General features: G+C 39.3%; 6 protein-coding genes across 6 annotated transcripts in view; 4 read left to right on the forward strand and 2 right to left on the reverse strand.

The window, feature by feature from the left end:
* The window catches only part of LOC131686829 (uncharacterized), a 5,616-nt gene extending 5,008 nt beyond the window's left edge, over positions 1-608 (reverse strand). The window contains exon 1 of the mRNA XM_058970824.1: positions 1-608. This exon is cut by the window's left edge and continues 5,008 nt beyond it. Within this exon, the coding sequence (XP_058826807.1) occupies positions 1-608 (608 nt within the window).
* Positions 609-11,354: 10,746 nt separating this feature from the next.
* On the forward strand, positions 11,355-23,000 carry LOC131690017 (glucose dehydrogenase [FAD, quinone]-like). The gene is made up of 5 exons (XM_058975456.1): positions 11,355-11,439; positions 11,506-12,503; positions 21,574-21,794; positions 21,859-22,676; positions 22,742-23,000. Exons 2-5 carry the CDS (start codon positions 11,881-11,883, stop codon positions 22,937-22,939), a joined length of 1,860 nt encoding a protein of 619 aa, XP_058831439.1. The 5' UTR covers positions 11,355-11,439; positions 11,506-11,880; the 3' UTR covers positions 22,940-23,000.
* A 14,147-nt stretch (positions 23,001-37,147) lies between these two features.
* LOC131692965 (glucose dehydrogenase [FAD, quinone]-like) lies at positions 37,148-42,566 on the forward strand. Its single transcript, XM_058980406.1, has 4 exons — positions 37,148-37,898; positions 38,621-38,841; positions 38,897-39,714; positions 40,244-42,566. The coding sequence occupies exons 1-4, from the start codon at positions 37,276-37,278 to the stop codon at positions 40,565-40,567; spliced, it is 1,986 nt and encodes a 661-aa protein (XP_058836389.1). The 5' UTR covers positions 37,148-37,275; the 3' UTR covers positions 40,568-42,566.
* A 6,616-nt stretch (positions 42,567-49,182) lies between these two features.
* Positions 49,183-89,503, reverse strand: LOC131690492 (calpain-11-like). Its single transcript, XM_058976309.1, has 8 exons — positions 89,256-89,503; positions 88,987-89,189; positions 51,519-51,659; positions 51,297-51,450; positions 50,355-51,230; positions 49,763-50,225; positions 49,650-49,705; positions 49,183-49,589 (listed from the first exon to the last, which is right to left on the reverse strand). Exons 1-8 carry the CDS (start codon positions 89,481-89,483, stop codon positions 49,563-49,565), a joined length of 2,148 nt encoding a protein of 715 aa, XP_058832292.1. The 5' UTR covers positions 89,484-89,503; the 3' UTR covers positions 49,183-49,562.
* LOC131692512 (glycoprotein-N-acetylgalactosamine 3-beta-galactosyltransferase 1-like) lies at positions 70,439-79,889 on the forward strand. Its single transcript, XM_058979600.1, has 4 exons — positions 70,439-71,031; positions 78,453-78,879; positions 78,941-79,167; positions 79,234-79,889. Exons 1-4 carry the CDS (start codon positions 71,001-71,003, stop codon positions 79,887-79,889), a joined length of 1,341 nt encoding a protein of 446 aa, XP_058835583.1. The 5' UTR covers positions 70,439-71,000.
* A 1,091-nt stretch (positions 89,504-90,594) lies between the features above and the next one.
* Positions 90,595-98,517, forward strand: LOC131693101 (carbohydrate sulfotransferase 11-like). The gene is made up of 5 exons (XM_058980647.1): positions 90,595-90,615; positions 90,699-90,780; positions 90,845-91,005; positions 91,059-91,360; positions 98,103-98,517. Exons 2-5 carry the CDS (start codon positions 90,722-90,724, stop codon positions 98,460-98,462), a joined length of 882 nt encoding a protein of 293 aa, XP_058836630.1. The 5' UTR covers positions 90,595-90,615; positions 90,699-90,721; the 3' UTR covers positions 98,463-98,517.
* The last annotated feature ends 26,768 nt before the right edge of the window (positions 98,518-125,285 follow it).

Consider the following 125,285-nt stretch of genomic DNA (forward strand, 5'->3'; position numbering starts at 1 on the left):
ATGTGACACTTGATTAACTGCCGGTTGTCCTCAAAACGCAGCCGCAACGTTCGCCAAGCGTCCTTGTAGCCCTGCTCGCTTATTTTGATAGGGTCGAGAATGCGCGCTGCCTCCCCTTGAACGAGGCCCTTCAGATAGTGCATCTTCTCGACCGCACTGATGTCGCTCCGGGAACCTACAGCGGATTCAAACGAATCGCGAAAAACACACCAGTCTTCCAACTTACCGCTAAACTTGGGTAGGTTAAGCTCCGGAAGCCTGATGTTCATTGGTCTCGATGGTGCGGGGTTGGCAGAAGGGGGAGAACGTATTTTCTTCGCCAGTTTGGCCAAGTAGAAGGACCGAAGAGCATAATAGCGACCGTCGAACAACTGCCGTTCCTTTTTCAGGTCGATTGGCTCCTTATCGGTGGAAAACATCTCCAATTTCACCACCGTCCGGTGAAATTCGTCGTAAAATTTCTCCAACTTTTCCGCCCACGCTTCTACTTGGCCCGCAAACTTACTGTCCTTGTCGAACTCCTTCGCATAATATTCCAACAAAGCCATTGAATCGACAATATTCTGCTTCGTCAGCTCCAACTCACTGAATTTCCTCTCGTCGGCCATTTTCTTCTTCGGTAGCGCCGTATTCCCGTTCACTCACGCACTTTTCAACCTCCAAGAATCCAAAATGCACCCGAGCAGTCAATTTGCCAAATAAAAATTTCACCGCGAAACTTTAACACTTTTTCGAAAATCTCTCTTCAGAAATATTTACGTTCCAGCACGGCGCGCACCGTTCAGGCAGTAGGTAAACAATGCACACTACCTACGCTATCGTCAGCTGGCTGTGTCTCGCACGCACTACTCGTTGTGACGATGTAAATATTCTGCGATGGTGGATTCTTGGAGGGAACACTATGCGGTTTTGTTTGCACTACCGCGTAAAATGGCTAGTTTGCCGCTTGGGGACGCTACCGAAAATCACCTTTCGCGCACTTTTTCTGGCTCTACCCGTCTTCAGCGGGGCCGTTCTTTGCGATTTTTTCGCCTATTCTGGGCAATTTACAATCACTTTTTGCCTCTTCTGGGCACCTTTCGTTCACTTTTTGCCTATTCTGGGCAGTTTTCTGTTCACTCGCGGGCACTTTTTCTTCAAGATCCGGCTCGAAGGACCAAATTTATGTTCACGCACTTCACCACTCTTCTTACTTTCTGGATCTTTTAGAAAGTTTTTTGCCGTTTTCACCTGCTGAATCAGGACTTTTTCTGCATCCACTGCACTTTCAGCTGTCGCGCGCGAAAATGAACGGGTTTGTAGGGAACTTTGGATATCGCGAAAATGAAAACTCGAAAAACTGTTTTTCTGCGACCGACACCAACGATTGCGTTTTACTATCTCTTTTTATTCTATGTTGTTTGTTTACATTCGTCGTCTGTTTTATGGTACAGCTGATTGACAGCTATGTTATTGTTTGCAGAATCCATTTCTGCTTAGGGTTTGCACAGTGGGCTGACTGTGCGAATCGTACGGTAAGTATTTTACATTGCATTTTGTTTCTAAAATTCTATGATTAGTTCACTTTTTCTTAGGGCTAGGTGAGTATTTACAGGTATGTACAATGCATAAAATTTCATTTCAATTCAGGTTCATGTTGTGGTGGATTAAAGGTGAGTATTGAACAGGCGTTATTTGAGCATGCATCTGAAAATGGCGCTTGGTCCTCTTAGGCTTAACATAGGCTAACTGATAGTCATATATGTAGATACCATTGCTCAACAGCACATAAGGCTTGCTGCATCAGATGAAAAAGTGTGTTAATGCAAATACCGGTGATCATTATATGATCATCTTTGGCGAAACCATATGTCGGAAACCCAAGCTCATTAAGTTTTATCAACAAGCCATCTACGACAAAGTTTCATAGAAGTGGTGACAGTACACCACCTTGAGGAAATCCGCAGACGCTCAGTTCCCTTATTTCTACTGGTCTTAACGAAGATCACAGATGTCGATTGGAAAGTATTGCGTGAATCCAGTTCGTAATGTATGAAGATACTCAATGACCTCGTGCTGCTTATAAAATGGATTCGAAAGAAAAAAGCACCTTCAATATCAAGAAAAACTCAGCTTGATTGCTTTTACGAAAAAGCGTTTTTAATGTTATAGACAGCATTGTGTAACAAGGTGGTGGTAGACTTCTTCCGCTGATATGCATGTTGCATTGTATGCAGAGGGTACTCGCCCGAGCTAACATGTAGGGGAGACTGAGGAGACTTGATCCCCTTTTTTATTTTTCAGTCCAACTCCGTGGAATGATAAAAAACTATGTATTTTTTGTAGTTTTATATTGTTTCTAGGGATGACTAATAATCATAAAAAAATTACATGGAAATATCATACTGGACATGAGCTATGAGCATTTCTGGAAAACAACAAAAAAATGGAAAATTCTTAGATTACTGGAGACTCGATCCTTAATTTGGGGACACTTGATTCCTTTATGAAAACGTGTTTAAAAGAGCATGTAGGGTAATAAGCCTATTTTTGCCCTGTTTCTACTATCATCCTACCCATCTGAAGCTTTTAGTTAGAGCAGCGTCTGCCATCTTTGCTCAACGCATTGACTCAAATGGTATTGCGATAATGGGGGTACTCGATTAGAGATTTTCCTGCGCTCAAACAGAAGATTTTCACCATTCTCAAGACAATTTTGTTATTATATTGGCTCTTAATAAGAGGCGAATGACCTTAACGTTAAAATCTCCATAATCGAAATAAAAAATGGACCTTCATAACAAATCAAAGAAGCTGAAATAATAAAATTATTGTAGTAATAATGTGGTACCCTTCTTAATAGGGCAAAAACGGGTACATTACCCCATTCAATTTTATAAATGGATTGTAGTATTGATTAAATTGTTATGATTAGATATTGTTATTTGTGTTACTACATATTACGCTTCTCTCACCTGATTTTTTTACGAATTCCCCAAATCTCCGTACAATTATTTGAAAGCTGTCTTTATTATAGTTGAGGAACGTCAAATGTGGGATGAATGGTTGCTACGTATACTGTAGTAAACAATTACAGTTATGTTTCTTTACGATGAAGCGTTCATTTTTGACATTTTTTTATGACAACAAAGACTTCAATTGTTCTGGTGTGAATTTGGTTATTTTCAGTGGTGTGTATGAGGTATGGCGAAGGGGATCAAATCTCCACGAATTTGAAGGGATCAAGTGAACCCATAGCATCTATTTCAGCAAACTTTAGTAAAAATATAGTTGAACAAAAGAATCAGCTCAATCATAACGTATTCATATAATTGACATTCTCCTGTAATTCTGTATGCAAAAGTAGAGTATGTAGTGGGTGATTTTATCAATTTTATAAAAGTTTGAAAATTTGAAAAATAAATCTTCTTCAGTTCTTCTGAGACTTTTTTTTAAATCGGTAAAAATTCGGTTACACAAAAGTCCAATTTCTTTTTTCTGTGTTAATGAAATTTATGTTTAGATAAAACTACGCAACTTTATAGTATATTCGATTAATGTATTCTGATCCGCATTTGAGTTACAATGATGGGATCAAGTCTCCCCGGGGATCAAGTCTCCTCAGTCTCCCCTACTGGTCGATTAAACTTTGCATTGTATTGAGAAGTAAGAAGGTTAGACTGATCGGTCTAAAGCTCTATGCCTCTTCATAGGTGATGCGGCCACCTTTGGGAATTAATTTTTCAGTTATTTTCTACTACGCTGATGGAATGCATCATGTTGCAATACTACAAGTGAAAACTTTTTTTTTTTTCAAAATATGCGTGAAGTGTACTTTGAAGTTGAACTAGAATGATTCTTTCTTTTCCCAAAGACTTGTCATACTTGTACGAGCAAATGCCCAAAAATCACAACTACCTGAAAAGCACTCAAGGGTAGTTTACAGTGATGGCTCCATACAGCCTGGAAAGCGTGTGTCACAAAGACAGTCGAGTACTACAACTTCGTCAAACGAGTATTCAGCACATGATATGAAAGACTTTCGATTTCGAAAGACTTAAGGCATTTGTGCGGAGGCTTTTTCAACCACTTCGCTCAGACGATCCAAGGGCATTTCTGTATGCTTTGCGAGCCAACTTAAATGCCTCCATTCCGTCCCTGCATCTGCAATTCCAAGCTCTTCTATATAACAGTTTTAGCAGAACATGTTCGGAATTCTACCGTGGTGTTCCAAGTCACTTGGAGATTCAATCGTTGGAAGACACCCACGAAACCTAGTCACCAAGCCCTTTACATAGAGGTCCCAGTTCGTAGATTTGGGATTACGATAAGTGACAAGACGCTTAAATGATCAAAGACGATGTACTTATGATCAGACAACGACGGTTTTAATTCGATTGGTACAAGCCAGCTTGCCAAATCATTACACATAAGCAGAGAGTTACATCTAACACCCTATCTCTGCCAGCTCGTGCAAATGTAAGGCGATTTCTTATATTAAGTATGTGCAGATTTGTACTGCTTAAGTATTCCATCGATTCGGTTCCTCTCAAAATGATATATGAGCTGCTCCGAATTATGTGGCGGGCATTTGAATCACCGCCGATTATGAGGGGAAACCCCTTTCTGCTACTGTATGCCGAAGCTTAGGAGAGGAAATGTTCCTGCTTGTTCTCTTGCTTCTAGGCACAGCAGAAGATGTTCCCTCCTAAAATTCAGCAGAGTCGCCTTCGTCAGTAGACAAGTTATTATAGATATTCGTAAAAACCGCATTTCCCACAATGAGCCTTATTGCTAAAATGGGTGGCTGCATTTCCTAATTGTTTGCAATTAGTGTCATTCATGACCCGCGGCACAAAAAGGCGAACATGTAGACGAACCTTGTCAAAGTGGAGGTAGTTGGGTAGAGCAGCCCCAGCGAAGGTCGCCTGATAGGTATCTGAGTTGACATATGTCCTATTTCCGACAGCTCCAACTGATGTTGAATGCAAACGATTATAGTCCAGTGTCGTCATTGGCTGAAGCATGGGGTCTTTAAAACAGCCCGCCGTGTGTTTCAGCAGATCTGCGCAATTCAGACTCAAATCGGTAACAATCCCTTCAATTTCAACCCGATGGCTGGTCTGTAGTTCTTAGTAAAAGGCCCGTAGTCAGCAATATCATTTGCCTGATTTCGTTACTATTTACTACCATCCGAAGCTTATCAGAGCGAATTTTCGATATTTCTGGCTCGGTCGAATATCGCTCTGTAAGAACTCGAGAAAGCCGCAAAATATTTAAAAAAAAGTTCTGGATGGTAAGAAAAATAATAATGGAGAATGTTATATAATAGCGCTACTTAACTTGTGTATCGGTATCCAGGCAGCTCACAAGAAACGAAACACTGCTACTGCGCAAAAACAAAGGATCATATCCTCGAGGAGGCAGAGACCGTACAAAATAGCCTTGAAAACGAATTAGCAAGCTTCACATTATACACTGCATTGACTATAAAGAACGTCTTATCGGTTTGAGAATCTCTGTACCCTTCCAAAATTATTACTATAATATTATTGTAAATGAAATTAGCACCCATTAATTATTTCTTCAAACCAGCAAATTTAGGCACACAACTTCCCACTTTTCCGCCATTTCCCATATATTTTCGAAAGAAATGCAGCATGATTAGCAAAATTAATGGGTGTCCCACATCAAATTGCATCACTGAAAAAACGCTGTAAAAATACTCCTTTGGGTATTTTATCTTGAAAATTTGGGTAGAAGTAGTTTAGAGTGTATTGTTAACATTATATTTTTATCACTATCAGTTTTTCGAAAATTGGAAAAATAGTGTCACCCGAAAAGCAACGTCGCGAATTCATTTTGCGCAAGCACCTGGAAAATCCTCTCTCATGGGGACTTCGGAAAGCAACTCGGAATCGTGCAGTCGACGCGTCGTGTGATTAAACGTTACTACCAAATTCTGAGCATCGAACGGAAGGAGAAATGCGATTAGAATGGATGTTTTATTAGTGATCAGGATCACAAGCGTGTAGTAAAAGTGTTTAAGCGCTATCCCAATGCTTCGCTCAGGGAAAAATCCCTAAAAAGTTGAATCTGTTCAGATCTTTCGTTCAGAGAGTCAAGGACCGGGAGGGATTGCATACGTACAAAGTGCAGAAGGCTCCAAATCGTGATGAATGAAAAAAGGGTGGGAAAGTCACGGGCCCGGAAACTATACATCCAGATGCTGACGAAGCCTCATTGTGTCATCATGGATGATAAGACTTACGTCAAGGTGGACTTCCGGTAGCTTCCAGGGCTACTGTTCTTCTCCGCCCAGCACAAGTTTTAAGTTCAGGAGGAAGTAAGGACGCAGAAACTTTCAAAGTTGGCTAATAAATACATGATTTGGCAAGTGATCTGCTCATGTGGCAAACAGAGTGCGTCGTTCGTGACTACCAGAACTTACAGTTCTTCTTCAGAGGAGATCTACCTCAAGGATTGCCTACAGAAGCATCTGCCTCCTCTGTTGAAGCAACATGGGAGCCCTACGATCATCTGGCCGGATCTAGCTTCGTGCCACTATTTAAATGTTGTGCTGCAGTAGTACGAAGCAAACGAGGTCTCTTTCGTACGCAAGGACATGAGCCCCCTAACACACCGGCAACTAAGGCCCATCGAAAAATGCTGGGCAATTATGAAACAGGCACTACGGAAGCATCCCAAGGAGTTCAAATCCGAAGAAAACATGAAAAAATTGGGTTTCCATACAGAAGAAGCGGCAGCCAGATGTTGCACAGAACCTAATGAGTGAAGTTAAGCGTAAGGTGTGAGCGTACGGTTATGGTATTGAAGTTGAATGAAAAAAATATGCCAAAAGCTTACTAATGGGTTATATCTTATTGTCTGACAGTTTCAAAATGATCAGTCCACTAGGTAATTTTCAAAGCGTTTTTTTTCGTGATGCAATTTGATGTAGGAGACCCTTTATGCCCTGGTCTAGTGGTTCATGATAAGGCGCTGGACTCATAAGTCATTCGTCACGATCCCAGTCCGTTCGAAAATTTAAAATTATGGAGATATCACTTACCTCTTGCATATTACTTTTTCGCATCTTTGCAAAAATTCACCAATATAGTGAACAGTTCTTAAACTTCATTATGCAGATAATGTAAGAATGTATTGGAAAGTGTCTGTTAGAGCATCATTAAAATAAGAACGGGAGATGATTTTGCTAGCATTGAAAATCTACCCTTTTATTTGAGTAAAGCAGGAAAACAAAGCAGTTATTTCATGGCTTTGAAATTTAAGAAGCAACTGATCATTGCCGGTTACATTGATGTTCACACTAACCTTTACCGCCTGTTTGCGTCACTGTATTACCGCAACCTATTAACAATCACATTTTTTCTCACTAGCATGATCTTCAATCCACGGAAACGGAAGATTTTATTACGCTTAAAACCTTTAACTTGAACTTTTCGATTCAAAACTGGAGCAATTATCAGAATATATAATTTTAAGATAACTGGTTAAGTCTAAAGCACATGGGAGCGCACGTTTAAAGACAATCGATTAAATCCGTCGAAACAGTGTGGTATTATATCAACAGGTACGTCCCAAATTCCGTCCGCTGTAATTTCAGCGACATACCCAAACATTTGTTTGCATGATCTCTCACATAATTCGCAAACATCCGGAAGTCAGTGCTACTCGGTACATAAATCCACATGGTATAAAAATAATGTTTCTGGGAAGGAAATCAAGTTTAAGCCTTTTTAGCTAGTTTTGAAGCGGATCGATCCGACTTGTATGTATCTGCTTATCAGTGTTATGATCAGTGCAAAAGCTGAAAAAATAGTTGACAAAATGCGATAAACTTTGTTTGGACCTGCGTCGAGTTAATGCTCATACGAATTTTATGTTTTTTGTGCTGCTCGACTGAAATCGTACAAAACATTGCAAACACGAGCAAGTCCCAAAAAAATGAAACACGAATGAAAACAAATGCTTGAGTGGAACCGTGCCGTATGAAGTTTTCCATTCCAGCGGGCATGTCAAACGTACACGCATAATTGATTGTAGCAAGTGTGAAACACTAGGCTCATATCGCTGGTATTAGTCGGCTTTCTTGTTTATCCACGTACCGTATCCAAATGGCAATTACATCGGGAGTCAAATGTAAGTATGTACTGCGCGAACGCACATACATGCGTACCAGCGGCTGGGCAGAATGCATTCAAGCGCAACAAAACGATTGCAACAATACAAACAATAGCCGATTCTGTGTGTTCACGATATGCAGCCATAAGGCGGTCAGCTGGTCAACCACTCGGCAGTCACACTGATCTACATAGCCACAACACAGTGCGGTGGACAGGTAGGTAACCCAAGACGCCCGACGTCACACAGTGGGACCAATCCAAAAAAGGGTGGACAAAACCTATTTGAGGCCTTAGATGTCATTTTAGAACCAGCATTTGTTCGCAGGATATGTTTACAATATTATTCTGCAACTTTTTAAATAGAATATTTTGTTGTTGAACTAAAGAAGAGTACCCGAGCAAAAAAAATTTTTCAAAAAATTTTTTTAGAGGGTCGATGTCTTCGACAAAGTTGTAGAATATTATGTTTTGAATAACTTCTTCTAAGATACCACAGACATCAGACCTCAAATTTGAGGCAAAATTGTTGTTTTTTGAAAATATGATCAAAAAATAAGTTTTTCGATATTTTCATGCTAAAAACCTTAATTGATTAATTTAATATGTTCTACAAACTTGCAGGTAACACTAAAATACAACTTTTTGTTGAAGGAACTAATAACCTAAAATCAATATTTTGGCTTCTAAAACTATTTTTCATATAAATTTACTCTATTTTCATCAAAGATTTCTGTTTTTAAGTGCACTTTTGTGCAGCCAAACTTTGGCTATTGCGATACTCTATTATTCGTAGAATAAAACTAATACTACATATAAACAGGATATAGTTGGACGCATTGTTTGGGTGACCATTCATGTACGACGGTTTATAACATAAAATGTGTCTATATTATTTTTAATTTATATACATTATTAGCTATTAACAAAATCTTACATTTTGTACGCACTTACAAGCATATAGAACATATTGAGTTGATCAATTACAGTTACAATATGAAAAAGTGAAAAATAATATAAATTTTGAATTTAAACTGCCAAAGAACAACGATCTCGGATTAAAAAATAAATCTACAGTATGTATAAGGTTTTTTTGAGGTCTGATGTCTGTGGTATCTTAGAAGAATTTATTCAAAACATAATATTCTACAACTTTGTCGAAGACATCGACCCTCTAAAAAATTTTTTTGAAAAATTTTTTTTGCTCGGGTACTCTACTTTAGTCCAACAACAAAATATTCTATTTAAAAAGTTGCAGAATAATATTGTGAACATATCCTACGAACAAATGCTGGTTCTAAAATGACATCTAAGGCCTCAAATAGGTTTTGTCCCACCTTTTTTGGATTGGTCCCACTGTGCGTCATGACGAACCGAAGTAAGTTGGTGCGCATTGTGGTTTATTTCGTGCAAAAGCAACGGCACCAGGCATGTTATACGGTTCTATTGGCAAGACTTTTACGGCACGTAATTGAACATTTTTTTGTTTGATGTGATTCGGGCTTCTATACAAGTAGTCGCAACATCAATCATTAGTGTATTTATATTTGATTGATAATGCCGGCTGTATGGGACGCAGAGAGGAATTAAAATAATAACTGGTTGTATTTTAGACACAACAACTTGTGTTATTTTCGATTATTTTATTGTTGGTTTTGAATGTTAAATGAGTGATTTCGTGGGTTACGCTTACGCCTATGTTGGAAAGTGATACTTAGTTGGGATGACTTCACAATATATCTGGAAGAGGTGTTAATCTTTCGACAAGGCATTTAAATTGCATAAAACGATAGTTCTAAATAAGTGTTTTATGAACTTGTAGATTGTCATAAACCTAAGAAAAAAATAATAAAATTATATGTTTAACGGTTATCTATAACTTCCGTCACACTGAACGGAATATTTTAACTAATAAGTTAAAAAAAATTACAATAATGTTTCATTAAACTTCAAAATATTTACAACGAATGGAAAACATGATTTTTCGAGAATGTTGCATAAGCAAGGTTCTGATTGATTTCCATTATTCGCAATGCACCGACATAATTAGTTTGAAGTGTCACAATTTGCTGTTTAAATTGCATATTTAAATATTCTGGTCAAATGTTAGATACAGTTTCAAAGTAAGTGACACAATAAACATGCAGAATATTTGCTAAGCACACAGCATCTGATCAATAAAATTATGATTTGGAACGCTCAAAGCTCCTTTGCCATCTCTCGGCTTTGATGTCCTAGAAAGATTACAAGTTTTTCACATTGGTGTTTTTTTAATCTATTTTAACTACACGCTCAACAATCCTTCTCCTAGGTACTAAGGACAGTCGTCGAGAGACAGTGGTTGTTAAAAATTATATACTGATTTTGATAGTATTGGGTAACTTTTAGAACCACATGCGCAGGGATTTCTTGATATGCGGTCTGCCTACAGTACTAATTCGTGATCTGGCGTACGTAGCTTGGTCTGAGCAATAACAAACACCTTTAAGAACATCTGGAAAAAAGTTCTTTCAAAGCTCAAATCACCTCGACATCTTTGTCATTGTCAATTATTGGTAAAAAGTTAATGAATGGTCAAGAAATTCAATATTATTTATAATTAACTGTAAAAGTAATAGTATAAATTGAAATTTAATTGGCCACAACGTAACTTGAGCATCATGGGAGCAAGAGCCTCCAGTGTGACTTTTCGAAATGGTATCTATCGCTATCATAATATGATTACCGTATCATGCGGATTTTAAAACTTTCTCAACTTAAGGTGAATCTGTAAATCAAGTGAAAAACAAGTATACTATATTCTTAAGACGTTCTTTTTTACGGCTCAATAGTTAAGCTCGGAACTCTAAAACGCAAAAAGATCCTGCTCAGAACCAATTTACGACTGCGAAATTGCCTATAAAATTTCTAACTTGATTTAATAGTTGATAAAATTTCCAGCGGCGATGACAAAGGGCCCTCCAATGGTGTACGTGATATCGCTCAGCCAAAACGCCGGAAATATCTTAAGAACGTTCTGACGGTGACGACCTTCAAAATTTTCAAAAGAACACTTGCGTTCTTCACGCTTCCAACCTCCAAAGATCTACTTGATTGATTTTGCACACGAGCAAAACCATGCTGGGAACAGCTGTATATGGTGAAGTGTTTTTTTTGCCTTTATCTACACAGCGGAATGCTGACCCATCCGCCAACACTACTGGCTGCCCGACGCGACTGTGCGGTGGTGGTGTTACGAAGTTGCAGCTGGGAGCTTGCTTGCGGTCGTAGGTATTTCGCCTAGCCAGCCAGCCATGCCCCGACCATCGCGCATCGGGTAAGTCTGGAGGCACGCGTTGCTGGTAGCGTTCATAACTTTTGATTTCTGTTTTTCAAAGCGCAGGTAGACGCGTTCGCGAGAGGTGTGACCGCGTGTAGTGTCTTCGATCGACGGGGCTTTGGCAAAGAAGGTTTCAAGGAATCGTTCGGTTGTGGATAGATTTTTAAATGATGGTGTAGTTAATTGTTGGTTAGAAAGTGCTATTTCGAAGATCCATAAAAACGAGTAACTATTTTCGGTGTACTGTATCAAATAAACGGAATAAAAAATCCTAATTTTAAATAAAATACCGCTACTTTTGAACTAACAATAATTTTCGGGTCATTATCACTACGTGTTGTTCAGTTGAAGAAATTCAAGTGTTTGAGGATCGACATTTGCCTTGATCTCAAGAGGTGGAATAAGTGTTAGAAAAGTGAAACAAATATTTGGCACAAAATGATGTACAAAGGCAACATATCGAACGTGCTTTTGTTGTTAGTTTGTGGATTGCGAACGTTTGCCAGTGGATTTTTGAACTTCAGCGCAGTGCTAGGAGCCAACTTCGGATTGAGCGACCTGTTCGAGATAAACTACGGGCATCCATCGTTGCGACCGGTTTACGATTATGTGATAGTTGGGGCAGGCCCAGCGGGATGTGTACTTGCAAACCGACTCTCGGAGGATTCATCGAGAACGGTACTACTACTTGAGATTGGAAAGGGTGAAATGCCCATTGTTACCGATGCACCCTTACTCGGACCCACACTCGCCTCAACCGACTATAATTTCGGGTATAAGACAGAGGTTCAGAAGTACGGATGTCAGGGATTGCGCGGCAAGCGGTGTAGTTGGGCGCATGGGAGAGGAGTTGGTGGATCTTCGATTATCAATAATGTGATTTTTACGAGAGGAAATAAACGGGACTACGACAGTTGGGCACAAGCAGGGAATTCCGGTTGGAGTTGGAATGAAATGTTGCCATACTTTCTTAAACTGGAAAAGGCAAATATCCGGGACTTTGGCGACAATGGTTTTCATGGTACAGACGGTCCGCTGTCGGTAGAGGATTGTCCATTTAGGTGAGTAGCAATGAAGTGAAATGTGAACGAGCTGTGACTCGGAAATGATTGCGTAAATGGTTGTTGGTTTCATTGATTTGGAAAAGACCAGTTGTATATGGAACTGGAATGGCATCGCATCAAAGTGGTTTGATTTTTGGACCGGTTTGAAGCCCCGAATGATTACGATTAGTATCAAAAATAGGATCATTTGAGTTTGAGTTTTTGTAAATGATTCTGGATCGGCTAAATATTAACATGCCTTCGACTTTATATTATTTAGTTGAATGTTCGTTGTCTTTTGTTATGTAAATTCAGTAAGTTTTATCGATTGATTAGATTGAAGTTGAAAATGTTTAAAATAGATAAAATGTTGGCGTATCGTTTGTCTTGCATATTACAGATTTGGAAATCTGATCAAAGAACGATTATAGTAGTAATATACAAATACAATAATAACAAAGATAAAAAATTTCCATTTTTAAATTTGGGGCATGAAAATAGATGTCAAATTAAACGGTTTAACCAATTGACACGACTTGACGACTTCAACAAATGTTTTATGTTTAATTAAAAATTATAGTTTGTTTAAATGAAAAACAAACAGTTCATATATTCATGAAAAAATCACAAACTTATAAAATGAACTTACGAAAATTGTGACTAAGCTTCCAAAATCATGAATAATATGCATTGTATTCATGCATCAATTTGTGTTTCAATAGAACTAATTAATTCCAAAAAAATTCTTGGCGTTACACCGGAATAATTGATATGGATCCTGAATATATTTAGTTTTTTTATGATTATAGTTCACTATTTGAAAATACACCGATCGATTGAAAGAGCCATCGATTAGCCGCGTGCAGGAAAAAATATTATTCATTCAAATAATCCTTAAGGTACGAGGAATGCTCCTTTACTAATGGATTTTTTTGAGTTTTAGGATATTAGTTGATCTGTTGGACTTCCATCGCGATTACCGCAGACCGCTTAAATGAAAAAGGTTTCGGGGAAAAAGCCATAACTCCACCAAATCTCAATATATTTTTATAAACCTTGCATGTTTTTTTCAACGAGAAATGTACTATCAAAATACTACAATTTGGTGTACTAAAATCATTATTTTTTTGTTTATAGAGGTTTTAACCTTAAAGTCAATCGCCTCTTCGGGTTAGAAAAATCTTTAACCCTATGTGCGGGGTGAGCTGCGTACAAGGCAATCGATTTGCCAACTACGCTATACCCGTCCCCAAATCATTATTTTAAGTCTTTGCATAAATTCATTTTTTTTTAATTGCCCACCACACTCTCCCACACCAAAGAACTCATAGCCCCCTGGTAGTGGACACAACTTGTCTCAGCCCATGAACAATGGCAACAAAAACAAACAAAACAAATAAAGCAAACTGAGCTGAGAAAGACATTTATATATCTATCTGATGTAGGCCATCGTAACTCGTGCCGCAAAACAGTAGGAAAAAGTTAGTTTTTCGAGAAAATAGACGCTAAAATTAACTAAAATCCCAAAACAAAAAACATACGTCCCTGCAGAATTTATTCAGCTATCATCTGGTTAAAATTTTGCGTGAAAATTCTCCCGATTTTCCTAATGCATTACCTTAAACCGGAAAAACTTTTGCCTTTTTTGCATTTCCACGCTAATATCTTCGAAAATAAAGCGATGACATACTCTTTTTAGTATTTCAGTGTGTTTCTATTTCTCTAAAGCACACATTGGAACTTTAGTTTGATGGAATTTTCCGACTTTTCCATGAAAATTTTACGATTTTCCTAATTTTATTCATAACCTATCTATGCATTGTGCATACGCTCTAATTGATTCAAAAAATATACTGGAGCATTCTTCGTAAAATTTACATATAATGTATATTCACTTTTCACGAAAAGTCCAAAATTTTCATTGGGAAATTCCATATTTTCCATAAATTGCATATCAAATCGCAAACTCCGCAGATGCTTGTTTGTATGCGTATACATGAACCAGCAGTAGAAGGAAAACACAAATAATAAACGTTAGTAGGCGTTTGCGTTAGTTTGACAAGTTGCAGCATTTCAGGGATTACATCTTGACTACGATGTTGCGAGCAATGAATAACGAATATTTCATGCGTGTTTTTTGAAAAGGGCCAATAAGTATACTGTCAAAATTCACTTTGAAGGGAAATTCCGGACAAACCATTAATCGCAGATTATAAGTCATAGCAGTAGACGACAGAGAAAACTTTTCTCTTTCATAAAATGTTAACATCAATTCTCGGCGAGTTACGGTTTGTCCGGAATTTTCTCTCAAAGTGAATTTTGACAGCATGCTTATTGGCCGTTTACAAAAAACACGCGAGATTTGTTTTCCATTCAAATATAGGTACTTAGTTGATTGTAACATTAATTTCAACATAATTACTGAATTGAATTGTGCTTTTCATAAATAACATCAGTTTTTTTCTGAGCTAGAATATGGTTTTGATATTGGTGTACAATTGATAAAATTTTTGAAGACAACGTCCTAAACATGAACAAAACTAATTGAAAGAGATCAAATGTGACGTTGTAAAACATTATACTAACATGATAGCATATTTCGACTGGCTAAAAATCCCCTTTAGGAATCCGGAAGAAAATCGTGTGAGTCAGTGTGCTAATTTCATATGCAAGTGATCTACCCTAATTTTACAAATCTATCATATAAATCACACATTATGAGAAATTCCAGCATCGTCAAAGAGTTGTGAGTTGGTGTGATATTGCGGACATTGATAAAAAACATGATCATAATTTATTTCACTTTTTGGAAATCAACCAGAATAGGTTGGCAAAGCTGTATTATTGTGCAATATGATGCCACACTATGCCACCATTTTCTTCTGATACAGAACTCCTATCCCTCACCTTCCCGCGATGTCAGTTCCTACATTTTGACAGCGGTTGGGGTTGGAGCCTGACTCAGATTTGTTTCAGATGGAAGCGGCATTAGTGACCACGGTGGGATTTGTGGTCGTATGCTGACAGGGAAGGGAAGCAAACGACGCGCGCGGTCTACCCAAGCTAAACTAAGCTAGGCTTTTTGGAAATCAACCAGAATAGTTTCTAATGTACACTCGCTAGCCAATGAATATTATAAAACGATTTTCAGTAAGCATTGCCGCCCTGAGCATAACCAATCAATAGATATTATAAATATTTAGAGGAACTAAGCACGGCGAAGACTGACTATTCATATAACCATTAGATCTTCAATGTCCCAACAATGCTATGTGGCGGTGACACTATACCGATGAAACGCAAACAGGACCCATAGTGAATTATACTGCCAACGATCGCACATTTGTCCCATTTTCTATGGGGTTTCTTATCTTTATGGGAGTGATTTGCGATCATGGTTAGTATATGTGTATATAAAAGCTATCCTGCTCTACCTAAGTATCAGTGATTTGTAATTTATGCTACGTAGATTCGCCAACATTGTTTGAAAAAAGTCATACGATTTTTTTACTGATAGCGTATAAGTACAATACTTCGTATAAAAGGTACTATTTGATATAGCAATTAGATATGTATATGTATAAGATAACTAAGGTGGAATCCCAGTGGAAATAGATTTCCTTTAAGGGAAAATTTTCTTCTCGTAAAAGGGTATGTAACCCGTTAAACAATATTCATAATTTCACGAGGTTTGTCCCTTAAATCCTCTTAAACGATGTTCACGATTTCACGAGATTTGTCACAGTTACAATTTTCATAATTTTTATGTACGTTATCATGATATTAGATTAATAAGTTTATTATTGGATTTTTCTGGCAGAGTAATGTGATTCATATTCATGATTTCAGGTGCTTTGTTTCGTAATTTCTTCTTATGCATTGTTGCGATGTTTTATTCATTTGTTTTATTTCTGGCGGAGTAATGTGATAGATATTTATGATATAAGGTGTTTAATCACGATTTTTGTAATTACTTTGCGAGTCATCGTATTATTTTATTCTATCGAACTTGATACGCGGAGTAATGTGACTCATATTCATGATATCAAAAGCTTTATCATGATTTCCGTAATTTCACTTCGCATCGCTGAATAGAGAAACGTGAATACATGAGTTGGATTATGAAAACGTAATCGAACAGTGGTATTTTATGGTTTTGTGTACTATTTCTCGAAAACTAATTGTGACTCTGTAATATGTTTTTGGAGCTTGGTGCAGTTTTTGTATTCTCTCCGCATATCATATTAAACCTTATCAAATAAATAACGTCAACTAATTCAATATCGCTTATCGGGAAAAAGGAAAAGGTGACTACATAATTCTCAAAATAAAAACAATATAAAATTAATAATAAAAAGGGGTGGGCGTAGCGTATTGGTTCGATTGCCTTGTACGCAGCGCACCAGGGTTCGAGTCCCGACCCCGCACATAGAAATTTTTCATAAGAGATTTTTCTAACCCGAAGAGGCGAAAATTGTACATTTTTTGGGCTTTGTATCATACCAATGGTCATGGAATTTGCCTAATCCAGTAGTTTGCAACCTTATTCATACCATAATTGCACCATTGAAATTCTGGTTTTATATTAAATCTCTCCACGAATTTAGAATGATAGAAATACAATAAATCACCGATGCTCAAACTGTGGTCCGCGGATTCCGAATGGGCCGTGAAGTAGATGCTGGGGAAAGGGCCGTAGCGTGCTCTTCTGGCGCCCTTGGTGGACTCTCAGTTTTGAGCCCTCTTGATGTTTACCTTGGCTTTCTTCTTCAGTTCGATTTTAGAACAATAATTTAGTGTTTATTTTGAAATGGCACACTATTCGTACCGTAGAACAACGCTTTGTTCTTGATATGGAGGTGCTTTTCTCGAATTCAACAAAAATGGTGTGTAACTAAAAGTGGTTTCGTTTCAAATGTTTTTAATGCAGCCATTTAAAGATAAATTTTCGAAATTTTTCCAATTATTGCTCAAAAATTCTTCCAAGAATAGACTCCAATAGATAAAACTATTGATTTGTGATATTAGGCCATTGAAAATGGGATTATGTAAAACATATTTAAACTACTATGTATTCACACACAGAAGTTAGCGCTTTCCAAGTCCCGGATGACAGATTTAGGCACTCGGCTATTTGAAAATAGCGATGCTAGGACGAAAACGTTGGTCCGAAACAACAGTAGCAACAGCCAGGCATATTTAGAACTCTGTGTGAGTGCTAGTTGAGAAGCATACAGGGCGATGAATGAAGTTGCTTTTTCGAAACCAATAAACACTGGAGCCGACTGTTCTCAAGTTTGGAATGCAGCTCTGGAGAAAACCCAAATTTAATCCATATCCTACCAACTGTTTTTACATCCGTTTGCTCATTTCAGTGTGAGTGCGAACGATTTGAATTAGTTACTGTGAAACCGCATTTGTTTGGTTTGCACCAGGAATGCCAGGTGTACAGATTAATCTGTGTTTCACAGATTTTCAATATACTGCACAGATTTCTACAGTTTTCTGTTATAATGCACAGACTAGTACAGAGTTCTCAAATTTTTACAGTGCGCTCAGTTTTTGCCTCACGTGAAAATTAAAAAAAAAATCGCTTCTTTTTTCGAGACAAACTTGTAATACAGATTTGCGCACAAATTTTACAAAATATTATCTGACATCCCTGGTTACTTGAGCAATGAGAAAATAGAACAAAGAATTCTGTGGAATCTAATAACGATCGGCCCAGAAGATTTTGAGTTATGCTGTACACCGCCGATTCACTCATATAATTTGACATATCTTTCAAGAAAAATTTAGAAAAATATTGTTCAAATGTTGCATTATTGTATGGAAATTGACTGAAAAGACTAACACTCTCGGTATCTCCAAAACATTTTTATTAAAAACGATATTTGTTTCACCGAAAACACCCCATCTCGATCTGAAACACATAATAAAAAGATTTCAAAACTATATCTCGCTCTGTAACTTGTTATAATTTTCTGATATTTTAACAACTAACGAGACCAAATTTATAACACAGTATGTTACGACAATTGCATTTTGTTGTAATCTTGTTATTTCATTCTGATCGGGATGCTGTACCGTCAGAATTGAAGTCTCCTCGATGTCGGGAGGTGTTCAGCAATATCAGTTACTGGGCCCATGATGATTAAAATCTAATGCAATGCAACAACCCAACAACCAGGTCTCAGCTCCTAAGTCGTCTTTTTGATACATTCTAAGCCCTATAAAAGTTAATCAAAAAAATTCAATGTAGTAACAGATTTTGCCGTTTCAACATAATCTAAAATATTTGGCATCAAAAATACGGATTCAATTTATGAATATCCGAAGGATTTTTGATGATTTTTCACTGGTGAATACTTTTCACTTAGACCAGTTTGTGCGACTCTTTAATTATATCTGATTGAGCTAGAAGTTTGCATGGAGACTTTTTTCGAGGTTCTAATGTTGTCTACATATGTTTTACGAAATAAATACATGAATAAATAAATAAAATAAAATTTCTACGTTCTCCTCCGTCGCTTCCAAACACCTAGCGTCAACTGATTTCATAAATATACAGTTTAAGATTTGCAACTGCACTGATAAAATAAATTCGTGAACAGAACGAAAATATTATTCTTTGCACGAACACTTTCGTGCATTGTAAATAGTTGGTTTCGTTTATTTTACGAACTAAAAACATAGCGACTTGATGAATGAAAATTTTCGAACAAAAACCATAACGACTTGATGAATGAAAAACTGAATGAAATGCTTCGGAAAAAATCGTTCGTATTACGAATGATGCTCTTAAATATTAGAAAGACTTTCGTGTATTTCACCAAACAATTCGTTTGAATAGTGAAATAGATTCGTAATATGCCTACGAAAGTCGTTTTGTGGTTTTTACGAAAAACAAATGATGGAAATAAAAACGTTTCCGTATAACTACAAATGATTCATCATAAGTACGAAATATTTGTATATTTTACGAGTTTTCTGAATGAACTTTAATTGTAGCTTTCTCAGAGTGAAATTTACATGAAATGAGCGACACTCAAACATGGATGAAATTTGGTCGAATCTTTGGGGAATATGTTTTTTTGGTAAGCGTCGTGTTGACGCTAGTTCCAAAAACGAAAACAGAGCTCCTTTCCTTGCGGGACATCACGCCGGACTAAGAGTTTTCTCAGAAACATAGTGTTTTCGTTTTTGGAGCTAGCGTCAATCCGGACCTAGCTTAGTTCTGTCACTAAGTTAGAGTAGGAATCTGATGAGAGGAATTCGAAAAGCCTCTCCAATAACTAAACCTGTGGAAGTTTTTTTTCTTCCTGCACGAGGCGGGATAGATTCATAGTTGCTTAACAATTACGCTGAAGGGTAATTTAATTATTGTCGATTGGAGCACCACATATTTCATCACCAACACTCGAATGGCTGGCGTCCAAAAGGGGCTAGCCCACAGTTTTCCAAAATCGACATTTTGCATTTTTCAATAGTTCTAAGTAATCCACGTGTACTGGCGATTGAGATATTTTAAAATAATTTTCAGATTTTTTTGCTATTAGCAGTCAAATTTGACTATGGAGGTAAGCCAAAGACTAGCTGGTGTCCAAAAGGGGGTAACCCCACGTTGTGTCTTATGGAAATTCGAGTTTCCTAGTCCATTTTCCGAGGTTTTAAGATAAAGTAGTCTATCGATTCGCCATCAGTAAATGTTATGTTGTAGCTCACATATCAGTGAACTAACCGTTTTTAGTTGGATTGCGTTGTACGTTGACGTTTCGCCCCAAACAGTCGTTCCTGAAGGTGGTTGCTATGTATGACTATTTTCTATCTAATATATATTTCTGGCACGAATGTATATTGTTGAGCGTATTTTTTTCGGAAATTCGAATGAAAGTGTCAAGTCTCTACATTGTAAGGTGACCGAGAAATATGGTATCAAGTGTAAAACGGTACATTGTGGTCGAAAAATTGAAAAAAGTACTTAGCCTAGGTTAATAGAGAACTGTGGTGTCGTCAAGAGAGTGGTAGGTCCTATCATTTTTAATATATCTTTTGAAGATGCAAACTTTGTGGGTCCTGTATATTTCGAGATAAAGAATGCTTTGGTTAAAAATTTTACTTACAGATTATGTTTTCAAAAATGCGTCATATTGCAAAACTTGTAGGACCTGCAAAGCTAGTATTTTCACAATACACTCACCTTTTTTACGCGGGGGATACAGGCCGCATAAATGAAAACCGCGTAAATTTCAAAATCCGCGTAAAAAACCTCTGTGTATATACTTATAATTACCTGACAGCGCTAGATACCATGCAAAAACTTTCCCAAAGATACCAGAACTCTAAAACGAAAGATAGGGAAAGGATATGTGAATTGTGGGTTGAACTTTTGAACCCTAGGTACCCTCGGGGTTAGCCCCCCAGATTACGGAAATGCTCGTGAATTGAAAAGTAGCACATGTAATGATCCTATTTTTTCTAGACAACATGAGTCAATAAACTGCTAATGAAAACATGTAGGTATTATTCAATAAAAAATGACAATTTGAAAATGCGGATGTTTTTTCCCAGTTCCTGAAAAAAATGCAAAATGTGGGTTAGCCCCATTTGGAAGCCTTATTTTACAGAAACTAGAACTAGTTGGCTTAAAATCGCATATAACCAGCCTCGAAATGGGTATTAATTGTGCGGTGAGAGTCATTACTTTCGCAATAAATAATTGAATAAAATGTATGTAAATTTAATGTTCCCTAATTTTATACAAGGTCAAGAATAATATATCGCGGCTTTTCGCTCCATTGATTGCCTGTCTTATGATGTGCTAAATAATAGATAAAGTCCAAAACGATAATAATTCGTGTAAACTTCATTCATTTAACACATATGAGGAAATACAAAATATTAATTATTGTAAATAGTATTGAACCAAAACATATCTCTTAAATGCATATTCCTGTTTATAAAGATGAAAACATTTATTCACTGTGCTCAACGGTTCGAAAATCCATCTACCTATTTTCTCGTTTTATCTAACATTAGTTCAGCGTAACTAATCGCATGCCATGTTCATTTCAATTTACCCACTCAGATCCAAAATAGCGGAAGCCTTTGTGCAGAGCGCCCAAGAAGTCGGCTATCCATATCTGGACTACAACGCTGGAGATCTCATCGGGGTTTCGTATCTGCAGGCGCACACTCTTCATGGCCGCCGTGCCACCGGTGGTAATGCCTACCTGAAGGACATCGTCGATCGACCAAATCTGCACATCATGACCCGTTCGTGGGTCACCAAAGTTTTGATTGATTCTCGTAGGTGTGTATTCGATACAACCATCGACAATGGTACCGATGCTTTGCCTATTTCTTTTTGCAGATACCAAGGAAGCAAAGGGAGTGCAGTTTGTCACGGGTAAGCGAACCTACACCGTCAAAGCAACACGGGAAGTCATTTTGTCAGCTGGAGCGTTCGAGAGTGCCAAATTGTTGATGTTGTCAGGAGTTGGACCGTCGAAGCAGCTTCAAAAGCATGGCATCAAGGTTATGCAGAATTTGCCAGTTGGTAAACAAGTGACGGAGCACGGTGGAGTATATGGACCTGTCTACATCGTTCATAACGATCCTGATGGGCTCACAAGTTTGGAAAAGATAGCTACTTTGCGTGAATTTCTGAAGTTCAGGAATGGAAGTGGCCCCTTGACGTCTAATTCAGTTGAGAGTTTGATGTACGTAAAATCGCCTGTAGCGGAAGACCCTGACCCAGGACTACCGGATGTTGAAGTTATGCAGGCTTTCGTCTCATTTGGTTTCGATTCATCGCCATCTGTTAAATTTGCCTATCATCTATCGGATGAGCTGGATAAAGCATATTTTCGACCTTTGGCTAACTTGAGAACATTCATGTATCTTCCCATGTTGTTGAAGGCTCGAGCCAGGGGTCAAGTGCGGCTGAAGTCCACAAATCCTTTTAATCATCCAGAGTTTAAATACCAGTACTTCGAAGACGACAGAGATGTTGAAGCATTGGTGTATGCGATTCAGCAAGTTATCAATATTACATCGCAGCCGGCTTTTCAGAAACTTGGCGTTGAGCTGTACTCCAAGAAGGTTCCTGGATGCGAACATCTGAAGTTTAACACTTTGAAGTATTGGCGTTGTCATGTTCGAACGGTTACGGCAACATTCCAACATCAGGTGAAATTAGTTGGATAGAAGTGTAATTACGGATATGATTGATTGGTTTTTTCTCTTCTTTTCAGGTGGCAACATGCAAAATGGGACCATCTAGTGATCCGGAAGCTGTGGTAGATCCTCGGCTTCGTGTGCATGGTATTAAACATCTCCGGGTGGCCGACGTTGGCATTATTCCGGATTCTCCCACTGGCCATACAAGTGCTCATAGTTTCGTGATTGGCGAGAAGGCGGCCGATCTAATAAAAGAGGATAACGAACGTTGAAATTATCGAAATTTAGAAGAAGTCGTTCTAGACTTTTACGAATTATTTAGTGTAGTTACAGAGAAGATAAAAAAAATAATTATTCAATTTTTAATCAAAACCTAAAAAATCCCTTGATTATCCTCTTACGAATGGATGCAAAATCAAATTATGACGACCTTCAACGGATATGTTTACCATTTTACCTCCTCTTTGTCAGCTTAAAGAATTATGCATAGCACATAGCTTCAATGGCGTCGTCTTAGCATAAGCGAAACGAGTGATATTGATCAATCTAAAGACAGCTTGAACAAATTTGCCGACACGCTTCATTCACCAGTATGCTTCAAGTTCGTTTGGCAATCAAGGCAATTTTCCGCTGAGTCGACACCAGCTACTTGTTAGTTTCGCCGGCGTTTTTGGCCTTTCAACCGTGCTCGGACTCGCTGTGTTGAACATTAGTAAACATTCGATGAAGTTACTATCTGTTGAAAAATCTTGTCCAAATTAAGGTAACTCATGAATAATGTAATTAATTTTCGATTTATCTAACTTTGCTGAGTAATTTTTTCGGAGTTCTAGTAACATAATCAACTTGTGCCAAATGAGCCCCGTCATATTATCGGACATGTCCTCAAACATCGTGAATCTGTTTACTCCAGATGTTATTCCGATATAATCCTTAGATGATTTCGCTAATTTGAAACTCTTGAATGCATCAGATTTACATTTCGTTTAAAAAGTGATTTGGAAAAAATACATTTCAAAGAAAGCTTGTAAATATTTAGTAAATCAATGATCACTTCATCTGTCAATGATTCAATACATACACACTCAAGCACAAAATCGTTTGCATTATGCGCGTGACGAATGAATTAAAACTTAAAGTCACGTTAATAAAAATAAAAAAAAAAGTTTGCATTATGCGTGACCATTTTTTGCCAGAAATAGGGCATATACGACCAGCTCTAGAAACTTGTAAAGGCTTATGGTGCTTTATCGAAAACAACATGCATGGATTCGTTTCATTGAAATATAACATTAAGAAGCGGTTCGAACGATAGATAAGAAATCGGCTGAAGAGGATTGAGGTCTGAGAATCACGAATTGCAGGCTACATTGAACGAGGGCAATACTCAATCGCAAAAAAATCTCGGCCAGTAATTGGATGTTCCGTGATGATGATGGAATAGGTACTTAATTAATTGGAGTCAAAATTGTTATTAGCGATTAAAAATGGTCTAAAATGTTTCTGTGTATAAAAGCGTCATCTTTTGGCAATATTTTTTCAAAGAAAATTGATCATAGTAGGCTATAGCAAATATAATTTTTGAACCTAAAGAGATAGCGCGGCTGTCTTCGACAAAGTTGTAGAGGATAATATTTTTATAAATTTTGCAGAAGAGATGTTGTCTGAATGTTAGCTTCAGGATAAGGAACAAAATGCACAAAATTGCTGCCTTTACTGCAGTATGAAATATTTGAAAATATCCAGCCGATCAGTGCAGCAATTATATGAACAATGTATTACTTCTTCTTCCATATACCGAAACTAAACTTTATACGATGAACCGAACCGACATGAAATTGTACATCACATTTTAGAAAAACGTTTGACATTGCTGCTAACATTTCGGCAGACGCACTAGTACCCAGAGTGCGCGCCACTCCGAAAATCAAGCGAAAGCGTCTTTGACCACCTGCGCACAGTGGCACCACAGATAACAGACGATTAGGCTAGAACAAAATTTCTTCAAAAACCTGTGTAAACTTTCAAATTGATAAACGTTGGAAATCCGTGTTCCACTATTGCCATCTGCCCAACTGTTTGATATACGTGTTTGACAGCTGCACTCTAACTGCATTGTATCGATCATAATAGGCCCAATTGTTTGCAACGACGGCAATTTATGCCCCGAGGAATGAAAAGCGAACAGGTAGACGTGTTCGTTCAAAAGAACAAAGTTTGGAAGGGCTGTGCTGACGAAACACTCGAAATGAGGCCAATGGAAAACTAGTAGTTTTCTTATATTTTCGCTAACTGAAGCAAAGGGTGTTTGAAGGAGACAACCCCATACTTTGCAATTAAGCCCTTGTCGGAGACTACACCATCAATCTCTACTTCCCGAGCGGGTACATATACTAGATACTTCTTTGTACACGGCCGAGTGTTGTTTAGTTAGATCACGCGTATATCGTTGCTGTTAAATGGCTTATCTTTGATCCGGAAGTAGACCATCCAAGGACCGGTTGTATAAACCTGGTAATAGTTTGTATCGAAAAGGATACTTATCGGCATTATTTTGGCCATCGGAGAAATATTCCAATCGAACTCCATTGAGCCTAAGGGTTTGTCGGTCGTCGGAAGTGCCTTCCCATTAGCCAGCGTCTCATGCGGGCTTCAGTACCCGCGAAAAGAAGATTCGCTGAGCCGTCCGTCATACAGCCTGTTAACAGCCACCAGCTATTATCCAGGGATTTTCATTTTCAGTTGTACACACCACGCACAGAGGAGTATTTGACCGAAAAAGCTGGCCGAAAGTCATATTTTCAAAAACCATTATCAAGGACACTATATTATATCATGATATTCCCTAGTCATTTTTTCATTAGATGGCAACCACGTTGCGTGTATTTACTAAAGTTTGGCAACCCTGTTCACTTTCCAAGGTAGGGGTTTTTTAATACTCTAGGCTGATTTAAATCTGCGCGTGGAAACAAAATTTTCCAAACATTATTGATTCGAATTGTTTCGACTCAAATATCCTATATTTTTAATAAACCAAGGTCAGGGTCATATTTTGGTGTAGATGGATCCATATACTTGAAAGAATATTAGTCTTGTTAAACTTAAATACAAAGAAAAAAAATCCGCCATTTTCTTACTTCTCAAAATTGAAAAAGTTCATGTTCCCAATCCGTCCCAGTGAAAACTCTTGTGCCCTGATTAAGTTTAACCCAAATACTACTAGATCGGCAAAAAAACTTGCACATAATTGCTCCTTTTTGAATTAGAAAAATTAGATATTTTTGACATTTTTCCTCGTTTTATTACATTGTCCGTGCTAAGTTCAAACTTTTACAAGGATATTTCTTTTCGAAATAATGTGTAATTCTTGGCAAGATTTAGGTTTACTTACCTAGGAAACAAAATGATGGCTTTATTGAACCAGAGCGCTTCAAAGTGCTTCGAATAGATTTGTTTTCGTGCAGAATTGAACTGCATATGTTGCTTGAACTGTGTTTCGAAATGTATCAGCTGGTGCCGAAGCACTTTGATGCGCTCTGATTGAATAAAACGCTTTTAATCCACCTAACAGTGTGATGAGACATTTCTTATAACTCTTATCACTCTCTTCGGATATTATATCGTTTGAGAACATTTAGAACTTGATGCTTCGCGATGTTTTTGATAACACATACTACATGGGATAGTGGCAGGACTCAGAGAATCACTCAAATCAGCATAGGACAACATCAATGCTAGAAATCTCAAACCAAATCAATGGGAAGGCGAAAAAATGGCCCATAAAATAGACATACAAACGAATTATTGCTAATGCTCTGTTAATAAAATATCTAAATTCCTCAATCAATGCATTGTGGTGAGAAAACTGATTTTTCTAAAGGGGTTATGTATATTGTACTGAGCCAAAAAAAATCGATTTTCTTTTAATCGATTTGAAGTTTATACTTTACTCAAATTTCCAACGCGACTGAGAATTAAGAAATCAACGCTTTTTCTTGAAAAAAACCCACCATTCCACTATGGGTCACAAGGGCGGTTTTTCGGTACAAAAATCAATAACTTCCAAACCGTTCATTTTAGAGAAATTATGTCTGAGAGAATATTTTTGGAAATTAAATTTTCTTACTTTTAAAGCAAAATGTAGCTATGGTGGTCCTCTCAAACATTATTTTCGAAAAATATGTTTGGAACTAAATGGTGTAGCAAGGTACTTACTTCAGCAAAGTTGTAGAAAAATGTTTTTCAAGTAACATTTTCAAATGCATCAAAGTTATAGCATTATAGCATTATCGGTTTTCATGTTATAATTATTTTTCTTCTTTATCTTAGGGTGTCATTTTAGTGTTTCTGAAAAAGTCAGTTTTTTAACTATAACTTTTTAAAAAGTTAGTCTATCTTCATACTCTCTATGAAGCAATTTTAGTACTTTTCATTACGCATATTTCTGCTGAAGAATGTGAATCGATATCATTTTTCGTTATCGAATTACGATCATTTTTGTAAATAAAAATGATAGTTTTCGATGACCTCTAACTCAGAAGGTTGCAAAAACTAGCAGCTAAATTTGAACTCTTTCGAAAGTGCATCAAAAATACTGTAAAATATCTCAAAATCAACTTTTGCTTTTTTGTCATTCAGCGAAAAATGTTGACATCAACATTATGATTAAATGACATTAAGGGTCTGGTCATTGCCATTTAGAACCTGCTTTACTAGATCAAAAAGTCGAGTTGTTAAATGATTTTTTGAGCTTGTCAAATATATGTTCACAAATATTGAAAACGTTAGGCTCAGACAGATATTTATTTTACTATTCTACGTAACTACTTTTTTATCATCGTCATCCTCATAATTATTATAATCACAATCATCAACATCATCATCATCTTTCGCTGATCTCCCGTTTGAGCGAAAGTTGCAAGTTTTGCTCTTCTCTCCCGGTCACCATCTACGCTTTCTCTCCCCTGTCCTTGATGCAACTGCTTCTACAGCCCCCCTCTGAATATCTTGACCAAGCATAAGTCTCCGCTAAAAAAGTTCAAATTTGTATTCTGTATTCCTAGTTTTAAGATAGTTGTAATTTTACCTCTTTGTTAAAACTATTGTCCCCCATCTTGTAAATAGAATTGTATCCCTAGTCTTAAAACACCTGCGAATTTTCTCATAAATATTTGTTCCCCCTTTTGTGTACCAAACTATATTGTTAGTTTTAAGATAACTGTAAATATTTCCTAAAAATTATTACTATTGAATTCCTTGTTTTAAAATTTTTTCATAAAAAAAATCTTTCGCCCCCTCTCTTGTATATAAAATCTTATTTCTAGTCTTAAGATAGCTGTAAAATTTTTCTTTTTTAAAAAAATATTTCAACATTGTAACCTCCTAGTTTTAAAATATACAAAATGTAAAAACAAAAGAATTTGGCACCGCCAAGCTAACGCATTTGTGCCTATCAAATAAACGAAATGAATAAAAAAAAATCAACATCATCAGCATCGTTTTCGTTATAGTTATCTGAATCGTGTCTCTTTTCTCAAAGTGCTAACTCATTTAATATTGAACTTATTTCAGTGCGTTTACTGTATCGGGATCTTCTAACTGCAAGAACCGGATTAGACGAGTCCATTACTCTAAAGAAAACAACTTCCATGTTCGCGACTCTTGAACAATTTCTACCGTGACTCAGTCGATCGTTCCGAGCCTCAGCTCCTTGTTCGCTCATGAAACTTGTTGGTAATGGAAGTGTTGACATAATATAAAATGTAGCGCATTTTGCCTTAAAAAGCAAATGAATTAAGGATTACCCTTCATTCTGTTCTAAGTAAGCGACGAATTTCTGTGAATGCTGGTTTGGGAGGAAGTGCAGTTTGAATCTTTTGTAGGAACTGTTAACGGCTTCTCAAAATATTTCGAATTTTTATCGAGCACTTTCGTCTCAATTCGATTACTGTCTTTCCAAAATTGATCAAACCTTTTACATGTTTTAATTGTTACAGCTTTTGCATTCTGAGTGAACTTATTTTTTTTCATTTTGTCCCACATCAAATTATCTCATTATTTCCTCAAACACAACTTTTATTTTATTTTTATTTTCACCTTTGGCCACTTTCCAGAGATCGAACAACTTTATTTTATGCATTTTAACAGCACTAATAATACAAAGCACTACACGCGTTGATCAAAGCAGTCGTCGGCTACTGCGATTCGATTCATGAATGAGATTGATACCAATTAAACTGTCACGACTCGTGGTGTTGTTGTTTATATTTGACATCGAAGGGCAAAAATGCTGACTTTGATTTTGAAATATTTCATAGTATTTTTATTGCACTTTCAAAAGAGTACAAAGTTAGCTCCTAGTTTTTGCAACCTTCTGAGTTAGAGGACATTGAAAACTATCATTTTTATTTAAAAAAAAAATGATCGTAACTGCGCAAAGAAATATGCGCAATGAAAAGTACTAAAATTGCTTCATAGAGAGTATGAAGATAGACTAACTATTTAAAAAGTTATAGTTAAAAAACTGACTTTTTCAGAAACACCCTAAGTTAAAGAATAAAAATAATTATAACATAAAAACCGATAGTGCTATAACTTTAATTCATTTGAAAATGTTAACTGAAAAACATTTTTCTACAACTTTGCTGAAGTAAGTACCTTGCTATACCATTTTGTTCGAAAAATAATTTTTCGAAAAGAATGTTTGAGAGGACCACCCTAGCTACATTTTACTTTAAAAGAAAGCGAATTTAATCCCCAAAAACATTCTCTCAGACATAATTTCTCTAAAATGAACGGTTTGGGAGTATGAATGAACGGTTTGCATTGAAGTACCGCCCTTACGTTTTTTACAATACCAATTTTACAATTGGTGGGGGTTTGGTGAAAATCGATCTTAATGTCTAAACGGCATAATTCCGAAACCGTAATTTTTGAAGTTTTAAAATTATGCAGAATTAATTTTTCAGAAAATAGTAACAGAGCAAATAAGTACCAAAGTCCAAAAAAATCAATTTTTGTCAAACGTTATTTTTTCGAGTTTACATCAAATCTCAATGTTTCATGCATTATAATGTCATTTGGCATCAAAAATACAAATTTGATTTTGAAAATTTTTCATTTCAGTTTATATGGGAATTTGTTGTGTGATTGCACTCTTCAACTCGTAACTCCGGAACCGGAAGTCCAATCAATAAAAAATTCAATAGCAGCCGATGGGAAGAGCAGCATATGACACTCGGTCCTCCCGGTCGGGATTAGATTGACGAATTTTAGAGTGAATGAGAAAGGCAAAAACATTTTAAGCAATTGTTGAAATTTATGCATTTTTCGTTGAGCAGTTCTATGTTTCATTGAATTAAATCAATTTTAACTTCGCTTCCTATTAAATAAAGACCCTTATTACAGTACATCTCTACAAAAACGAGATCAATTTGAAAATAAATCTGAGGATTATGATTGATTACAGAACTCTGGAATTTTCTATTGGAATGTTTTCAGACAGGAATTTGATATTGATGCTATTAGACAACTGTGAAATCAAGACCAATAGATCAGTTACATATCAGGACCCCATTCCGACAATTTATCAAAAGTCCTCATGATGTTTACAACAACAGGTTATCAATCTACGGATCAGATAATTGTTATTGTAATATTGAATTAAATCAGTCTGCATCAATAAATTTTCAACTTCAATCCAATTTTTTTTTGGGTGTTGTGGGGGGGGGGGGGGGGGTTGTATGGTGTTAAACCCCAAAACCTTCTCTTGGCTACGCCGTTGCTTGGAGTTATTTATTTCGCTTTTCATTTTCCGATATGTTTCAGATCGATCCGATGGTTATAAGTTAGCAAAATTGCAGTCAGAAAGTTCGCACAAATGAACATTTTTGTACTGATAAGTTATCAAGTTCCTTCCAGATAACTTGGAAGTGTTCGGTGATTATTTCTAGCGGTTGTAGATAGTAAAATGAAATACAAAATTCGTTTTATGGAAATAATGTTAGGCTTATTTCAATGGATTATTACTATATTGAACAATAAATAGGCGACAAAGAGTAATCAACAAACAACAAGCCATAACTTTTAAAGTATTCAAAATAGATATTTGAAGTCTTCAGTAACGTTATTCGCAAAAGTAAGAGCTACAAATTTGCTGAAGGCATCATTTCGATATAATCACTTCCAAAAAAAATTGTGAAAATATCTCACTCATAGGGGGATTAATCAGCAAAAGCACAATACCAAAAGAAAGGGCATATTGCCTCCATAAAAATTCTCCGAAGATACTATTGACCTAAAATAAGCCGTTTTGGCGTTAATAATAGATTACATGTTTTTGGTCATATTTCTGGCTATGGGAAATGATAAAAATCTTTCGTCCGCATTTAATGTTAAATATCTCTTTTGATAGTAGTCCGATTTCAACAATCTATAGCTTGTTCGAAAGGTATTCGTTAAAACTGTATAAAAACATATAAATTGTTAATCTACATTGTCAATTCCGGCAGATAATTTTAAAAAACTGCAAAAACGCCATTTTTGCGCATTCAAACATTCATATCTTGGAAACTAAACATCAGAATCAAAAACAAATTAATAGCGTTCATACTGTTTTTTAGTTCTTTCATTTAAAATTGGTTTGGATAAGATCGGTTCAGCCATTGCTGAGAAACACGAATGAGAATTTGTCCGTTACGTACACACACACACAGACACACACACACACACACACACACACACACACACACACAGACATTGTCCCAAATCGTCGAGCTGAGTCGATTGGTATATAAGACTCGGCCCTCCGGGCCTCGGAAAAAATCTTGAAAGTTTGAGCGAATTCTATACATTTCTTTTATAAGAAATGTAAAACCATCATTTCGTTTCCCAGCTAACTAAACCTACATCTTGCCAAGAATTACACATTATTTCGAAAAGAAATATCCTTGTAAATGTTTGAACTACGCACAGACAATGTAATACAACGAGGAAAAATGTCAAAAATGGCAAATTTTTCAAATATCTCGCATTCAAAATGGAGCAATTATGTGCAAGTTTTTTTTCGCCGATCTAGTAGTATTTGGGTTAAACTTAATCAGGGCACAAGAGTTTTCACTGGGACGGATTGGGGACATAAACTTTTTCAATTTTGAGAAGTAAGAAAATGGCGGATTTTTTTCTTTGTATTTAAGTTTAATAAGACTAATATTCTTTCAAGTATATGGATCCATCTACACCAAAATATGACCCTGACCTTGGTTTATTCAAAACATAGGATATTTGATTCGAAACAGTTCGAATAAATAATATTTGGAAGATTTTGCTTCCACGCGTAACTTTAAATCAGCCTGGGGTATTAAAAACCTCTACCTTTGACAGTTAACAACGTTGCCAAACTTTAGTAAATACACGCAACGTGGTTGCCATCTAATGCAGAAATTACTAGGGAATATCATGATATAATATAATGTCCTTGATAACGGTTTTTGAAAATTTAACTTTCGGCCAGCTTTTTCGGTCAAATACTCCACTGTGCCACGTCTGAACTTTCGTCACTAGGGTAGGAAACACTCGGAATCTCACTAGCGAAAAAAGTGTTCCGCCGGCCCTGCACTCAAGTAAAGAAGGTTTATTCAATACTCAAAGAGTATCACTATAGAATTGCTTGCTTTGCGTAAACATTGAAATAAAGGACCTATTGAAAGGCCTTTGCACAGTGGTCCAGAATGCAAATTTAGGAGGAATTTTGAGATTTTACTAAAACTAAACAACTAAGCCTTATTACGTCTTTGGAGAAGTTTTCGTAGATTATGAGCCACCTCTTTTTGTTAAAACATCAGTTAGGGTGGTTCCAATTTTACCAAGATCAAAAAAATACTTTTTAATCATTCTAGCTAGAGCCAAACGACCTTCAGCAAAGTTTTAGACCGACAAATTTTGGAAAAGTTTGCTGAAGACATGTAAGCTCTAGCTGCCATATTTTTTATTTTACAACAAATATAAAGCCGGAGCTTAGGGTGTTTCTTAGAAATACAGTTTTATTCAATTACCTTTTGTATTCATTTAAAACTGAAGTAGTCTTCAGAAAACTTTAAGATTGTTTCAAGGCAAATAATTTGTTTCATGGCACCATATATCTAACTATTTCCGTTGAAAAGTTATGTGCACTTTTTCGCCAAAAATGGGGTTGTTTGAAATAACAATATTATTCATTTGGGGCAAATAAAAGATAATTCTTTTTGAACCATAAATAAGGTCATGATTAGAGTTATAATTGAGCAAAAAATAGCGAATACGATAGTGCTTACATCTTCTGAACAGTAAAAACTAGAGTTTTGATGTATTAGAAGAAAATGTTCGTCTTCAAAAACTCTGAAAAACATCTGAAGGATAGGTTGGAAAAAAATGAAAACTGAAAAAGTTATATTAAAAATTTGGTTTTTTAGGAATTGATTCTTGTAATATGTCTAAATTTCACGGTGAACAATATAAAAAATATAGTTTCGTTTTCATGATAAAATATTGCACTTTACAATACTTTTCTATTATTTTAAATAGTGGGTAGGGTGGTTCTAATTTTTTTAAAATCAGAAGATTAACTTTTTAATGGTTCGAGATAGAGTTTCGCTGTCTTCCAGAAAATTTAAGAAAATTCAATTTTAAAAACTTTGTCGAAGACATTGAAACTCTATGTGGTGTACTTTTCATTTTACAAGAAATTTACCAAAAAAAATTAAGGTGTTTCTAAAAAAATGGTTTTCTTTGTATAACATTTGCAGTTTTGATTTTTCATTAAGATCACTTTAGAAATACTTTCAGATATTTTGAAGGAGAACAATTTGTCTTAATATATTGAACCTCTAGCTTCACTCGTTAGAAAGTTATATATACTTTTTACTAAAAATAAACTATTTTTTGAGTAAATATTGCAGGATATAAAAAAAATATCATATTTGCCATTTTTTGGTGATCTATACTACAAAACATGCTATTTCATATGAAAGCAACGATATTTAATGTTTAATGCCCGAATCGAAGAGAATTCTATTTGAAAAAGTTATATTTTTAATATAAAAGTTCTTATAACTTTAAAACGAAAAAGTTAAGTAGTTGGTGTTTTTCAGCAAATTATGCACCATAAAATAATCTTCAAGTTGTCCAAAGGGTACTTTAGCGTAAAATAAAAACTTCAAAAGTTATAGAAATAAAACCGTTTTTTTAGGAACACCCTAAAGCTCACATTTGAATTTCTCGTGCAATGGAAAGTATAAAAGCTAGAGCTTGCATGTCTTCAGCAATCTTCAGTCAGTCAATTTATCTAAAATGTGTTGCTCTACAACTTCATCGCAGACAGTAAAGCTCTATCTCAAACCGTTGAAAAGTTCTGTTTTAAATATTGCTAAATTTAAAACCACCCACAACCACATATTGTAAGGCTAAGTCATTTAATTTTAGCAAAAAGTTAAAATTCCTGCTAAATTCACATCCTGGACCACTGTGCATTGCTCTCAGAGCCATTTAGGAAAGGCTTAAGATAGTGCCTGCAGGAAATGCCATCAAGCGGAGGAAACATTCAAACACACACTATGCGACTAGCTCTCACCAGACAGACACCAAGACAGTGTGAACAATAAAGCACCGTTACTTTCATCGGTACGATATCGATAATTTATTTCAATATGTTTGAAACTCTACAGCAAAATTTAACAACAAATTTGAAAATGCAGTTTAGACTAACGAAAGTCGTCGTCATACAAGCCACCACACTCGTTACTGATAACTTTTAAAACATTGGCCATAACGGAAAGCTACGCTATGGAAGACAACATGCAATACGTCGTTGAGCATGCTAATGTTAGGACCAAGATACCAGTTTATATTGACAATGATAAGAATGATATGCGTCTGCACGATCTACACCTGGGTACTGTTAATAAATTTATTACAACCATCATGTCGGAATACGTAATATGGAATCCTTTAAGGTTGAAACCTGGAGAAAATTTTTCTAGGTGTTTCCAACGGTATTTGTTTCGTGAGAATGCGAGTGACGGAACCTATTCCTTCATATCTGAATTTTCAATTCAAAGAAAAACGAGTGACCAAATCTCAAATCACGCAGTGCACGCATGAAGGACAGACCCCTGCGTGCCCTACGTTGTTACACAAGAAGACACACTACGAGAAACCATGCACACAAACCTCTAACGAAGCAATATCAACTGCAAGCATCACACAGCCCTTCATCAACATCAACTAAATCACAAACCACCGGAGTTGTAGCTCAGGTACCAACGGATACTGGAACAAGAGAACCTACGCACAGCTTGTTCGATCATTGTGATGCGCCTACTACTTCCCAATCAACTGTTAGCACCACCGATAATAAAGTAAATAACAAAGAACACGGAGACGCGATCGTGACCCGTAGGCCCCACAAACAATTCAAACCAGGTAATCGTGAAAGCCCATACAACATTAACAGCGACGATAGCATGAACGAAAACGATTAACCGAGTGAAAGTAGACTAAGTGATCCACAAGCAACAAGAGGCAACAAGGGTAACAAATCGCGTACACAGGATCCGATGGATATACAATAAAATTCGATATATTTATTTTTATTTACACATTAATAATATTAAAAGATCTATGGCTCAGGTAGTGCATTGAGGCGTATCAAATAAATGAAATAGTTAATGGACGATTAACGTGTCTTCACGCCTGGACGCTGAACAGCGAGTAACCACCGAGTCTAGCATCCTACATAACATATGGAATGTCGCGCTCCAACCAGTGCTGGTTACTTATTTCTGCTTGTATTTACTGAAACCAAAATTCAGATTCACCGCATCCCTCATTCATTAACTTTCCAACTGACTGAAACTTCATGCAAAATGGAATGCTTGAGTGCAGAGGAAATACAAATTCCTTCACCAACCAAAGCATTTATTTGTTTTTATGTGGACAGCTGGCATCTTTTACATTTTCGAGCATAAGTGAACTGCATAATCTATATCTGGTGCACTTTTGCTCAATAATCACTCTCATAGGTAGAACGGAAATAAAATTCAGTTTACTTCTGAAACCGAACAAGTCTGAACCTGAATACGCTGTGTCGGGAGAACGAATGACGTGGGAAACGAACCAAACATTTCATTCATCGCGACGGGCATGAATTGAATTTTGTTTTCTTTCAAGTTCACGCAGGGATGTCAATTATTTCAAGCTCTGGCTCCAACTGATATTTACACTAAGCTATCCGCCAGTTTTCATATAACAATCGATTAAACGGAGAAATTTTTGGTAACAACGGTAGGTTTTGCAGCTCTCAAATCGAGAGATAACGGTTGTCATTGGAGATTGTGAGGCATAGCGCAGGGAAGCTACTTGGGATCGCTGATGTTTCTGATTTACGTCAATGTCGTGTTTATAGTACTGAAAACTCCTCGTCGGTCTTGCACAAACCATCTTAGCATGAAACGTTTGCTGATGGTGGTGTAGCAAGAACTGCCTTTCTGTAAAAGTTCTTGGTGATCGAATTCCGACGAAAGAGTTTCTGGCAGAGCTCTTCCTCCCAGACTCACAGAACTTTTTTACTGTCGAAGCTCTGCCTGCCAGACCCCAAAACTTTTTAACTGCCGAAAACATGCGGAAAAGGCAATATCGATTGAGAGCTAGCGGGAGGAAGCACTACCCTTTCGACTGTCCTGGTTTTTTACTTGTCTGATATGGTCACCCTAACTACGGGGAATCACAATATTTCTTTATAAGGTTTGGTTTTACGGTCCCGTTTGCTAAACAGTAACAGCAGTCGAAGGAGATATGAATCCCATCCCAACTTTCTACACACTAACTGCAGCAGTATCTCAAAGTATTTTCTACCAGCACCAGTGGTGAATGTTTTAAGTTTTTAATGACTTTCTGGACAATTATTTTAAACAAGGTAGTACATTATTCTGCTGTATTCAATCTAAAGTGCTAACGAATTAACTTAAGCGAAAAGCTATGTTTCAGCGTTTTTTTGTAGCTCGTTTTGTTTGATTAAATCATACGCTGGCCGACAATCAGAAAACAGTTGATAATCCGAAAACCGGCACAGTATGCAAATGGATTCATTTCTACCGAGTATGGATCCCATCTGAACATCTGCAGATAAATCTTCTGTACTCCAACTCTCCACCCCCAACGGAAAACAGTTTTAAAATTTTCATTCATACGATCTTATAAGCACCATAGCAGCTGAACCGTTTTATATTTTCCCGCCACTTGCTCGATGTAGGCGTGTTGCGGCAGCTGCATTTACGATAGATCTCTCGCGTGACTAAGGTGCTGCCGATCTTAAGTGTAAAAGTTGTAAAACCAGTTAACTTTTCACTTCGGAAAGATTTTAGTAACGTTAGCACTTTTTTTTATTTCGCTTTCTATGGTATGTTGAATATTGCATTAGATGCACGCAGTTCAATTGCAACCGTTGACCGACATGGTCCGAATCGAAATACGCGCGTAGTTTAATTAAAACTATCATGTTGACGTAGCGAAGCGTTCGGTTTGCAGAGAGAATTCATAATTTAAGATACTAATAGGGATTACATCTGCCGGAACGATGATACTCGTGACGTGGTTGTTCGCCTTATCGGCTATGCTGCAAACGTCGGTGGAATGTTTAATCAACAAGAACGATGATATTAACTTGACGCTAGGAAATCACGTCGATTTCACACGCATTTGGGGTATTAACTATGGAGAATCAAAGCTGCGGAAAAGTTATGATTTTATTATCGTTGGAGCCGGCCCAGCGGGATCAGTTCTGGCGAACCGTCTGACAGAGGACCCCAAAGTGACCGTTCTGCTACTGGAAGCAGGAAAGGGTGAACTTCCTATTTTCACCGATATCCCTCTGGCAGCTCCACATCTGCAATCAACGGACTACAATTTTGCGTATGAAAGTGAAGTGCAGAGTATCGGATGTCAGGGATTACGCGATAGAAAGTGCAGTTGGCCTCATGGACGGGGTGTAGGTGGATCTTCGATTATAAATTATATGATTTATACCAGAGGTAACCGTAGGGATTACGACGGCTGGGCCCAGGCTGGTAATCCCGGTTGGAGTTGGGAGGAAATTCTACCGTACCACATCAAAGCAGAGCGAGCCAGTATCAAGGATTTTGACGACAATGGATTTCATGGGAAAAGTGGTCCCCTGTCGGTTGAAGATTGCCCGTTCAGGTAAAGTAGATTGATGCAAAATGAAAGGAAATTGCTATCTGAAACCAAATTGAAATAGGAAACCATAGAAGAATCTAACTCGGTCTATGATGAGTGTTTACCAAATCGTTGTGTTAACATTTACAACGATCATGTCTGAAACAACTGAACTGGTTTGGTACATTCCAACTACTCCTTACTCGTGTCAAGAATTCAAGTCCAAAATATGGTAACTGTCATTGTTCATGGTCAATCATGCTGTACTAATGTTAGCAATTTCAACCGTTAGACCTAGTCCATATCAACTGTTTTGCCATAAGTTTTAGACGAAATCGTCAATCGTATAGATACTCGTTTGAACCGTATGTAGAGACAGATACCCTAAGCAAGCCGTTATTGCGAAACAGTTTTGCAAGGATTCGAACAACTATGCCAAGTATGCCCACAGAAAAGGTGAACCGGGTTTTGCGAAAAAAAAACTTAACGTTGCGTCTTCTATGAGTGCAAGTGACAAATAGTATTTGCAGTTAGATTCTCGGTTTTTTACCGGACTGTTCAGAGCTGTTTTTGTTTTTTAGAATAATATATCTGTGTTATAGACACCCGGTTAATAATATATGTTTACTCAGAAATTCTTTAAATACATCCAATTAAAGCTAATTAACGAACTTAAAACAAAATACAATTATCCTAACAAATTATACCTACAAAAAATCCCATTAATCATCCATTGGGTTGCTTAGGTCCAAAGTATCCCATGCGTTCGTCCAAAGCGCTCAGCAAGCCGGATATCGATACCTTGACTACAATGCCGGTGAACAAATCGGGGTATCCTATCTTCAGGCAAACACGGACCGAGGTTTCCGAGTAACGAGTGGAACAGCCTATCTCACCAATGTTGGAAAACGCAAAAACCTTCACATACTTACCAAAGCTTGGGTCACGAAGCTGCTAATTGATTCCGGTAAACAGTGTCATAATTTCTTGGTTTTTAAATGCAACTAAACTTTTTCTTTTAGACAGCAAAGTAACCGAAGGAGTGCTATTTACTCGCAACAAAAAGTACTTCGCAGTTAAGGCTAGACAAGAGGTCATTCTTTCTGCTGGAGCCTTTGAAAGTGCTAAACTACTGATGCTTTCCGGGATCGGACCGGCCCACCATCTATCACAGCTTGGAATTCCACTAATCCAAGATCTACCAGTAGGGGAAATTCTTTACGAGCATCCGGGAGTATTAGGTCCGATCTACCTCATCAACAAACCTATTGATACTTTCGTCCAATTGGATAACAACATAAACTGGAGAAACTTTATTAAACTAATCAACGGGCGTGGTGTTTTCACATCCAACTCAGTGGAATGCCTTATGTACATCAAAACACCCGTCGCCGAGCATCCCGATCCAGGTCTCCCGGACGTCGAAATCATGCAAGCTTTCACCTCAGTCGACTTCGATTCTAGCCCAGGCACCGCTACAGCATTCCGTCTCACTAACGAAACGTACGACGGATACTTTCGACCGATCCGTAACATCCGCTCGTTCCAGTACCTTCCGTTATTACTAAAGCCTAGAACACGGGGAAAACTTCGACTTAAGTCCAGTAACCCGTTTCACCACCCACGCTTCGAGTACCAATATTTCGGAGATGATCGTGACCTTGAAGCTCTAGTGTACGGCATACGAGAGGCAATACGCGTAACATCCCAGCAACCCTTCCGCGAGCTTGGAGTGGAACTCTACTCACGCCAAGTGCCGGGCTGTGAAACATATGAGTTCAACACACACGAATACTGGCGCTGCCATGTGCGCACTTTGACTGCCACCTTTCACCACCAGGTGAGTATTAGCCGGTGTGGGGATAGAACTAGTCTCGATAGATCTCAGTACGGCAAGTTTTGATGTTGTTGACTCTTGTGACGTCACCATTTTGCCTTCTAACTGTGCAACTCAGGTGGTAGGCTCAGGTTGGCGAACTTGTCGAACCAGTTGCGAGCTCAAGTGGAGCAGTAGGGTGAAAAGGCTGCACTAGGCCATCTGACATAATTGTTTCCTAGTCAATTAAAACAGCACATTGATCTTGATGGAAACTCGCTACCGTTGGACGGTGGTTTGTTGCATTCCAAGAAACCGGTTTTGGATAAAGATACCAATATGATGATTTGTTGTTTCGTAATTTTGTTGGATTCGTTTACCGTTTAGCATTAGACACAGTCTTCCATCGAATTGTACGGGTTCGATTTTTCAATCTATATGCGACGTACTAAAAATGCGATGGTGTATTGTTTATTTTTATTCGTATGTGATTTTCGTCAGTAAACATTTTCGACTTGAAACTAATTCCAATGTTATTATATATTTTATTCAGGTCGGCACTTGTAAAATGGGTCCTATCACCGATCCGGAAGCGGTCGTCGATTCTCGCCTCCGAGTGTACGGGATTTCCCGGCTAAGAGTGGTTGACATTGGTGTAGTTCCAGAGCCACCAGCTGCACATACATCTGCAATCAGCTTCGTTATCGGAGAGAAGGCTGCTGATCTGATCAAAGAGGATTTGGCCCTCGGCACTGTTGGTGAGAAGATTGATAAATCTGTTTCTTTACAAGCGGAAATAGCCGGCTTTAGTACTCATTATCAGTTCGGGCAGGATTTCGGATCCTTCAGTCAAAATGCCTTTTTTGGATTTAAGTGAGATTTGAAAGGGTTACACAGTGGTGGGGCGAGAATTACGCTTATGTACAGATGCTAAGAATCGTAGCTATAAGTTTTTGTTTATATATGGTGGTGGTAAAGGACAAGGGGAAACCTTAAATTTACAAACGGTTTATTAGGAACATTTGCGAACGAAAACGTAATTGTGAGAGAGGGAGTTTAACATGTAAATAGAAATACGCTTACTTATAGAATAAGAAGATCTAAATGTCTATTTTTTCCATCAACGATGCAATTGTATATGCAATAGTAATTTTAAAAATATTGGGTCAAACTGTTTCAATAATTACTGCTGAAAGAATTTTTGTTTAGGAACAGTGAAATAAAAATCCGGGAAAATATTTTAAAATACTTATAGCTGAGCGAAACGAAGTTATTTTCACTTTCTTAATCGAGTTAATAATGAGCATAATGAAAATGTACTGAATTCTTTATATAAATAACTTTCCAAATAGTAAAGGCAAAATTTTGGATACGAAACGGGAAAGAATTATGATTATTTTTTTTATTTGAGCTCTATTTTATGTGGCACTGGCTGGATTTATTTAGATATACATAGAATCACGATATACAAACACGATGAATCAAATGTCGGAGGGAAATTTCAATAAGGTATTGTTTTGAAAAAATGCCCTGATTCTTAAAAGTCTCTTAACAGTATAATTGAAACAAACCTTTACATACTAAACATACTAGAACAAGAAATATGTATGGCTGAACAACAATCGCTCTGTTATCATCAGAAATTGGAAATCAGAATATATAATATAATCTCGATTAGCACTTCCCCCATGTTATTCGGAGATTTGTTCATTATCAGATCGTTTCATCACCGTTCTAATGGGAAGGGAAAGGGAGGTAAACGAAAAAGGTAGAAAAATGGAAAATAACAACACACTACATTTACAACACAAAACAGTAAGCACCCTGGCTTCTTCACTCCCGAAGGAATGATGAAATCTACTGATAAACCCTATCGCGCTTTACCACTCTGGGTTAGACACAGTAACATATCCTTGGGTTTTTGGTCCCTGCACTTAGGTACATAGGTCCGGATACGCAGTTACATTACAGCAGGGCAAATTCATATCAAGTAATGTTCCGTAATCGGATTCACAAAGATCACACGAATAATGCTCAGCACACTGAATAGTAGCAATGTGATAACTAAATTTGCAATGTCCAGTCAGTGTCCTGACTAGAATACTGCAATTGTGCTTGGAAAAATGCAGCAAATTCTTTGATATTTTCGGACGAACATCCGGCAGAAAAGTTTTTGTTTGATCGTAAGTTGGCAAGCTACGCAAATGGTTGGCATGTTCGGATTCAGCTTTTAGAGCAACCTGACTTTCAGAGCAAAAACAAATTCTTTTGTCGCAAATTTCCTGTTGAAATGCCGATTATATGCCATACAGAATCCCAAAGATTTCTGCTTGGAATGCGGTACAGTATGGGATTGGTCTATTCTCATTTCACGACAATAGACACCAGCACCGGCTCGGCCCTCCAACAAAGAACCGTCAGTATAACAAACTACGTATTCTACAATTTGTCATTCCAAATTCCTCGCGAGAGAGAATTCGTACATTGAAAATTGAAAGAAAAACTACAATGGGAGCAAGTAAGTACTCATCCCAAGTAATTATTTGGGGCCACAGTCTTGTGTGGCGAGTTGCACGATCTATTTGGTTACTGTTCTAGAACCCAGTATCCTTACTACGATATGCACAAGAATGTGCTTCTCGTTTCAGAAGCACGTAAGTGTCTGTAGATGATTACGTTGTCAATGTTCAGAGTTCATAAATTCATGAACAAAAAATTACGATTTCGTGAACTTAACGATTCACGAAAATCTTGACCGAGTTCCTGTAATTATGTATAGTAAACCTTGTATTCATGAAACTATTTGTGCTTTCAAAAGATTAGTTCGCGTCAAAAATATGCAAGGTGTTATATCCTAATTATTATTTGGGTAACTGTGTTTTGTTCAGTTTTTCTTATGATTCTTGTTCATGATTTGAGGATACACTGGTTTGAACAAACCATAATAACTAAAAGCGCCGACAGTTAAACCATGTTCATGATTTCAGGAGCTTTGTTGCGATTTTCGAAATTTCTCATTACGTTACCATAATATTTTATTCGTGAGTTCATACTATCGGATTTTTCTCGCAAGGTACCGCGATCCATGTTCATTTCAGGACCATAGTCACGATTTTTGTAAATTATATTTACGTTATCGTGATCTTTTAGTCAGAATTAGAGTGATTTGTGTTCATGATTTCATGATTTTAGTAATGATTTTCGATATGTTAGTCACGAGTAGTTTGAATTATGCTCATGATTTCAGGATCTAAGTCACGATTTTCTTTATTAATAAGCACGTTTTCCTGATATTTTACTATTGAGCTGACTCTCGAATTTGACACGTGGGGTAATGTGACTCATGTTCATGATATCAGCAGTTTTATGATAATATTTGTTTTTTCTCTTCGCCTTATTTTGATATTCTATATTTTAATTAAAGCGTTTTTTTTTGCTTGGAGCAGCGTGACAATATAACCTGGATCATAAAAGTGTGACTGATTCGCGGCAACTTATTTTATGAACTATAGAACGAACCGAACCGAGTTTTTTCTGCATACGGTGCTTCGGTTGAAAGAAGAGTCAGTAAATTGATGTGCAGTGCTGCCGAATAGACAACTGAATTGAATGAGATTAATTGTTCAATGTTGATGGGGCAATATCGAAATATTTGATACCGGGAGATGTCTACAGTTCCAGAATTTAAGTTTGCCGTCCTACTAAAACCAAGATAGCGGAGACGGATTTAAAATGGCGACCTTGTTTTGGCTATTATTCGTGTGAAACCGTGGAATGTGCATATTTTTGGTTTGGAAATTGTTGTCTTCCGTCTTTTTGAAACCTAAGTTAAATACGGCATTCTTTTTATGACGAAAAATGATCTAAAGCGATGAAAATTCAATATTTTTTGTTTTGTCTAATTGGGAGTTTAATATTGCCATCCACTGCTATACAAAGATTGAACATGGTGAACCTAAATCCAAGATAGCGAGTTTTTGTTTTTCGTTACGGCACAGAAGTCAATGATTGAGGTGCGCTGCAATTTTTAAGTCCAAGATCTTGAACCGACGAACTTTTCGTAACAATCGATTGTAACACCACGCAATATAGGTATTTTCAACGGGAAAGATTTCTAGAGGTCCAACATTTATGCCAGTCGTAATCAGCGCAGTTTTTGTATGGAAAAGAACAAGGTTAAATATTGGTGTTCACTGCCATTTTGTTGGCCAAGAATGTAGGACCGCATAATTTTCGATTATAAAACACCATGAAAACGCTGTTTTGAATTCGAATAACATGATTACAGTAGATATAACGTCATTAATAGACCATCATGTTTAATACTAACCATCTGTGATATTGAATTGGTGGGGAACATACATTTTTATTCATTAAGAGTCATCCATATATGAATATTTTACTTGATTTTATACTATAAATCGTCGTGAAAATAGCGCCATCTTGAAGTTCAAAATAGTGAAGAATAATTGTTTTTATTCTTTAGATATTTTTTCGATATCAAAAATACTCTTGCCGCATGAAATTAGATAAAACACATCATTGAAACGCAATATTTTGGAATTTTGGATTTCAAAAAGATGACAGCCATCAATTTCCGACCTTTACACATCTTTCTCCTATAAAACATGTCCATGTTGCATGGTTTTAGATGATAGATTATCATGCATAAGCCGCCATCTTTAATTGTGGTCTGCCATCTTGGATATTAAAATAGCAGAGGCTATTCAGCTTGCTTTTATTGACACTTTTTGATAGTTCACCATACCAAAAATAACCATGTTGCTTACTATCTGATGACAAATCATCATGAAGTATTGATTTAAAATCAACCAGCTATGATTTTAACATTGTAGCGAACTTCAATTTTGTTACAAGTAAGATGTCGGAAAATAATTTTTCATTTACCAATATAATGATTATTAATATATCACAACGAAATTTGTCTACATTTTTATTAAAAATATTGGCTGTGTAAACGAAATTTCGGTTTGCTTTTCTTACCCCAGTTGAACACAATCAAGAGCAAAACCACACACGGTGTAAAGGAAATGAAAACTCGTGTGGAGATATTGTTTACCGTACCGGTACTCAACCGGTTTTTCCCACCTCTGCCGAACACGTATACTTATAAACGCCTATAGCGAACCCCGAAATGGGTATTAGGGACATGACTATCCTACGAATCCCACGATTTTTCTTCTCAGATCGTGGGATCCTTAAACGATGATTCTCATAAATAAACAATGTGGTTTGAATGCGGGAAGTGGTATGTTACAGGGACACGAAGGAAGTGAGTTCAAATTAGTCGTCGCAAAGAAATGCGCTCGCAATTTGAGTTGATAGTTTGGCAGGGGATCTGCAGTTGTTGAAGGAAAGCCAAGGTTTTCAATTGACAAAGATTACTAAACATTGATTTCAGCTTAGTAGTTCAACCAAAAATGAATAAAAGCCATGAAAGTCGATTGTACGACCCGTTCGGAATGACCCATATGTGATTGCAGAGCGATTATTAATTGTATTAATGTGACGATATGCGAGAAAGGCATAGTTACACTATTTTGGTGGATTATTGGTTTTGTTCTTTATTTCCGTACTACTTAGTATTAAGTTAATCATATTTTGTGTTCAATTTTAGTGAAAATATTCAAATAGTTGTTCTATAGTACTCAAGAAAGAAAAGAAGAAATATGGAAATAATATTCGGAATACAATATTTATCTATATCGTACGAATACTTCCCAATTTATTTACTCATGCAAATATTAAGGCAAGCCTTGATCTCAGCTGTTCGACTTTTTTTATAACATGAAATAGAAAAAATAAAAATAATTTCATAAGTTGTTAAATATTAATGTAGTCCCATTCTTTTTATATTGAGAAATGTTCAATACCTTGAACATTTTGCGTACATTGTTAATATTCTAGAGCTCCGTTAATATATCGCGAATTATCGGGTTTTACGTGCCACACATTATATCACATATTATACCCCCCTTGATCCCGTAAAAATTTAAAAAATAAAAAAACGATGTTAGTTAGATGAAACGGGTAGGATTGTCGTGACATCAGGTCAACCGCTATTCCCCTTTAAAAAAGCTACGTAGCTTGACATGACCTCCTACCCCCTGTCGTCACACATCATCACAAAATACCAAAACTCCCCCCTCCCCCATATAATACTACGTCATTTATGGATGGTCCCTAGGACGATTTCGTTAGATTTTCGAAGTGACGTCCGCTCAATGCACTAGTTCCAATTGAGCGCAACATTGGCGAGTATGGAGGGTTTTTGTTCTTGTATACGACTCGCACGTTGTTGGAGGTATACAATCCCTGGGCTGTTTTCCCGTGGACACTGAATGCTAGGTCTGATTAAAACAACAAGGGACAATTGAATTTCTTCAAAAAAGGCAACAAGCTGTTTCGTACACATTTATTGACATAAATATCTTTTTCTTTTCAATTCGTTTATTTAACCCTTTCATGTCCAACTTTTTTCTAGTGTATGTAAGGTTTCAAAACAGCTTTTTCTTGAAAACGGCGGGATGGAGAAATACGAAAAGCCTTTTTTCCTAAAGATTGGTGCTTCTCTCACAGGGCTTTTTTGTAAAGCATTTATTGTCCAGTTTCTAATTATTAGTTACATGTAAATAAAATAATAATAATTTTAAATAATAATAAAATAATAATCATTTTTAAAATATTTTTCTATATTCCTCTCGTTTGCGGGCACATTTATCATATAGCATATCATCGATGGAAATTCTTTGAGAATTTGTTGGCGGGTCCGTCTAGATTGACGCTGAAACGTCGGGTATATCCAGTCCTCGTGATGTAGCTGTGAGAGCCGTCGATCCAGAGCCAAAAAAACACTTGGCTGATTAGTCCACATTTTCGTCACATTGGAATAGGTGGAGCTCGATGCTATCTGTCTGGCCGGGACGAATACTGCAATTTGAGCCAGCTCACCTGTTAACCCTATATAAAAATTCGTTGGTTACAACTTTCCGGTTGGCGTGAGCTTAAAAGCTTGGAGTGGGTGTTTTCAAAAATTCGCTTCCAGTCACGTTGTGGATTTTCCCTTACTATTTTTGGTTCTTTAAGCTGTTGTACAAAATAATTGTAAATTATACTAGAAGTAGGTGCTCTAGCTGTTTCGCCCGTCAGGAAAGCTGTCTCTTTGATTACCGTTCGGACAGCATGAAGTAGGGGAACTGGGGGTAAGACGGACATGTTAAGAACATACTCAAATATAATATAGAAAAAGTATGTTTTTGTCAACACGTAATACTCTATGTTGTAGTTCCATATGTTGGCTATCGAGTATCCAGACGGATTATGTTACAAAAATCAAAGAGTATCTTTTTTAAAAGAAATAGAAAACGTAGAAATATCTCTACTTTTTCTATGCTGTGGGTGAAACGGACATATGGTGGGGGTAAGACGGACATGTTGGGGATATGATGATCACAACAAAAAATATCACAATTTACTGTTTCTAACGGTTAATTTTTAATAGTATGTGGTTATTATTAATATGTATGTTCAATTCGAGGCGAAAAATACATTTTTTCAATTTAGAGTTGAAGCAAATGATGTATTATCTAATATCGTTTTTGCTGATGTCATAAAGAGAGCTATACAATTACTCTTATTGATCACTTATTATACAAAGCTGGTAAGTTATACATTAAATATGCCTTTGGCAAAATCAGTTCTTCGATTGCACATAACCAGAGTGCGGGACCTGCACGAAGTCGTTTACCTTTTCCAGGTGCTAGGAATTCTGTATTTAGCCTTGGTCTCATTAACGTGCATCCTGAATATTACTGTGTGTCAGACTTCAGCTAGCTTGACGATTCTCGACCTCTGATCACAAGATTTAAGTTTGCATATGCGAGACATTTCTATAAGGTTGAATAAATAGAATTAATCAAGATTGTCCTTCTTGCCCCTCCAGTACACATATTTTTAAAACGTTTGCACTTATTTACTCATATATCAACATACCTGTTATTTTCCACAAAGACGTCATTTAAGAGTTACATTATCGAAATAAAAGAAAAAATCCGCGAAAAAAATGACTTTTTCCTCGATAAACCTTAAAATCAAAGGCTTAAAAATTACATCCGAATGAAAATGCACTACTGATTGTTAATGTTTGCTTACATTGTACGCGTTAAACAGTGGTCAAAGCCTACTGAGTGTTTCAAAAGTCAAGGCTATCCATAATGGCAGGGTGCACATATAATACAATTGAAGTTTATTTATTATATGCCAAAAATGACCATCTGTCCGTCTTACCCACAGTTCCCCTAAGTCGTTCCGACAGCATGGAGTAACAAGTTACTTAACGTTCGTCCGAACACGCCCCAGACTCAGATGATTCGCATTTCCTAATGCCAAAAGATCCTGACTCCTACGGTAGCAGACAAAGGGTTAAGTCGTCGGTAAACTCTAAGCTTACCCACGCTTTTCTAAACTTTCTTCCTTCACCTCCTTGCTCTCCCTTGAGTACTATGGGTCATAATATTGAAAAAATATACTTCACTTTCCAGTCCCTTGCTAATTGAATGTCGTTAAAAAGATAAAAAAGGAAAATTGATTCACTCTTAGTTGGTAATAAAAAAGGAAAAAATATGCTTTGAAATTTTTTTTTCGATATGTTAAATTGTATATAATTTCATGCTGCACGAACTCCAACTTTCGAACGATCTTGGACTTAACATTGCGGTCGTTGATACAACCGAGTTGTGGTGAAGTGGAATACATATGTTCTGAAGGTCAAAACGGAGCTTAGGCTTGCGGAAGTGGCATATTTTCAAAATTATCCCCTCTGCAATGCGGTACTGCTATCCTTAAATACGGCAGCCCAATTCAAAAGTTTCGTTTGGCAGAATAACCTTAATCATGAGTTTGAAAAAAGAATGTTAGAACTAAGATTTCCGTGTATATGAACCCAAAATCACGGAACACGGTAGTTTACAACTATGCTGAGCAAAAAACAGAGAATCAGTGTCAAAAAAACGGTAGCAATGATTCGCGTAGTCTAAAAATTGGACAGCAAACAAATATTTCCGATGGCATATTTAATCAAGTTTGAACACAACTGTATCCGGATTCAATTATTTATGGAGCAAAAAGGCATGGGGAACAGAATAATATTTTAGTGCAGCCAGGATGCATACCAGAAGCTGGTTAGCAGTTCACATGTTCATAGTTCGTATAACTTCTTACAAATTGGGCGGCAAATATAATCCGGAACTATATTGAAACTTCCAAAATACCTTTAAATGAGCACTATTGATCACTCGAGTTCTTTTTATTTACTCGCTTTGGGTCGCGGAAGATTATTGCATACTGATTTGTGCGTAAATTTAGCCAATTATATGAGCATCGCCAATTAAAAGACTGTCTTCAACTATTTTGAATAACTATAGATTATCATAAATAACGTTTATTTCAATAATAACAACTGATTTCTGGTGAAATATTATATACTCTTTTATAAAAATAAATGTTAACTTTCAGTTTAGTTTTACTCTATCGTTATATAAATTATTATTATTAATGTTAACTCACATAGAAATTCATTTTTGATAATACTTTCCGTTCTAAGATACTTGTAACAGAATATTCCAGTTTTTTAGGCTTTTAGCTTATAGTTCAGTATGATATATCTTCCGGCTTAGTAAAAACTATCACTAGTGGATCTGAATAGAACAGCTATAGTCAATGTTGGCTAATACAGTATTTTTGTAGATATTGCATTGCTTCCCAGCTGGTCGTTGGTTACTCTAGTTCGTAGTGTCGTCGTACGTTGGTGTCTTTGGTTCTCTGCTAGCATTCTATCATCTTTTCAAACGCTCTCAAGAGTAAATCGTCATCAGGATCATCTGTAAGATTAATCGTTCCACAATATTTGCAATAGATTTCGCGAATTTCGTTCACATTACCTCTTCCAGCGACAAAGGGCTAGCTTTCGCTTTGGCATCCAAGCTATGGTATCGTTCTGAAACAATGCTAGGTCAGCTAGGGCGAACTACTAGTAATCGTAAGCCATACAAACCATGAGCTAAATGAAGTCGCGCCATCGACAGCAAGTATCCTTCGAGGGTGATCTGTCGATTTCGCGTAAATCTACTAACTAACGCTTCCAGTACTTTATTGCTAGCGGTGGATCCACCGGCCCATAGGAGACCTCTTAAACAGTACGAGGACACCTTGGAAGCCCAAATGCCCCGACTGAGGGTAGCCGTCCCGGAAGACGACGGTCCACAGCGTCGGAAGGCAGCTTTCCAGAAGCGCATCAGTCCTATCAGGGCCGGAACGTGTTCGATGGATAATCGGCCACCTAGGGCAGGATCTCGCAAAGCTAACATTCCACGGCAAAGTTCCAGCGAAGGGCCACAGTTGATTCCACCAAGGCCGCGGAATCCGCGATTATTTCCGCCGTGTGCTTTAAGGATCGCTTGCAGTTGAGGTGCGTCTATTTCGTGGGGATATCTGGTGCGTAGTTTGAACAGGATTCTCTGGAAAAATACATTTGTCAATAATTATGTTCTGCTTTTGAAAATAAAATAAAAGTTTTGTATCATCAAAATAATAATAACAAGGCGATGATACAATACTTTCTTCGCCATAATCGATATTATAATTACAGCATCAATAGTTCGCTCGTCGCAAAACTCGGCAGCAATGTTATTGATCACCAGATTTTCCTCATTCACTTCCCAAACATCGGTGTGTTGGTCTGCAAAAATTCGTAACAAAAATCGACCCTCTCGATGTTGCTGGGAGTGAGGCATAACTACGAAATCTCCGGCGGGCAGCGCAAAAAAGGTAGCAATTTCTCTCAGATTGGACAAGGGAGCAAAATCCAATGGCATTTGCTCGCTTACGTATTGAGGTGTAACCCGTTGCATCCCTGGTGGTACTTCATAGATCGTGAAACCTATCTCTTCATCTTCGTAGTGCCTACTCCGGTAGCACTCGTACTTTTGAGCAACCGCAACGACAACATGTGCCTTAGCAGGATGTCCCGATGGTACCCGTATTCTGAACTGTGGATTAGTCGCCGTCGTTTCGATGAATTTGTGGGGTCCCCCTGCATTGAATCCTGCTCGCCATTGACGTACTGCCAGAGCAGCTCTCCACGGCGTTCTTGTGTGTAGACCTGGTTCCAACGCCCAATCATCCGGCCCAATGTGCGCCAACCAAATAACCACAAACCTCGACAGAAATTCACTGACCGACATCCAGAACTCACAATCATTCGACGATCTAGATGAAAGTAGTTCACGATCTCGTTCATTGAGCGCATTCCATTCCCAACTACGCTCTGACCAAGCTCCACACCATACTCCTCCCCATTCACCACCGATCCACGGGCTTCGCAATCTGATCAAGCTAGTGTCACCCGACTGACCGCTAGCTTGCGAAGAATCGGATGAGTTGGCACGTACCCGGGCCAAACCCGTTACACTGTATGGGTGCTCCGAGAGCAGTCCCGAGCGCCGTCGTTTGGTTTCCTTCTCCTAAAATGAGATGTGCATTGTGTGTTAGCAAATATGCCGTAATATAATAACAGAAATGTTACATACCACTCCACTAATTGCTACTAATAAGGTTGATCTCGGTACAGCTCCCCCCAGCAGTGGTCCACTTGGGGGAACACTCTGCACAACTGCTCCGGTAAGATCCTGCAGTGCTCGGCCCACCGTTCCGAACTTTAGAAATGCATATCCTCCGTATAATCTGTTTGGAATTGTATTGTAATGTTTTATTTAAATTATATGTAATCGATAAGGCAGGATACTACTAACTTGGCATAAGCTTTCTCCAGCAGTGCAACCCAGAAAATGTCCGGCTGGGAGCAGTGCATGTGAGCTGGTCGGTCTCCTCGCGTTGGTAGCCGGTCGTCTACTCGAACCTCGATCCACTTTCCCCACTGCCAGAAGCGGAATCTGTTGAAAGGGCAAACAAAGATTAGAACGTAAAACTCATCGGGTATCTAAAGAAAATTAATTAGTAACTGGAGACTCCCAATTAAACATTCGTGAAAGCTAAAAATTTGCCAATTATACTTAAATGTACATGAAACATGAAACGTAATTATACTATTTCTCAACGTTCAAGCCATTTATATAATTGTATAAGAAGTGCGAACGTTAAAGTATAGACATTATCCAACTTAGCTACAGCTGGTAAGCGTTTTATTAGATTCCTTTGTGACACTGTTGGTTCTCATAGTAGAAGCCGTATTTTGTCCTACTTTATCGTCACCAGACAACCCTTCCCTACGGCTAGCAGAAGGGAAGATCCAACACACGACAGCGACAATAAAATCTTATGTCTTTTTAATTGCAATACAGCTCTTCGTCCTTGACTGATCCCATCAGTACTAAGTATAGGAGCAGCATCAGCACCACCAACAGCAACGGCGGCAGTCACCGCCTTCCGATAACGGTTCTGTCTTTAAGGCGGTGAGCGAGGAGAGATATAAACAAACCGCGCCAAATGCGAACGTATACGAGGATATGATGGTATAAATTTGAAAATCATTAGACGGCGTGTTTACGGCCAAACGGTCAAGATTTTCCAAGCATTTGAACTGAAGAAGACACGATCGAAATGCAACTGTGAAATAGCTTTATAATGACCACGGTATGCAATGATCGTCAATGAATACCCCTTGATTTGAAGATTTTGTTTGTTTCACCAACAAAACGCCGTTCTTTGGCACGAGCGCAAAAACCAACATGTTGTAGTCGGCAGGTGAGGGGTTATTGAAATATTACCGATGCCTACCTGCACTATAGTATTTTAGCGAACGTGAGTGGAGGACTGTGTTTTTGTAGAATGCCAAAAATAATAAAGTTGGAAACGCTTCGATTCTCACGACACTGAAGTAAGTATCCCTGTTTTATCTCAATTAAAGACCGAGCCCCATTAGGTTGAAGATTGTAGCTTATTAGTCAACGAGTGTTATGGTCTGTTATTATGAATTACCTGTACCATTACACAATGCTGCGTCGTTGGTGTTGATGGACTTCACAAGTTGCCCTCTTCCAGTGTCACTAAACTTGTCGAACAGCTGTGGCCTCTGCCGATTTCATAACCACATACATAGCCATTTCCTGGTTAGTTGTTGTCTAAATGACTTGCTGAATTACGATGGTGGATCTTCTTCCTAAACGTACATAACTTGTTGACGCTATGGGGTGGCATGGCGATTTATTACGTTTATGATAAGGAAGGTGGAAACTCGAAACGAAACTCATTGGGCATCATTTCCTTGTCACTTTGCACTGAATTCAATGCGTGCTATGAATATAGCCTAAGAGGTGAATGTACAAATATTTAATTGGTTGGTTTGACCCTAGTTCGTTGAATGATATTTATGACCTTTGTACAAATTTTTCATTCATTAACACATTTGAGTCTGAATGGTAAATATTTAATGCCAGAAATCGGTGCCTTTATCAGCGACAAAAGCTCACTGAAGTAAATATATATAATAAATTTTTAGACAAGCGATGTAAATATTTAATTAGCCGGCAAAAGATGAAGACCATGTGCTTATTCAAATTTTTCCAACATCAATCAATGAAGGGGTTTGGTTTGGTAGTCCAATGAGCACACTATATATTAGTTATAGAAATTGCATTTCGAGTTCGTCTCATCAGAATCTGACACTAATTTGGTGACATGACTAAACTAGCGTCGGCTTGACGCATGAGCACGCTGGGCCATGACCAGGGACCCAGGGATTTTTGAGGCCCCGCACTTAGGATGAATTTTATAGACTATATTTAAAAATAATAGTCGCACTCAATTTCTCATAACTTTTTGGCGTGTGGGCAAAAATAGATAGGTAGTAGCTCAGAATCGCACATTGCACCGTATCCCATGTGATCAAAATGTTTAAAGTGCTTCAAATCGGCAGCAAAACGAGGCACTGCATGGATATTGAGCTAATTCAAGCGTCTATCCAACATCTCGATTTAAGCTTCAATTTATTTTTAACAACAATTAAACACTTAGTACACCACGTATACAATGTTTGGAATGCACTGGACCAAGGAACCTTTTGTGGCAAAATAATTATTTCTTCGGCACATCCGGGTGCGTCAATGAACAAATCCACATAGAAGCGTCCATAAGTGACGTCATCAGATTTTACGAAGATTCGGCACTTTTTGGCCGCATTTGGCATGTCTTAGACTGGCATAGAACCAATAATGTTGTTTTTGCACTACACTCCGCCCTATCAAAAAAAAATATCCGTCATGAGGACAAAGGTTCGTGAAAAGATTAAAAATGCCTTTGTGGAAATTTCTACTCCCATTAACTCTAGCTGTACCCTAGATTTGATATGTTAGCTAAATATTTTTGTAAATATGGTTGTATGGTGCTTCATACAAGCAGAAAGTTTTACTTTATTTTGATTATAGATGTTTTTATTTTAAAGTCATTCATCTCTTTTCGGGTTATAGAAATCTCTTCGGGAAAAATCTCTAACCCTATGTGCGATGTTAGGACTCGATCCCAGGTGAGCTGCGCACAAGGCAAGATGAAGATTTACCATCGCTATGCCCGTCCCCAAGCAGAACTGAATTTTTAAATTCAGTTTTCGATTGCTAAATTCAAAACCTCAGTTTATGGACAAATGACGAAAGCTCGTGCATATTATACGTCGCGGGAACGTGCACTCTGCATCTTTTATATTCCGACTGTTTTACATTACTGGCATTGAAACGAATTCTTCCGATCATATTACTAGATTCGAGTAATGTGTATGTTTCGTTTTGAAAGCAGTTTTGGACAAACTTTACCATTTCTTTTTGTACAGAAGGCAACTACCAAACTATAGGAGGAAGTGGACCAAATCGGACCGCTGCCCAATTCGGACCCTCAGTTGTTTCTCAGTTATGCTATTAGTATGAAAAGTGCATATATAATGTTCATAGGTAACATTTAGCTCTGATGTAACACACGAAAATTGACGCTTATCAGTCATCGCATTTGTGAACCAGAGAAACATATTGTTTTGGAGTGCTCTAACGTAACGTTTATCGACTATGTAGCTAAGATCTTATTTGCGTCAATATTACATTGATTCAAAGAAACTATTGTGGATAATATTTTTCATCTGATATTTTGTTTTTAGTTGAGATTTTAACTGTGTTCGCTTAATCAATGAGAGAAGAGTAAAAAAGACGTTGGCAAAATTCGGACCCTCTTTTCCACCAAATAAGCACAATGTTTGTCAAACTGAAGATGGATGGATATTGTAGAGCGAATTAGTTATAAATTTAGAATGGAAAATAAGATCTGGGCAGCATGAGCGGAAAGAAATCTGAAGAAATCATTGGATGGATCAAAGCCGAAATATTCGTTCAATTCCTCGACACATTTCAAAAAATTCACTCGAATTTGAGAAGATTCGCCAGTGCTCCTATTGATTGATAATTATCATTCGCATTGATCATTGGCCGTGCTCGAATTCCGCCAGGCTAACGGCATATTTGTTCTATCGTTCCCTTCACACTGCAGCCATCGATTACAGCCATTGAATGTCTCTGTATTCAGTCCATGTTCAAAAGTATATTTGCCGGGGGGAGGGGAGGGGTAAGTGTTTCAGCGTGAAAAAAACACTTTTTTGCGATTTTTTTAGAACTTTGCGTGAAGCGAATTTATCGAAACTTTTTTACATTATAGTATATCATTTCTACAACATGCTGTAGTTATTTATGCAAAAATATCAACAAACGACTCGGTGACGAAGCTTTTTGTACAACGTCTCTGGAAAAGCATGATTTGCGGAATTACCTGCCATTCCGAAACTACTTATCCGATTTCTTTCAAACAATACACATTTAATGTTAAAAATATCTAAACTCTACGTTGAGTTTTCGAGATAAATTTTCATTTAAGGGTTTTACTCATTTTACTATTTTTTCATGAAAAATTCCGCCGTTTTGTAAGTAAATACCCTCTTAAATGAAAAAAAACTCAACGTAGGGGTTAGGTATTTTTAACATGGAATGGGTATGCAAAATTTGAATGAAATCGGTTAAGTAGATTTTGAATGTCAGGTAACACCGCAAATCATGTTTTTTCCAGAGACGTTGTACAAAAAGCTGAGTCACCGAGTCGTTTGTCGATACTCTTGCATAGAAAAATTACAGCATATGGTTGAAATAATACACTACAATGTGCTAAAGTTTTGATAAATTTGCTTCACTGAAAGTTCTAAAACAATTCGCAAAAGAATGTTTTTCTCACGCTGAAACCTTTACCCCCTCCTTAACGCTCATTGTTCGAATTGGATGTGAATGAATCCCAGTTAACGGATGACAATCTTCGAACTTCTTCAAATTATTACCAGAAGTCTAGCGCTTTGAGCTGCGGAATGAAATATTAAAAGCGAATTCACGAAGTCCGGAATTTGACCACTTGATGCTGATGTATTTCAAGATGCCGACTACCTGCCATATTCAGTCACAGACACGCCGGAGCCACATCGATTGCCCGAAGTTGAATCTGTGCATTTAGATGGCAACGTTGTCAGACATTCGGCGGATTGCAAGAACATCGCGGCGGAAAATTGATACGCGTCGTGGTAGGAGACCACAGCTATTTTGACCAATGATGACTTCGTTATTGCCATAATTGAAAAAGAAGCAGAGTTTCATGTATCACCACAGACTAGCTTGCCAACGCGGTCTAGTAGTCTAACTAATTTTGGTGCTAGTTTAGCTTGATTATCTAACAGGCACCAATATGATGCTAGTTACTGATTAGGAGAATCCTAAATGCTAATTATTGTTGAAGGGGCAAAAAATCGATTTCTTTTATACGCTTATTTGTTAGTATTGAGCCTCCAAACTAGTCTCGCGCAGTTTCTGTGGCCACGCTGATCTTCTTTTGTTTTAAACAGCTATGTGTTCCTCGCTAGTATTTGTTGACGCATTCGCAGATCGATCGTTCTCCGAAACCACATTTTCCAAACTGGCAGACACGATAACTCAAAAACTATTCGACGGATTGACTTGATTTTTTTATGAGAATGATTAATATGTGAACCATGGAAAGCTGAATAAAAATTATTTCTCCCCAGTATTTTGAAAAAAAAGTGAGCGAATTTTTCTTTAAAATATGAGATTTTTTGGTGTTCATGATGCCATTGTCCAAACTATTCAAACTATTTCCTGTTTTTTGGGTCATCTAATAACTACAAATCTAAACTTTATAAATTTCATTGAATTCCCTGTTTCAGATAATTTTAGCAAGAGTTATCATGTCCGCCGTGGCGCTCCTCGACGTGGAAATAGTTGGAAGTCATCTCTTGGAACGCTCGTATATGTGGCTCTGCACAACTAAATTTTTTTTGAGCGTGACGAATGTATAAATAAACCTTAACATTACACAAGAGGTCCGACATAATCGGGGTGTCGTGATACCTTGCCGTCAAAATCGTGAAACAAATTTATTTTCGGTTTAAGCACTTTACACCAGACGCATGAAGTATTCCAGAAATAACCAAGAACAATGCGCATCGTTTTAGGTTACACATAACTATGGAGTATGTAGTATGGTAACGTTCAAATAATGAACGTTTAACCCGCCCACTCCATAATTCCCCCTTCTTGAAGGAGGCACTCTTCATCCTCAAACAACATCTTACAACTATGAAGATCAGATTACACCTTCCGGAGTAAGTTCATTTCACTGTCCGCACCTCACCTGAGTTTGAACTCCCACTCTTTGTTACTACCGATCAGAAATGCCCGTAACTTTTTAGGATCTACTTAAATCATCTTGCAGATTTGGTTGACGATTTTCAGAGTAATGGCAAAACCCATTTGCATGAGAGGAAAAAAGTAAATATTATGATGGTATATGGCGCATTCCTATATGACCGCACTAACCAACCTGTAACTCCGGAACCGAAAGCTAGATCGAGATGAAATTCAATAGCAGATAATTGAAACATTGCATCAATCATTTCAAATTTGGAAGCTGGTCAACAAATGTCTGACGAATAGGTGTGAAATTAACTTTGGACATTGGCACGTTCTCCGGGGCATCAAGACCGTCCTGGGTGGCCAATATGATAAAAGCGACAACAGGCCTATGCTTTTTATTTGAGACTAAATTTGAGTAAATCGGATCGGTCATCTCCGAGTAACCGATATGAGATTGTTGGTCACATACATGCACACAGTCACACACACACGCACAAACACATTTGTCGAACTCGACAAAGTGAGTCGAATGGTATAAGAGTTTTGGCCCTCCAGGCCTCCATTAAAAAATTGATTTACAGAGTGATTGCATAACCTTTCTATAGGAGGAAGGCAACAAGGTTCATATGAGAAATTCACGTGGAATCGGATTCTTCTACTCATAATTCCCGATCCAATACTTCGTTCAATTGAAATTCGGTATTAATCAATGTGAATACTATACCCTTCATTTAAGATTAAGATTGTTTGAATCGAGTCAGCAATATATGGGAAACAGGTGTGAATCTAATCTTGGGACTTGGCTATTACCTCGAATTTTCCGGAATCTTCGACGGTTCTCAATGTGGTGAAAGAGACTGATTTACAATTAGTGATCATGACCAACAATGTCAAGCAATTTAAAACTCATTACAATTAGTTTTGCATCATTTAGATATAATGATTTTACCGGTTTGTTTGGGAATCTCGCATGTGATCGCATTCTTCAACCCATAACACAGGAACCAGAATTTCGATTGCAATGAAATTTAATAGCTGTCAATGCTACCAGCGGAGAAATGCATGTAATGCAAGGAGACTGGTCCGAGCGGACTCGTTGGCTAAATGCTAGCAGGAGTAGAACAATGCGGAGAAAGGAAGGTTGACCTACCGACTAATCCCAAATGTGTCGTCTTGGGTATATGGGAAGCATGGAGAGGTGAACTTCTATTTGACGCAGTTTTTGTCCATGCACGGAAGCTTCCGGAAGTACTTGTATCGGTTTGGACATGCTTCCTCACCCCTTTGCTTGGAATGTGCGAACGTGCAAGAGACACCTGAACGTGGTCCTCGAATGCCATAGGTTCAAAGAAGTTCGTAGGGCCTGGTGTGACAGTTGACAATATCGTCGAAGAGATGTGCCACGACGAGCATACCTGGGACGCTGCCAACAGAGTGGTTACGAGTATACTCTTCGAGCTGCAGAGGAAGGGGCGAAGAGACCAACAAAGTAGCGCCATGGGCTAGAAAGTCGCTGTGAAGCCACAAATCGGGTTTTGAAAGATATTTCGCCGCCAGGGAACTCTCCGACGGTGTAGACTCCACTGCCGGAGACCAATTGAGTAGTACGCGACGTAGCACCGGGTTTGGGTCGTCGGGGTGCCAGTGAACCGGACACAAGGCTTCACCGGAATTTCCGGACCGACCTCGACACTCTACCGGGTAGCTCCTGAGTAGGCTAGGTCCACCGCCGGAGATTAGACCGAGTAGACCGCGTCGTACAGCTAGCAGTGGGTTGTTGGGGCGCCAGTGAACCGGAAGATATGCTCCACCCGGAATCGCTGGATGAATCGCAGCACCTATTGGCTGGCCCGTTGAGTAGGCTAGATCCACCGCCGGAGAATAGATCAAGTACATCGGGATGAAGCGGGGAGCAAAATGGCTCACGGAAATGAACATGGGTATCGGAAGAAATCTACCGCTCGGTTTCGGGAGAACTTCTCTTTCTGGGGAATACTCCGTCGGAGTAGGCTAGGGCCATTGTCGGGGACTAGACCGAGTAGTTCGCTAACAAGTCGGGAGCTCAATGAGTTAGTGATGCTGAATAGTACGAGAAGGGAGCCACAAGGGAGCCGAAGGGATCGGTAAATTAGACTGTCCAGACAGCCCAGATTGTCTTCGTAGGGGAAGAGCACTAAGTCTCGACCCAAAGCTAGCTCTCCGACTGCCATGGTCTGTGTGGAATAGTGGTGAGCTAGTAGTATGTTGAGGAGTAGTGCTGCAATCCTACTGAAGAAAATAAATTCTAAGTAGTTGAAATAGAGTGGGTGCCTTGCACATAAAACCCCTCCCCCGAAGTAATGCCGTAAGGTAGTGCAGGAGAGGAATCGGGTTCTGGGCAGTGGTTTTTAGCCGGTCGGGTGATAACAAGTCCTAACCCGTTCGGTGAGTAGGGTTTTGTACATTTTTTCCGGCATTCTCAGTGCTTTTTTTCTGCTCCCTAAAACGCACACACGCGCACGAAAAAAAAACGATTTTAAATCATCTGACCAAAGCTCGTTCGTGATTGCTTTCCGCTAATTTCATGCACCGAGCAAATCTTGAACAGTTTTGTTCGAAGCTCCTCTTTCTCGATGGAAGTGAACTGATTTCATTCGATGGTCTGCCTATTTTTCTTCGAACGCAAACTGAACCGATCACAAACAGTGATAAGGGGTAGTGTGTAAGGGACGCGAACGTTGGCCAGCCCCTTTGGCTTCGAACGTAAACTGAACCGAGTACAAAACAGGGGTCGTATGCGAGTGCGGCATCATTCGTGTGTTACAGCCAGGGTAACAACGAAAAAATCGCCCTTTTCAGGGCGATTATTTTCTTCCCATAAAGAATTAAATTATTTTCACTACAGGCCATGGCGCGAATTATTCTTCGTTATTGCTGCTGATGCTGGCGGCTGATACGACAGTCAAATGAATGGTGAGAAAAACCGATTCGCGGGAATATGCACTACTCTCGTACATTTTCTAGCCATGTGCATTTTCATTCCTTTTTCCGACTAATGCTAGCATAACCAAAACACAAATGCTTCTTTTACCCACCATCAATCTAGTGGCCAGTGTTGCCACGCGCATTTGCAGCTTTTGATCAATTAGATTCTAACAATATTTTTAAAAAAATGTTGCAGATTTGAAAAGAAATAGAATAGTTGGCGAAGGAATTTTAATTTTTTATCCATAATTATCATAAAGAATCATTTGAAAATTTCCCATTCAAACTGCAGGATCGTGTTCTTCACACCACCTGTTTGTGTGAATATTAATGTCATGCGCCACCTGAAATTAAATCAACGCGACGATGAATGAACAATGCAGTTACATTTGATTGCGGGAATTATAAAACCCGGCTAATCGAACCAACTATTCTTGATTAATATTCCTGACTAATCATTATCTTTCCGTTTCGACGCGAGCGTATCTATTGGCTATATACTGAATATACTGGAAATCGGATATTTTGGTCACAGACGCCCGTAATGTAGTTTTTGATTGATGCAGAAACTAATTCAGTCTCGGACCTAATTGCTGTCAAACCGTTTGTTTGAAGCCAGTTTCGAACCTGTTTTGCGTCACTGCACTGAAAACCGAGTTGGGTTCCAACCTTAAATATATTTCGGATTCTCTCGCACCACCGCTGTTTTGCGAGAACCCAACCCAGTTCCATTAAAAACGTTTGTTTGAAGCAACTAACCTGGGTTAGTGTCTATGTTCTCAATCGAAAACGACATAAGTATGTGCGCACACAAACTAGACATGTTTCCACGGTGCTCATCCCAGAAAAAAACCAATTCGAATGTTATGGTGTGTGTTAAAACCGCTGTGAACAAACTATCCGTAACGTGAGTTCCGAACGCTCCCCATCGAGAACTGTCATCGAACCGATAAACGGAAGAACAGAAGAGAGAAAAGTGTAAACAAAAAAGCGCGGCAGCAAGCAGACCTGTTCGGAGCTACAGAAGTTTCCCGCTAAAATAAGAGACGATACAGCGATTCATGGCAGTAAGGTGAACGAGCTGTTCGAGTGCACCAGTTCTGAGGAAAAGCCTGATTACATTAGCTCCGGCAGGTGAATCGACTGTGTTCCGGATTAGCAGCGATAGCGAGAAACAACAGTAAAATAGCAGCTCGTGAAATCGTGAGTTGGGCACACTTTATCTGTAAATTTAAATCTAAAATTCTGATTTGCCTTCATGCTTCTAAATTTAAAAACCTTTTGTGAATTCCTAAAATTTAATATGCTATACTCTGAAATGGTAAAACCTAAATTATGTATCCTAAATTGTATAACCTGAATTAAGATATGAAATTGAATAACCTAAAATTGTAACCTAACCTAACTTCATGCAAATTAATGTAACCATGCCTATTGAAATAACTAGAATTACATGCTTGTTTTGTAATAGGACATGCTACCGAGTACAGTGCAGTTCAACTATTTTGTTCTATCGCGGAAATAGGAGATAGTACTAAATGTAAGTCGGAAAAATTATACATATATATAAATCTCCTCTAATCATGAAAATAAATTTCAGCTTTAAAGCTGTCCCTACTGAGACTGCTGTGAGGAAGTATTTTATTCTTCCGGGAACCCCGCGATCCGAACAAACTTTAAAGATTTAATGTGAATCTGTTCGATCTCTAAAGTGGAGAACCTGCGTAGTAAGCAGCACCGTTTATCTTCTGTGCAGTAAGCAGAAGAGGAATCCCAGAGAATCAGCAAGATGCAATCTGCTCGAACGTGTGGAAAATGTGAGTCCGGAGGGGCGACAGAACAGATGGTCGGATGCGATCTGTGTGATACGTGGTTCCATCCCGACTGCGTTGGAAAAACCCAGCACGATTTTAACCCTGATAAGAGCTGGAGGTGCAGTCGTTGTGTTGATGATGAAGCCACGGAATTAGCCAGTCAACACACTCATAAGTCAGTGAGAAGTGCAGCGAGCAGTAAAGCGCGAAAGGAGTTGCTGCTGAAACAGCTCGAAGAGCAGCGCGCATTGCAGCTGAAGCAGCGTGCTGAGGAGGATGAGATTCGACGAAAACGAGCTGAAGAGGACGATGCTTTTCTCCAGCAAAAGATGAATATCATCCTGGAGGACGACAACGAGAGTAGCAGAAGCAAATTGAGCAGTAGGGTGAGTCGAGAAAAGGTTGCGACGTGGCTTAACGGCGGACAAAGCGGTGAAACAGTACCAACAAAAAAATCGCCGCCTCTCGGAGCAATCCCACGACCGCAAGTGTCTCAACAGCTGGGAATCATTGCATCGGTCCCAGATGCAACACAAGGTGCACCCGAACTGCAACCGAAAATTCCGACGTCGACATCTACGCCGAATTCAAGAATCGGTGCGACTCCCCTTCAAGCAACGGTCCTACAGTCAAATGCGCCAATTCAAGTTGGTGCTATTCCTTCGTTTTCAAACCAGGCAGGATCGGGTTATGTAACAAACGCCCGTCAGAAGTCTGCATTTCCAACGTTCTATGGGGGTGGTCAATCACTATTTGGCTCGTCACAAATACCACAAGTTAGCAGTTTTACTGGAAATTTTGGAATCCAACCTGGAATTGCTTCGTTCGGAAATGTACCAAACGGTCAAATGCAACCGGTTACTTTATCAAATTTGCAAATCCCGGTGGCATCAACACTAGGTAACCCGGCTATGGCGCCCGGACAGCAAAAATCTGTTACACTTTTGTCTTCGGAAACCACGGGTCAACAAGCACCAATGTTAGTAGCACCTGTGGAAACAAGTCCGCCAGATCCCCAGGGACTGGGAGTACCGCGCCCGAGCCAGTTGGGCCAACAAGTTCCTATCATTCTGCCACAACTAGGACCACAAGCAAGTGCCTGGGGCAATCCGCTGACGGCAAATGCGAGCGGATGGGTACCACAACACACATTAGATGCATCTCAGCCAATATTGCACGGTGTTGCGGTTTCGAACCAAATCGCCCCCACTGGGGCGCAACTAGCGGCACGACAAGTAATGCCGCGAGAATTACCCATCTTTTCCGGGGATCCACAGGACTGGCCGTTGTTTTCCAGTTCATTTTACAATACCACGGTGGCCTGCGGGTTTACAGATGCGGAGAACCTGGCAAGACTTCAGCGTTGTTTAAAAGGTCACGCATTGGGTTCGGTGAAGAGCCGTTTGCTTATGCCACAATCAGTGCCACACGTCATGGAAACCTTACGGAATCTGTACGGAAGGCCGGAAATATTAATCCACAGCTTGTTAAACGGACTGCGGAACGTGTCACCGCCGAGAACGGAGAATCTGCAGTCGATAATATCCTTCGGCATGGCGGTACGCAACTTGGTTGACCACATGTATGTGGCGCAACTCGTGGATCACCTTCGAAACCCGATATTACTTCACGAACTGGTGGAGAAACTACCGTCACAGATGAAGATGCAGTGGTCATGGTACAAGCGGTCACAGATGGATGTCAACCTGGCGACATTCGGAGATTTCATGACCGAGCTAGTCAATACAGCGTCGGACGTGACTCTATTAGTGGACACTCCGAGCCAGCAGTCAAGACCAAGCAAATCGGGACGGGATAAACAGAAACTGTACGTGCATGCAGAAACAGAAGATAATCACGCAATGACGATAAGCAATGTTGAAAAGTCGAAGTCGTTAACAGCACTGGACATAGGCAAGAAATGCTGTTCGTACTGTACAAACGAGAAACACGAAATAGCAGGATGTGCACAGTTTAATGCATTGGATCTGGATGGAAGGTGGAAGGCAATTCGTTCCAAGGGTTTATGCAGGACGTGCTTGATCTTGCACCGAAAGTGGCCGTGCCGTTCCGGAAGGGAATGCGGAGTCGATGGCTGCCGCCTGCGCCATCATGCACTATTACATTCACGGGCTGCTTCGGCGGGCGCAACTGTACGGAACAGGTCAATAAACAAATCGACCGGTGAAAATGTCACCCAACAGAATCACCACTCGACGCGAAATTTTTGTCTCTTTCGCTATTTGCCGGTGACACTCGAAAGAAACGGCAAGGAAATCGAGACGTTTGCTTTTCTAGACGACGGATGTCAAACTACTCTTATGGAGATCGGGCTGGCAGCGGATTTAGGCATCGAAGGTCCAGCTGAATCTCTCTGGCTTGGGTGGACAGGAAATATTACTCGGGAAGAGAAAGGATCACAACGTATATCGGTCGAAATATCAGGTAGTGGGCTTAGGAGCCAGTTCAAGTTGAACAATGTGCGGACGGTGCAGAAGCTCAACCTTCAAGGACAGTCGTTCCAGTACGACGAATTGCAGAAGTTGTATCCCCATTTGCGGGGACTTCCGCTGCGCAGCTATGTGAATGCAGTCCCCAGAATTATAATAGGAATCGAACATGCACAACTCTTAACGAGTTTGAAGGTACGGGAAGGCAGAACAAATGAACCAGTGGCCATGAAAACACGATTGGGTTGGTGCGTGTACGGGAAACAAGCTGGAGATTCCGCAGCGGTCGAACAACTACACGTTCACACGGAGGAGCAGATGGGGAACCGTGAGCTGCACGAGTTGATGAAGCAGTATTTCAAAATCGAAGAAGCCGTAGTATCAACTCCAATCGAGTCCGCAGATGACACTCGAGCACGCGAGATTCTAGAGTATACGACACGCAGAACAACTGACGGCTTCGAGACTGGTTTGCTTTGGAAATATGATCAACAGTCCTTCCCGAACAGCTACCCGCTTGCTCTGCGTAGGTTACAGTCGCTGGAGAAACGACTTGACAAAGATCCGGATCTGCGAGGGCGAGTGATGCAGCTAATCAAGGAGTATGAGGTGAAAGGGTATATGCACCAGATCACACAGGAGGAGCTTGAGTCGTCCGATACTAACCGGGTATGGTACCTACCGCTGGGTGTAGTGCGGAATCCAAAGAAGCCGGAAAAAGTTCGTCTTATCTGGGACGCTGCGGCACGAGTGCATGGTATGTCCCTCAACGACATGCTTCTGAAAGGGCCAGATATGCTGACGTCATTGTTTGCTGTTCTGTTACGTTTCCGGCAAAGAACTGTCGCAGTATGTGGAGACATTCGCGAGATGTTTCACCAAATCCGCATCATCGCGCAGGACAAACAATCCCAAAGATTCCTGTTCCGTGAGCATCGAGACGCATCGCCACAGATCTACGTGATGGATGTGGCCACTTTCGGTGCCACATGCTCTCCATGTTCATCCCAGTTCATTAAGAACAAGAACGCACGAGAATTCGAGCAGCAGTATCCCAGAGCGGTCGAAGCCATCATCAACGCTCATTACGTGGACGATTTCCTCGACAGTGTGGATACTGTTAAAGAAGCGGTGGAGTTGGTGACGGAAGTCAAACACGTGCACGCACAGGCTGGTTTCGAGATCAGAAACTTCTTGTCGAATTCGCAGGAAGTCTTACAGCAACTTGGTGAAACTCAGAATATCCAGGACAAGTCTCTAAATCTGGACGTTTCCATATATGCCGAGCGCGTATTGGGAATGGTATGGAAACCCACCGTATATCTGTTTACGTTCGACACGTCTCTAAAGGTGGATCTGGAGATGCTCTTAGCACAGAACAGCACGCCAACAAAACGGCAAGTACTACGGCTGGTGATGTCATTGTTCGACCCGTACGGATTTATCGCCCATTTCGTCGTTCACGGAAAAATCCTGATGCAGCATATTTGGAGAACTGGCACAGATTGGGACGATGAAATTACGACAGAATTACACGAAATGTGGAATAATTGGACTTGTCTACTAAATCGGCTGGGCGAGGTCGAAGTTCCTCGTTGTTTCTTCGGCGAAGCAAGCAGTAAGCTGCCCGCTAGCATTCAGTTACATCTCTTCGTCGACGCGAGTGAGCTTGCGTATGCGTGTGTGGCTTACCTTCGAATCGTTCAAGCTGGGTTAGTTCGCTGTGTTTTGGTAGCTGCAAAAACCAAGGTAGCGCCATTGAAGCCGCTCTCTATTCCGCGGCTCGAATTACAGGCTGGCGTGATAGGTTGTCGCTTGATCGAAGGAATATGTGCAGCGTTGAATCTCCCAATCGAAGGGCGATATATATGGACAGATTCTACAACTGTGCTAGCCTGGATCAGATCCGACAGCCGCCGTTATCATCCGTATGTGGCGTTCCGGGTCGGCGAAATCCTGAATAGCACCAACGTCGACGAATGGTATCACGTACCCTCCAAACAGAACGTGGCTGATGTAGCCACAAAGTGGGGAAATGGACCGGACTTCAATCCAAGTAGCATATGGTACACCTCGACAGCGTTTCTGTACCGGCCGATGGTGGAGTGGCCGAAGCAAGCCGAGAGACAGTGGACTACGAATGAAGAACTTCGAGCAGTATTTCACCACCACAGAGAACTACCATTGTCGCTGATTGATGTTAGCAGGTTTTCAAATTGGGATCGATTGCTGCGAGCGGCAGCATACGTACAACGAGCAGTGCAGAAGTTTCGTGGACAAGAGATCTCGACGAAGTTGACCAGCGATGATCTGCTGCGGGCCGAGAACTTCCTTTGGCGACAAGTGCAGCGCCAATCCTATGCCGACGAATATTGTACGCTGCTATACAACAAGCAACACCCCGAAGTAACACCGAAGCAGCTCGATAAGTGTAGCGCTCTGTACAAGGAATCACCATTCTTGGACGATGCAGGGGTAATCAGGATGAACAGCCGAATTGGGGCTGCACCTACCACCCCATTTGAAGCTAAGTATCCAATCATTTTGCCGAAAGATCACCGTTTAACGCACCTCCTTGTTGACAGCTACCATCGACGTTTCATGCACATCAACAACGATACGGTATTCAACGAGATTCGACAGCGGTTCAGAATTCCGCAACTGCGCCCAGTCATCAAGCGTGTCGTCAAAAATTGCCGGCGTTGTATGGTTAAGAAGGCAATACCCCAGCCGCCGATGCTGGCGCCACTTCCAGAAGTTCGACTTACACCACACATTCGTGCATTCAGCTACACCGGCGTAGACTACTTCGGTCCAATTATGGTTAAGCAGAATCGCAGCTTGGTGAAACGCTGGGTGGCACTTTTCACCTGCCTCACTATACGTGCGGTCCACCTGGAGGTTGTCCACAGTCTATCGACACAGTCATGCGTGATGGCGATTCGTCGATTCGTGAGCCGGAGGGGCGCCCCAGCAGCATTCTACTCCGACAATGGTACGTGCTTCAAGGGGTCCAGTAACCTCCTATCTGAACAGATACAGAGCATCCATGCAAACTGCGCAGAGACGTTCACAAACGCTAGAACCAGCTGGCACTTCAACCCACCATCAGCACCACATATGGGTGGATCCTGGGAGCGGATGGTGCGCTCCGTTAAAGCAGCCATGGCAGCCGTCGCAGAACATCATCGTCATCCTACCGATGAGGTGCTAGAAACTGTTGTGTTGGACGCGGAAGCGATGGTTAATTCGCGACCGCTAACTTACGTTCCGCTAGACAACGTCGATCAAGAGGCCCTCACGCCCAACCACTTCTTGCTTTACGGTGCTCAAGGTGTCATCCAACCAAGAACAGTATTCGTAACTGAAGGCACAACACTTCGGGACAGCTGGAAGCTCACTCAGTACCTGGTGGACCAATGCTGGAGAAGATGGGTCCGAGAGTATCTACCGACATTGACCAGGCGCACCAAGTGGTTCCAACCGACTAAACCTCTGGAACCCGGAGATATTGTGTATGTAGTCGATGAGAATAAACGCAACGGATGGCTAAGAGGACGGATAATCGAGGTGCTAGCAGGAAAAGATGGACAAGTTCGGAGAGCGGTGGTGCAGACTAGCGACGGTGTCCTCACTCGGCCGACTGTGAAACTAGCACTGTTGGATGTTCGGTCAAACCAAGAGGAGAACGTGGAAGAGGGATCTCCGGAACTACACGGGCAGGGGGATGTTAAAACCGCTGTGAACAAACTATCCGTAACGTGAGTTCCGAACGCTCCCCATCGAGAACTGTCATCGAACCGATAAACGGAAGAACAGAAGAGAGAAAAGTGTAAACAAAAAAGCGCGGCAGCAAGCAGACCTGTTCGGAGCTACAGAAGTTTCCCGCTAAAATAAGAGACGATACAGCGATTCATGGCAGTAAGGTGAACGAGCTGTTCGAGTGCACCAGTTCTGAGGAAAAGCCTGATTACATTAGCTCCGGCAGGTGAATCGACTGTGTTCCGGATTAGCAGCGATAGCGAGAAACAACAGTAAAATAGCAGCTCGTGAAATCGTGAGTTGGGCACACTTTATCTGTAAATTTAAATCTAAAATTCTGATTTGCCTTCATGCTTCTAAATTTAAAAACCTTTTGTGAATTCCTAAAATTTAATATGCTATACTCTGAAATGGTAAAACCTAAATTATGTATCCTAAATTGTATAACCTGAATTAAGATATGAAATTGAATAACCTAAAATTGTAACCTAACCTAACTTCATGCAAATTAATGTAACCATGCCTATTGAAATAACTAGAATTACATGCTTGTTTTGTAATAGGACATGCTACCGAGTACAGTGCAGTTCAACTATTTTGTTCTATCGCGGAAATAGGAGATAGTACTAAATGTAAGTCGGAAAAATTATACATATATATAAATCTCCTCTAATCATGAAAATAAATTTCAGCTTTAAAGCTGTCCCTACTGAGACTGCTGTGAGGAAGTATTTTATTCTTCCGGGAACCCCGCGATCCGAACAGTGTGAAAAAAATGTTTTTTATTTTTGTTAGTCCAGCTACCCAACCCCACCTTTTGGCGGGTTCCATGTTTTGAGGTTTAACAGAAAAACCCATAACTGTCGTAAACCGGCAATATGTTTTTTTTCGGTTTTCTCGTCATAAAAACAGACTACTTAAGTTTTTTGAAGGGAAACAAAAATTTGGGCAGTAGAGAGTTAAATAGAATAGTATGGAAACACCCTTACAATGTGGTATTGATTGCTAGATTGTACTGTTTTGCATTTTTGCAGCTATTATTATTGATTTAGATACTCTCAGCCGATACATAGTGGCTGCACTAAATAAACCTTGAACTACCCAAACACAATTACATAGGCAATCATCGTATTAAATCATAGCAAAACATTGAATAGATGAAAACATTTCAATAAATCTTAGTGTGGCCGACATTGTGTAACAAAATGACAGTAATGCCCGGTTGCTAAAAAGGTTAAGTATTCACACATCGTCCTAGGCTGATTTATTGATTGTAACCACCTAATTTGTGGGTAGTTAATTGCCACAAAACTTAGCATTTTACCACCAAGGTGTTAATGGAAGAAAATGAACCTCCCGTCTGCAGGCAGCATCAGTAACAAAAGATGCATGATGAACGTTCCAACGGACAGTTAATCCCTAGCATGTCTAACGTTTTCGACGGTTATACCAAGTCACGTCGGAGAGAAATTACGTAATCGATTTCTGATTCTTTCCTTTATTCGACAAATCGGTACTACGTCACAAGCTTTACCACATCGATCAGTCAAGGTCATCAGTTAGGTGTCCGGCAGTAGGTACAAACGATTCGTCTGGAGTTCCGTGAAGTCTCCGTTGTGTGATCGTCGTGATTTATGTAAATTTTGAAATTGTTAGATACCTTGAATATTCATATGTAAAATCGATACATTCGAAGCTGCATTGACACAAGTCATGCCTCGACTCGATTTTGCCATAGCCTTTAACCGCAATAGGATGTTTGTGAAAATTGACGACACTGGCTCTTTAATCGCGGGGGGATAGCTCGGTTCACAATTCTCCATAATCGGTTGCTAATCACGATGTTATCCTCTATGGTGTTTGTGTACTGCAAACGAGGTTCCGTGCCATCGTGACCACAGTTCATTTTGGAAGCTGTGTGATTATAACCTATTGATGCACCGCTGTATTTACACAGTAACAATTTTTTGTCCTTAAAAAATAAATATTCTAAGTCCAGAAACAATTTTCAACCGAATCTGACTCGTTATTTTTCAACAGTGCCACAAGCAGCCTAATCGGGCACATATGCACTGATGGGCATCCGAAAACCGCAGCAACTTCAACCTATTCACATCATCGCAAACGGTTTGCTCCCACCTGAGACCCATCAGTAGCGTCTAACCGTTTGAGGACGTACTAATCTTTCCGCAGCATCTCAGCTCAGGGGGAGGATGCTCACTACAACGTAACGAAGTCGCACTTCATTAGTGTTTCAAATTTCACTCCTGGCGGTTTGTTTTGTGCCGGCGGTCGAATTTGTGCGCGTTGCAGCTCCCGTGTTTGTTTTATTTGGGGTTGTTTGGCGATGATATCAAGTGATGCAGCGGAATAGAATATTGCGCTTTGAAATATGTTGAAAATGTGACTGTAACTAATTTTCATTATTATGTGATTTTAGTGCAAATATGAGTGCTATTCAGTTTGGTTGAATATTAAAATTACAATTTAATAGATAAGAGAAGGTGAACATATTTGTAGTAAATATAATTCCTGAAACAAACAGTGCAATTTCGGCTTATGGAATGATTGAAGAAAAAATAATCATCACTCAGAGTAAGTAATAAGTTTGTTATATGTTGTATGAAACCAGAGAATTTGATATGATAAAAATCCTTGAAAGTAGTGTGAGACACAAAAGTGTAATGATTTTATTTGATATAGTAAGAGATGATTTAATAACATATTTCTTTATTTTGCAAATGGCACAAATTTTGTTTTCTGTCGATTCATTCCTAGCTTCTGTCATTGACACCAGGAAAGAGTGTAATTGAGAGCCAATTAACACATTCTTTCGTGACGTTATAATGCGACCGAAATTAGTACTTTAAACGCTTATCCATACAAGTCCAAAAGTTCTAACATTTTTTATCAAGAAACAGTTTTCTACGTTCAAAAATATTAATTGAATAACTTGGCGTGAGAAATACATGTTATATTGCATAGTTTGATTTGAAACATTTTTGAATTTTTATAACACATCCTTAAAAAAATATATCTCCTTGCGTTGTAACGTCACAAAAATTCCTACCTTTCCTAAAACTTTGTATATCAAGCATGATGTTATTTTTCAAATAAAATGATAAATATTGCTAATATTGCTAAATTGGAAGAGTATTTATCCAACATTCATCATTAACAATGTAAATAAAACAGGTTTTAATCCATCTAGTGGAAAATTTGAGCCTTTTTTATTCATTGACGTAAGCTGCCCATTAAAAGCAAGTCCCGTATTGAAAAACAACAAGCCGAGAAAAACGCTTTTCATGTATGGGACAACCATGTTTGGTATTTTTTTCGATATTTTCTGAACAAATCTGTTAATCTTATTTGGTCGGTGTTAAGTCAGACCGGATTAAGTCGTAAAGCATCAAAAAAATGAGATAATGATACCACTGGATAAATGGTTTCTTCAGCTACATTCGACTTTTGCTAGATTTGAAATACCTAACAATAAACAACAATCATGGCAAAAATAAATTTCCAATTATAACGTAAAGGATGCTGCGGTTCAAACTTTAAACTCGTTTTTCTCGAAAACAATATATTGTCACTTAGTCCGGTCTGATTTAACACCGACCATTTGTGCATTGTGATTCAGTGGTGATACAAAATACAATCCAACAGATAACTCATTTTCGACAAAAATCCATATGGGACTCTTATGCTTTTATGGGCAGTAAGGATGCCATGGTCTATTATATTGCAATTACACTGCGCATATATACTGCCGATACACGCATAATTGTCCCATGTTGTATGGGATTTCCTATAGACATAGATATAACAAAAAGAATATTGGCGCTTGTGAATTGCAGTAAAAAATAGACTTTTTGCCATTAGTAATTAACGCCTGAAAATACAAGCAATTTGATACCCATTTTAACATACAGGGTGGCAACGTGAAAGTGTTACGCTCATTTGAAAACCTTTCGTTCTAATTTCTGTCACATTATAAGAATTGTATATTTTAAGGAAGTGGTTTATTTACTGGAAGAACCATACCAACAATAAATGAGTTTTTTTTCTGAATATATACTTCCTTAAATCGAAATTTGCCACCATTGTATTAGGGTATTCAAAAAACATAAAAACCTTTCCGAAGACAGTGAAGTGCTATAACCAATACCAATGTCCAGCTTTTTTGGGTTTTGTCTGTGACAGTGCAGAAAGCGTTGTGAAAAAAGTTACACACAAAACTTATCATCGGAAGCGTAAATGCATCTGTTTTTTTCACTCTGAAATATTCTTCACAACGAAGGGAATAAAAGACACTTCTCAAAAGCAATTATGTCAATACCACCGAGGAGATATTGAGAAAAGAGAACGACAACACCCCAGACGAGATATTGTTATTCAAATACGACTTAAACCGATTTAGGTTTATAAACTTTCGCCGTGACTTTTTGGAAGCCATAGTTCAGTTTATAACACTTTTTTCGCAAAAAAAATCCAAAAATCGGTCGACGATACTGCACAAATACTGCCGTGCTTTCTCTGTAATCGACAACAACAGCATATCCTTGAGTTTCAGCTTTCTGTACATAGGTTCATCAATGTATGCAATTGTATTACTACAGGGCAGTTACATATCAAATGCTATAGAGTTACGTAATCGGATTGACAAAGATCACACGAACTATACTCAGCACGCTGGATAGCAACCATGTGATAATTTAGTTTGCAATATCCAGTCAGTGCCCTGACTAGAATACTGCAATTGTGCTTGGAAAAAGGCAACAAATTATTTTCGAACTCACATCCGACTGAATTATTTTTGTTTAAACGTAACTTTTCAATCGACAGTAATAGAACTGGTACTGTATCAAAGAAGTCAGTCACAGCTCCCACTCAAGCCAATTTGTCCGCCCATTCATTTCCAGTAGTACCGGAATAACTGGGTACTCATGGAATATTGCTATTACTAATTTTAATCTCAAATCTGCCGAACTAAGGGCTTTCAGAGCAGCCTGACTGTCTGAGTAAAAATAGATTCTTTTGCAGAGAATCCTCTGTTGAAGTGCTGATTGCACGCCATACAGAATCGGGAAGATTTCTGCTTGGAATACGGTACAGTATCTACCAAGCGAATGAGATTGGTCTAATCCTATTTCTCGACAATAGACACCAGCATCTGCTCGGCCATCCAACAAAGTACCGTCAGTATAAGAAACAACGAATTCCTCAAGTTGTCGCTCCATGCAGCCAGATACCTGTTCCTCGCGAGGAGGAACTCTCACATTGCAAGTTTTAAAAGGAAAACTACATGTGGGAGCAAGCATGTACTCATCCCAAGTAACCATTTGGGGCCACAATCTCGTGTGGCTAGTTGCACGATTTATTGGGTTACTGTTCCAGAACCCAGTAACCTTAAGACGGTATGCACAAGAAAGTGCTTCTTGTTTCAGAAACACATAGGGTAATTTTTCGTATATGGGGTCACTTTCATACGGTAATATGGTATTGTGAGATTGTCTTTCGAAGAATTACAACACTGGAGATGTAAAATAATCCTTATTATTAACTCACGAAAATTTTAGTAATGCTTATGTCCGTACAGTTGGATCGCGGAGCGTCGAAAATTTTTCAGCACCGCATTAAAATTTCATTTTTATAAATAGTTTTTTTGATAAATCATGTATCGGTTGAATAGCTGGGACCTTTTAGAAGGCATTCTGATCATGTGTACAGTCATCCATGATTTCAGAGGAAAATGTCGCCATGCGGCATCTTTCCCTTACAATAGATGCCGCGTCAAAATTGCGGGTGAGATGCCGCACTCAATGGAAGAGGATGCATAGCTAAAATGTATTTTTTTTCACCTCGGAATGTCATTAAATGATCATTTGCGTCAGGTATAGTTCTTAATAAGGTATATCCACAAACTAACGGACCTAACACAGTGACATATAGGATTATGAGTCTATTTATCTATATATTTAAATGGGCGATATGTATCTAAGTATTAGTACTTCGGTTTATTCTATAAAGTTTCAGGCACTAATTTTCGTGAACGCATTGATTTGTAGTGATGTCAATATTGGGATAAAAACGAAAATTTCAAGGAATTAATCCTTTTTTTCAAAATAAATCTTTCAAGAACATACCTAAGTTGTATAAATTCATTGTTGGGAGAAACAGCCGAAACCCCCTGCTTTTAAGGAACCCCTACTAAAACATTGATATAAATCAAATTAATTGGAATTCGTTACCACCCGCAGTGAAACGTTCTTCGTCGGAAACAATTTTTAAGAGTGGCTGCATCAACTTTTGGAACCGTAATTTGCAAATTAAGTTAGATTAGTTTAAAGTTTAAAATTAATTCAATTAATCAGAAATGTACGCATTGTAAAACCGGAGGTAGTAATTTTTAAAAGGTATTTATCTTAAGCTACTGGACAATAAACAAACAAACAAACATTGATATAACTCGCCCTTACAAACATATAGATAAATAGTACCCTTAATTAAGTTACTCAAACTTAACTGTTACACAAGGTTGGGAAGGAAAAATATTTTTTTTTTAAAGTTGAATAAAAAATGTTTCTAGAAATGGAGTACCCCCTTAAGAAAAGTGTTGGTGCTAGCCGATTTATAAGTATAATCAAATTGCAAGAAACTCAGCTGGACACCTAATCACAAAAAACATCAACGAGAGCTAAAAACTACTTTTGTTCACCATTGTTCAGTTTGGGGCCACGGTGCGGCGTCTCACCCACACATGCGGCATCTCTCTTTACTTTGATGCAGGATCGATTTTTAGAAATGTGCGGCATCTCTCCCCAAATTACCCTATAGTGGTTTTATGTTCAAGAGTAAGTCTAGAGCAGCAGTAGGTGTTGTCGTGCTGTTATACACAAAACGAATCATCAAGAACGTAAATGCATCGGTTTTTTTCGCACTCGAACTGTGAGCGAAAAGCTTCCAAGTGATTCTTTTGTGTTTAAACAAATTCATACTTGTGCAATACCAATGTCATATATACAGGTATGGCGAGGATGGCACTTTGGTATTCGTAAGATGAATTTTACATGAGTGGTGTAAGTGATCACAGAATAAATCGACTTGCTTTCGTCATACCGTTCGTTCCGCTCCCATTAAATCGTATGAACGCTATGACGTCGACCCGTTGTGCTTCTGGATTGTTTACATATTTTTGGTTGCCAACACTAGCAAACCGTGTGTTCTGCCACACACATATATATATATATATATATATATATATATATATATATATATATATATATATATATATATATATATATATATATATATATATATATATATATATATATATATATATATATATATATATATATATATATATATATATATATATATATATATATATATATATATATATATATATATATATATATATATATATATATATATATATATATATATATATATATATATATATATATATATATATATATATATATATATATATATATATATATATATATATATATATATATATATATATATATATATATATATATATATATATATATATATATATATATACATATACATATATATGTATATATATACCTCATTGGTGCAATCAATACAACATCGAACCTCATAGATATACGTTGTTATCAATACAGTGTCATTTGCTTGTTTTAGTTAGGATTTCACAACGCTGAGCTAATCTGGGCGAACTTTGAGATATCTGTCACTGCTGAACGTTTCTGTCAGTTCTTTCGAATTCGTTAGAATACTTAGTGGTTTATCTTTGATCCGGTAGAAGATTAGATACCCGGCGCAAGGGGAAAAGTTCAAGACAAATTATGGGGGATAGGGTGATGTGCCTATTATGGCAGTAGAGCCTATTGTGACCCTATTTCGTACCCCTTGGTTTCGAACCAAGCATATGAGATAATGACACTATCGATTTGGCTAAAACAGGTGAGAAAAAATAAGCTCAAGTTATATTCTTTATTTGTTGTGCACATATATATTTAGAACTATCCTCTAAATCCAACTTTTAATTAAAACAAAATCACCTTATTGAAATATCTACTAATCCGCCTCACTCACGTAGTGAACCGAAACTGGATGCAACGGCGCTTAGCAAAATAAACACTTATGAGCCAGCATTTACCGCCTCATATCTCGTTATTCCAGCACAAATATATTAAACATTGCACTGATACATACCTTTATTTTAGTTGGAGAACCTTTTTATGATAATTTCACTTTAAAATCACTCGTCAAACACTAGAATAGGCCTAGTGTTATAATAGGATAAAACTAAATACGGGGGTTCCTATTATTGGCATGTTTTGCTGATACACTACCACAATCAAAACTAACTTTTTGTATCCATCATGCAGAAAAGAATTATCAGTGCGGCCAAACCAAAACATGAACTTGTAAATATAATGTAATGCAATTTCAGGTATAAGTAATCAATTATTTCAAGTTATTCAACTAATTGTTGATTGCAGATATTTTATTTTCATCTGCACATACAATTCGGATTGCGAGAAAGCAATGTGTGATGTGAAACTTGTCATTCCAGTTGCTAACCTTCGAATGGTTTTTTTTTCTGCGTGTGCAATTCTGGGCGCTCTTCTACTAACAGCTGATGAGTTTCATTGATGTGCGTGATGTTTACGTTTGTTTTGATCGGCTGAAAAAAGCAGAATGATTCGTTTTACAAATCACATGTTGGCGTCCATGATCTGGATACCTAGTTAGAATCGACGCAAATGGAATATGAGGCATTGCGTTTCAACTAGATTGTTTTTCGATGAGGTGGAAATTGGCACACCCATGAGGCGATAATTGGATCGTTGAGGTGGGAATAGATGCTCAGAATGGAACATTTATTTGCATTTATGCTGAAAATTGAGGCAATTCTGCTAAGTAAGCATTATAAAGATGTTTAAGTAACAGTACACTGATACTTTATTCTGAGAAAGGTTATAGATAATATGGCTTCTTTTAAAGTTGTTCAAAAAATAGTGCGACCCTCTCCCTAATGGTGCCAAAATAGGCTCATCACCCTATAAGAAATTGAAAGACTAGTCAGGCGACAAAACAACAAAAATAAGATCACCTATCTTTCCAAAAAGAATGTGTAAAACTTTTAACAGCAGTTGATTATAAAATGATATGAAGTCAAATAGATGCTCAGTCCGTTGCTTTTAAACACTTACCTTAAACTAATTTTACGAAATTACAGCTTAAGATTGACGTCTGGAACTCAAATGATATGAACGACAGGTAAATAGTCTTTTGGAAATCGGATTTTTCGGTATTTTTCTCAAGTTTCCAATCATCGGAATTTTATTGGTGAAATCGACGACTATGAACACTAGAAAACTATGAGACATTCGGGTTGATGTTTCAATGAATTTAATCGATCTGCATGTACAACCTCCAGGATAAATGCTTTGTCCGTCACCTTCAAACACCTAGCGTTAATTGATTTCACTCAAAGAAAATGATGATATTTGCATTGCATATTGGCAGTGAAAAATTTGGTGCTCCATACTGATGGCTTTGCTCCAGATTTTGGTGTTCTGTGTTACTTTCGAAAGATCGTCTCGGAATTAGTTTCCGAATTTTATTTATTTTATTTTTAATTGTCATACATGCTTCGAAATTGAAGGAAATTTGGTTGAAATTTTCCGATTGTTGAATTTTTCGTTATTCCCAAAAATGTGTCATACTCAAAACTGCCTTGTCTAATCAAACCTTGAGGAAACTGCAAGTTTCATAGTAACAGAGCTTTTACTGGTTTTCCTAATTCACAAATAAACTTTGCCCTATTGAAGTGAAAGTACTGCTCAGCTTGTGTCAGTGTTGTTAGTTATACCGGAAAAACATTTTGAAAAGCTGCTGATTTAAGTTCGCATAAATATTTTTTACCCATAATGACCATCACTATAGTACTTTAAAACACTTCACACTCGTTTCCAATCACTCTAAATATTGATCAATTTTGTTTTATTTCACAGGAAAATCCACCATTTCCCGTAAGCAACTTGCCTTCCTATCGGGTCTCACTGTGGCATGTCTTTTAACGGTCCTATCGGTGCTACAACCAGATCAGAATATTTTTTCAGGACAGTACAAAACCGGCTATAGAGGAGGGTTCCTTCGCCACTCAAATAACCTATCCGAAAGTGTACGCGTTCTATGCTGGATCATGACAACTCCGGCAAATCACCAAAGTAAGGCAATCCACGTGAAGCAAACTTGGGGACGTAGATGTAACAAACTGTTGCTAATGAGTTCCGCCGAAGATGCGAATCTTGAGACGATTGTACTTCCGGTGCATGAAGGAAGACAAAGTCTGTGGAATAAAACGAGAGAAGCTTTCCGGTATGTGCATGAGCATCACCTGAACGAGTACGACTGGTTCCTTAAGGCGGATGATGATACGTGGGTAAAATGGTACTGGTATGATTAAGTCTGCAATAATTATATGCGGAAAATCTTACAGATATGTCATCATGGAAAACTTGCGGTACTTTTTGTACGCTTACTCACCTCATTTTCCAATCTACTTCGGAAGTAAATTTCGTTATCCACAATACGTGAAGCAGGGATATTTTTCTGGTGGAGCAGGTTATGTTCTTAGCCGAGAAGCTTTGAAACGGTTCGTCGAACAGAGCTTGCAGGATCCCGAACACTGTCCATCGACGTTGGATACGGAAGACCTTGAAATGGGTTTGCTAACGAGTTGAATTTTTTAACAGGTCTCATTAATTTTAATTGTATTTTACTTATTTAAAGGTCGATGCATGGAGTACGTCAACGTGACGGCAGGCGACTCGCGTGATCTATTGGGAAGAAAACGCTTTCTACCGTTAGAACCAGCATTTCATCTAACATCCAATCCTGCGGATGACCCAGATTTCTGGTATAAATATTACTCATTTTATGAACCGTTCTACGGAACCAAATGTTGCTCAGATCTACCTATAAGCTTCCACTACATACAAGGTCCACAAATGCACGTGATGGACTATCTGATCTACGCAATGCATCCATATGGGATAAGCTATCACAATCCGCCATTACCAGCGAAAAAAAGTTTGGAAGAAGCAATGGAAGTGGCGGAGCCGTATGCAGCAGGGACTACCTCAGTGCGGACGACTTTGACGGATAGTTTCGTGACGGAGGTTGATGGTGATTTAGATGACGGAGAGGAAAGTAGCAGCATTCCGGAAAATGAAGCCGATATTTTCAATAACCAAGAAAATTCTTCTGAATTGGTGGATCAGTTTGGCGGATTAAGCAGCGTCAGTAGTAATAACTTTGAAGTGACTTCGGAGCCTTCAATTTTAGATGCTAGCAGGATGGATGATTTCGTGGACAGAATGATTAACGATCATAGGTTTATGGACAAAATACTCGCAAAATTGAAACAAAGGAAACCTTTAAGTTGAATAATTCAAATAAATGTTTTATTTTCAGAGAATTTCATTTATTCGTTTAGCTTAAACCGAAAGAGCTAAAAAATGTTCTAAGCAGGATTAACTATTCGACTTAGTATCACCAGTGTACGGTAGCCGACTTGACCCACACGCAATTTAGCCCCGGACTCCAATCGAATATTTCCCAGTGAAAAATAATCACAAGCTCCGGTTCAACTCAGGTTTCCATGAGCCATTTAGATCCTCTGTTAGTGACCCATTTTTCTCCAGTCATTTAGTTTCCAGTTTTATCACTATTTGCTCGTATATTTTCCGGTGGTGAAACTACCCTATTCCGACTGAGCGTGTTCCGGAGACGGAATTTCTCTTGGTACCGATGCCCATTTCGTGAGCTATTTTGCTCCCCGCTTCGTGGCGATCTACTCGATCTGGTCCTCCGCAGTGGACCTAGCCTACTCAACGGGCAACGGCTCGCTTCTGGCTGTTCGACGTGATCTACTAGCTCTAGCTCTCGGTGGTGGATCTAGATACCCTCTAGGGTGTCGAGGTCGGTCCGCGTGATTCCAGGAGGAGTGTGGCTTCGGTACACCGGCGCCTTGACGACCTACTACCGGTGCATCCCCGGCGATTGATCTAGTGTACTCCATGGCGACCGGTAAGGTGCACTTATTCGAACTGTCAACTCCGGCCATTAGTTAGTTGATTTTTTCTCCATTTCCTCTGCAGTTACACTAGGATTCAAGCGATTGCTCAACTGACGTTCCACGTTCTTTCTTTTTATTACTCTAATCTCTCGTACGACATTTTCTGCGCTTTGCGACGGCACCTCTCTGCCAACAACTTTATTCGATGGGGCCCAGCTGCTACTCCAGCGTATTCGTTCTAACTGCACATTATCACTTATTATCCAGGCTACCCCCTCTTCCAATGACAAATCGATACAATTCTGAGGTAGCTCTGGCGGTTTCAGGTGGAGTGTAGTTTTCAGTACGCTAGCGCCCCGACAATCCGAAACCACTACTTCGTCATACGCCACTTATTTATTCCCTGGCGATGAACTTAGATCATTTTCCCGGCGGTGGAAGTTCTCTCGAAAGCGATATTGCTGCTGCTTTCCAACCTCCTCTACGGACCAACCAGTAGCGTGCCGCGGTTGGTATAGCGATTCCGGTGGCGCCTGGCATCTAGGTCGATGGAACCCCTATGACCCGAAACCGGCACTACGTCTACTCCGCCAAAGAGTTCCCCGGCGACAGATTCGTTGTTGCACGGCAGCTTTCTAACCGGCGGCACCAGTTCCTAAGCAGCTCAGAGAGCATCAGCGTCACTATTCTTTTAATAGTGTCTCAGGTATGTTCGCCGTGACCCATATCTTCGATTATATCGTTGACTGTTACGGCTGGCATACCCATTCGAACGTCTTTGAACCTAGAGCACTTGAAGACTACATGTTCCGATGTCTCTTGCAGATTCACATACTCCGAGCAAAGAGGTGACGAAGCATGTCCAAACCGATGCAGGTACTTCCGGAAGCATCCGTCCCCGCACAAAAACTGTGTCAAATGGAACTTCACCTTTCCATGGTGCCTATGCATTCTAAGTCCTCAGCCAGAGTGATGCAGATGGGAATCATACCGGTACCGACGCATACCGCCTCCGACGATATCGCTCTGTACAAGGCGAAACGTACTCGTCAGTTTCATGCACTTCCACTTTGAGTTCAACGCAACAACCCAGGCCGGCACACCATATTTCAGTTTTGAAAACGAGATACCCACCAGGAGACGTGTCGTACTGCATCTTCGATATTCGGCATGATCTTTGCCAATACGTTAGTTATCCTCGCACTCTTTTCATAAACTATTGTAACTTAACCGATCGTCGACCATCACACCCAGGCGCTTCAGCGCACGAATCGATGGAATGGATTGTTCCCCGACACAGATCTCGATACGCTGGATTTTTTTTACGATTACTGACCAGCACTACCTCCATCTTGTGGTGAGCTAGCTGCAACTAGACGTCAGCCATCCAGGTTTCCACGATGCCTATTGTCTCAGCCGTCAACATCTCCACCTCCTCAAAGGTCTCACCGGTTATCCTCAGGACAACATCATCTGCAAAACCGACGATCTCAACTCCCCTGGGTAGTTCCAGTGTTAACACTCCGTTGTACATTATATTCCAGAGCGTTGAGCCGAGTATGGAGCCCTGAGGTACTCCCGCCGTGACCCTAATCAACCTCTGTCCCATGTTCGTTTAGTAGACCAGTACTCGGTTCTGGAAGTAACTTTTCAGAACCTGACACAGATAGTCCGGAACCCGCATTCTGTGCAGCGCTACGGCAATAGCCCCCAGCTAGCACTGTTCAACGCGTTCTTCACGTCTATCGTTACCACGACGCTGTAGCGATTACTTCTTCTCTTTTACAGATGAGTTCCCTGGGGCCCTCAAGAACTGTCTTAGGTGACCAATGTGGTCAAAACTACTTTGATTAGTATTTAGTGATCTAGACCCGCAAATCCAAGTAATGTTGAACCCATTTGAATATGTATTACATCATTCGGACATCACAGGGTTACCAGTTTATATAGGAATTTGCTGTGTGACCTCATTCTTCAACCCGTAACTCCGGAACCGGATGTCCGGTCAATTACAAATTCAATATCGTCTTATGGGAGCGTTACACAGTTCATTTGAAACATTATTTGACACACACACATACATACACACAGACATTTGGCGATCTAGACGAACTGAATCGCCCTCCGGGCCTCGGTTGAAAAGTTGATTTTTCGAGTGATTGCATAGCCTTTTTTATAAAGGCAAAAAGGTTATCAAATTACGTTCATTTCTGCTGTATCGGTCAACGGAACCCTGGAAAAGAAAGTCCGGTGAACGAAAGTGGAAGACGAAAGGCTTCAACAAAGACCTCTTCGTTGAGGCACTTCGGCCGAACGGCGGCACCGAGAACGTGAATGCGGCTGACCTAACAAGAAGGAACCACGCAACAAACGGCGTCTGGTGGAAAGAGACGCTTATCACGCTACGCGCTGCTTGTCTCACAGAGCCAGAAGGTGGGCTCAGAAAGCGATATCTGAACCAGATAGAGAAAAGCGCAAGGCAGCGTTTCGGGAAGCTAGGGCCGCTTTAAAACGGGAGGTCAGACGTAGCAAGTCAGACTGCCACAAGGAGCTGTGCAGCAAAGTAGACGCCAATCCCTGGGACAACGCGTATCGAGTCGTGATGGCGAAAATGAAGGGCTCGACGACACCTGCCGAAATGTGCCCAATTAAGCTGAAGACAATCGTCGAGGGTCTTTTCCCGAAGCACGATCCAACTGTCTGGCCACCAACACCGTACGGCTAAGAAGAAGGAGCAAACACGGACGATCGGCAAGTGACTAATGACGTGCTCGCAAAAACATCGAAGCGCCTGAAATTAAAGGAAGCCCCCGGTCCGGATGGAATACCAAACGTGGTGCTGAAAGCTGCGATCCTGGCATATCCGGACATGTTCAGGATGGTGTTGCAGAAGTGTCTAAATGAAGGCGACTTCCCCGAAATGTGGAAGCGATCCGGCCTCGTAGACCCATATGCCTGCTGGATACACTAGGAAAACTTCTGGAAAGGATCGTTCTTAACAGGTTGACGAAATTCACGGAAGGTGAGCGCGGACTGTCCACGATGCAGTTCGATTTCCGCAAAGGAGCATCGACAGTGGATGCAATTCGGACAGTGCTGAGAAGTCATCTAAACAGAAGCGTAAAAGAGATCGATACTGCGCGGTGGTCACGATAGATGTGAAGAATGCATTTAACAGCGCCAGCAGGGAAGCCACCGCTGCAGCGCTGCACAGAATGAGGGTTCTCGGCTATCTATGCCAGATCGTGAAGAGCTACTTCCGGGGCAGAGTGCTGCTATACGAGACGAGCGAAGGGCAGAAGTCAATGTGAGTCACAGCGGGCGTTCCACAGGGCTCCATTCTCGGTCTAACTCTTTGTAACGGGATGTACGATAGAGTCCTAGCACTGCGGTTGCATAGGAAAGTGAAGATCGTGAGTTTCGTGGATGACGTGTCACTAACGGTGATGGGTGAGACACTTGAACAAGTGGAGGAGTCGGTGACGGAGACAATAGACGCGGTCGAGAGCTGGATGAACGGGGCCAAGATGCAAATAGCCCACCATAAGACGAAGGTGTTGTTGGTCAGCAACTGCAATGAGGTTCTGCGGATGCAGATCGACATCGGAGGGCACGTGATTGTATCGAAGCGTGCACTGAAACAACTGGGAGTGATAATCGACGACAGGTTGAGCTTCAACAACCACGTCCACTGTTTCGTCATCAATACTCCGATATGGGGTTCCTGTTTAGAGTGCTGCGCTGAAAACCAAGCGGAACCGTGGCCGTACGAGTCGCGAGTGCCTACAGAACAATATCGTCGGAGACAGTATGCGTTATCGCCGGGATGATCCTCATCTGCATCGCTCTGGCGGAGGTTGTAGAATGCTACCAGCGGAGAAATGCACGTAACGCAAGGAGACTGGTCCGAGCGGATTCGTTGGCTAAATGGCAGCAGGAGTGGGACAATTCGGAGGAAGGAAGGTTGACCCACCGACTCATCCCAAATGTGTCGGCTTGGGTGCATAGGAAGCAGGGAGTGCTGAACTTCTATATGACGCAGTTTTTGTGCGGGCACTGATGCTTCCGGAAGTACTTGCATCGGTTTGGACATGCTTCGTCAGCCCTTTACCCGGAGTGTGCGACCGTGCAGGAGACACTGGAACACGTAGTCTTCGAATGCCCTAGGTTCGAAGAAGCTCGTAGGGATATATCGTCGAAGAGATGTGCCACGAGGAGCATACCTGGGACGCTTCAACAGAGTAGTTACGAGCATACTCTTCGAGCTGCAGAGGAAGTGGTGAAGGGAAGCCACAAATCGGGTTTCGAGAGAAATTACGCCTCTGGGGAACTCTCCAACTGTGTAAACTAGGTGCACCGCCGGGGACCAATTGAGTAGTACGTGACGTAGCACAGAGTTTGGGTCGTCGGGGCGCCTGTGAACCGGATGTCAAGCTTCACTGGAATCGCCGGACCGACCTCGACACCCTACTGGGTAGCTCGTGAGTAGGCTAGATCCACCGCCGGGGATTAGACCGAGTAGGCCGCGTCGCACAGCTAGAAATACGTCGTTGGGGCGCTGGTGAACCGGAAGCTATTGGATGGCCCGTTGAGTAGGCTAGATCCACCGCCGGGGACTAGATCGAGTAGATCGGGACAACGCGGAGAGATAAATGGCTCACGGAAACGAACATCGGTATCAGGAGAAATCTACCGCTCGGTTTCGGGAGAGCCTCCCTCACCGGGGAATTCTCCGACGGAGTAGGCTATTCCATTGTTGAGGACTAGACCGAGTAGTTCGCGAACAAGTAAGAGCTCAAGAAATTGTGGTGCTAAAACCAAAGAAGAATCGCTATCGGGAGAACTTCCTTCACCGGGGAACTCTCCATCGGCGTAAGCTAGATTCACCGCCGGGGACTGGACTGAGTAGACCGCGACTAGAAACAACCAGTCGCGGGTTGTCGGGGCACCAGCGAACCGGACGCCCTACTCCACCGGAATCGCCGAACTAACCTCGACACCAGGCTGGTTGGCTCGGTTTCGGGAGAACTTCTCACGCAGGGGAATTCTCCGTCGGGGTAGGCTAGGTCCACCGCACAGTGGCTGGAGGCTGGCCAAAACCTCAAAAATTTATTTTTGAAATATTGATATTTTATATTTTTCCTAAATTTCTCATGTATTGAATGATGTATATTCAAAATTTTATGATCATTGGATAAGAACACGATTTTTAACATGAGTTTAAATGTAGCAAAGTCCGGACTTTTTAATGATTTTCATTTCCTAAACCACCATTGCTCTATTCATTTCAAATGCATGTTGCTCTTTTGATTTTGGTCCGATTTTAACACAACTAGTTTCATTGTGTAGAGGAACGAAAGAACTTTATTAGTGAATAAAATACATCTGGTAAATTCGCTTGGAACTATGACTTTTAAATTTAAATATGTTTGAGGTGGTCAGATCAAAAATAATTTTGTCACTAATGTATTCTGTACAAATTTCGGAATCATTTCGGAACGGTCACATAGTATACATTCTATGGAAAATAACCTCTACTTTTCGAATATCATGGTCTCGTTCTGCGCCTAGGTGCGCAAAAAGGTTTAAGGAGATTTTGAAGCTGTGTTTCTGGTATGGAGGCGCATGGTGTTTTGTGTAAAATAGTTAGATAATCGACAGTAAACCAACACGTTATATAATGGATTTAAAGTAGTGTTCTTCATTTTTTATGATATTGCTGACATTGGTGAACAGTAACGGAAACTCTATCATGAAAACGGGATCATAGTTATAAGAAAGGTTCTATGACACTGTATGGAAAAATGCATTTAATATTTTACAGCTTTTGAAATAAAAAATGAGCTCAGCACCTCAAAATTAGCTTAAATTGTGATTTTCAGCCAAATTAGGTAACATTTGAGGTTTTGTCCGACTTTTGTTTGAAGATCCGCCACTGTGCACCGTCGAGGACTAAACCAAGTAGTTCGCGAGCAACGAGTAAATGGCGCTGAATTGTACGAGAAGGAAGTAGCGGCGCTAACTGGCGCAAGGGATCCGAGTCGGGGTGCTGAATGGCATAAGGGAGCCCAAGGGCTCGGTGAATTAGATAATCTGAAGTTTGCCGCCCAGATTGTCTTCGTAGGGGAGGAGCACTAAGTCTCACTGGACTCACAGCCAGCTTTCCGACTGCCATGTAGAATTTACCAGTCTGTGTGGATGGTGGAGAACTGATGGTGTGTCAAGGAGTGGGGCTGTAACCCTACTGAAGGATCTAACTACTAAGTAGTTGAATTAGAGTGGGTGCTATGCACATAAAAACCCCTCCCCGAAGTAATGCCGTAAGGTAGTGCCGGGGAGTAATCAGGTTCTGGGCAAGAACAGTGGTTTTTAGTGGGTCGGATGATGGCAGCCCAAACCCGTTCCCTGAGACATTTGGGTTTTTGTACATTTTTTCCCGTCTCAAGAGATGTTTCCAACAGTCTGCATTTTCATGCGACGTGTTCTATTTTTCCAGATCTACATAAATCAAAGCGTTAAATAATAGAACCGTAAAACGGGGTAATGTACGATAAGATGATTCCCTTTAGCAAATTCATCGAAACAAAATACATACCATCTAAATATGTTCAGCATCTATCAGCAACAATTCATTCGTCATTTAATGTAGTTTTATGAACACAATTCAAATTGAAAATGATGCAACTCTTATGCGTCGTTTCCATCTGTTCAAGTAATTCTTTAATGAAATCAATCAACTTCAACTAAACTAATCACTTATTTAAAAACCGTGAATATTTTTGTACTCTAATTAATTTTTAAAATACGAGATTTTTGTAGATAACTATTTAATATCGACTATTTTCCCAAAAAAGTTCGAAAAAGTCATCTGAATTCTTCTAGGGAATTTTGTTTCCCTTCGAGACGTCAAAATGTCGGGCCATTAAGTTGCCTACAGATATGCAATTTACATAACATTTCAAGCGTTGCGTCAAAATCGATGCATTAAAAAACGACTTCCAGGACAAAAAAGTTGTGGTTTCAAGCAATACATAAATTGGTATCAATATCTTTGCTTCGTTCCCATGAACCAGTAAAATCACAAAAATGGTATAGAAATGGCATGAAACTCGTGTTTGATAGCAACATAAATACAAATTCAACATAACATTTAATGTTTATTTTTCAAAAAATGCCGCAGGTTCCTAGATTGTTGTGAGTAATAAAATATACATTTGGTTTTAATCAAAAACAATGTTTTATTCAAATTTGAAAAAAGTACCAGCACCCCGAAAAATATTTCAAAATTAATCTTCTGGTCTAAGCTTTCGTTGCGGTAGTGTTTCGGCGTTACTGATTTTTCTGTGTATAATAGTGTTTATCTGCCAGAAACACCGCGCATAAGTCAGACGTCATATTTTTGTAACTGGCTTAATTGTTCTGAACGAAAAGAATCGAAAAGCAAGATCAAGTCCTTTGATGTAATTTAGTAACAAAGATTTGTTTGGCTTCTACAACCATTATAAGATCAACGTAAAATATCGTCCACGTTTGTTTAACTGTTGCAGATAGACACCACGTGGCAGTGAACTCCCATTCATTCGCGATGAACTAGACACTCATTTCCAGCGAAAGCTTTCGCATAACGCATCAAATTTGCCTATCCAAAGGCGTTTAAATCTGGTTCTGGTTCTCTCAAATGATTTGCCCTCGGTCGCATCACTGCAACCAGCCTTGAAAACAAACCATTAAAATCGAACGCTCTATGGACGTAAATATAAAGTAAATTTATTAGACACACTTTAGCGTAGTCGCTTCCCAGCCGCCAAAGAAAGTTTCAAACCGCGTTCCGTACAGGTTCGGTATTGGTTGTTGCTCAACGAGCGACGCCGACGACAGTGGTGACAATGCTAACTAGCTGGGTAGTATGATAGGCTTTTAAATAATACATTCGAAACTCGTGGACTCGTAGGTACAAGACTAAATGGTGCTGTTAAGCTGAAATTAGCTTGTTTGGTCAACACCACCGCGTTTGTGTGGGTGGGTGGCAGGCGCACCGATCTCTCACCTATTGACACCGTGACTAATTTATACTGATGCTATTAGCGCATTGAACTGCGACAAATAGGTGTCAGCAGTAGGAGGCATATCCATCGGATCTCCCACTAGCGGGTATCGGTCGATGGGGACAAAGTGATGGCAGTTTAGCTTCTGAATGGTGTTGCTGGAACAAATATGTTAACAGCACGTCCATAAAATATCGATGTCACGACCAAATCTCATTTTCCCATCAGTTTTGGATTTACATACGCTTGAGGCTGTGATCGAATTTATGATTTAAGGCTGATGTAACGAATAGTGTGGAGGCGTTGTAGCACCAGACTAGTTGGATTCAATGATTAGATCAGAAATAAATTACTGTGGGTGATTCCTTCCTTATGGGAGTGTTGAACAGTGTTAATAGATTTAATGGGAGGTGAACTTACTTGAACATTCCACAGTAGCCATTAGAGGTATCGAATGTCTGTTCCGGTGGGACAACTCTTTCCAGCAGTCTCGGCAATTGCGATAGACATCCCAGAGCTGCCAACAAACTAGGATCTCCTGGTCCAACCGGTTCCGGAAGTTCTCGCGACGTCAGTGGAGTGCCCGGTGCAGATAGACGAAACTGAGGACGACCACACATGTCCTAAAAAGTAGTAAACGAATGAATTATAAGCTGCTCAGATCTTAATTGTTAGACGAAAAATCTTACATGCGGTCTCATCCACACAATCTGCTTCTTTTTGGACAGTGTTCTCGGAGTGGGCGGGAACTCTAGGTCCTCATGTAAACCACCGGGTCCGCGTGTGACTACACCGTTCATTCCATTGGTGCCGTTGTGCAGCCGGCCATTCGGAATGGTACCATTGATGCCATTTGCAGTGATGACTTCAGTCGAACGTGGTCTCGACAGGGTCGAGTTGTGATCCGTTCCGTTCATCCAAGAACGCACCTTTGGAACACCATCTGGAAATAAATTTAAGCGTTAGATTAAATACATCACACAAATGCGAAACCAGTTTGAAGGTATTTGTAAAAGATCTTCGTTTCGTAACTGTATTCATCACCGATATCGGCACTTATGGTTTAGTTATTTAAGTGATCGAAAGCAGGTACAATGAGAAAGGTGCATCGAATAGGGATTTTACTTGTGTCAGCATTTATTTCAGTTTTTCTCATCATTAAATTTTCAAATATAATCTCTCATTTGGCTCCGTCAGTGCATAATCATTCGGCTTATTTCCTTGACAATCGTTATAAGTGCGACAGTGTTCCAATAAATAATTTCATGCCACGGGTTCAGATTATCCCGGCATTGAAGATTGCGTGGTGTCCTGGAGGAGCTTTTGACATCTTAGATACACTGGACCCCAAAGAATTCAATCTTTCAACACACTCCCATTTGAATCTCACGACGGTAATGTTTATAACTGATCCATGGGATCGAATAACTATGTTCTACCGGAATCTCGCCGAAGCCGATACTAATTCACGCTTGGGTGGGCTGAGAATTCAAGTGGTGAAGCAAATGTATAAGGTGAAAAAGATTGCTCATATGACGTAAAAAAAATTTTGTTACTGACTGACTGACTTTTTTCAGAATGACCGCGCAATCCCCTCGTTTCACGATTTCCTGCTGTACTTTTTCAGCAACGCCAGAAAAGATGAGCTGAGGGAATTCTACGAAATGTATCAACCCATTTCGGCACTGTGTCAACCGTGTCAAACGGATTACCGCATCGTGGTGGATTTAAGTGGAGGAAATTTTACCGCGTCGCTGACGGAGCTGTGGCAGAGTCGTGGTATGCAACTGCCAGCCGAGTACAATTTCGCCAACCACACACAAAAGAAGGAATTTGAGGACTACAAGAAACGCTTGTTTGCTCAGGTGTCGTTCGACGATCGAAAAAATTTGGAACACTTCTACGAGTATGATAGGCAGCTTTTCGGGTATGCTGCTCCAGTTTGATGAAAATCTTCTTGAAATGAAGGTTTTTGCGATGTTTAGACACTAGTTTGGGACGAACGGTTGTGTAAAATAGTAATAAATATACCATCTTCCAAAATTACACGTTAGTTATTATTTGAAAATTTGTTCATAAATAGGAAGAAGCGAGCTAAAGTAATATAAACTCGTTATCAACTCTTATCCTAGCGATTTGGGGCTCTATTCAAACAATGAAAAATCACTTCATCAATGTTGGAAACCGGCTATCAAAAAGAAGATCACGAATTTTGTGAGTGACAACCCGAATGTCGATAAAACTGATAAAATAATCAACAAACGCAACATTTCTTCAGGATCCCTAGAATATTGCTTTTAATCTTAGGAGGTTTAGTGCTTTGCTGGTTGGTTCAAAAGATTTACCAATGGCGACAGGATTCCATAGTTTCGTCACGAATGGTCTACAGGATTGATCACCTGAACAGGATGTGCGAGCAATCTAAAATGTCTACCGCCGGTAAATTCTTGTGGTATGGTTTCGAGAAATTTGCCTATATGTTTTAATTTCAGGAAACACTATGCCAAGCAACTACGTTGGTAGTTTGAAATACGGTACGGCTTGGTGCGGCGGATTCAGTTCTCTTTCTAACAGCTGGTTACACCGCTGGAACACTGGATGTCTTCGAACTAATGAAAAATGTGCACGAACGAACGATGGTAGTTTGCCGGCAGAACAAATTACGCGGTTTGTGATTCTGGCACAGCATCCCTTTGGGAGGTTAGTTGACATTTTCGAGAACCATATCCATCAGGCAGATGAGCGATCGGATTTGTTTGTAACCAGGATGACGATTTCGTACAAATATCGAAAGGTAATAAAATCTTATACGGCGTCGGCGGTAAAACATGATGATGTTCTATCAACGATCATGCGGTAGACTTGGGTGAAACGCCCAACTCCTATCAACAGAAGGCAAAGAATTCTTCACATTTCCTTTTGATCATGTCCATACGAGCCTGCCTAGTCCTAGTTTTCCGTTCTAATTTTATAACTGATTCGCTCTAGAATACCTATCAGTCTTTCAATTTCATTGCTTTCGTTTCTATAAGTTTTAAATTTGCCGAAAATAGCCAACAAAATCGATACAATACATTCATTCTGAGCTAGTTCGTTGGGATCAAAACAATTCCCGATCAGAATGAAATAACAAGTTTATAACAGAATGCAATTTTCGTAACAAATTGTGTTATAAATTAGGTCTCGTTAGTAGTTGAAACAACAGAAAATTATAACAAGTAATAACACGAGGTATATTTTTGAAATCTTTTTGTTATGTGTTTCTGATCGGCTTGAGTCTAAAAATAACACGGTGCTACAGTGATTCTGTACTTTTCATGAGACCTAGTATAGGTTGTAGATCTCATCAAATGCTACACAAAACAATGTAGGAAAAATGTTATATTCCCTCAAAATCTCGATTTTTAGCAAAAAACGATTTTTCCGAACTCTCGTCACTAAAAACATTTTTGCGCTGTCATTTTTCTACCGATTTTAATTTTTTTTACGTGTTTTGGAAGGAAGAAGAAATTACCTTTCCAATGGTATGCTATGTTATGTTCTTTTGTTAAAAGTACTATGCGGTTTTGGAACAACAATATGAAAGTTACCATTATTTTGCAATTTTTCATTAAAAATATTAAAATTGCTTAACATTTCTATTGGAACACGTCTTTGTTTTAATAAAAAATTAAGGGGTACAATTAATTCCGCATCTAATGAATTATTTATCATCAAAATTAATTAAGTGTTCTCCTTAAATTTTTATTTAAACAAAGAAGCTTATTAATAAAAATGTTGAGCAATTTTCATATGTTTTATGAAAAAAAATCAAAATAATGGTAACTTTCAAAATGCTGTCCCAAAACCACATAGTATTTTTAACAAAAGAAAATAATGTAGCATACTGTTGGAAAGGTGATTTCTTCTTCTTTCCAAAACACTCAAAAAATTTGAAATTTGTTGAAAAATGACCACGCAAAAAAAAATTTTTGGGCAGAAAGTTACAAAAAAACTATTTTTTGCTATAAATCAATATTTTGAGGGTATACAACATTTATGTTGGATTATTACTGCTTCCGAAATATCAAGAATCGACACTAACAGAATTGCTAAAGTCCAAAAGGGGATAAGGGGGTAGGGGGGTTTTCCCAAAGGTGGGCGCTTCACCTATGAGGAGGCAAATAGCTTTAGACCGATCAGTATAACCTCCGTCCTTCTCAACTTAGTGGAACGTTAAACGTTCGACCAGTACATCAGGATTCCTAGCTTGGGCATGCACCCGCTGCATGTAATGCAACATGCACATCAGCGGAGTAAGTCTACTACCACCTTGTTACACAATGTTGTCGGCAAAATTGAAAAACTTTTTCACAAAAGCAATTAAGTTTAGGAGTTTTTCTCGATTTTGAAGGTGCTTTTGACAACGTGTCTTTAGAATCTATTTTGGAAGCAGCACGAGGTCATAGAGTATCTTCATATATCACGAACTGGATACACGCAATGCTTAGCAACCGATATCTGTTCTCATCGTTAAGACAATTAGAGATGAGGAAACTGAGCGTCTGCGGTTGTCCTCAAGGTGGTGTGCTGTCACCACTTCTATGAAACTTTGTCGTAGATGGCTTGTTGGGAAAACTTAATGAGCTTGGGTTTCCGATATATGGTTTCGCCGATGATGATCATATAATGATCACCGGTATTTGGATTAACACACTTTTTGATGCATGCAACAAGCCTTATATGCTGGTGTCTTCATGTGGGACTATCAGCCTTATCAGTTTACCTTTGTTTGGGTCCCCTCTCATTGATCTATTCCAAACAATGAAAAGACCGACTCTTTAGCAAAAGTGGGCGCATTAGATGGTGGCATATACGAAAAACCAATATGCTTCTACGAATGTTTTAGTATTTGTCGTCAGAGGACACTCAACAGTTGGTAAACCTCGTGGAGCAATGGTGAACTTGGACGATGGCAACATTCCATTATCCGAAAGGTATCAACGAAGCCTTTGTTCAGGGGAATGGATGTGGGTCGCGATTTTATACATGTAATGTCCCGACTGATGTCCAACCACTACACGCTGGATGCGCATTTGCGGCGTATTGGACTTGTAGAGAGTAGTCTGTGCGCTTCTGACGAGGGCTATCACGACACACAGTGGCGGGTCTTCGAACAAATGTCGGACAAAACCAAAAATATTGCCCAAACTGGCTGAAAATTACATGTTAAGGTAATGTTGTGGTGTGGTATCAAACCTTTCATAAAGCATAATTCCATTTTATGATAAATCTATTTTTAGTGATTAGATATAACTGAAACTAGACATAACAACATAATAATTGGATCAAACTACTTTCAATCTCCACAAAAATTGTTTGTTTACGTTTTTCTTAGTTGCCATTTTGCACTAATCACCATGCTCCTCCATGTCAGCAAACATTTAAAAATGTCGATTTTAAACCCCTCCGGGCAAAAAGGAGCGAAACGAGACCTTGAAATTCGAAAAGTAGTGATGATTTGCCATAGAATGTATAATAAATGACCGTTACGAACTGTTTCACCTGATTGTACAGAATACATTTGTGAAAAAATAATTTGCTATCAATCCACTTAAGATATATTTGTAATAATATTACTTAGTTCGAATCAACAAAGTTCTACAAATGCCCTTTAAAATGAAACTAATTGTGCCCAAATCGGATTGAAACTGAAACGTTTTTGAAGTGAAGATAGATACTGTGATTTCGAAAATGAATTTCATTAGAATTGTCTGATACAGCGATGTTAAAATTGCTATTAAAAATTTAATTCTCATTCGGTTGTCACAAAATTTGATGAATGTGTCATTCAATAAATAAGAAACCTAAGAAAAATAAAAAATAACAATATTTGAAACATAGGTTTTGTCCGGTCTCCGGCCACTGTGCGACATCGAGCATGTTGTTTGGGTATGCGCCATCAGCGTCTGTGGCATATGGTCACATGTGTTGCTGATTCGCTCATTCAATGAGTTTCAACTTCGCAAATTCTTAGTGTGGAAGTTTACCGTGACTTAATCTTTTGTCGGTTCCGATAGCATGAAGTAACAGGTTACTTTACGCTTGTCCGGACATGCCGTAGACTATTGTTGGGATAGTGCATCGATTTTATTGATGTTAATAGGAAGCTTTTAGAACTTATGAAATCTCATTATTCTCAAATTAGTTGTAGTTGAATACACTCTGAATTTTGCTTTGAAATGCTATTTAATCAAGTTCTCCAAATTAAGGAATTTCTTATTCATTTTACTGTTTTCACTGAACAACTTGATGAATACATCGAAAAGTGCTCTTCTAAATAACAATTTATTTCCTTTTGCGACAATTTCGAATAATTGTCATGACTCTAGACGTTAACTTAACAGAGCCGAGGGTCTTTTACATAGTAAAATAGATAGTTTTCCACTGCTCCTGGTGCTAACAGGACATCGATTTGCCTGAATTTTTCAGCTTGTTCTCTCCACCTTTATTTATACGTCCATGTCCATTAGAGTAACAGGAAAAAATGAACCCTATCAGCCCACACCTGAGTCGATTCCTAGTCCCAGCAGGAGTACTTTCTCCAAATTTGAAGCAAATTGGACAAGTCTAGCTACCGGACCAACGTGCTTGAAGTTTGTATGGGATTTTTCGACAGTTTACGTGGAGAAAACCCACTAATTCGCATTTTTGCCGCTAGGTGGCACTGTATGCATTGTATTATTACTATAAGTGAAAATACGAAAGATAATTTATCTGTCTATAACTTTGTCATAGACTGCTTGTCAATCTGGATTTAATAACGGAAGTTATTAAACTTTTAACGCGATGATGTCTGAGCCAGTTTTTGCATGGGGCGTAGCAGTGCATGGTTGTATATCAGTACTTGATTCGCACGAACTAAAATTTTTTCTGACGTTATCGTTAGGTTTAGCTCATAGTCCTATATTCAGAAGAATTATAGTAAATAATACGAGTCATGTTTTCGTTAGGACAGTTTAGTTCCACATACTACCGCATAGATGGCGCCAACACTAACTTTTCAACGGAAAGAGATAGAAAATAGGCGTCTTCCACAAAGTTGTAGAACAGCCATTTTGCAATAATACTTCCGAACATCTCGATATTCTATCTCCCTTCTATACCTTTGTATAGAGAAAGGCAAAAAAATGCTACGCAATATTTTCGACAAATTTTATAACCTACCGAGACTTTCTGTTCGATAAGTTAATTCATTTTTCAGGTCATTTTTGCTATGGAAACCTAAAACAAGAGGCAAGCGGCTTTCTTATACTTAATTTTTTGGACTACTTCATGCGGGAAACGCAAAGACAGCAAACGTTGTTGTCAGAGACATTTCACATGCATTTGTTACGTGGTGAATATATGTGCACATAGGAGATTACAACTCAGCTACGAATTTACAGATCTAGGTGCATTTAAAATTGAAATTTGAGTTATTATTTATTTGTCGTTAAATAACTGAATAACAATGTTGCGATGGATAATATTTTACCCAGTGTCTTATTCTAAAAATACCCATCTTTGACAGCTGGGAATAGAATAAGAAATTGGATGATTCTAGTACTCATTATTGGGTATTTTAACCATGAATGATATCAAAACTGCATTGCGGAGATGATGATGCTAAAGATAGACGACTTAAGCTTAAGCTTATGTTCCATTTTTTTTTCTTAAGAAAGTGTTCCACACTTAGGAAAAGGCACCTGAGAATTTCATAAGTATATCAGTATATGGCGTAGGCTTCTTATTATGCCATTGAATGATTTATCCAGCTTACCTGGTGACGTTCTGTTGACGTTGATGGAAGCTGATGTATCGTCTGAATCGTCCTTTATGCATTAAATTATCTTTATTCATGCCAAATTATGTATTTCATAAGACAGCCTTATGACTCCGCTCCATTATATGCGTTTAAGTATTTCATAAGTTTTTCTTATGAAACCCTATCTCATACGGGATTATTGATTCTATAAAATTATATTTTATTGTTCATAAGCATCACTATTGTGAAAAGTTCATAATTGTATCTTATGAATTCAATACTAGCAAAGACGGCAAACCAGGAGCTAATAGTTTTAAGCCAGCACTTTTTGTTTGCCAATTTTTGGTGCAAAATACCCGAGATGCTTGGTCAAATTGAAACAAAATTTCAAATCATTATTTTTTATGTTATTCAATGAATTACTGAGTCGACAAAATCAGTTTCCATGGATATGATTTATGTAGAAGAAGTCAGATTATCATTGATATGAACTTTGAAATGAGTTGCTGTCTGACGCGTGTTTTATAATTATTAAAATCATTTGAGAAGTAACAATCAACATCATTCACATACAAATCTCACCGTCTAAATTCAGTTTCCTGGATAATACCGACCATTGTTCAACTCAAATTTTAATATTTAATAAAAGAGTTTTCTCTTCAATTCTCTGATGGGATCTAAACTTGGCGATTAATCTGTCCCGAATTTCCTCTTGACAGTTGATTTTTTGACTGTTAAAAACGCTCGAGGAATGTCAGCCATGTCCCAATTTTTATATAAATGCACAATAATATCAATAAATAAAAACCTATGTCATTTATTTGAACACTGTTATGAATTTCATAGGACTGTTTCATATAAACCATTATTTTTATCATGTTTTCTACTTAGAAATGTCAGCAAATTGTATAAATATGACATTCATTCAAGAATTTCGCAAAATTGTCTTATGAAATTATTAAGAGACGGATTTGAAAAATTTCTCCTCTAAATCATAAGACAAACTTATAAAATCAGATATAATCATTATGTCTGAAAATCATAAATCATGTTTATGGGGATTCAACGTAAATTTTGCCCGTTGTAGTTCACGAAAACCCGGTCGTATTGAACAAAATATATAATGAACGACCACAGCGTTGTTTCAGAGCAGAGCTTTTTCGTCAACTTTACTACCCATGATCGCATCGAGAGGTTAATAGATGCTGTTCACTTGGCTCGATTGTAGGTCCGACTCAGGTAGACGCAGAAAGTGGACTGCTGAAGATGAGTTTCCAAAAATACTATCAAAGCCGATATGAAAATATTTTTCCGAAGCCGACGTGCAAAATTTCATTTCCAACGTGGCCACAAGCAATGATTTCAAAGTTTCATTCCAATAAAACATGGTTGTCAAAAACTGCGCATCTATACGAACAGGTTTTGGCCAAGTCAAACGGATTGACGATGGAACTAACATTAAAATAGATCAAACAGATCAAATTGCTAGGGGGATGTACCAAAAAATCATATTTGAATTGTTTCGTCAGTTGACGATTTGGTCAGGCACGCAGTGCGGAAGTGACTAAAATCACAATGAACCAAACCTTATTAATGTTGGTATCGACATCCTTGGAAATAAAAATCTAGATCATTTGATAATATGAATTTTTTCTACAGAGGCTCCCAGTCATATACATTGCTAGAACTTTGAATAATAATATTGATAACAATATCGATATAAAAAGATTGACACTTATCATAATTCCAGGGAAACTTCATGCCCAAGCTGACATTCCAGGAATACATCAATTACATCGTGGAACGCTCTCAACAGGCTCCAGTAAATGTAGAATATTTCTTTCAACCGATACATACCGTCTGCAGCCCATGTCAGTATCGTTTCAATGCAATCGTTGACGCCAGCTCCTATTACTACGAAGAATCCTACGTGTTTCGGCACTTCAACCTATCAAATGTAATGCGTCCGTACCGTTGGCTTCCGCTGATCACCGAACACCAGATCGCACAGCGTTTCGCAAACATCTCGAGCAAACAGAGAAAAGCACTATACAATTTCTACCGAAAAGATTTCGAACTGTTTGGATATGATGTTGACAAATACATTTGATTTGTGCATTTATAAATATTGTTCCACTTCAAGACCACGGAAATAGCAAACTATACAAAGATGAATAAAGAATGCAAATTACCCAACAATAATCTTATAGAGTTGTTGAATGGTCTATGATCCACTGTGTGTGAGTGTTTTTTTTTTTTGGAATGGCGCCACCTTCGAAAACGATTTTCAATATGCAAGATCTATACCGTCTGAAAGACGGTGCCATATATGACAAGCAGTCGGGTGAACAACTCCTTCATTGCGATATTCAGTTCCGTTCTGCACGGCAAGAAGTTCGGTATAAAAGGCGTTCATCGGGACGCAGCCGCGTATCCATTTCGAAGCTTGTGTCGGACGCCTTCAATCGACCATAAATTGTTAACCAACAGCACTCAACTTTGATTTCGATCAGCCCACCTGAACATGAAGTCGGACACATTTCATTCGTCATTCCGCACATAACGGTATGTTAGCGGGCTTGTAAACTGTTAATTGAGAAAATAATCCGAGTTTATTTTGACAATGGAGGTTGACCCTTTGTCACGGATATTTTTACTAAATCTAAGCGTGGGGTACAAAAGAAATATTATTCTGAGCTATTTTGTAATTATCCTGTAGGAATGTTCTGTAGCAAGTATCCATCAGCAATGGACGGTTAATTTATTCAGATTTATTCCTCCACGATATTCGCTCCATTGTGACCCATCAAAACTGTGAGGAGCAATGGCCCCGACTAGTTCGGCATGTTTTCCATTATATGGGCTTTTGCTTCGAAATGATCGACGGATCACAAGTATGTATGCTGCGTACGTAATCGGATGCCAGCTACAAAGCGGGCCAGAAACGTGACGGAATGGTTGAGCGTGTGTCGTGAGCACGGTCCAGCGGCCGTATGGTAAGGTCCGGTGCTTTTCGCTGTGTGTAATAGTATCTGCCACGCTGGTATTATAGTAGTAGCGTCTACAGATCACTGCCATCGTGGCCCACTGCCTGGTTGCCAACAATAAGTCAGTAGGTCATGTGTGCGAATGTGACTGGAGAATGTGCAGAGGAAGGAACCGGGCTGGTGGTAGTCTTCGGTGGGAAATAATTTGACGAGAAAAAGGGAAGTTTTGCGAAAGTTTCAGCCGGTGTGCGATGTTTTTGCGATTTTTTTTTAATGGTATTCAACTTGTCCTTGATCTCTGAGGTATAATGTATATTCGTGAGAGCGGTTTAAATTGCACTGTAATTTTGATCATTATTTATCCATAGGAATTCAATAAAACGAAGCTTGTTTCTGAGCCTCGTTCACATAACGGCCGAACATTGTTGATGATCATATTTTACAACGATGGCTCCTTCTTTCCAAACTTTTAACAATACAGATTCGACAAGTTAACTCAATTGTCTCTTTGTTCACTGCTAATCGTACACTTTTGCAGCACTTAAGGGTTATGATTGGCCTTTCATTCGATTTTAACCTGATTTGTATCGATGGACACGGGTCAATACTAAGAATTGGTTAAGTCTGCATATCTGAATCCAGTTCAAAAATTCCGTCAACTATTTGGATACTTAAACCTTGTAACGCCCTCTGATCAATATCTGTTCAATAATCGATGTTCTAGTTAGAGTTAACAGTACGTATTATTCAAGTATACTATAAATAATGGGCAGATGAAAACTACGAAATACTTGATCCAATTTTTCGTAATCATCTGTCATCTCGCTCTTTCATATATTTTTCTGCAATGTGTTGTCACACGGTAACACAAAAATACTTAATTTAAGAAATTCACTGCTGCCAGTTAGACGGGTGCTCCGGCACTGGCACGCTCGGCGGTGACCCTTTCTCAGCAAACAATGGACAGAAAACAGGAGACCGGCACGAACCAAGCGGAATTATTGCTTTTCCTTCACCTTTCCTCCTACACCGTGACCAGACGAGCGTATGTTGCCAGTACGAGTGTAACACACGAATTATACCGCCCTCGTATACGACCCCCGGTTTTGTACGAAGCATTTATTACATATTCGGCGTAACACATTTTTTTCAAGTTTAATATTTTTAAACCATGTACTGATGCAAGAAGAACAATTGTCCGCTTATAACTATTTTTCCAAAAATGATTTCAATTTGAAGTCCGCTTTCGTACTCTGGGGTGACTTTTATAACCTACATGTTCACCCACATTAAGTTCTTGATGTTAATGGTTTTCTTTCAAATGTTTATTTGGACTGCTTCTGAAAATAAATATAGCATAGTGCTTTCGTATAGGCCTGCTATACAAATTTCGGCTACACTGTGTCTTATCGGTATTAACATGCCAAGACGGGAGGGTCGTAGCGTAGTATGTTGGGACTTAGCTATCGATGCCTCATGGCGTGGCAGAGGAGTGAAAGGGTGAGCATCCAAGTCAGTCTCACACGGCATGTTAAGGGTGAGCACAAAAGTCAGCCTCACATGGTATGGTAGAGGCTAGCACACAAGTCAGCCTAGCAAGGAATGAAAAAGGTGAGCACACAAGTCAGCCTCGCATGGTATGTCAGAAGCGGGGCCTAAGAAAAATGTCCCACATGGGATGCCAGGGGGAGTGACAGAGGTACAATAGAGTGGCACGATCGAGAGTGAATCAGGTGATAGGGTGAGCACCCAAGTCAGCCTCACATGGTATGGGTGGGGCGAGCACAAAAGTAAGCCTAGCAAGGAATGAGTAAGGTGAGCACACAAGTCAGCCTCGCAAGGAACGAAAAAGGTGAGTACAAAAGTCAGCCTCATGTGGGAGTGCTTGGGAGTGAATCAAAGTGCGATTGGGAGAGCACACAAATAAGCCTCATACAGGACGTATGAACGCGTGAGTGAGAGTGAATGAGTACATTTAGTACAGCCATCCCCCCAGAAGTAATACCGAGAGGAAGTTCCTGGGAGGAGTGATGGCGGAACCCAATGGAGTTTAGTCGGTATTAATGGCAGCGTGTGGTAGATTGGACCCAACCAATAGCACGTGTACTGGGCTAGGACGTAAAGGTCTTCTCCATTGTAAAAAGATGGGTGGGTAATGTCTAGGACATAACCGGAGTGTCGTGACTACTCGTTTGACTTGTAATTCAAATCGAATGATACTCAATGAAATATGTGGGATTGTTTCAAGTTATTCTTTATAATAATTATGGTGGTTTTGAAAAGAACCTTTATTGTTGGCGTCTGCGTTGATAGGGGATGCGCTGGATTCTAAGCTGGTTGAGACATTCATTCATGAAATGAACAATTTTCTTCCTTTGAAATATCAATGTTAAAATCTCTCGAAACAACCATCGGAATCTTTTTCGTACAAAAATGAACACACTTAGCAAAAACCTAGGAGCGGGTAATGTCCGGGACATAACCGCGATGATCATATTCTTAAAATTCTGCTTGTATCTCTTTCAAATGGCTAAATTTTACGCATTAAGTTCGATTCACCGGGCTCAGCGAAATTTTCCTGGGGATCCCGTTCGTTAGTATATTCAGCAAAACAATTTTATTAACGAGTTCTCCGCATTGAATACAGGTCAATAATTTCATATAATGATTTCAACAAGCAGACAATGTGCATGTATGACAGGTGGGAGTGTTCTGAAGTGTTTTTAGTGGAGGTAACAACATAAAATCATGTATTGGACATTTTACAATGATTCTCCTTAACCCTGCAAAACCACGGGGTTGGCAGCAGAGGGTTAAGTTGTTTGGAAGAGATGACAGTTAATATATGATAACTAAAAATATAAAATTGTTCTATAAATTGCAAAGTTATTGCCGCGTTGACCTGAAAATTTGTCATTTCATTCATAAAGGAACAATCATTGAAATTATGTCAATTTATGCTTTGCAAGATTTGAAATAACTTCGAAGTGTGGTCACGACACCCCTGTTATGTCATATACATCACCAACCCATCTTTTCATCATTCGTTTTGGTGTAGCTTTCGCTTAGTGTCAGAGTTGCGACATTCACTGATTTTCTTGGAAGGATTTGCAAAAACCTTCGAGTTTGTAGATTAGAAAAACATTTTCTCATGATTCACTGGTAAAAGTACAGAATTACCAAGCGCAAACTTAATACTAGTTAATAAAAGAAACTTTCTAATTAAATTCTTTTTCCATTTTACATTCGTCCTAATAAGGACGGTTTGTAGATAGCTATGTTGATACAAGACGGGAATCTTTTAAAACAATTAAAACCTTACCGACGATTGTTTTTACTGCGTACATACATCTTTCCCCTTTCGCAGCTCACTCCGAATGAGTACGCTTCGCATCAAGGTGTTCCTATTTATAGACTTTACAATGCAGATGGAAGGCCGTCCTTTTGTTCGATAAATGAAAATATTTTCATCATTCGTTTTGGTGTAGCTTTCGCTTAGTAGTAGAGTTGCCACATTCTATGATTTTCTTGGAAGGATTTGCAAAAACCTTCGAGTTTGTAGATTAGAAAAACATTTTCTCATGATTCACTGGTAAAAGTACAGAATTACCAAGCGCAAACTTAATACTAGTTAATAAAAGAAACTTTCTAATTAAATTCTTTTTCCATTTTGCCTTCGTCCTGATAAGGACGGTTTGTCTATGTTGATACAAGACGGGAATCTTTTAAAACAATTCAAACCTTGCCGACGATTGTTTTTACTGCGTACATACATCTTTCCCCTTTCGCAGCTCACACCGAATGAGCACAGTTTTCATCATGGTGTTCCTATTTATAGACTTTACAATGCAGATGGAAGGCCGTCCTTTTGTTCGATTAATGAAAATATTTTCATCATTCGTTTTGGTGTAGCTTTCGCTTAGTAGCAGAGTTGCCACATTCACTGATTTTCTTGGAAGGATTTGCAAAAACCTTCGAGTTTGTAGATTAGAAAAACATTTTCTCATGATTCACTGGTAAAAGTACAGAATTACCAAGCGCAAACTTAATACTAGTTAATAAAAGAAACTTTCTAATTAAATTCTATGTTTGTCTATGTTGATACAAGACGGGAATCTTTTAAAACAATTCAAACCTTGCCGACGATTGTTTTTACTGCGTACATACATCTTTCCCCTTTCGCAGCTCACACCGAATGAGCACAGTTTTCATCATGGTGTTCCTATTTATAGACTTTACAATGCAGATGGAAGGCCGTCCTTTTGTTCGATAAATGAAAATATTTTCATCATTCGTTTTGGTGTAGCTTTCGCTTAGTGGCAGAGTTGCCACATTCACTGATTTTCTTGGAAGGATTTGCAAAAACCTTCGGGTTTGTAGATTAGAAAAACATTTTCTTACGATTCACAGGTAAAAGTACAGAATTACCAAGTGCAAACTTAATACTAGTTAATAAAAGAAACTTTCTAATTAAATTCTTTTTCCATTTTGCCTTCGTCCTGATAAGGACGGTTTGTCTATGTTGATACAAGACGGGAATCTTTTAAAACAATTCAAACCTTGCCGAAGATTGTTTTTACTGCGTACATACATCTTTCCCCTTTCGCAGCTCACACCGAATGAGCACAGTTTTCATCATGGTGTTCCTATTTATAGACTTTACAATGCAGATGGAAGGCCGTCCTTTTGTTCGATAAATGAAAATATTTTCATCATTCGTTTTGGTGTAGCTTTCGCTTAGTAGCAGAGTTGCCACATTCACTGATTTTCTTGGAAGGATTTGCAAAAACCTTCGAGTTTGTAGATTAGAAAAACATTTTCTCATGATTCACTGGTAAAAGTACAGAATTACCAAGCGCAAACTTAATACTAGTTAATAAAAGAAACTTTTTAATTAAATTCTTTTTCCATTTTGCCTTCGTCCTGATAAGGACGGTTTGTCTATGTTGATACAAGACGGGAATCTTTTAAAACAATTCAAACCTTGCCGACGATTGTTTTTACTGCGTACATACATCTTTCCCCTTTCGCAGCTCACACCGAATGAGCACAGTTTTCATCATGGTGTTCCTATTTATAGACTTTACAATGCAGATGGAAGGCCGTCCTTTTGTTCGATAAATGAAAATATTTTCATCATTCGTTTTGGTGTAGCTTTCGCTTAGTGGCAGAGTTGCCACATTCACTGATTTTCTTGGAAGGATTTGCAAAAACCTTCGGGTTTGTAGATTAGAAAAACATTTTCTTACGATTCACAGGTAAAAGTACAGAATTACCAAGTGCAAACTTAATACTAGTTAATAAAAGAAACTTTCTAATTAAATTCTTTTTCCATTTTGCCTTCGTCCTGATAAGGACGGTTTGTCTATGTTGATACAAGACGGGAATCTTTTAAAACAATTCAAACCTTGCCGAAGATTGTTTTTACTGCGTACATACATCTTTCCCCTTTCGCAGCTCACACCGAATGAGCACAGTTTTCATCATGGTGTTCCTATTTATAGACTTTACAATGCAGATGGAAGGCCGTCCTTTTGTTCGATAAATAAAAATATTTTCATCATTCGTTTTGGTGTAGCTTTCGCTTAGTAGCAGAGTTGCCACATTCACTGATTTTCTTGGAAGGATTTGCAAAAACCTTCGAGTTTGTAGATTAGAAAAACATTTTCTCATGATTCACTGGTAAAAGTACAGAATTACCAAGCGCAAACTTAATACTAGTTAATAAAAGAAACTTTCTAATTAAATTCTTTTTCCATTTTGCCTTCGTCCTGATAAGGACGGTTTGTCTATGTTGATACAAGACGGGAATCTAAAACAATTCAAACCTTGCCGACGATTGTTTTTACTGCGTACATACATCTTTCCCCTTTCGCAGCTCACACCGAATGAGCACAGTTTTCATCATGGTGTTCCTATTTATAGACTTTACAATGCAGATGGAAGGCCGTCCTTTTGTTCGATAAATGAAAATGTTTTCATCATTCGTTTTGGTGTAGCTTTCGCTTAGTGGCAGAGTTGCCACATTCACTGATTTTCTTGGAAGGATTTGCAAAAACCTTCGGATTTGTAGATTAGAAAAACATTTTCTCATGATTCACTGGTAAAAGTACAGAATTACCAAGCGCAAACTTAATACTGGTTAATAAAAGAAACTTTCTAATTAAATTCTTTTTCCATTTTGCATTCGTCCTAATAAGGACGGTTTGTCTATGTTGATACAAGACGGGAATCTTTTAAAACAATTCAAACCTTGCCGAAGATTGTTTTTACTGCGTACATCCATACAATCTTTCCCCTTTCGTAGCTCACACCGAATGAGTACGCTTTGCAGCCTTCGATGTTTTGGTAGCATTTTTAGTGGCAGTTACTACCGCCTTTTCAGTGACTGCGTTTCTTAGCCTTTGGCTTTTTGGCCTTCTCACCGCCACCACCGTTTTTCCTCTCTCCGGTGGTAGCCAATTTGATTGGTCGTCCGATGCAGCTTCTCACGACCACGCACGTCTGTTATGCACTGCGTCTTACACACGTCTGGCTTTGAGAAAAGCTGCGACACCCCTATTTATAGGTTTTATCATTAATGTTGATTCTCATTTAAAGTAGTTTTTGAACTATTTAAACAAATTTTATATAGCAAACAACGTATCGGTAGCAAGCGTTGAACGTTTTCCTTCCGATTTATGAAACAAGATTGGCAATCCGTTTAGTAGAAGAAAAGTTATTAAGGTTCAAATTGTACGTAACGCTTTCGCTAATATTCACTACTATCGCTTTCTCGCTCGTTCTCGTGGCGTGCATGAGCCTTTCCTTTCCGCCCGGGTTCTAATGACATAACCGAAACTAATATGCCGGCTTTCCCCCACCAACTGCTCTCGTCAAGCAACCCAATACGAATAATCAAAGGAACAAACATGTAGTGAACCTATATATAAACTTTTCATTATTTTATTGTTCATTTGCTGCACCATTTTGACGGCTCTGTGCGGGATGGGCTGAAAATTTTCACTTTTCCGAGTCGTTTTCGAAAGATTTTTCAAAACACTATTTTTCCGTTGATAATGAATGTCCTACATATTCCAAAATTTAATACAACATTGGTACAAATATTTTCGACAAAATGCCGAAGAAATTGATTAAATCCATTCAGTACAACAAAAGATATAAGCGTTCAAAATCTTACATCATTTTTCTGCCGAAATTTTGAAAAGGGGCCCCTATATTGAAAGGTAAGTCGTTAGTCACGACAAAAAAAGAACTTCTGCTCGGACGGAACATAACGTTTGACCAGTCGTTCGATTGAAGCACAAAGTGTGTTGTAGTTGTAGGGATTTAGCGTCAAGCCGGGCACTAATCGATTCAGCCAAAAAGTTAGTGTCGGTTTCTGATGAGACGAAATCGAAACGTACCCATGACTTTATTACAAAGGGATGACGTCAGAGCGAAAACCGAGCGTATCTGCACCGACTACCTACTTTTACTCTGACAGGCTTCATTTGATATACTGCAAGCAGGTTTCTCGCATCCTCTTGTCAGTACCAGCCCCTGCTACCGAAAACTGGTAATGACTTAATACTAATGATTGGTAAGTGGTTTTGGAGGAACGCAACGCAGTGCTCTGCTCGCCGTTCAACATGCGACTCAGTTTGTCCGACCAAACGAACATCAAACTTGCACAAGTTCGCCTGTACAGTCGAACTCCATGTGCGTACATGGTGAACATAGCGTCGTGGCCCTAGCAGGCTTGTTATTTGCTCACACAATGAGCCACAAAGAGCGAAATACACCGATTAAAAATAGAGCAGCACAAAAACACTGCGATGTGCAGAACGACCGCACAAAGAGAAACTTGAAAACAAAAAAGAGTAAGATCTGTGTTCCAAGAGCTGCACAATTTCGTTCAAAGAGTCACCTTGAAGAGCCACTTTTTTGTGCCTCCCCTCACTGGAAAACAGGTAAGAAGGCGAATCAAACTACAATTCAGATAAAGTTTGATCGGAAGAACGTTTTAAAAATGTTTTTTGGTTACCTTCTCTACTCTTCACTGGAGTAGAATACACGTGTGGGAGTAACACGCATCGGAGTGAAGAGGTTTATTGTGAAAGAGAAGAGCGGTGGTTCGCATGAAAAGTGCAAAGAGCGTTTGTTATTCTTCTCTTTATTTGCTCTGAGGTGCATAACATCCCTGGGCCCTAGTTATCTCTTTCGCTCCACCCATCATCACTAAGGCTGCTTGCAAGATGTAAAATAGAAGGTGAAAACATTCACCGTTTTTGATTGTATAGGCTTATTGCTAGCGAAATTAATTATGGCTCCTAGAAATTAACATCAACAAATCCAACCAATCGAAACGAAGCTTGTAAGCACGTGGTGAAAATAAGTATGGTGGTCAGGCCCGCAAATAGTAAATATTTGCATCCCTAACCAATTCGAACAAAGAGAGGCATCACGTGCTTTTCTTTTCTTCTTCACCGTTTTCCTTTTCGTTCGAAAAAAATATGATAATCGCACTCACACATAGAAAAATGTGCCCCCCTTGCGCTGCTTGGTGCTTATCTTGCATTTGAAAGCGTACACAATGTACTCACACAGCTGTTTGATTCGTACATTGTACAACTGTACACCGTTCGCTTTGGTTCAGTATTAGGTATGCCTTAGTCTACACATTCGCCTCAAATGTATATACTAAGGCATACCTAGTTTGTTTGCGGTTACATACGTGCATGATAGCAATCTGTTCCGGGATTACAACATTCACAGATTTTTCTGTAATGTGAAAGATTTATTTAACAATTTTTGGTCAGTGATTCTTTTTCACAATATACGAGTAGGAACACTGCAGAAGGTTTTTCTATACATGAACTGTGACTATATTGTCCAAGACATGATTTTTTAGCATCGGTTTTTTCCGCACACAAGAGAAAAATGATACTATCACGGTATCACTGGTAGAACAATATTCAAACAAAAAATCGCTGAAGTACTCATTAATCTTTCAACTGAGGCTATATTTAAAATGTTCTATCGGGGGTCTAGAATAATTTTTTTAACATTTTGATGATAATTTTTGAAGATTGCGTGTCAATGAATAGCTTTCAGAAGATATCTCACTTTTAGGAGGATGGACCTTCAGACATACAGTATCTGAAAGAGGGGTATGTTACGTTACTAAATACCTCCGAAGATACCATGACCGGCATTTAGCAAATTTCGCATTCATTCAAATTTTAAATTTGAATAATATTTTTACTCGGTATATTGTTTTGGTCACTAATAGAACAATATTACCACAAACAAATCAATATTACTGATGTATTTACTATCCGGAAACCTCATTTCTCATTTAAACTTGACAAGTTTTAAATTGTTCTTCCTAAATTCGAAGTGGGATCTAACTATGAAAACACCATCGTCATGGCACAGTAGATCCCATTTGAAAATCATATTTTAGTGTATTTATGGGCTACTGAGACCATTTTATGGTATTTTGATGGTTGTGAAATTTGGCACGGACCATGTGGATGTGTATGCTGAAATGCCATAGCGTCTAGAGCTTATTGTGCTGTCCGGACGATATAGTCATGATGTTGCTCGTTTGAAATGTAAACATCGACTGATCAAAACAGATACAAACACCTCTATTTATAATTTCGTGGTATATGATTGAGTCGCCTGGAGAAGATTGACTCGTGTTCTCACGTTTTCCGATATCTATTCATTTTAAGGGTTTTGCAACAGCGTACTATTGAAATACTTAAACTATATAGCAAGAGAACATAATTTCAGTTAATTTCGAATTGTTTGCTGGTAAAAAGACGGAAATCCATTCAAAGATAACGGAGATATTAGCGATCAAAGTAGCGACGCAAAAACATGACTTCGTCTGATTTTTGATTTAAGAATGACACCCAGTCCTAGATAGTGCAGTAAGACATTTTCAATGCCAGTAAAAGTGAGATAACAGGCTTAGACCTGTGAGCCTTGAACTATAAAACAGAATACTTATGTTTTTTGGTCCTCAACTATAAATTTAATTGGTTTTGATCAAATTAATAAACAAACAAAATAATTCAAATTGAGAATATCTTATTCAAATTTCACAGCAAATCCAAGTAGAAAATTTCGAAACAATATCATAGAAAGTATCCATTGACCTCCGTTTCAAATCACCTAGAAAAGAGATTCAGCGTCGAACCGGACCGCTTTAGAAGTATTGCCAGTTCGATTTCAACTAAAAAATCTTGATTTTTTTAAAAGAAGGATAACACAGGTCAACACTGGATTACGCTTCAACACAAAACCAAAAATCATCCGAAGTTTGGGTTCCCTAACAACCAGAGGCGAAGACAGTTTTAAAAACCTATTTTAATCCACCTAGCGGTGCAATTGTGCCTTTCTCAATCATGAATCACGAGAATGTGTGCGTTGTTTATACTCATTAAAAACTTTTAAATGCATATATTACATTTTATTATCATACATCACATGACAACTATATACAGGAAAATAAATCATTATTCGAGTTCTAAAATTTTGAAAAAGAAAAAACAGCCACGGTAATATTGAACTGAAAAACCTATTTTAATCCACCTAGCGGTGCAATTGTGCCTTTCTCAATCATGAATCACGAGAATTTGTGCGTTGTTTATATTCATTAAAAGCTTTTAAATGCATATATTACATTTTATTATTGTACATCACATGACAATTATATAGGGAAAATAAATCATTATTCTAGTTCTAAAATTTTGAAAAAGAAAAAACAGCCACGGTAATATTGAACTGAAAAAAGGTGCGAAATCGGCAAAGTCCCAAAAAGTCGATTTTTATAAAAAAAAATTTTCGAGATAACATAAAATTTCGACGCTTCATGCATTTTAAAGATGTTTGGCATCAAAAATACGAATTCGATTTCTGAAATTTCATGGGGTCCCCCCTTTGAAAAAAATTTTGAGTTCCGGCTTATATGGGAATTTCATGTGTGACCGGACCGTTCAGTCTATATTTCCGGAACCATACAAGCGATCCGTGCGAAATTTTACAGACATCTGTGGGGATAATAGAGCTATCATTTGGAACTAAGTTTGTGAAAATCGGCCCAACCATTTCCGAGAAACTGATATGAGTTTGCTAGTTATGAAAGATGGCCGCTTTTCCCGGGCACTTCCGGAACCGTCTATGGTGGTCAATGTAGTCAACGAAAGTTTGTTTGGCCGTCGGTGACCTAGAACTGCAAAGTTAAGTTATTTGAGAGACATTTTAGCGAAATTTTTACCTTTTTTGATTCCATCGGGGTATCGGTTTGAATCACAATTTGCTATGTGATCGCACGCCACAACCCGTAACTCCGGAACCGGAAGTCGGTTGGGGATAAAATTTAATAGCCATTTACGGGGACGCAATACCTTTCATTTGAGGTCAAGTTTAGTCGAATCGGTCTAGCCATCTCCGAGAAACCGATGTGACTGTTACTCTGAATTTGGATACTTCCGCCGGGGCTTCCGGAACCGATGATGGTGGCCAATGTGACCAAAGAGACTTTGAATGGCTGTTAATGACCTAGTACTACAAATCGAAGCAGTTGTGGTCACATTTTGGAAAAATTTTCACCATTATACATTCATTGCAGAATTTCTTAAAATCGACGTTTTCTGCGTGATCGTACTCATCACCCTGTAATTCCGGAACCGGAAGTCGGATCCATTAGAAATTCAATAGCAGCCTATGGGAACGTTGCACCTTTCATTTGGGACTAAGTTTGTAAAAATCGGTTCATCCATCTCTGAGAAAAGTGAGTGAGATTGTGTTCGCGTACACACACACAGACGCACATACACACACACATACATACACACACACATACATACACACACAGACATTTGCCGAACTCGACGAACTGAATCGAATAGTATATGTCACTCGGCCCTCCGGGCCTCCGTTAAAAAGTCGGTTTTCAGAGCAATTGCAATACCTTTCTATTGAGAAAGGCAAAAAGGTGCGAAATCGGCAAAGTCCCAAAAAGTCGATTTTTATAAAAAAAATTTTTTCGAGATAACATAAAATCTCGACGTTTCATGCATTTTAAAGATGTTTGGCATCAAAAATACGAATTCGATTTTTGAAATTTCATGGGGTCCCCCCTTTGAAAAAAAATTTGAGTTCCGGCTTATATGGGAATTTCATGTGTGACCGGACCGTTCAGTCTATATTTCCGGAACCATACAAGCGGTCCGTGCGAAATGTTACAGACATCTGTGGGGATAATATAGCTATCATTTGGGACTAAGTTTGTGAAAATCGGCCCAACCATTTCCGAGAAACTGATATGAGTTTGCTAGTTATGAAAGATGGCCGCTTTTCCCGGGCACTTCCGGAACCGTCTATGGTGGTCAATGTAGTCAACGAAAGTTTGTTTGGCCGTCGGTGACCTAGAACTGCAAAGTTAAGTTATTTGAGAGACATTTTAGCGAAATTTTTACCTTTTTTGCTTCCATCGGGGTATCGGTTTGAATCACAATTTGCTATGTGATCGCACGCCACAACCCGTAACTCCGGAACCGGAAGTCGGTTGGGGATAAAATTTAATAGCCATTTACGGGGACGCAATACCTTTCATTTGAGGTCAAGTTTAGTCGAATCGGTCTAGCCATCTCCGAGAAACCGATGTGACTGTTACTCTGAATTTGGATACTTCCGCCGGGGCTTCCGGAACCGATGATGGTGGCCAATGTGACCAAAGAGACTTTGAATGGCTGTTAATGACCTAGTACTACAAATCGAAGCAGTTGTGGTCACATTTTGGAAAAAATTTCACCATTATACATTCATTGCAGAATTTCTTAAAATCGACGTTTTCTGCGTGATCGTACTCATCACCCTGTAATTCCGGAACCGGAAGTCGGATCCATTAGAAATTCAATAGCAGCCTATGGGAACGTTGCACCTTTCATTTGGGACTAAGTTTGTAAAAATTGGTTCATCCATCTCTGAGAAAAGTGAGTGAGATTGTGTTCGCGTACACACACACAGACGCACATACACACACACACACACACATACATACACACACACACATACATACACACACACACATACATACACACACAGACATTTGCCGAACTCGACGAACTGAATCGAATGGTATATGTCACTCGGCCCTCCGGGCCTCCGTTAAAAAGTCGGTTTTCAGAGCAATTGCAATACCTTTCTATTGAGAAAGGCAAAAAGGTGCGAAATCGGCAAAGTCCCAAAAAGTCGATTTTTATAAAAAAAATTTTTCGAGATAACATAAAATCTCGACGCTTCATGCATTTTAAAGATGTTTGGCATCAAAAATACGAATTCGATTTCTGAAATTTCATGGGGTCCCCCCTTTGAAAAAAATTTTTGAGTTCCGGCTTATATGGGAATTTCATGTGTGACCGGACCGTTCAGTCTATATTTCCGGAACCATACAAGCGATCCGTGCGAAATTTTACAGACATCTGTGGGGATAATAGAGCTATCATTTGGAACTAAGTTTGTGAAAATCGGCCCAACCATTTCCGAGAAACTGATATGAGTTTGCTAGTTATGAAAGATGGCCGCTTTTCCCGGGCACTTCCGGAACCGTCTATGGTGGTCAATGTAGTCAACGAAAGTTTGTTTGGCCGTCGGTGACCTAGAACTGCAAAGTTAAGTTATTTGAGAGACATTTTAGCGAAATTTTTACCTTTTTTGATTCCATCGGGGTATCGGTTTGAATCACAATTTGCTATGTGATCGCACGCCACAACCCGTAACTCCGGAACCGGAAGTCGGTTGGGGATAAAATTTAATAGCCATTTACGGGGACGCAATACCTTTCATTTGAGGTCAAGTTTAGTCGAATCGGTCTAGCCATCTCCGAGAAACCGATGTGACTGTTACTCTGAATTTGGATACTTCCGCCGGGGCTTCCGGAACCGATGATGGTGGCCAATGTGACCAAAGAGACTTTGAATGGCTGTTAATGACCTAGTACTACAAATCGAAGCAGTTGTGGTCACATTTTGGAAAATTTTTCACCATTATACATTCATTGCAGAATTTCTTAAAATCGACGTTTTCTGCGTGATCGTACTCATCACCCTGTAATTCCGGAACCGGAAGTCGGATCCATTAGAAATTCAATAGCAGCCTATGGGAACGTTGCACCTTTCATTTGGGACTAAGTTTGTAAAAATCGGTTCATCCATCTCTGAGAAAAGTGAGTGAGATTGTGTTCGCGTACACACACACAGACGCACATACACACACACATACATACACACACACAGACATTTGCCGAACTCGACGAACTGAATCGAATAGTATATGTCACTCGGCCCTCCGGGCCTCCGTTAAAAAGTCGGTTTTCAGAGCAATTGCAATACCTTTCTATTGAGAAAGGCAAAAAGGTGCGAAATCGGCAAAGTCCCAAAAAGTCGATTTTTATAAAAAAAAAAATTTTTCGAGATAACATAAAATCTCGACGTTTCATGCATTTTAAAGATGTTTGGCATCAAAAATACGAATTCGATTTTTGAAATTTCATGGGGTCCCCCCTTTGAAAAAAAAATTAGAGTTCCGGCTTATATGGGAATTTCATGTGTGACCGGACCGTTCAGTCTATATTTCCGGAACCATACAAGCGGTCCGTGCGAAATTTTACAGACATCTGTGGGGATAATATAGCTATCATTTGGAACTAAGTTTGTGAAAATCGGCCCAACCATTTCCGAGAAACTGATATGAGTTTGCTAGTTATGAAAGATGGCTGCTTTTCCCGGGCACTTCCGGAACCGTCTATGGTGGTCAATGTAGTCAACGAAAGTTTGTTTGGCCGTCGGTGACCTAGAACTGCAAAGTTAAGTTATTTGAGAGACATTTTAGCGAAATTTTTACCTTTTTTGCTTCCATCGGGGTATCGGTTTGAATCACAATTTGCTATGTGATCGCACGCCACAACCCGTAACTCCGGAACCGGAAGTCGGTTGGGGATAAAATTTAATAGCCATTTACGTGGACGCAACATCTTTCATTTGAGACTAAGTTTGGTTGATTCGGTCTAGCCACCTCCGAGAAACCGATGTGACTGTTAGTCTGAATTTGGATACTTCCGCCGGGGCTTCCGGAACCGATGATGGTGGCCAATGTGACCAAAGAGACTTTGAATGGCTGTTAATGACCTAGTACTACAAATCGAAGCAGTTGTGGTCACATTTTGGAAAATTTTTCACCATTATACATTCATTGCAGAATTTCTTAAAATCGACGTTTTCTGCGTGATCGTACTCATCACCCTGTAATTCCGGAACCGGAAGTCGGATCCATTAGAAATTCAATAGCAGCCTATGGGAACGTTGCACCTTTCATTTGGGACTAAGTTTGTAAAAATCGGTTCATCCATCTCTGAGAAAAGTGAGTGAGATTGTGTTCGCGTACACACACACAGACGCACATACACACACACATACATACACACACACAGACATTTGCCGAACTCGACGAACTGAATCGAATAGTATATGTCACTCGGCCCTCCGGGCCTCCGTTAAAAAGTCGGTTTTCAGAGCAATTGCAATACCTTTCTATTGAGAAAGGCAAAAAGGTGCGAAATCGGCAAAGTCCCAAAAAGTCGATTTTTATAAAAAAAAATTTTTTCGAGATAACATAAAATCTCGACGTTTCATGCATTTTAAAGATGTTTGGCATCAAAAATACGAATTCGATTTTTGAAATTTCATGGGGTCCCCCCTTTGAAAAAAATTTTTGAGTTCCGGCTTATATGGGAATTTCATGTGTGACCGGACCGTTCAGTCTATATTTCCGGAACCATACAAGCGATCCATGCGAAATTTGACAGACATCTGTGGGGATAATATAGCTATCATTTGGGACTAAGTTTGTGAAAATCGGCCCAACCATTTTCGAGAAACTGATATGAGTTTGCTAGTTATGAAAGATGGCCGCTTTTCCCGGGCACTTCTGGAACCGTCTATGGTGGTCAATGTAGTCAACGAAAGTTTGTTTGGCCGTCGGTGACCTAGAACTGCAAAGTTAAGTTATTTGAGAGACATTTTAGCGAAATTTTTACCTTTTTTGCTTCCATCGGGGTATCGGTTTGAATCACAATTTGCTATGTGATCGCACGCCACAACCCGTAACTCCGGAACCGGAAGTCGGTTGGGGATAAAATTTAATAGCCATTTACGGGGACGCAACATCTTTCATTTGAGACTAAGTTTGGTTGATTCGGTCTAGCCACCTCCGAGAAACCGATGTGAATGTTAGTCTGAATTTGGATACTTCCGCCGGGGCTTCCGGAACCGATGATGGTGGCCAATGTGACCAAAGAGACTTTGAATGGCTGTTAATGACCTAGTACTACAAATCGAAGCAGTTGTGGTCACATTTTGGAAAAATTTTCACCATTATACATTCATTGCAGAATTTCTTAAAATCGACGTTTTCTGCGTGATCGTACTCATCACCCTGTAATTCCGGAACCGGAAGTCGGATCCATTAGAAATTCAATAGCAGCCTATGGGAACGTTGCACCTTTCATTTGGGACTAAGTTTGTAAAAATCGGTTCATCCATCTCTGAGAAAAGTGAGTGAGATTGTGTTCGCGTACACACACACAGACGCACATACACACACACATACATACACACACACATACATACACACACACAGACATTTGCCGAACTCGACGAACTGAATCGAATGGTATATGTCACACGGCCCTCCGGGCCTCCGTTAAAAAGTTGGTTTTCAGAGCAATTGCAATACCTTTCTATTGAGAAAGGCAAAAAGGTGCAAAATCGGCAAAGTCCCAAAAAGTCGATTTCCAAAAAAAAAAAAAAATCGTGATAACATAAAATCTCGACGTTTCATGCATTTTAAAGATGTTTGGCATCAAAAATACGAATTCGATTTCTGAAATTTCATGGGGTCCCCCCTTTGAAAAAAATTTTGAGTTCCGGCTTATATGGGAATTTCATGTGTGACCGGACCGTTCAGTCTATATTTCCGGAACCATACAAGCGGTCCGTGCGAAATGTTACAGACATCTGTGGGGATAATATAGCTATCATTTGGGACTAAGTTTGTGAAAATCGGCCCAACCATTTCCGAGAAACTGATATGCTAGTTATGAAAGATGGCCGCTTTTCCCGGGCACTTCCGGAACCGTCTATGGTGGTCAATGTAGTCAACGAAAGTTTGTTTGGCCGTCGGTGACCTAGAACTGCAAAGTTAAGTTATTTGAGAGACATTTTAGCGAAATTTTTACCTTTTTTGATTCCATCGGGGTATCGGTTTGAATCACAATTTGCTATGTGATCGCACGCCACAACCCGTAACTCCGGAACCGGAAGTCGGTTGGGGATAAAATTTAATAGCCATTTACGGGGACGCAATACCTTTCATTTGAGGTCAAGTTTAGTCGAATCGGTCTAGCCATCTCCGAGAAACCGATGTGACTGTTACTCTGAATTTGGATACTTCCGCCGGGGCTTCCGGAACCGATGATGGTGGCCAATGTGACCAAAGAGACTTTGAATGGCTGTTAATGACCTAGTACTACAAATCGAAGCAGTTGTGGTCACATTTTGGAAAAAATTTCACCATTATACATTCATTGCAGAATTTCTTAAAATCGACGTTTTCTGCGTGATCGTACTCATCACCCTGTAATTCCGGAACCGGAAGTCGGATCCATTAGAAATTCAATAGCAGCCTATGGGAACGTTGCACCTTTCATTTGGGACTAAGTTTGTAAAAATCGGTTCATCCATCTCTGAGAAAAGTGAGTGAGATTGTGTTCGCGTACACACACACAGACGCACATACACACACACATACATACACACACACATACATACACACACAGACATTTGCCGAACTCGACGAACTGAATCGAATGGTATATGTCACTCGGCCCTCCGGGCCTCCGTTAAAAAGTCGGTTTTCAGAGCAATTGCAATACCTTTCTATTGAGAAAGGCAAAAAATGGAGCCCCGCCTCATATCCAAAGTTTGTACAAAGAACTAGAGATATTCAATAGAGAAGATTTCAATGAAAATTATCGTCTTTAATTTTCACATAAAATTCTTATATGAAAAGCTTATTATATAGAAAAAAGAATCTATGCAACTTTTCAGCTCTATCGGACATCATTAATGTAGGTTCAAAATATTCAATTATTATTATCTAAAAAATACCAAGGGTTGGTTTTCAAAAATTTAATATAAATTTTTAGATGTGCTACTTCTCATTTTTTCGAAGTGAGTATAAAGCTTGCTTAGGATCGGTTTTCCGAAGAATTACACATTGTGTACGACAAATGTCCCCATGATCCATTTATTTAGAAAAAGTCCTCGGAACGAAATTTTTTTCGAAGAATTTTCTCAACGTTTAGGTTTGTTTTGACACTAGACGTTGACGTTCCATGCTATTTAAAGGCATTTTTTATCGAATCGAAAATTTGAATATTTGTTTATAAACAACAACGTTTTTAAACAGCTATAACTTTTGGTTTAGGCAAGATTTACTCACAAAAACAAGTAAAGCTAGTAAATGTTACAATTACCGTTCATGTGTTACAAGTATTACTGCAATTAGTCTGGTTGGATTCCGATGGAGCAGTGCTGCCAAGGACAACTTACGTTGACAACGAAAAATGAAATTTTGGTGAAGCCCCACTTCCATTTTTTTTTTTTTAAATTTCTTCACCACGAGCTGTCAGGGACCCTAAACATCGGCAGCTCGAGATTCATTCAAATTCTTTTGAAAATCAGAATTAAATAAAATTGCCGCAGAGGTTACCAAAATTGCGCTTCCAATATTACACTTTGATCTCACTCCGTTGACTCAAATCGTGCAAGTAACAAATCTCCAGTCCGTCCAAAATCGATTTTTTCTATCTAAAAATAAAACATTCGCTTTCAATTCAATATATATCCGGATCGATTTGAGCTGGATATATTTACTGAAAACTGTTTGTTTAGGTTTTCGTCGAAGTTCCTTTCACTTATGATCATCGAAACATCTTTTTTTCTATGATTCATGTGCACTTTTCAAGGGTGTTAAATTTCATTTGGCGTCCTACTTTTTCGGATAGACTGATTTTCACTGTGAACAACCAATTGGATATAAGTTATTACTACCTGATGCTCGTAGTCGACGTATATTATCTCAGTTTAGTCGTAATCATCTCACTCTCGATGTGAATATGAGCAGTTCAAAACAAGACACAAATGACAGTGAGGCTTATACATAACTTTAAGTTTACATTACATTACTTTACATAAAAGGGAAGCAAATCGGGCAGAAAAAATTAGTTTAATATTTTGGGGAATCGTATCAATTCATTGTATATTAGTACGTCCCTGATAACTCATTATCATTGGGGTCAGGTTTAGAACTATTAACGCTATAAAAATATTAAAAATCATCAAATATTGAAAATTCAAAAACTTTCAACAACTTCAAATTATCTTAAAATTGTCCTAGATTCAAGATATTTATCGATTGTTGCATGGTACAAACAAACTGAAAGCAACTGCGCGCAGATGGTCAAACCCAAACTCAATTGTCATAGTAGGCTACATCTTCCTAGCAAACGGTCGTTTTTTTGGCAGCTTTTTTTCGGCTCCAAAAAAAAATTCCTTTTTTCAGTGGAGATTACTGCACAACTCATATTTTACAGTTTTAGTTAAGAATTCGTGCCACTTGTGATATAGTGTACTTCTCGTACTCTTCAATTTCACAATAAGAATTTGAGAAGCTAAGAATTCTGAAGAAAATTTTCCTTACGGCACGGGTCTTTGCTGTAACCTCCTTGGTTACAGGCAAGCTGCATCCAGTGAAAATCAACAAAACGAATTACTTTCTCCTGCAACGGAATCATCTTCAGAAACATCTGTAAGGACTTCGAATTTCCAACCGAACATCTTTTTTCCACTCGGAAGCTCCATTCCCGAGTGGAATTCAAGGCAATATTCAATCATGGACTTAGACACCCCCCCAAGTCCCTGGGGTCCACCGCTTAGCCAAACTCTCCCCCATTACCTTAACACTGGAGACATTATTGAACAGCAAACCTTGCTATTACGTTCCATCAAGGATTCCCAAGGTAATGAACAACCTCTTCCCCACAACCCCTTCACGATCCACTTGTCTATCAAGAATGCAATCGGAGCAGAGCCCAACCTCTACATCAAGGCCAGCAAAGAAGCTAGAGGCACCCAGTATATACTTCGCACTTCTTCCGGCAAAATTTATGAAAAATTATTGAAAATGAAAACTCTCATCACCGGCCAAGAAATCGAGATTATTCGCCACCCACATCTTAATCAAAATTTCCGGAATTATTTACGATTTGGACACTAAAAATATTGATGTTAATACTATCCTCGAAGGTCTGAAGAATCAAGGAGTTACAGAGGTCCGAAGAATAACAAAAAAGATTAGCGGTATTGCCACCAACACTCCATTACTCGTTTTATCTTTTAATGGCCCCCACTTGCCCGAATTCATATTTCTGGGTTTAATGAGGATCAGCGTCAGGAGATATTTCCCCAACCCCATGCAGTGTTACCGCTGCGGTCGCTTTGGTCACGGTAGTAAAAAATGTGACCAGAAGGAAATTTGTTTGAACTGCACACAAACCCATGAAGTTTCACGAGAAAATCCATGCAATTTCCCTAGCAAATGCATTAATTGTGAAGAAGAACATAGTGCCACGGACAAAAATTGTCCCATCTATTGCCAAGAAAAAGAAATAATGAAAATCAAAACAACAAATAATCTATCTTTCTCGGAAGCCCGTAAAATTTTCAAGCAAAACTCTGCAAATAAACCATCTTACGCAAACACTGTGAACAATCGGCTCAACGTTCCCATCGATGATCGTGACCGCACAATCAATCTACTCCGTAAAGAAATCGAAACCCTAAAATCAAACAAAAATGCATCCCAAAATACTAACGAAAACTCCATTATTGAAAACCTCACGGAACAATTACGCCATGAAAAAACAACCAACGAAGAGCTTCGAAATGAAATTATTTCAATGCGAGTTGCAATAGATAACCTCAAAAAACTTATTTCCGAGCAACATCCACACATTCAAAATCAACCCAAAACAAAAAACAAGCCTAAATCCCAACAAACTTCATCATCTCAACCAATTCAGCCAATCTCCCCGCAAATCAACATCATCCATCCAGACCACAACAACCGAAATCGTTCCAGAAAAGATCCTGATATCAATCAAAAAAAGAGATCCAGAAATTCTTTGCAAAACACAAATAATCTCCCAGTAGTACCCGAAAAAAGAACCCACTCTTCCCCCACTGATGATAATTTACACCAAACTAAAAGGATTTCCACCAAACACCTGACTGCTGACATTGATATCTCAGATTAATTCATCTCATCAAATACATCAACAACAAATCAATAAAACGAACACCATTGCTGATATCCTGAAACCCAAACAACGTTCACCCAGCCCAATTCCTGGATGTTCCTGGTATCCAACAAACTTTCAATCAAATTTCACACCATCAAGATACCCTCAATCTAAAAAAAAGCCTTTCCTCTACACCGACCCCGACCGCGGACGTACCGGCCCCTTTCGATGAACCTTCGGCGGCTGTCGGTGTAGGGGGCCCGGCTTTCCCCCGGGTAAGTCCTGCTATTTTACTCCGTTGTCAAGAACAAGTCAATCGCTCTGAAAAAATTTCAGAAATTCCAACGCATATTCTAAGGATCACCTCAGATACCCAGAATTCAATTATATCATTACAAGCGGACCGCTTGCTATACCTACCACGGTCACTGGAAGGGCACTACGCTAGTCCATCCAACAAAATCAATCTCACCAGTGGATGCAATCCTGAAACTAAATCTCTACAAAAAAGCCTATCCCCTGCACTGGCCCTGTCCGCAGAAGTACCGATATCTTCCGATGATCCTCCGGCGGCTGCTAGTGCAGGGGGCCCGACTCCCTCCCGGGTAAGTTCCAACCCAAGCTCTCCAAACCACGAACAGTTATACTGCTCCACATCCTCTGCAGACATCCCAAACCTACGTGGAATACCGGATCAACAAAATTGCATTACACCCAGATTCAACTACCGTCGATTCAGCTCCCCATCGGTATCTGTGTCCAATTCCGATACTCACAACAATAATACTCGAAGTTCACTTGCCCTCCAATAGAACACCAATGGTCTTCGACGAAACCTTGGGGATCTACAGAATATCATCGCTCATCATAATCCCATCGTTCTCGCCATCCAAGAAACTCACATTCCCGTTGATCTTGACATCTCTCGCTGGTTTGGAAGCCATTATACATGGGATCTCCTGACCGGTGGAAACATATTTCAGACTATCGGTCTTGCTATACGTTCTGACATACCTGGAGAAGAAATACGCCTTGACACACCTCTCCTTGCGATCGCAAAAAGAATCAAAGTCCCCACTCCCTGCACCGTTGTATCCATATACATACCACAAAAGGTTCAAGAAATCGGTAAAAAACTCGACAACCTGATTCGGCAACTCCCAACTCCTTTTCTCATAATGGGCGATTTTAATGCACATCATTCTGCGTGGGGATCACGGCGATGCAATCGTCGTGGGAATGAAATCTTGAAAATCATTGAAAACAACGGAGGAATCATTCTAAATGACGGAAGCACAACGTTTACCAGAGGCTCTACATCGTCCCAGATTGATCTATCTTTTTGCTCAAATTCATTAGCAACCGATTGCCTCTGGTCCGTGCTCACCGATCCCTGCAGCAGTGACCACTACCCAATTCTCATCACTCACAGAACATCTCCCCCCACTACCACCCGTCGACGTCGATGGATCTACAACAACGCTGATTGGACACTTTTCGAGGAAACCTTCTCCAACCTTTTCGACCCACAAAAACCATACACTCCTGATGAGCTTGCTGACATCATTCACCTTGCAGCCGAAAGCAGCATACCCAGAACCAATGGAATTCCTCGCCGAAGATCAGTTCATTGGTGGTGTACAGAAGTTGCTACTGCTATTAAAAACCGCCGACGAGCTCTTCGTATCCTCCGGAAAACTCCAACCAACAGTCCACTTTGGACTTCCAGATCCAATCAATTTCGACAACTACGCAACGAAGCCCGAAAAGCTATTACTTTGGCCAAATCCACCAGCTGGAACGAATTTCTCGATGGAATTCATCCCGACTCTTCTTCTGAAGAAATATGGCGACGAGTGAACGCCCTCAGCGGTAAAAGAAGAAATACTGGCTTTTCGCTTGACATCGGTGGAGTTACTAGCCTTGATCCCTGTGAGATTGCTGAAGAACTCGGAAGATTTTTTTCTTCCCTCTCTTCAACTGCTTCTTTTCCTCCTGAGTTCCTATCCAAAAAAACCATGATGGAAGCTAACCCAATTACATTTTTCCCTGATTCCCGATCCGAATGGAACAAACCCTTTTCCGGCCCCGAACTCACTTACGCTCTCAGTCAAGGACAGGGAAAAGCTACCGGATTAGACAACATCGGCTACCCTCTTCTTAGAAAACTACCACCATCCGGAAAAAAAGCCATACTGCAATGCTACAATCAAATCTGGAACGGTGATCCTGTCCCCGACTCGTGGCAAATGGCATTAATCATACCAATTCCCAAAAAAACTCAAGGAACAAGATCAGCAAAGGATTTCCGACCCATAAGCCTTCTACCATGCATATCCAAAACTTTCGAACGCATGGTTAACAGTAGACTAATCACCATCCTAGAACAACGCCAACTACTTGACAACCGACAACACGCCTTCCGGAAAGGAAAGGGTACCGGAACTTACCTTGCTTCCCTTGGAGAAATTCTTGAAAAGGCTAAAAAGGACAATCTCCATACTGATATATGCGCTCTCGACATTGATAAAGCATATAATACCGTTTGGCGCGAAGGAATCCTCAGACAACTCGATCTCTGGGAAATACGAGGCAATCTTGGATTCTTTATTCAACGTTTTCTCGAGAATCGAAAATTTCGAGTTGGAATTGGCGGAAGTGAATCGAGTATATACACCGAGGAGAATGGTGTTCCTCAAGGATCTGTTTTGGCTGTTACACTTTTTCTCATCAGTTTGAATTCCATCTTTGCTTCCCTTCCCAAAGGTGTGTTCATATTAGTATACGCTGACGACATCGTTGTAGTAGTTCTGGGACAAACCAAAGGAAGAACTCGCATCAAGCTTCAAACTGCTGTAAACGCTATACTAAAATGGGCCACCTCCGTGGGATTCAAATTATCTACATCTAAAAGTTTCTACACGCACATTTGTTCCTCCTTTCACCGCACCACCGATCGACCGATTCGGATCGCAGATACGCCGATTGCATACAAAAAGGAACCAACCATTCTTGGAATAACATTGGACCGAAAAGCCACCTTCATCCCCCACTTCCGGAGAATCAAAAGAGAATGTGACAACCGCAAACGCCTGGTGCAAACCATCTGTTCTAGACACCTGAAATGCAACAGAAACACTGCTCTTCTAATCAGCGAAGCACTGATCCACAGCCGTATTTACTATGGGATCGAAAGAACTGGAGGAAATACCCAAGGAATCATCCAGATACTCGCCCCACTCTACCATGGATCCATCCGAACAGCTTCCAAACTCTTACCCAGCACACCCGCCGAAAGTGCCTGCGTTGAAGCCGGCGTGTTACCGTTTCGTTGGAAAATTGCCCTCGTAACCCTTCGGCGTGCCCTTAATATTCTTGAACGTACATTCGGAGACGACGATTCCGCAACATTAAAAACAGCCAAAGAAATCTATTTAAACTTTACCGGGACTGAACTTCCTCCACTTGCCCGTCTCCATCGGATTTGGCCCCGTCCTTGGAATTCCCGTCCCCCTAACATCAATACTTCCCTGGCCCAATCAATACGGGCTGGAACAGCCCCCGAGATCGCACGTTCAGCATATAGCCAACTTATTCAACGACGCTTCTCCAGACATACTCGCTTCTTCACAGACGGTTCTAAAAAAGACAACGAAGTTGGAGTTGGAGTCAGCAGCAATGAAACCAGCTCAGCCCTCCGTCTTCCAGTAGAATGCTCCGTATTCTCCGCTGAAGCAGCTGCAATTGCCCTGGCCCTAGCTCAAAAATCTGAAAACACTGCTACCGTTATCTTTACGGATTCACTCTCGGTTCTTCGAGCTCTCGAAAATGGCCAATCCCGTCATCCTTTTCTCCAGGCCATTGAAAATGAATCGGACCCTCTTGCCACCTTATGATGGATTCCTGGACATTGTGGCATCTCTGGTAACGCGGAGGCTGACTCTCTGGCAGCTCGAGGTCGGAAATCCAGAAGAACCCTTACTAAAGAAATACCAGCTGTGGATATCATTCGCCATTTTAAGGACATCCTCAACAATCACTTCCTTTCCCACTGGCAAACATTTCATGGCCACCTCCAGAAGATAAAAGGCTTCCTCGTTAAATGGATCGATCGCCCAGATTGGAAGGAACAAAAAATACTCTCCCGTTTACGAGTTGGACACACAAAAACTTCACACGAACACACAATCTCAAATGTCCCACCACCTATTTGTGCTTCGTGTAACTCTCGTAAAACCGTTGAACATATCCTGATGAACTGCTTGGAGCTTCAAGAACTCCGTTCAAGACACGACCTTCCCCTTTCCATACGCGATGTTCTTTCAAATGATCCAGTAAGAGAGGAAATTATGCTCAATTTCATCAAGGATGCTAACTTATTCCACAACATATAATAATCAAACAATTTTCCTGGACATCAAAATTCATCATCATCAACTACGGGTCCCTCGCCACATCCGGACTGGATGATGGGAGGGTTTTCCGCGGCTCATCAAGAAACCACCATTCTTCTTCAAAATACTAATCA

This window comes from Topomyia yanbarensis, chromosome 3 (genome assembly GCF_030247195.1).
Source record: "Topomyia yanbarensis strain Yona2022 chromosome 3, ASM3024719v1, whole genome shotgun sequence".
NCBI lineage: Eukaryota > Metazoa > Arthropoda > Insecta > Diptera > Culicidae > Topomyia > Topomyia yanbarensis.

Excerpts from the sequence above, each read along its gene's own strand:
- LOC131690017 (XM_058975456.1), top strand. The coding sequence starts at position 11,881 with ATGATGTACAAAGGCAACATATCGAACGTGCTTTTGTTGTTAGTTTGT. Across the intron at positions 12,504-21,573 it reads GTAGAGGATTGTCCATTTAG|ATCCAAAATAGCGGAAGCCT; the intron begins GTGAGTAGCAAT and ends TTACCCACTCAG. Across the intron at positions 21,795-21,858 it reads CAAAGTTTTGATTGATTCTC|ATACCAAGGAAGCAAAGGGA; the intron begins GTAGGTGTGTAT and ends TTCTTTTTGCAG.
- LOC131692965 (XM_058980406.1), top strand. The coding sequence starts at position 37,276 with ATGATACTCGTGACGTGGTTGTTCGCCTTATCGGCTATGCTGCAAACG. Across the intron at positions 38,842-38,896 it reads GAAGCTGCTAATTGATTCCG|ACAGCAAAGTAACCGAAGGA; the intron begins GTAAACAGTGTC and ends TTTTTCTTTTAG. Across the intron at positions 39,715-40,243 it reads CTGCCACCTTTCACCACCAG|GTCGGCACTTGTAAAATGGG; the intron begins GTGAGTATTAGC and ends TATTTTATTCAG.
- LOC131692512 (XM_058979600.1), top strand. The coding sequence starts at position 71,001 with ATGATTGAAGAAAAAATAATCATCACTCAGA. Across the intron at positions 78,880-78,940 it reads CTTAAGGCGGATGATGATAC|ATATGTCATCATGGAAAACT; the intron begins GTGGGTAAAATG and ends AAAATCTTACAG. Across the intron at positions 79,168-79,233 it reads TACGGAAGACCTTGAAATGG|GTCGATGCATGGAGTACGTC; the intron begins GTTTGCTAACGA and ends ACTTATTTAAAG.
- LOC131690492 (XM_058976309.1), bottom strand. The coding sequence starts at position 89,483 with ATGAACGGAACGGATCACAACTCGACCCTGTCGAGACCACGTTCGACT. Across the intron at positions 51,660-88,986 it reads GGCTACTGTGGAATGTTCAA|ATTCCGCTTCTGGCAGTGGG; the intron begins GTAAGTTCACCT and ends CCCTTTCAACAG. Across the intron at positions 49,706-49,762 it reads GCGACTTCATTTAGCTCATG|AACGATACCATAGCTTGGAT; the intron begins GTTTGTATGGCT and ends GCATTGTTTCAG.
- LOC131693101 (XM_058980647.1), top strand. The coding sequence starts at position 90,722 with ATGAAAAATCACTTCATCAATGTTGGAAACCGGCTATCAAAAAGAAGA. Across the intron at positions 90,781-90,844 it reads AAAAGAAGATCACGAATTTT|GATCCCTAGAATATTGCTTT; the intron begins GTGAGTGACAAC and ends ACATTTCTTCAG. Across the intron at positions 91,361-98,102 it reads TTTCGTACAAATATCGAAAG|GGAAACTTCATGCCCAAGCT; the intron begins GTAATAAAATCT and ends TCATAATTCCAG.